Here is a 144,179-nt window from a genome sequence, read left to right as displayed (position 1 = left end):
AACAACTAATGTGTCACAGCAAAAACAATGCATCCTGTTGCACGACCTGGTTCTTTTGTATGTTTTCTGTTAAGTCTGACCTGTTCAAATCCTTTCAGAGAAGATGAATTGGTAGCATCACAAACTTCACTCTCCAGGAGCAATGGGCTGGAAAACAGGAGTGGTTTCAACCAACATTTTGGAAATCCACAGACCACTGGCATCGCCATAAGCATTATGAAACAAAAACACATGGAAACTATGGTCCAGTGAGGAGTTACTGCCGTATTAAAAAAGGCTTCCAGGTTCAACGAGCATTTTAGTGAGATTGACAATTAACCCCAAAGATCGTCTGTTCTTGTGATGAACACCAAGTGTAGGCTTTATCCCAAGTGTGGTCTAGCCATTAAAGAGCTCTCAATATTGTTAAAGCAATACTGCTGGGAAATTATTGAAAAATCATGTGGTTTGATAGATATCAGATCCTTGGCATAATGTAAGCACAGCTAAGCTTCTTTCTTAAAACACAGTCTAGCCCAGTTCCCACAGACCTGAGTGTTTCACAATCTTCCAGTCAGACTTTCAGAGCTTTCTTTCACAGCTGCTTTGTTTGTTTAAAAGGTTCAAGGAGGTGAAAAGAAAGGCTTGGCCCAAAAAGGAGCCATGTCGGGAGGCATCGTGACGGGGTGCCCTATGACACGAGGTCAGATGTTTGTCTGTACACGAGCAAACACACACCTACACTCACAAGCCATTACCTGCATTCATTCAGGCTTTTCATTTCAATTTCACTTTCTTCGACTGGATCTAATTGGAGGTCGAGGACCGTGATCTCCCTCCCTCCCTCCTTCCTTCCTTCAGCAGTAGAGGAAATTGAGGAAGGAGTAAAGCAGTTCACACCATCTACATGAATGGACAGAGCATGCTCAGTAAGGACCCTCACTGACAGGTGATCTGGCCCATCTCAGCTGTGTATTCACAAAACACAAATCCCCCCCCCCCAACTAGGAAGGGCCAGCTATTTAACACTTAACTGGAGAAACCACCACTTTGTGCTGCTCAGTGTTACAGCTCTGCTTTGTTGCTGCTCACCCACCTCCAACTCCATCCTCCATCTGTTTGGATCCGTCTCCATTTACGGTACCAGACATTTGTGCTTGACATTTTGATAGATGTACTGCACTCCAAGCATGGTCAGTAAATATGATCAGATCCATTCATCGGCAAAGAAAAAAACATTCAGATGTTGCCATCATAAAGTCACTAAAAATGTTTTTTGGGTTTTTTTTGTTTTTTTTTTGCGCCCTGACTGAATTGCTTGTCCTTCAGAGAGAGAAAAAGTTGGCAGGTGAAACAGGGAGAGAAAAAACAAGGGTTAAAGTGAAAACACTGGAGAGCTTGCTGGCTTGATGCAATATCCTGTTAGTTAGACTATAAAGCCATAAAACAAACACAATGGTGAAACTATCTCTGGTGAGAAAAAAAAATGCATGATGATCTGTAATTATCACTAGGGCATACAGCCGTCGGTGTATCACCTGTCAGTTGGTGCCCAGCAGGGCACTTTCCCTCTCACTTCCTTATCACCGTGATTAAGCAAGCAGAGGGCACTTGGCTCTGACACCAGGAAAGGAATGTGGCTGATAAGCAAATGGTAAAACATATAGAGCAAACAGACAGCGCTGCAGCTCCCATCTTGCTTAAAAACACATGCAAACTTTATTCCTGATTCATGTGGTTGAATATTGGTTACTTAACAGTTATTTGATTACATGTACATATCCGCAGGATGGGTAAAAAACTTGCTTGAGGTGTGTGAAGATCTTGCGTATCAGTTAAGTTATAGCTCTGGTGGTAGACCGAAGACAGATTTACAATCGGGTTGTACTGTATTACAGCTACCCAGTTGGGTCAAAAATATACATATATATATATATATATATATATATATATATATATATATATATATATATATATATATATATATATACACATATAGTGAAACACTATATGTAGTGAAATATCAGTAATTTAACTACTAGCGCTAATTTAAAACAGAGTTCTGCACAATGTTAAGGGTTCCTATAATTTTGAAAGCATCCTCAAAATGTTACTTAAAGAAAAATTATTCTATGATGACTTATGCAACAACCATATATATTTTTATCGAGCAAATAATAATAAATAAATAAAAGAGATGCAAATATCATTTATAAAACTGCTATTCGATTTGGCATTGATATGACCGGGCAGCTCCAGCTCTGTTTCAGCGCAGTGGAGAAATGAGGTTTGTCAGATGAGAACATGGCCTAATATAGTGGCAGCGGGAACAAAGTAAATCAGTCAAACTGATCGTTTTGTAATATTTCACATCAACCTCATCTTAAACACATGGAAAGTCTAATGATATGGACCACGCCAAACGAGGTAACCTGAAGTTCATGTGAAATACTTCAAAGAAATGTTAATAACAAATAAAGAGGGATATACGCCTACCCAGTTATGTTGCTTCAAAGAATGACAGCTATACATCCTATGAATCCACCGAAAAGGATCTGTCTGAGGGGAGCAAGTGTGCCGGCTGCCTGGTGTTCCCGTATCACTTTCATAGGCAGAACGGTGTGCGTCATGTCCATGTTCAATCAGCATCCTGCTCCTTGAAATATCGCGAGGCTTTGCTGGACCCAAATGACAAAAGGTTTTGTTTCAGTTCGCACTACATACAAGCCTTAGATTTCTGGTCCTGCACCAAGCAGAATATGCAACAGAGGAGTTGACATCTTAATGAGCATTAGAGAAACGCCCTAATATCGAACCTGAACTATTTTTGAAGTGTTCAGTAGTATCACTGAGACCCCATTGATTCACTTCCACTTGATCCCTCTGCACAGAGCCTTCGTCCGAGTTTATCATTTCTCAGGTCACCCGCTGACAGATGTCAATTCAGCATGGAGCGTGGCTGCAGCCTTGGGACTATTCAGCAGTCATACAATGACCCCTTCATAGGACAGACACACAAAAAAAAACTTCTCATCCTTCCACAACCACACAAATCCTCTATCTCTGTGTTTGCATGCTTCCCCGCTCGCTGCCAGAGACTTGAACCAGGTAATTATGATTGGTTGTACCCCCGACGCTTGTCATCTCCCTTCCAACAGGTGGGACACCTTTTTTTTACCCCAAAAAAATTAGGGCGGAGGTCACGAGTCGCATTACAGTCACGAATGAATACAGTCATTCAAAATAAAAGTTTCCACGAAGAACAAAATCCCATTTTCCTTTACCGATTAAAGAAATCAAAATCATTCAACCCCTTGGATTTATGGAGATAGGGACCATGCTTTCACACAGCTATTTTTATGCAAATTTTATGCAAGATGGGATGAACAGAGACACCAAATTTTGGAGAAAAGCGATATGGTATTCAGGTAAAGCGATGCCTTCTCACCGGTTACTTAGCAGATTTAGCTTTTATCTCGAGGGATTTCCACTAACACAGCAGGGTTTGAGTTACCCTGCTGTTAACAGCTGGGCTCAAGGACACTTCAGCAAGGTTCATGACTGCTGAACAGCACCTACTGGCTGTTATATGAATCTGACCTTTGGCTTATCAGTTGTGAGAAGGTCATTCTAGTCACCAGGCCACCCTGCCGCTCATTGTACTGAGGGCTATAGCTTCTGGAAATTTATGACCAAGTTGGTGTCTGTATTCATGGCCTTCTGAATTTATTCACCGGCAGTACCCCCCCCCCCCCATCCACACACACAGCTAGAAATGGAGGAAAACTGTTAAAATATATCATCAAATATCCAAGTTACTTCCCTGAAAGAATTCAATACAGAAATACTCCACCAAGTACTTGACTTATCGTGACTTACTTAAGCATATAATGGCCATTATTCCAGTGAAATATTAACAGTGCTTCAAATACAGAGAAGATCTCATATTAACCCCCCAAAAAGTTTTCAATGTCAAAACGAGGTTCAGTCTCACTGGGATGCAAAACTCAATGCACAACAGGGAGATTCATAGGGTCTGGTGGGATGACAGTATACCATCAACAGTGGTGGGTAGTAACGCGTTACATTTACTCCGTTACATGTACTTGAGAATTTTTTTAATAAATTGTACTTCTAAGAGTAGTTGTTTTGCAAATACTTTTTACTCTTACTCGAACACATTTGTGATAGAATATATGTACTTTTACTCTGTTACATTGGGCTACATTGCTCTCGCTACTTTTACTGATATATTAAATAACTTTTGTATTCAGCTGAGCTCACACTCAAGACAGCGATTTTCCGACAGTGAGGATAAGATACGGTAGCCTACCAGCCAATCACACACCGTAGAGTCACCGGCGTGTGGTTTGAATGACTTCATCCAAGCCTCTCCTTGAGTGAGTGATATAGTTCACATGTGTATTTTCATTTATCTGTTTATGTATATAATATAAAGCACAGCGCTCCATGACAACATAAGCCCACATCTTTAATATGGTCAGCAACTGATTTTTAACTAAACTTAGCACAAAAAGTAAGGAAATTTGTGTTTGGTAGATTATTTCTTTGTTGTAACAATGCTTCTTGGCACTAAATCTTATATCAGGCAACTGATTGTCAGCACCTGGGGTACCAGAAGCTCAAAACAAGAGTCAATAGCAACACCAAAATAAACTGTTTGGCATTGGCAGAGAAGATTTGGCAAATTTTTTATGGGCACAACCCACATACTCAGCTCTGCTGCTCATCCCACAAATGCATGTTCCTTACAAATGTGGCCCCATTTAAAAGGGAAATAAACAGGCTTTCCAACAGTATAAGATTTATTGCCAAGAAGCATTGTTGCAACAAAGAAATAATCTACCAAACACAAATTTCCTTACTTTTTGTGTATCTCTCATTCTTGGACTCAGGAAAAAAATATCTGGATATCTACATAAGAGGAACTAGTTTCAAGCAAATTTTGTTATGCGCACGTGTGTGTGTGTGTGTGTGTGCGCGCGCGCATGCGTGCATGCATATGTTTGTGTGCATGCATGCGTGCATGTGTGTGAGAGAAAGAGATCATTATCCAGAATCACCTCTAGACTAAGATGTCTAACTTGCCCTCCCTTATCCAAATACCAAGCCAAATGACATCACGTTGTACAATCCCGACTACATGCATGCACACACACCAAAGCATACACACACACGCCAAAACATACACACACACACCAAAACACACAGACACACACCAAAAAACAGACACACACACGATGCATTCTACCGCGTCACTGACCTCAGAGGAAATGGGCGAGTGGCTGAGGAGGGGGGTCATTCACACACACCGCACCTGCTGTTCAATGGGCACCCACATGACAACATGTCTGGTCAGAGAAAGAAGAAAAAACAGACAAAAAGGGAAAGGAAATGTGAGAACAAAAAGGAGAAAAAAACCTAAAGAAAGTGGTTGACTATCCACTACCTAATATGGGATGATGAAAGACACCGGAGGATGTCCACAGACTGTCTCTAATCTCTCCTTTTATACCTGATATGAAGCTTTTGAGAAAAAAAAAAGAGAAAGACACCACACACGAAAAGGACATTCGGGATACCTGATACTCTCCCCTGTGAACAGCAGTGACAGGGCAACAGGGAAACATTTGCTTAATGTTGCGCCAGACAGATTTGAATTGCAAAAGAACCCGCCGGGGTCGGTAGAGGGATCGACGGCCAGCGGTGAACATTTACTTCACCCCTGACCCCAAGATGGCCGCTACTGACGTTACAAATCTGAGCCAAAACATGTTATTAGGTCTTCCAGAAGACATTGGTTTTCACCTTTTCAGGCACCTGGAAATAGTCTAAGCATGAATTAAAAATGAATGCAGTTAACGTTGATCGTGCACATACTTTGGTGTACAAAGAATTGAGCCCATCTACAGTTGCCATGAAGTAGAAGCAGCAGAAATCCTTTACTGAATCCACACTTTGAATTTTTTAATTTTTTAATTTTCCCCCTTTTTCTCACCAATTGTATCCAGCCAATTACCCCACTCTTCCGAGCCATCCCGGCCGCTGTTCCACTCCCTCTGCCGATCCAGGGAGGGCTGCAGACTACCACATGCCTCCTCCGATACATGTGGAGTCGCCAGCCGCTTCTTTTCACCTGACAGTGAGGCGTTTCGCCAGGGTAACGTAGCGCATGGGAGGATCATGCTATTCCCCCCAGTTCCCCCTCCCCCCCAAACAGGTGCCCTGACCGACCCGAGGAGGCGCTAGTACAGCAACCAGGACACATACCCACATCCGGCTTCCCACCCGCAGACACAGCCAATTATGTCTGTACGGACGCCCAACCAAGCCGGAAGTAACTGGGGGTTCAAATAGACTGCTATGCTATCAGGACACCCTATTTTAATTTTTAAGGGAAGAGAAGGTTTCAGGCAAATTTGGCATGTTTGGTAGTAATGGGTACAATTCAATATGGGGGCTTGGCCCTGACATTTCTTTTGGTAGAGGCTAGTTCCCATCGATGCAGAGAACGGTCAACTGAGCATGCGCAAGTACTCGTTGCCTCCGTTGTTTGGGTAGGTTAAGGTTAGGGTTAGGGCGGGGTTAGGGTTAAAGGTAGCTAATCAGACGCAGAGTAGGGGTGGGTCTTCCTAGAATCCTAGCGCCTGGATGCTACGCGGGGCGTGTGAAGGCATGGTAGAGGCATTTCGCGCATGCTCAGTTGACTGTTCTCTACTCCATTTCTGTTCTCTGCATCGATGGGAACTAGCCTCTACCCATTTCTTTTAACCACAGTTCGTCCCGAATAGCTAATGTGTACATAAGAAATTCTTAGTTGGAAATGTACGACTCAAAACACAGAATGATCCAGGGACTATCTCCCCTCATCCAGAGTCATTTACCACCTCTGACAGCCCAGAGCCACAGCCTACTCCATCTTTTGGCCTCTGTATACACACTTCAGTCTCCCACTCATTCCTACCAGACACGAATTAAAACAGGTGCAGGGAGTACCGTCTGCTTTTCTTACAAGGACAACATCTGCCAACACCTTTTAAATGCGAAGAACCACATCCAAGGATGTAGGGTAGCACTCACCAATTTCAATAGGACAGGGACAGAGCCTCATTTCCACCAATTTATTTTGGCCAGCAAAACATGCTAATGTTTCGGCCTACTGCACATGTTTTGCTGGCCAAAATAAATTGGTGGAAATGAGGCACTGTCCCTGTCCTTTTTGAAATTGGTGAGTGAAGAACTACATCCTTGGATGTGGTTCTTTGAAGTATATTTTGGGGGGGGGGGTTGGCACCACAGTAAAGAGTTTCTTTTTGGTAAGGCACATCCAACTCCTCCATTCCAACCTTTTAATTGCACCCACAGTTGGATTTACTTTCAACCACAATCTCACATGTGAATGAAGTGTATTTGTTCCTCCCTTGTTTACCCAGCTCAGGTTTTTTGAGAAACATCCTTGTTAAACAAACAAAAACAGGCAGGGGAGTCAAAAACTTGGTTTCAGTAATATCGGCAGTCCAAACTAGTTAGTGAACAGAGAATAATAACATTAAAAGGGGGGAAAAGGTCTACTCAATTAAAAAAAAATATGAAGTTATCAGATATTTTGAATTTTAGTTTGGTTAAGATATATATAATATTCTACGCTTTAAAACGGTTTGTGATTTTATATCTTCTATAATCACAAGCTTCCATAAACTGGGATATTATTATTGCAGTTTATTCTTATTCTTATTATAGAAAATATTAGGGGGGGGAATGTCACAGTGTAATGAACATCAGCTAATATTGGCTGAAAATCAACAACACAACAACAGCAAGTCCAGGTCAGCAGAATCCCCAATTAGTCTGGGTGACCTATGACCTCTTGTTGCTAATAAGCTGGTCTGTATTGCCAGAGAACAATTGTATTGGCCCTCATAACTTAACACCATCTTAATTCCATTCCAATAACAATAAGAGAAACAGACTGAATAAGTAAGCTCTCTTAGAGCCAAAACAGCTGATAGGAAACTAAAGTGGAGGTAGGCTCCTCGCCTCATGTCCATAGAAAGTCTATTGGGACACTTTTCTGTAGAATGCACTTTAAATTGATTCAATGGGATTCTTGTATGAGCCAGCTTCATGCATCAGAAGCTTTTGACTGAACCCTGACTTCCCCATGAGAGGAGCAAGACAAAGAGCTGCTATTTATCAAAGTGTCTTACAGGAGTCATGATGCCTTCAGGACAGTTGTATCATTCATATCAATACATACAAATAGATGTTCAATATCAAAGGGTCAGCATATGTTTCTGAACAAGAGCCTTGATAAATCACTCAAGGAATGGCCCCAGATCCAACCTTTCATTCCCAACTAGGAAGTTTGCTAAAGGCTTTGATGACTTGGCCTATGTAATAAAAAGTCATTTGGACTATTGGGGGGGGGGGTACATTAACTATGTTTTAGCTTGTCTGACTTCAATGAAGTCAATGAAGAAGAAAGTTTACCTGCTCTGTAGAAAGACCTGATTTTTGTCTTGATAATTGCAGTCCCACCTACACCTCAGGCAGCATGGGGAGGCTCTGACAACCTCGCAGCAGCTACTATATCATCTCCCTCCACAAGTCATTGTGTAACGACGAGACATACTATTTGGGTGGCGACCTGTAATGGTCTTGCTTTTGAAATTCACACAGTATAGCCTGACAGCGATAATCACCATGATCAGGAGACGAGCCATTCGTAGTAAAGTGAATGCCATGGGGCCAAGTTTGCCACCAAGAAACATTTTGGGGAGTCAACAACAAGGGATGCATTTTAACCCCAGGCAGGCTCGAGGAAGGTGGAGGACTGGGGGGGTTGGTTGGTTGGTACAGGAAGTAGGGCCCTGAAACAAATCGCACACAGAGAATAAACTTCAGCAGAACACCCTGTATTAACCGCAGGACTTCGTACCATCAGAAAAAAGAATAGACAATGGTAACCCCCCCCCTTTCCCCCCAATTCTACTTGGTCAATTACCCTATTTTCTGAGCCTTCCCGGTCACTGCTCCAACCCCTCTACCGATCTGGGGAGGGCTGCAGGCTACCACATGCCTCTTCCGATACATGTGGAGTCGCCAGCCGCTTCTTTTCACCTGACAGTGAAGCGTTTCACCAGGGGGGACATAGCATGTGGGAGGATCACGCTATTCCCCCCAGTCCCCCCCCCCCCGCCACGAACAGGTGTTAGTGCAGCGACCAGGACACATACCCACATCCGGCTTCCCACCCGCAGACACAGCCAATTGTGTCTGTAGGGACGCCTGACCAAGGTGGAGGTAACATAGGGATTCGAACTGCCGATCCCCATGTTGGTAGGCAACAGAATAGACCGCTACGCTACCCGGACACCCCGGACAGTGGTAATCTGATGCAGTACTGACCGAGGTAAGCCGTGGTCTTGGGGATCTCTACAGAGATCTGGATCTGTCGAACAGAACACAGCTATTCATCACTGATCATTATTAACATTATGGGGGAGAAGAGAAAGCAAAGTATTGCCATACTTTTCCCCACCACTGACATGTATAAATACATCCCATTCTTGATTTTTTTCCCTCAATTAAATGTTATGTAAGAAAGAGAAAGTTTTCAAAATAAAGCAATTGCGTTTAGTTAACTTCTTAAATAACCATGAGTGAGGTTTTTTTTTTTTTTACTGATTTGACTGATATGCATTTTATGCAGAGGTAGATTACTTTTTTTAATATAATAAATAATTTAACTAACTAAATAGCTTTTTGAAGCAGGGCTTAGAAAGTGCCTTACAAGTTAAAGAAAACAAATACTGTAATCATCCATCCATTATCCAAACCACTTATACTGCTCTCAGGGTCGCGGGGGTGCTGCGCCTATCCCAGCAATCACTGGGCGGTAGGTGTGGAGACACCCTAGACAGGCCACCAGGCCATCACAGGGCCCACACACACACACACACACACACACACACACACACACACACACAAAACATAGCATTTGAAGAGAAAAATCCAGAATATTCCCCGAGTAGATTATTGCTACAGGATTAAAAAAAAAATCACACAAGGTGTAGAATCATGATTTACTCTGGAGCCAAAGAGTCTAATGAGGATACCTAGGGCTCATTTTCACAACAAATTCTAATATTTAGACCATCACACTCAAAACTCCTTACTAACATAGTATATGTAGTGGATACTTAATGGTATATGGACATTAATTCACCATAGCCTGTCATTCATTGTAATGTTCAACATGTGCAGTTATGTGACTTTTTGTCTTGACTTTCTCACTTTAAGAGTAAGTGTAGCCATGGTTTTGTTGTGGTGGGCAGCGCCATTGTATTTTGTGGGTTGTTAGTCCAGCAATAAATGACATGCAGTGGTGTAGTCAAAGAGAGAAGTTGTTTGTCTCAATTTTCTTGCAACTTCCACACTGGTGACCCTGCTTTCTGCTGGACGTTTCCAGATAAGCTCTCTTCATGAACATGTTGACGGATGCAGTTTCATCAAGCTACCGGAATTCTGGGAAATGCGAGCCATGGCCTGGTTTGCTCAGACTGAAGCATAGTTCGTGCTCAGGGAGCTCATCGCTGATGCCACAATGTATTATTATGTTGTCGAGGCACTCAGCAGCGGCCAGGGTCATGAGTGTCCTCGAGGATCCTCCAGAGCAAGGCAAATATGAGACGCTGAAGGCATACTTGCTTGAGTCTTTAGACCTCACTGAAGCCGAAGACGCTCGTCAGCTCCTCTCTCTGTGCGGCCTGGTGACTCCAATCTTTCTGAACTGACGGACAGCATGCTAGCTCTTCTGGGAAACCACAAGCCATGTTTCCTCTTCACCGAATTGTTCATGCAACAGCTGCCAATGCAGTAACATGTGGATTTGGCTCACACATCCACAAAGTGCTGCCGTGCTCTGGCCAAGGAAGCCAACAAGTTTTTCTCTGCCAGTCAGCAATGCTGCACGGTCGCGCTGGACCTGGCCTGAGTCAACTCATAACTGTCGGGGGACACAGTCGTTGTCGCCACTGCAGCAACAGCAACTCAATAGAAGCTGCGGCAGCAGTCCACCGACCTGTGTTTCTACCATGCGTGGTTTGGATCTAAAGCCAATTGCTGTAGCCCTCCATGCAGCGTTAGCATGTGGGAAACTCTGAGGCCGGTGCTCAGTAGTGGCTATTTGCATCGGCTGAGCAAACAGGATGCTGTTCATCCACAATGCCATCTCCGGGCAGCCATTTCTGTGTAACACAGGTGCACAATGGAGTGTCCTTCCTGCATCTAGAGTGGACATGCTAGCTGGACCCGATAGACTGGGCTGACACCTATGTGGATTGCCAGCACTCTAAAGGTGCACTGCCACACCAAAGCCCCCCCCGGCGCACTTCTCGGTACCCAAAAGGAGTTTCGACCAGGTTAACGGGGACCTGGTGTGCCCCCTTCCTCCCTCCCGCAGTTTCACATACCTCCTGATCTTGGTAGACAGGGTCACTCGATGGCCAGAGGCCATCCAGCTGTCATCAATGACATCCACCAAGGTAGCTCGAACATTCATCAGAACTTTGGTAGCCCGGTTCGGCGCCTCATCTGACACAGGCCCACAAGTTCATGTCCAAGCTCAAGAACACAGTCGTAGAAATCCTGGGGGTGAAGCTCCACTGCATACGACCCGCAGGCTAACGGGTTATGCGAGCAGTTCCATCGCTTCAAGAAAGCTGCTCTTCAGGCCAGCTTCAGGGACAATCGTTGGGCCGACAGGCTTCCCTGGGTCATGCCAAGTCTCAGGACCGCACCCAAAGATGGACCTCCAGTCCTCGTCCGCTGAATTGGTTTAGGGCCAACTGCTGTGGGTCCTGGGGGATTTCATCCCCAGTGCCACGCCCCCTTTGTCTTTGACTCAACAGCGGTTCGTGCTTCTGGACAGCACCAGAGTCTTCGCACCTGTCTCCTCATCGCAGCATGGTCTCCCGCAGTCTCACATTCTGGCCAGCCTGAAGGCAGTGGAGTATGTGTTCATCCACTGCAATGCTCACCGTGGACCCTTCAGTCTCCCCTATGATGGCCCGTTCTGCATCCTGGAGACCAAGGACAAACACTTCGCAGTGAACATTGGCATTAAGCTGAAGCACATTTCTGTGGACAACCTCAAGCCAGCTCATCTGGACTTAGGCCATCCTGTTGGACTAGCCCGGCCCCCACATTGTCACAGGCCCCCTAAAACTCCTCCAGTGGACACCCTGGTCCTTGCTCCAGTGCGGCAGAGCCGTTCTGGCCAGGCTATCCGGCCCCTGACAAATTAGCTCTTCCTGTTATGGTGAATTCTGGGGGGACATGTGTAGTGGACACTTAATGGACATAATTCACCATAGCCGGCCGTTCGTTGTGATGGTCAACATGTACAGTTATGTTATGTGACTTTTTGTGTTGACTCGCTCACTTTAAGAGCTCAGTGTGTAGCTATGTTAATGTGGCAACATTACGGGTAATTTGGTTTTCAGTGTTTTGTTGTGGTGGGCAGCACCATTATGTTTTGGTTTTTTTTTGTTACTACAGCAAAAAAAATGGCTCACGCTTTGGTGTAGTCAAAGAGAGAAGTTGTCCGTCGTTTTCTCGCAACATCCACAGTAACCCTCAACAAGAACTTAAAAAAAAACACTGCAAGGTAGATCCTATTCCAACGATTTCATGATATTAGCCACTTGGGACCCAAGTACCACGATGATACCCACTCACACGGAGTACACCGCGTGCACGCACACACCTCTGCGTTTAGGTCCAGACGACTTGTAAATGCCTCTTTTATGAGCTAATAAGACAACCATATTACCACATCCCTGGCCAGCCCAAATCTCAGTGACAAGCCCTCACCCACACCTTTTCATCAGGTCCTATGAAACCTTAGACCGCCCTCCAGCAGCCCTGCTGCCAGTGTATGTGTATAATACACACATTATTTAGTATCCCCATTACACACATTGTGTATAACGGGGATACTAAACACACGCTTACACCCCCTGAGGTCTCTCTCTCTCTAACCTCCTCACACACCGAGAGGTCGTCTCTGAAGTTTGTGCTGAGGCGTAAAAATAATAACGTCTGGTATCAACATCTGGACACTTTATATTACTGGCCTAATTAAGAAAATAGCTGAGCAGCCAATATCCAAATCATGAATGCCTTTTTAGTTGCCGATTGAAAAGTGGTTACAATCTTGTAGAACTTTCCCATAAAATACGATGTGGCACAGCGTTTTAAGTCTTCACCGTAGCAGCCAAATGCACCATCGCCAAAATGTGGAATAATCAAGCAGGTAGCAGTGAGTTTGAAGAAGAGGCGAAGTTGCTGTCATTAACAAGCAGATGCCAGCCCAAGCTCATAGAGCACCTTGACCAAAAGACACTATCAACATCAACAGCTGAAACCCTGCTTCCACGATTTTTTTTAAATTTTGCTTTTGTTTGGGTGTTGGTGAAGGTGCACAAACTCGTTCCAGTAGATTAAACAAAAGCATGATGAAGATACAGGGGAGGAAAATTCCATCCAAGCGACAACTTCTACTTATTGAAACATCAACTTGGATATGCATGCCCACACAAAAACACACAAGCACACACACACACACAGCCACGACACATAACCCTGGTATATCATGTTGACAGTCCTATAAGGTCATACAATACCATGGGTGTGGTCCTGACAGATACCAGAATAGCCAGTGAGACAGAGACACACACACACACACACACACACACACACACACACACACACACACACCTCTCTCCACCCAGGTCTCATATTAGCCAAAGATAACACGACAACTATTTGTTCTCATGTCCATCTGCTTTAAGGGACCTGAGGAGTTCTTCTGTTCCCCTGACAAAAGGAGAAGAATGTGACAGTAACTCACCAACACTGACCAATGGCCAACCCCGGAAACAATTCAGACGCCCCCCCCCCACACATTCTGCCCTCTGCAAAAGGACCCGGGATGCTGGGTCATACAAACACACACACTATCGATCAGGATAGTGTGTGTGTGTGTGTGTGTGTGTGTGTGTGTGTGTGTGTGTGTGTGTGTGTAGTGAGAGAGTAGAGACTGTGTATAGCTACAGGCATAAATAGGGATAACACCTGCTTGCTTGCGTTTGCATGCAGTTTCTTAAGTGTGCAAGTGAGCTCGTGTGTGTACTGCAAGCAAATCTGCTATTTTGCACGTTTCCGAAACAGAAACTATTTTGACCACTACTGCCGCTCTTCCTGAGACAACCAAGGGCGGCTTTGCAATCTCCCTGAGGAAGACCCCCACAGTGTGTGGAATGTCAGCCATGGGCACGGGGAGAGCAAGTGTTCAACATCGGCTCCAACACAGACGCTGAAAGTAGACACAACATTAAAACGGGATAAGCCGCTTTTCGCACAGTACCCAGCGTCTTCACTGCGACTGGAACCTGCCCCATGTCGCCTCGAAAAAAAAAAAACGCACACTTGCTTGTAAAAGACCGGATGTGCCATATTTGAGAGAATCGATGAGCTTCTTAATAGAAAAATGAGTCAGCTAACTGAAAGCTAGCACAGACGTGCTGTCATGATGTCACCTTTTTTATTCCTCATTAGTCTCTCCCAAAACCTTGGACTCCATTCCTTCACACTTTAATGTAGAAACGCCACTCAAAATGAACACGTTCAGAAGTGCTTTTTGAAACTCGATTGACCTTTTGAAATTTTTTACATTTATTGAGAATTTTCTGCCATAAAAAAATGAAAGGTCAGACTTTATGTCTTGCATAAGGAACCGTTTCTCTATGTGGATGTGATTGGCTGTGCACCGGTTTTTGGCAACACTTTCAGCAAGCCCACACAGTCTCACCAGGGGAGATACTTTCCAGTGTGGATTTCTGTGGAAACACACACACACACACACACACACACACACACACACACACACACACACACACACACACACACACACACACACACACACACACACACACACACACACACACAATATTTTTGATGCTTTTATTGCATTGAAGGTTAATACTTCAACTTCTCCACTTCCAAGCAACTGCAGAAACCTACAGTGTAAATCATGTGCAGGTCTTTTAACTTTTAGACAAGTGTCAGATCATCCAACAACAACTGATTGCATAAAAGCCATAACACCCAAATATGTGCCGACGGGTACAACTGCGAGCTATATTATCGCTGTGTTAACACGGGACAAAGTGATAAGATCTATCTTAATAACATTAGTAATATTATCACTGATGACCTGATAGGGCAGCGCTGCAGGTGAAGGAACTAAACCTTTTTTACTGTCTCTTGCGTCACAGTTATCAAGAAGGCTTTCAGACAGCAGTGTGTTTTCAATTAATCTGTTTTATCTGTGTTTTTCCTCAGTCCTGTCAAACCTTTAAGGAATTTTAATGAATATCCCAATAGAACATACCAGATATTCCCTGCACCTCAGTTCCTTGGCCTCGATTAAAGCAAATTGCACAACATTTTGTCTGATTCATTTCAGTCGAAAAATAAATACAACCCAGACTCAAAACATATACTTTAAAAGTTACAGTCCTGAAGATTTACATGCAAACAATTGTCATTTTTTACTTCTTTCCACCCCCCCTTTTTTTCTCCCCAATTGTACTTGGCCAGTTAACCACACTTTTCTGAGCCGTCCCAGTCGCCGCTCCAGCCTCTCTGCCGATCTGGGGAGGACTGCAGACTACCACATGCCTCAGTCGATACATGTGTAGTCACCAGCCACTTCTTTTCACCTGACAGTGAAGAGTTTCACCAGGGGGACATAGCACGTGGGAGGATCAAGCTATTTCCCCCCAGTTCCCCCTTCTCCCCCCAGAACAGGCACCCCAACTGACCAGAGGAGGCGCTAGTGCAGCGACCAGGACACATACCCACATCTAGCTTCTCACCCGCAGACACGGCCAATTGTGCCTGTAGGGACACCCGACCAAGACGGAGGTAACACGGAGATTTGAACCGGCGATCCCTGCGCTGCTGTCCATCTTTACTGTATTAGAAACTGAGTTAGTCCAGGAATATCTGAGTCACTGACACTTTCTAATGTGTTGGCTGGACTTCTTATATCTTCACCATGGCAGCAAAACACAGAATGAAGCAGATAGCACAAAATTTGACGAAAAAGTGACGTTGTGGCTAACAACCACATATGGCAGAACAAGTTCATAAAAGACCTTAATCAATAGATAAAGTCAATAGCTTCAACCATAGCTGATTTCTATCTGTGGCCAAGTTGCTGACGTAAAAGCACTTACAACTCTTACATCTCAAAATGATCTCTGGGATTTGGAAAAACCACTACAGTTTGGCTAACATATCAAAACAGTCTAAGTGTCAGTGAGTTTCAAACAACTCTTTTTTTTCTTTGAGCTTATTCCCTGTTTCTCAGGGGTCGAACAACGATCTCCAGTATTGTGACTTTGATGAATGCATCGTCAAATCTATACCGATAATCATATTGTTCACAACCAACCTAAGACATCTGTGTCACCCAGGACTTCAGTAGACCTTTACCTGTCCCAATGTGCTCCAGTTATTCCATCCATCTTATCAGTTGACAGAGCAGATAGCGTTTGTGGTTGACCGCGATGACGTTATGTAACTCATGCCACATGAATATCTTCATCACGTACTCATCGGCTTCCTCAAAGTGCATTAATCAATCTTATCAATGTTATCTGTTAAATTCACCCAAGGTATTGCGGGCAACATCACCAACCTTGTCCAGGAACCTTAATGAGAGTACCTTTCATTTGTTAACCTCCTTGCCAAGCATATTACCAGTTTCTAACCAATTAACCATATGATCGATCCATATGTTTCAAGTATCTTTTCACCGTTACAGAACATGATACAATCACATGTGTCCCTGAAGCTCTTGGGTGACAATGTTCCTTGAAGTCTTATCTCCATGTCACGCTAAAGGGTCAGTTCACCCCAAAAACAAAAATACATGTTTTTCCTCTTACCTGTAACGCTATTCATCCATCTAGATCTTTTTGGTGAGCACTGCCACGTTTTGGAGATATCGGCCGTAGAGATGTCTGACTTCTCTCGAATACAATGGAACTGGATGGTACTCGGCTTATGTTGCTCAAAATGCCAAAATAAATAAATAAAATTGAAAAACAGCAAAGTCTATTTACAGAAATCATGACCTGGTTACTCAATATAATCCACAGACCTTGTTGTGAGCAGGTTCATGTAGGTGTAGTTTGGTCTAAGAAAATAGTTTCTGCATGAACCTGCTCACAAGGTCTGTGCAGTATCTTGAGTAACTGGGTCATGATTTCTGGAAAGAGACATTGCTGTTGATCAAAGAAGGTTGAATCAGCAGTTCATCTGGATACAATGTTTATTGACAGATACGTTTCATCACTCATCTAAGTGACCTCTTCAGTCTCAACTGACTGCAAATATCCCCACCCTTATAAACAACAGTGGCATAACAACCGAAACCAATGACAAATTTCATATGCAAATATGGGTGTGACCTTTAACTAGAGTTTCAATGGTCATGTGTACTATTCACAGCGGATTTGGGAATGGTTGCAATCACAGCATTGTAAGATGGTGACAGATGTACTCTTAGCCCCCCCCCCCCCCTCCGGGTTCAGGAATGGTCATTCCCTCTTCACATAGAAGGCCTCTTTGACTTCCTGTTCAAACCAGCGTTCCTCCCTGTCGAGGATGTGTACATCATCATCCTTGAAAGAGTGGCCACTGGCCTGTAGATGGGTGTAGACTGTGGAGTCCTGGCCTAACATGTTCGCACTCCTGTGTTGTGCCATCCTCTTGGCCAGCATCTGTTTGGTTTCCCCAATGTACAGGTCGCGGCAATCCTCCTGGCACTTGACAGCGTACACTTTATTGCTCTGTTTGTGCTGGCAGTACATCTGTCACCATCTAACAATGCTGCAATTGCAAACATTACAAAATCCTCAGTGAATAGTACACATGGCCACTGAAACTCTAGTTAATGGCCACACCCATATTTACATATGAAACTGATCACTGGTTTCGGTCGTTATGCTACTGTGTTGTTTATAAGGGTGGGGATACCTGCAGTCAGTTGAGACTGAAGAGGTCACTTAGTTGCGTGATGAAACGTTTCTCTCAATAAACATATCCAGATGAACTGATTGATTTTCTTACCTGGATTATTCAGCATGCATCAAGACACATTGCTGTTGAGTTTTTTTCCAAATGCATTTCTTTTTTAGAGCTTTGGACAAGCCGAGTGCCAGCCAGTTCCACTGTATTCGAGAGAAGTCAGATTTCTCTACAGCTGATAACTCCAAAACTCAGCTATTCACATCAAAACGATCTAGATGTGGGTAAATAACACTACAGGTAAGAGGAAAAACATGTATTTTTGACTTTGGGTTGAACTGTTCCTTTAACCCTTCCTGTATACTATGATCTTTGACCACCCTAATGTCTGCATCTCCTTGTAAACTTTCCTAACACACACAGACAAGCACTAAAGAGTTCAGTGAAATTCCCATCCCCCGTAATCATTGCACCCCTTGTGACACAACACTAACCACTCTCCCACTAGTTTGCAATATTTTAAAACTGAAGTAAAGATAAGTCAACGGCTTGTTATATGCACGCAATACCATCATCAAAGCTTGCTCAACCCTTTTATACTACCAAGGTTAATCTCAGTCAACCCCATCATGCTGCCTCTCTGAAGAAAACCCCTTAAATCCCCCAAACCACCTGCAATGAGTCACTCATTACAACATCCACCTCTCCTGAGTCTTTTGAGCTTAAGGCGTCAACACGTTTTGTTTTTTCCCCTACCTGTAAACCAGCAGTACAAGTAAAAGACTAACAGCAAAGGGAAAGGGCCAGGCGGGCCGATGACGACGTTATGGCTACCATTGCCAGAAGACAAGTAAACAAACGCCTTGGTATGACAAGCTGGGCAACAATGACTGGTTCAAAAAAGGTCAATATGGCACCCAGTTAATACTTCCTTTACTGTTGTTAAGCTCCCTCACCTCAACAGTTGTGAGATTTTGAGCATTATTCCCTTCACTCAGTTTACAGTTCTGTGCACTGTAATGCTGCAAAATTCATTTTGGGTTCAAATCATGCATTTTCTTAAGTCATCACATTCCCCCTGCCCGCAGGTCAGTGCACAACTAGCCTAAACACATTTAATCAGACAAAATAAATTGTTCCAACAGCCACCATTTTCAGACAAACAAGGGTGGGTTTTTATGATTTTTGGCCATTGATGCATACTTCACCATCAATGTATCCATCTTAATATAATAACCTTGTATCCATCTTAATATAATAACCTAAACCAGCGAGACTCTTGCGGTAGTTCAATAATAAAAAAGGTCATTTAAGTACAAGTTCGCCAAACACCAGGAGTACATTTTCACAGTTTGAAATGAGACCCATCCTCCCAAACCACATCTGTGACATCCAGTACCTTAAGTGATAAAAAAACCAAAACCTATTAAGTTCATTTCGAAGTAATGTTACTCTGCAGCAGAACGTTAGTAGGCCCACACATTGTACTGTTAGAAAGAGAGAGAGAAAAAGAAAGGGAGAAAGATCATGTTTCATCACCTAGCGTAAGTTTACCTGCATGGCCCCAGGCCCTTGTCTAATGTTTTAGCTCTGCCCTGAGACCTGCCTCCTCCCTCCTCTGTCGTGAGTAAGATTAAAGAAGGAAAACAAACACAAACACACACACACACACACACACACACACACACACACACACACACACACACACACACACACACACACACACACATACACACCAAATTCCCTAAAGCTTACCCTCATAATTGCAAAGCAGAGCGCATGAGCATGCACTTCAGTGCTTTGCCATAGCAGTCGCAAGGCCTGCGGTCCAGCACGCTGCATAACTACCCGGCCAGCGGAACAACAACATTAGAAGGGAGGATCAAAAGGTAGGTAGGTAGGGGTGTGTGTGTGTGTGTGTGTCTCAGGCACACATTACAATCAATGGCTCTCTTCTCAGATCATATTTGTGTGCTTCTGTGAAACGCCTGCATTGGAGGGAGAGCCAGATGCACATTTGCATGATCATTCGACGTGTGTCCCCATCTGTGGGTGTGCACTCGCCCCTATGTATAGGTCTTTATGTAAACCACTTGGGATAGGGTCTAGGGCAAGACTTGCCAAGTGAGTGTGTGTGTGTGTGTGTGTGTGTTTAGGGGGGTCCAGTCCAGTCCACCAGTCAGCCTGCCAGTACACAGACACTAACTGTACCCCCCCTCCCCCGGAGCGCTCCCGTTATCTGACCTGCGCACCGCATGAGTGCCTCGGTTTCAGCTATAACACAACACCGCCAGTGTTCAGTTTCCCACTAAAACAATCCCACTATATATAAAACATGGTGGGGGCAGCGAGGCCCCTCCCGTGAATTATTCAGTAGAAGATCTCCATTTGAGGCAAGGAGACTGTGGAGGTTATGGAAGGACGGTGCTACGTTGTTAACGCACCCGATGGAAACTTGCCCTATTACAGCACACAGAGAACGCCTTACGAGTTCTCCGCAGAACAGACTCGACGTGCCGTCTAACGTTAGCTCGACGCAGAAAATAACCTCAACCTCCTTGGAAATGAAGCTGAAAACAAAGGTAAATAAAGTTATTTTGTATTCACTTGGAATGAGTGAATTTGTTATAAGACTGTTATTTGTCCCTGTCAGAGGCGTACATGCGCGTCAATGAGCTGTCGACTGAAGTCTCTAACAAAAGATAAGACTAGATACTTTTTTCCGTGAACTTTCTGAGGACGGTGCCATCATTCATAACCACATATCCCTGCCGCCATGGAGACCGCCGGTGACCGAAACTGTTCAACTGAAAGCGCAGCGATACTCAACACACCTGCTGCCAACAAACTTCCGCTGACTCACCTGTCGGTTCCCCGGTCCGTCTGCGCTGGTCAACGCTCGGGTCTTGGCACTTCGTAATTCTGGGGCTGTATTCCCTAAATACCGCTGATATTCATAATGTTGACCGGCAGGTTAACAGGGCACATCGGTGGAGAGCGACGGCGCTAATAATAATAAGCTTTTCCTGTGCGCGGCGGTTAACTCAGCCCAAGAGAAGCGGATGAAAAGGTGATAGAGACCGTGAACTCGACCAATAAGCGGCGGCGGTAGGCGGGGCTTTTAAAATGACATAACCAATTATAGCCCCAGGTCACTTTTACGTCGAAGGGCCAAAGTCCACAAGATCCAATAAGTGTCATTTTTTTAGTAATTGAGCTAATTATCCTTTAACATTGTCAAGGAGGTACGCATTTTGTGAACATTTCTTAAAAGATGTGCAACAAAACACCCACCCGTACACTGGATGCGTAATGAGACCGTCCCGAGCAGATAATGGGGTACATAAAACAAAGAGATACAAAAACTGCACATATTTCTGAAGGCTATTTCTCCGGAGCGTCTATCCACAGCCTCCCGTGACAATGAGGTGTTGTTCCCAGCGCAGTTCAGCGTAACTTGAAAGCTAATCATCTCTAAGAGGTTCTGCAATGCAAAGCTACATAAACTTCTTGGAATACTTTTTGTGCGTGCTCACAAAGATTAGCGCACAATATCTCTGCTAATGAAACGTGGACAAACGACTGCAGCGAGTTTGTTTTCATGAACCACACCTCAACACAATAAGTTGTTGTGACCCAAATAAGGGCGCCACGGGTATGCCGTTCTACATCTATTAGTTCAGCAATACTGAATAGTCTATTCAGAGTGGGGGGCTCAAAATACTTGAAGTTGTATTAAACTTCCTTTTGTGTTCTTTTTTAATTCATTGCCTTATTTATTATAATTCATGTTAGTGGTGCACTTTGAGTAGATACGACAAATTACGTTTATATTGACAATTACCTATGGGAGTAGATAAGGTGACCAGTGGATGAGTGTCATTACCACTAATGACCACACGATGGCAGACTAGGCCCCAAGAGGCACGTCCGACGTCATCAGTACGGGATCTGATCAGTTTAATTTAAATCTATTTTTTTATTTTTGTTGTTTACTTTGTGCAACTTTTCTATCACTTGTAATACCTGATTGTTATTTTCTATACACGGCTCATACTGTTTATATTGTCCTTTGTATTCTCTTAATGAAAGTTTCCCAAAAAGCTCTTTAATTTATTGACTTGACTTCCTTTTTTTTTTAAATTTCCTTAAAACTAATTTTGAAACGGTTGTTGTTGTAGTAGCTATTCATTATCAGAGGAATGTTTTTCACAGTGCCAGTTTTGTTATAATGCATGTTTCAATTAAAAGACAGAAAACTTTTGAGCTAATGTTTTCTTTGATGGTCAGCTCCACATTTCAGAAAAGTGAACTGGTTTGCTCTCACTTTCTGAAAGATAATAAAGACATGCCTTCATCCTTGCAGCCAGTCCTTTATAAACAAATATAGTTCCTCCCTAAAATTTGTTTTTTTTCTGTCTGAAATTGATCTCATTAAATAGTAGATTGGTGAGAAACAAGAAAAGCAATTAGTTTTTGCAACACTACGACTATTATCAGTGTCTCCTGCTTAAACTGTTACACTGAAATAATTTTTATATCGATCAGCTTATTATATAGGGATCGTTTTAATACGGTTTCTGTATGAATAATGGCTTTGTCTCCTCTTGTCCTATTGCACTGGATGACACCATTATGTTACCAATGAAACAATCCAGAAAAACATGATTAAACATAACCATATATATTTTATTCTTAATACCTCAAAATACAAAGAATATTCAGGACAGACTCCCATTAGTAACAATTAATACTCACTTCACGAGAATGTTTTTAAATTACATGATAATCCATGGTTTGACGACCAAACTTCATCGAGTACCTTTATGTAATCATATTGCATCCATAATATATAGTAGCATCTCTATCATCCGTTCTCTTAAAGTTGCCAAATTTAGATTATCGTACTTTGCGTATGCTGCTGGTCTCCCTTTGGAGAAAACTTCAAAAAAAAAAAAAAAAGGAAAATTAAAGTCATAGTCCAACATACTGTAAACTACAGCTGTTTGGAAGTTTAGAGCAAAAGCTCTCATTTAAAGGACATCTTGGATCAAATGTTCAAAAGGGAAATTATTAAATACGGCTCTCTCATAGGAAAAAACAAAACAGTCATTGAGTGTTGTCGTTGACATAACTGACTTCACACACTTCGCCTCAAGCATTCATCCAGCTGAGAACAACATACACGTATGATTTTATGCGTCTCCGTATCAGATACAGGTAGGACGAATATTAGCACTTGGATCTAGACAAACTGATTAATGTGGCGGCCATGATAGACAGACAGCGAGAGAGAGAGAGAAGACAAAGCACACAAGTACGGTGAAGAAATGATTGACAAATTGACAAAACAATTCGATATACAGTGTTACAAGACCAAAGAGTCTGTGACAGCCTGGAACGCAAGATCACACAGAGAGAAAGACAGACAGACAGACATACAGAGAGAGAGGGAAGAAGAGAGAAACAGAAGAAAAAAATGTGCACGTGGTATCTTACAAATCTATTTACATTTTTAAATTTCAATAAAAATGTCAACCTGTAGTAGAAATTCACCCTTAAAGAAATGTTCAATTTACAAATTATACATTTGCTTTTAAATAGAAACATGCAAGTGTTAACATCTTTCTACTGAATGTCAAAAAAACAAAAAACCATCTTACCCTGGATTCTTTCAAGTTAGAATTAATATTAATTACTACTTACACTGAAATCTCATTGCGAACAACTCCAAACCATTAATATTTTCCTATTTCATAAATTGGCATTTTGTAAAAAGGCAGAAAGATAAAAAAAGCAAAGGGCCAGAAAAATAAATACATGTGAGTAGCAAACGGTTAAAAATTCCCCTAATGCTTAAACTTGTCGTTCTTTTGTTTTCCATGTGACTGTGAGGATAGTGTGTGGGACACTTGCCATGGATGTGTATTTACAGAGTGTACCAGTGTATGAAGACATTAAGTGGGTTGCCGGTCAAGAGCCTTGAGGAATTCCTATTGAAAAAGTGGCCTCCAGCTTTAAATACAAAATGGCTCAAGCCATTTGTGTTTAGCTATAAAAAAGACCTTATATACATATACAATAAACCAGTACACAAATTTCAAAAGCTAAAGGCATTGGACACTTGAATCTTACAGGTTTATTTGAGGCAAAATGAGGAAAAAGAAGAGAAACTGGAAAAAAAAATCCCAAGGAGGAGTCCTAAACAAAGATTAAATAAGGATTTATCAGACACTGATCCATTTTGTAAAAATCCTGCATAGATTAAATCAACGGTTCCTCCAATTTTCACTCTGCATAAGAGCAGAAGAGGAAATAACAGTATTGCCCCCTGCTTACAGGCCAAGGAATCAATGACCAAAACAAGAAAAACAAAACTATATCAGACCTGGGACATACAGCGGATGCAAATCATGGTTAGTACAGATACTGGCGGCAAAGGTATCAGGTGGGGCATCAACCACAGAAACTCAAGTTACCTTCCTGTGATTGTCACAACTTCGTCACTTTTCTCTTGTCCTTTTTTGGTACACCAATACAACCAAAAGAGGATAAAGAAAAAATATGTGTGTGTGTGTGTGTGGGGGGGGGGTTGCAAAAACTATTTTGGCCCAGGTCTTGTTCTGATGTTTCCAGCATGTGTTATCTGTTGAAAATGGGTGGAAAAAAGGAAGTCTTTCATGACATCAACCGTCAGTCAAAGGCCCAAACTTCAGCATAAACTCTTCTGCTTATTAAAGTTACATTCTCTGTTTACAAGCACTGCTGTCCACATTTGCCTCAATGAAAAAAAGAATTCAAATTAACATCAGGACAGCTAGCAGACTTGTTATTCCTGTCCGTGTCCAGCCTGCCTGCTGTATCATATAAATATAGCTAACTAGGTAACATACCTCCTGGCTTTTTTTTGTCTTTTTTTTGTAATACACGTGTGACTACGCTAGGCGCTACTTTTTTTCCTTTCATTGATAGGAACAATTACATATACAAATACTTTCCACCTTATAATTCCTGCTAACCCTGTTTAAGCCTATATGACTTGTGGCGTACTCAAAAATTTAAAATTTTGCCAGAAAAAAAAAGCTAGGTAAATAAATAAGATTTATAGCGGCTATTTCACTTAATGGAATATATAATCATAGATTTTTGACTTTATTCAATAATTTGCAACACTGCTATTCTGCATCACTCAAAAGTCTGCTACTGTAAAGAATATATTTACCTGTATCTTTCCTTCCAGCTATGTCTACCGTTGTCCTGGGCCTAGTTTTTTCCCATTTTGCAATTGCAAAGGGCCGGTTTCTTTTAACTGCCATGTAAATAACCCCATGTACACATGGAGAAGACTTTCAATACATAGACAAACCCTGCTGTTCCTTAGAAAAATATGCTATGAGCAAGCTTTGTGATGCACACACCAGAAACAGATCAAAGAAACAATAACATGGTTTGGAAGTGACATTTCCACCAGGAAATTTCTCAGTGGAAAACAAAGAGCAAGGGTTTCATAACATTTCATATGAGGAAATTCTAATATTATGTAGCTTCAGAGCAGTAGCAAATCTCTTAGAGAGTACAAAGGTAATGATCAAACTGGGAAATAAATGTCTCCTTTTTCTTCAAAACTGATTTAAACACACACTGCTCAAAAGAGTAAACGTTCCGACCAGTTTACTTACTGGGACAAGCATTTATAAATGCATGAGTATCAAACAGGTATCAAACAGGACTATACACAAGACACTTCTTCCACTTCTTCTTTTTCCAACTCCAATTTCTATAGACCAGAGAATTGTTTGAAGGGAATTTATATCCATAAACAAGACGGACCGCCTTAATGGAGGCAGGGCTAGGATAATCTGTTGTACCCATTAAACTTTGCTGAGTGGTGGAAATGGGATGACTTTAGCCAGAAAAAAAAACAACCACATGAACATAATTATTGCCGATTTTCATTTGCCATTCCAAATGCATAAAATTAATATAATCATAACAAAAAAGGAAAATTAAGAAAAGGGGGGGGATTGTAAATGCATATGCATGTACACATGATCGAACTTATTTGTTCTCCTGTAGATTACAAACAAGGCACAAAAAATAGACAAACCTTCTTATTAAAGCACCTTTGGTGTTTAAGGGAGGTACTTTGGTAAAACAAATGAAAAAAAAAAAATTGAAATCCAAAGTAACCAGCTATGTTTTTGTAGCCATAAAACTTTACTACACCGTTTCTTTTAGTGTTTTTATAAATGATTCCCCCAATGGCTTTAATGCCTGATTAAACCATGGTCATTTGTTGCTAGCCAAAGATATGTGTGCGAACACTGGTGTATATATATGTAAGCATGGAATCACTCTCCTTTTTCATTTCTCTGCTGCAGTTATTCCTCTTCCCATGTGATGCTGTCAAAGGTGTAAGATGCTCCAAATTGCTCAGTATATTTGGCAAGCTGGTGTTGAAAATGAACACAGTGTTGGAGATATGTTTGAGTTTGTCACAAGTGAGCACAATGGGTGCTGGGGTGGATTCGGTGTCTGTGCACGTGTGTGTGTGTGTATGAGCATGTACTTAATTGTCTTTTTTTGTTTGTTTGCAAGTGTTGAGTATTCACATCATCTGGCTGCACGCATGCGTGTCCTTCAGCGCATGTAAGTGTATGACGGTAAGTGAGGAGTGAGTGAGTGTGTGTGTGTGTGTGAAAATGGAAGCAGCCTCTTGAAAGAAATCTCTGGCTAGGGAACAGGCTTAGCGTCTAGGCGTAGCCAATGGAGGCCCTGTCGTGTGTAGCGCACCAGTTCCGTCATGCTGCTGGTGTTGAAGATCAGAGGACCCATCACTTTGTCCAACTCCACAAAGAATTCTAGGAAAACATAGACAAAGAGAAAGTGTCAATAGGAAAGTATAGTCAGACTCACCTGCTCATTAGATGATCACCATGCCACACTGTATTGTTACTGAATTGTAATTGAAATATGGATTGAAAAATATATTGTTAAGAACAAATAATAAAAATGATTATTAAAGTATCTATATTGATCCAACTGGAGATACTCCTTCCCCTGTGCCCCTTTACATTCATGTAGTAAGAGTCCACTCTCCTGTCAAAGAAACAAAAAAACAAACAAACAAACAAAAAAAAAAGAAGAAGAAAGAAACAGAAAAACAAAGAAAAACAAAGAAAGAAAAGCAACTGCACAGGTCTGGGACCAATTGATAAATACATAAAAATAAAATACAAGGATAAGGGAGGGTCAGACCATTTGTTTACCTTTTTGCTCCTTTGCCAACTGTTCAGCCTGGTCCCAGACCTCAGTGGCATACAAGAAGTTGGAGGTGACCTGGACATAGCTGGCGGCCATCTGGTGGATACGTTGAGGTATGGTCACTGATGAGCTGCTGCCTCCACTGCTGCTTCCTGAGGAGTAGCTGCCGGCCGTGCCTGGAGACAGCTTAGGGGAAACCGGGGAGGGCATACCAGCCGCCTTACTGTGTTGACAGGAAGACAAAGGGCAGGGAGGTTGAGACAGCTGGTTTATATACTACCACATAAAATGGAAATCTTGCCACATTATTTGTTAACACACCTGGTCATAACAGAGGTTCTTACAAATTTCGTTTTCCAGACCATCTTTCTTGGTTGGACTTCATGATTTATGTCCTTCCACAACCTATCAAGTGCTAGTGGCAGCTGGGCAATAAGCCCATCAACCAAGTTGTACTGTTTGAGACCATTCTTTATTCCCATAAATGTATCAATCCACAAGCTATGACCCTTTGTCTCATTTGTTTAATTGGGTTCTCTTTATCGACTTTTGGGACTTGTGTGAAAATCTGATGATGTTTTAGGTCATATTTATGCAGAAATAGAGAACATTCTAAAGGATTCACAAACTTTCAAGCACCACGGTATGTTGTCTCTTACAGCAATGATCCCATTTTTCACTGGGAATTAATAAAAGAATATGAAACAAAATTTCAAACAATAATAATGATGTTACTCTCAAACACCCCAGAAGTTTATTATCATGGAGGAAAAAAAAAAATCACTTACTTTCCCATTCCTGGGGAGGGGGCCTGGGTGTTACTCAGAGAGTTCTAGGTGGGGAAAATACAAATAAAACGAGTAATGTCACTTATTATTGGCTAATTAATGATTGTCCAGACATTCATATGGTGTTTAACGCCAAACCTCATTCATGGAATTTACCATAAGACAAGTGACTTTAATATTTAGAAGGTGACTCAGACTACCTTTAGGTGTTCGGTGAGGGTTTTAGAGTATTTTAGTGCACTCTCCTTCCTGAGTTTGAACAAGCGTAAATAGAGGAGGGACTGACATCTCAGACTGGGGAAAAAGGTAAGCCAAAGAAAGGAGGAGGATCAGTTAGCTGTAATTCAGTAGTGGAAAGACCAAAGAGGTTAAGATGTCAGCCTAGGTCATATAGGACATTTCTGAGGTACAAATGCATGACAAGTACACATTCAGCTCATCAGGCCTTAAATGCACTTTGAACTAAAGGCTGAGGAAAAGGGATGACTCCTCAGCCACATGAAATGAATTATTTCTCAAGGTGTGTCAGTGGAAAGGCATACCACAGTACAGCTAGTCTTTTGTCCGCTGAAGTAGCGTCTGGGGCCATGTAGCTCTTTAATTTCATTGTATATCTGAAATATAAGAAACGTTCAGTTCAGTTGCTTTAACCAAAAACGCTTCTGAGCCAGTAATTTATCCCTTTTGTCATGCCACACTTCAAGCGTACTATGTGGCTTATGCTGTTTAAAATCAGAACAGTGGATGTTGATGTCACTAACAAGTTCATTTGTCCTTACTTAATGAGCTCCACCGTCTCTGCGTACATAGGGAATGGAGACTTGGCCTCCTGGGCACTCTTTTCCAGTGCGTTGCCGCACTCAATGAATGACACCACAGCATCCAGGTAATAGACTGCCTTCTCAAATCGGTCCAACTGTACAAGAATGGAAATGAAAATAGCGGAAATAAACTGAGTTTTCAAATGAATGATCTCGAGTTAGAACATTTTGGGTCATTTTAATGAAATAGTTTCCCAGAACCATTTATAGCTGGGGCGCAGCATCTTTGTTGAACTCCCGAGCACCTCCAGTAACATCAGAAAAATCAGTATGTTTTTAATCCAACACAACATGAAACACACCTAAAAAAAAAATGTAAAAAAAAAATCCCCGAGTTTGTTGTTGACGCAGCAAATGCTGTGTGTAATGTGTGAAAGCTATTTCTCAGGCCTACTAAATAGACCTCAAAAAGAAGAAGTTCGAGGCAAATTTTACGCTAGCCAGCATCAAAGAGAAACATAAGGGGAAATAAAAAAACAACAGAACCATGTCAGAGGCAACATCAGAAAAATTATCAGCTGGGGAAGACTGCAAGGAACAAACTAGGATAAGAAACGGCAGCTCTTCAACTGAAACCGAGACATTTAAATGACCACCATCACATCAGCTGAAGTCTTAAATGGACTGCCCAGCCTGAATATGGCTGATGGCAATATAAAACAGAACATACTGAATTGATATGAAATTTAATCTGTCAAAGAAGGGTTTGTTTGTTGCCGCATGCTCAACAGCCACATTTCATAGCACATCATCAACCTTATAGGAGTCAAATTTATCATGCACATTTTCAAAAATAACCAATGTCCTGTAAAATATCAATAAAAAAGAGGCTAAATGGATAAAAAAAAATTTGTAATGCACTGGTGGCACCCTATTATTTTCATGTAAAACTTAATAAACAAAGTAAAAAAAAAGTGGCTAAATGAAAAAAGGAGCAATAATGAGGACAAGACTACAAAGGACAAAGAGGATCTGAGGTAGACTCAAATATTTAACATTTAAACTGTCCCTTGAGCAAACATATCTAAATGGGCTTATCACCAGATTGGTTAGGGCACACCATGGCACTGCTGCTTATTGCATCACATCGTGCTACCGCTCCTTCCTCTGAGGCACTTGGACCCTCCACCAACCATTTTCTTGAAGGAAATCCTGCACTACTTTCTCAAATCTTAACAAGAGCCAAGGCAGGGTTACAATGCACATAGCATTTAATGTGGCGTGGATTTGTCTTACACCTGACAAACTTGAGCCAGTACCCAACATCCTTTTTCTTTTAAAATGTCCAAAATACAATAAAGCCTCTCTGGAAAGGGGCTAAACAGCTGATATTCAGTTTTAAGAGTCCGAGAATGGAATATAACACAGCTGACTTTGGTAACTAGTAATCCCCATAAAATAAAGTGACCTCTGGACCAGGTAACTAAAGCATTTAAGTTTTCCATTATTATTATTTTTTTTTTTAATGTTTTCCCCAATTGTATCCGGCCAATTACCCCACTCTTCCGAGCTGCCCCGGTCGCTGCTCCACCCCCTCTGCTGATCCGGGGAGGGCTGCAGACTACCACATGCCTCCTCCGATACATGTGGAGTTGCAAGTCACTTCTTTTCACCTGACAGTGAGGAGTTTCGCCAGGGGGACGTAGCATGTGGGAGGATCACGCTTTTGCTCCCAGTTTCCCTTCCCCCCGAACAGGCGCCCCGATCAGCCAGAGGAGACGCTAGTGCAGTGACCAGGACACACCCACATCTGGCTTCCCACCTGCAAACATGGCCAATTATGTCTGTAGGGACACCCGACCAAGCTGGAGGCAACATGGGGGTTCGATCCAGCAATCCCTGTGTTGGTAAGCAACGGAATAGACCGCCACGCCACCCCGACACCCTTCAATTAAGGTTATCTTTTAATGCATGGATCATTATTGAAATGCTCACAGAAACTTGAGGTTTAGGAAAAGTGTCAGCTATGGTGTACCAACAACTTTTTGGGCCACCAAGAAGTAAGATGGAAAAATACAGCAGATAATGGAACAAAGTGTTCTCATTTAATTAATTAAGAGCAAGGGTGTTGTCACAATAGTATATAAGATGATGCCATACAAAACTGTATGAGCGGTCCTCTGTGTCCCACACCCCTTCCTGTAGCAATCAGTCACCCAAATTTAGACATTTATTCCATGAACTGGAACTAACTTCCACGCAAAGTCATCAGGCTTTGACGCCACATAAAAGGCTGGAATTATGAGTAACAACACACATTTTCAGTTATCCCCCCACCCCCGCCCCACTGTGCATGCAACTGCTGGTGCTGCATACGCTGTTCCTTCATGATCAAGTTAATATTATACCACCCTATAGGTTTGCACAATGTTTTTTCTTGTTGGGATGCTGAACGTTAGGGCCTGGAATGTGTTTTAAGGTAAGAAAGAACTTAAGTATGAGATCATCTAAAAAAGTATATCTGTGTGACTAAGTTAATCAAAATGCTTCAACATATAAATTGCAAGAAGGTAATGGATTATGGTTTGATAAGAGATCTTTCTGTACACAGTGTGAAGTTATGGAAAAAAAAACTAGTCACAAACAGGTGATATCTGTATATACCTAGCAGCACTAAGTATATTACCTGTATATACAGCAAAATTACAGCAGGGTCTTACCAGTGCATCTGCATTGTGTTTAAGTTTCTTGGCCTCTTGTAAGTAGTGATCAGCAGAATGGACCCTGAAATGCAAGAGCATAAATTCTTTTTTTTTTTTTTTAAGAAAGGTTTTTCATGAACCATGCAAAGAAACACAAACTAGAACCAACTGCTTTTTTCCAACTTTTTACAGAGGTTTTAAAAGCATGTCTACACGCTACAGCTCAAGGATTGCACTCACTTCCTCTGTGCTTCAAAAGCACTCGTTAAACACCCCTTTGCATTCCCTGTCCATCTACCCATCCCTCTAGTAAGTCCTCTGTAACTACAATACACCAAACACAAATGAGGCTATGATGTTTCCCTGGCAGAACATGAAAAGGGCAGCACTTCCTATCAGGGGCTCCCTGTTATTTTTCATTTTATTTAAAATTACTGTAGCAAAAACTGAAGAGGATCATGTGCTAGGAAAATAACCCTGGATAAAAACAAGATTCTCCAAGGTGTCAACCTTAAATAAGGCAATCCAAAAGTCCAAGTTTATTAAACTGTATATTCTCCATTTCAGACAAATAAATCCAGCAACGTATTTATTCAAGGGCGTAGATTTCCCTTTTTTGATTTTTAAAGTAAAAAAATAAATAAATCTATATTCCACACTGGCACATTGCCTCCTGACCCCTACCCCACCCTATCCTCCCAGCACTCTTAGCATCAAAGGCAACTCTAGAGCCACCCCATGTGTGCTGTATATTGCCTGCTGAGGGGTTATACGCAGTGGAACGAGATCCTCTTACCTGTCTTCAAATGAGAGTTTGGATCTCTGACACTTGGAGCTGTCCATAGAGAGCGGAGGAACGGCCAGCTGGTTATCACACCCCTTCAAGGATTTCTCCTGAAGGAGAAGAGAGGGGCAGTGAAGAAAGGGGATTAAAGTATCAGTGGGGGTGGTGGGTGGTTTTGAACTAATGGATGCAGCCATTGAAGATGGTGAGTGACGGAGATGAGAGCTGCAAATGTCAGAGGTGTTTCTTATAGCTATCATGTACCTGCAGGACAAAATAGTAAGCAATTCGCTCAATGACAAATGAGCAAGAGTGATGTGTGAAGTGATGAACGAACATTTAAATATCCAAGTGGTGTAAATACTGGCATGCAAATACATACACTTGGAGGGAAAAAAATGCTGTCACTTTCTCTAGCACTTAACTCCACTGTGTACACCCTGGCTACAGGAATCTGTGTTTTAACATCTACCTGTACCGACTCTGTGTGTGTGTGTGTGTGTGTGTGTGTGTGTGTGTGTGTGTGTGTGTGTGTGTGTGTATACACGACTGAGTTTGACAGGAAAGCCACGACCAATTTTCCCCTCTCAACTTCTGCTTGCTTCATTATTAACATTGTTAAGTTAGTGTCAAAAATATTTCAGGTATTTGGAACAGGGGGCAAGTCAGAGTGCCAACGATGCTGTCCAGGCCTTTTTTTTGTTTTTGCACTTTGTTAAATGATCACACAACTTGGTTTCGTTTGCCACAAATACCAGTGGAACCACAGCCAGAAATGGGGCCAGGCACGCTAAGCTAGCTCTCCAAGGAGATCAATATATGTACCTTTCCATCACGGTTGCTGCGTCCCTTGTCCTCTCCCTTCCTGTGTTTGGAGGTGGAGGTGGACTTGGTACTGTGGCTCCCCTCCTTCCCGCTGCCGGTTCCACTGGACAGAGAGGTGGAAGACTGGCTGTTTGTCCTCTTCCTACTCTGGTGCTCAGCCTTGGGCATCCGCTGAAGACCCGACATGGAAGGTGACGGAGCCGGATCTTCCTTCTTCTCCAGAGAACTCTTAGACCTGGTGGAATTTGATTTGTCATTATAATCAACCTTTGACACAACAGGGGTGTTTAACAAAGTTATCTTAAAAAATATGAACAAAACTGTCCCGTTATTAGATTTCCCCTTCAACCCTCGACACTCTCATGAAATATTGACGTATAATAGATAGGAAGTGAAAAGAAACCACATAAAGGGGGTAACTGCTGATCTTGCGGAGGCTGCAATAATGTTAACAGACCACATCTCTGAATTCCCCCTTTAAAGTCCACCTTTTTTGTCCATAAAATTATTTTTGAAGGGTGACTGAGGTAAATGGAGAATTACATCAATCATTCTTAAAAGTAGAACGAGTAGGATTTTCCTAAAAATCAATGTATAGACTCATACAAAAATAATCCCTCTCAATTGTCACTTGTGACCCACTAGACGTGTGTGGCGGTGTCTGTATCGGCATAGACCTTGTCCTCTGCCTGTATTTTCTTATTTTGTGGTGTACGGAACGTTTCTGGACGTTAACCTTTGGGCAGCGGGACTCTATAAAAACGTAGTGACCAGGTGCAAGATTCAGCCTAAGCACGCAACCAACAGGAAGCTACTATAACAGCGGACACAGCGCTGAAAAGACGCAAATATAGCGAGGCCAAACTTCAAATAGACAAAGTTCGTTCCAAAACGAGAGTGAATCTGGCGTTGGCTTTCAACCGCTGGCAAACACTGAAGGAGAGGATGGGAATGAAGAGCGACGCAGAGTTGGCCTGTACATTGGGATCTATTCTGGCAATGGCAGTCAGGGGACGTGCGCTTCTAGTGTCGTTGAGCCGGGAAGGAGGGGTCAACTTTGAATGTTGTGTTTACAAACCGCAAACGATAAATCCTGCTTGTTCGACATTTAAGGCCCTATGTTGCTCTGCTGTACAGGTTCAGTCTGTGTCATCCTCAAAATCTTAAAACGTTCTTTTATCATTAGGCCTTTTGATAGTTCTAGGCTCTTGATTGTTGTTGCCTTGTTCCCCTGCCTGTGAATCACTTATTCTTTCATCCTTATATTGATTAACCAAACAGTTTTTATCCGTTTATTTAATCTGTTACAATGGTTTTCATTTTCCTCGTTTTTTAAGCACTTGATAACATTGTTTTATCAAGTATTGTATATTAAAAGATTATTTTAATAAATGTAGAAGAAATACACTTTGCCTCCCCCATGCACCCAGCATCAGCTACAGGTCCAAGGAGGGCATGAACCAGAATTATACACTCAAGAGTTAAGAGGGGAGTGGACTGGAAAGAGAGAAGACTCACTCTTTACTGTTGTTTTTAGGTTGAGACAAAGACTTGTCATCTAGTTTGGACCTCTTGCTGTCAGGCTTGGCACCTTCATCATCATTCTGAAAGTAGACGAAAGGAAGAAAAAAGCCATCAAGTTAATACACTAACATGTAATACAAATTTTTTTTGAAAACACAGAAGGGAACAATACATTTGGTGTTCAACAGTATGAAAACTAAATTAATTCTCATCTCATCAACAGCCGCTTCTCCAGGGTCGGGTCGCAGTGGCAGCAAGCTAAGTAGGGCACTCCAGACATCCCTCCCCAGCAACACCTTCCAGCTCCTCCTGGGGGATCCCAAGACATTCTCAGGCCAGATTGAACATGTAGTCCCTCCAGCGAGTTCTGGGTCTACCCCGGGGGTCTCCTCCCATTTGGACATGCCCGGAAAACCTCCAAAAGAAGGTACCCAGGAGGCATCCTTATCAGATGCCCGAACCATCTCAACTGGCTCGTCTCGACGTGAAGGAGCAGCGGCTCTACTCCAAGCTCCCTTCTGGATCTCCGAGCTCCTCGCCCTTTTCTAAGGCTGAGCCCAGACACCCTACAGAGGAAACTCTTTTCAGCCGCTTATATCTGCGATCTCACCCTTTCGGCCACTACCCAAAGCTCATGACCATAGGTGAGGGTTGGAACGAAGATTGACTGGTAAATTGAGAGCTTTGCCTTCCAGCTCAGCTCCTTCTTCACCACAACGGTCCGGTGAAACGTCCGCATTACTGCTGATGCTGCACCAATCCGCCTGTCAATCTCCCGCTCAATCCTACCGTCACTTGTGAACAAGACCTTGAAATACTTGAACTCCTTCACTTCAGACAACAACTCATCCCCAACCCACAGTGAGCAATCCACTATTTCCAGTAGAGAACCATGGCCCCAGACTTGGAGTTGCTGACTCTCATCCCGGCCATTTCACACTTAGCTGCAAACCGCCCGTGTGTGTGCTGGAGGTCACGTTCTGATGAAGCCAACAAAACCACATCATCTGCAAGAGCAGAAATGCAATTCTGAAGTTCCCAAAATGGACACACTCCTCACCTTGGCAGCACCTTGATATCCTGTCCATGAATATCACAAACGGAATCGGAGACAAGCGACAACCTTGGCGGAGTCTGACACCCACCGAAAACATGTTTGACTTTGTGCCGAGAATGTGGACCCAGCTCTCACTTTGGTTATATAAGGACCGGATGGCTGATAGCAACTGCCCCGGTACCCCATACTCCCGCAGAATCCCCCACAGAGTGCCCCAAGGTACATGGTCGTAAGCCTTCTCCAAGTCCACAAAACACATGTAGACTGGCTGGTCGAACTCCCATGCCTCCCTCAGCATTTCTGCAAGGGTAAAGAGTTGGTCCGTTGTTCAACAGCCAGGATGGAATCCGCATTGTTCCTCCTGAATCCGAGGGTCGACAATCAGTTGGAGCCTCTTTTCCAGCACCCTAGAGTAGACTTTCCCAGGGAGGCTGAGCGGTGTGATGCCCCGACAACTAGAACATACCCTCTGGTAAATAATTCTACATTTTCAAATTAACTGAGTGAGCTCTTAGTGATAGTCTGAATGTGCCGACGGCTGAATAAGTTTTTAATTTATTTTGATACTGAAAAAAGTTTGGTTTACATTCATAAAGTCTGTAAATATTGGCTAAAATTGATGGTAATTTGATGATAAACTGTGGATGAAAATGCTGGTCATAATCAAAATAAATGAATGAAATTATAATCAAAATTGACATTTACAAAAATCCACCAAAACTGAATCGAATCCCCCCCCACGCACGCACAGATGCGCGCACACACACACACACTGCCCTGCACTAGCAACAATCAAAAAGCACACTTCATCCGATTAAAGGTAATTAAGCTACAGTCAGCTTAGTCTATTTAGCATGTTGATGTGACATTGAAGTTTAACCTCACCTAGTTATACTAGCTGAACTATTCATGACTCAAAATAGAGTTACAACTGTAATTTAAGAGGGCAGAAAACCAGCCTTACATCATTACAACTTGTCATATTGAACTAAAACAGGCTAAGAGTAACAAACATGATTCCATTCCCAGTTTTGTTCTCAATGACGAGGATACATTCTCAAAGCCATAGAGTCAACAAGTAGTCCTTCTCACAGTGTAACAAGCGAACAAAGCTCTTAAAATATGAAACATTAGGACCCTTACCTTGTGTTTCCTTTTGCCTTTACTGGAGCTCTTCTCAGAGCTTTGCTTGCTGAAGTCTTTGCCGTCCCTGTCCAGTAAGTCATCCCTCTCAACTTTGATCTCCACTGGCTCCTTGTAGGGTCGCCCTGGAATCCTAGATAACAAGCTCAGATCTGCAGAAAATAGTTTTAAGTAGAGTTGAACAGAAAAAGAGTTAAATTTAATCAAAATGAAAAAAAAGTTGAGCAATGTGCAAAATCCAATCCAGTGAGGCAAGTAAAAACAATTGCACAAAACACTTAATAAGCACTAGGTTTGTGGGTGATGCTGCAAGGGACAGTACGGCTCTGTGGTGACATTTGGGAAGGATGCTCTCCATATCTTTGGATACAGTGTTGTACCAGCTTCCACTTTCTTTTTTTGTCTTGATTCATTACAACCAAATGTAGTAACTAAGTGTTCTATCTATAAATCTGTTTTCCCATCGTCTATCTTACCCACTCAACACCTATTGCACACCCAATCCCGGAGGAGGAGTCCCTCCTCTGGTACTCTTCCTGAGGTTTCTCCAATTTTTTTCTGAAAGGTTTTTTTTTTTCCTGAAGTCTCCTCTTATCTGAACTTAAGGTTTTAGAATAGTGTGTGTCATCCAAGGTGGTTTACTGTATCTACCTCATTTTCATTGTATGTAAAGCTGAAACTAACCGTTTCAGGGCTATATACAACTACAGTTGATTTGGTGGGGACTGGTGGTATTCTCAGTGCATGTGGTATTGGAGCAACATGGGTAATATCAACTAAATTTCAGCATTTAGTCATTTCCAAATGTAAAGCACTAGGACTGTGCGATATATACTATCGGCACACAATATATAGCGTGATATATACACACCATGTGCTGATAGAAAAATGTCTATCGTGTTTACTTTATTGTTTATTTCATTGTGTCACAAATCACTCTTTATGGCAATAGTTTTTATCATTTGCAGTCTGTCCAACTTTTGCACAGATTACATTAATAAATTACTCTTATTGTCTTTTTACTAGCAAAGCTTTTATTGCACTTACAGTAATGGAACTAGTGTAGTTGTTGTCAACTCTCCATCGCTGTCCGTCTCTCCTCCGCTCCATGTGTAGTGGGGCTGAGCCCCACCCGTGGTGAAACAGAGCAGAAGAGAGGAGCCAAGAAACTGACACGACCATAAATGCAGTAGAGACTATGTTTATTACCTAAGTTATGTGCACTTGTTTCATTTAAGCTCTGTGAGAGTTTCACTGCATTTTGATGTCATTTATGGTCACGCTACTCTCCTCTGTTCTGTTGTTCAGTGAACGTTGGGTGCACGCACACGCACAGGGACAGCGTGTGCACATGGTGGGGAGGAGCGGACAGGGGTGAGGAGGGACGGACCAAAAACTATTTATTCATTGTGCTATATGCATTGTTATCTGGATATGAAATGACCTATATCGGGATATGAGATTTTGGTCTTATCACACATATCCCTATAAAGCTCACATTGTTGCTTGAGCAAGTTAGTTAAATGAATAAAGGATCCCAATAACACCCACAGCATCCTGATCAAGAAGCAACAATAGTGTGAACGAGTTACTGTCACCGCACAACCATGTGATGCTGCTTGCAGGTATTAATACAGTCTCATATGAGCAAAGGCGTTTCTAAACCTTGAGAGCCATTATGAAACATGATGGCCTTGACAAGTCTAATGAACAGTCTTACTCCATGAAAAAGCAGATCTCAATTTAAATTATGGTAAAAGTACAACTTGCCTATCTTCACCAGGAGAACCTGCTGCTGGGGCTGTCTGGCAGGGTAGCGCTCTTCTGGGTCACTGAGTGGGGATAAGAGCTCCTTTTCTTCCATGGGAGAGAAGACGCACACAGGAGTCCGGATACTCTCTGTGTACTTGGGCGTCTGTGAGGAAGATGGAATGCTGTCATTCTCCTCTGAGTCAGACGAGGAAGAGTCCGTTTCCACAAACTCACGGGACTTCTGAGAAGTCTTGGTAGGTGCCTTGGCCTTGCGTTTGTCCGCTGAAGCAGTCGTGGCTGCCGGAGTAGGCCTTGGAGATGACTTGGGTTCTTTTTTTATGCTGGGTTTTCGTGAACCCTTTGTGGCAGCCTTTGGCCGGTGAGGGGGTATCTCTGGAGTGGGCTCACTCTCTACCTTAAGTCCCCCCTTTGGCTCTTCCACCACAGGTGGCTTCTCTGATTTTTTTGGTTGTTTTTTACCCACAGTTCTTCGCTGTCCAGCGCCACCTTCGCTCTGGGCTGGGGATTTCTGCCGGCCACGGCCACCGTCGGCACCCTTTTGTCCCGCCCGTAGGTCCCTGCTTGGTGTGGGTGCCCCTGAATCTTTGGATCCCCCACCCTGGCCGCTGTAGCTTCGTCCTGAACCGTTGTCCCGGCCCTCCTTCTTGTACTTGGTGGGAACATTATTGTTGTCTACTGGGGAAGCTGGCGAGAACTGCTTGGCCTTTGTTAACCAGTTGTCCAGCTGCCACTTGTTGGCCATGCGCTGCTCGGGCTACAGGGCCAAAGGGATTGGGGGGAATAATTTGTAAAAAGAAATTGTTTCATTAGGGGGAAGAGGAAAAAAAACAAAACACTACAAGGCCTTTGTCAAAATAATACAATCCTAGAACAACAGTATCCCAGTTTAGAGCCCAGATTAAAAGACAGAAATGGTAGATACTAAATTTATAGAACACCGCATTCCTCAGATAAGGGTATCAAGAGAACAGACCTGTTTTGGCTGTCCCCAAAAAATAGTAGGGATGGGAACTATCAGAGGCCCCACGATACAATATTATCATGATACTAAAGTCACAATACTATGGTATAGCGATTTTAAAAAAAAATTACGATATGCAGAGTATTGCGATACATATACTGCGATATATTACCTTTTTTTGACTGTGAATTGTGTCCCCAAAGGAAAACTTTATCAACATCTGTTTTATATATGACCTCAACAGAAAAATCTCAGCATCACCATCTAGCGGACTAAAAAAAGCAATTGATTTTATTATTCTAGCACTGTACCAAAAAGTTTAATTCGTATTTGCAATTTACTCCGATCAGCCAAAACATTAAAACCACTGACGGGTAAGTGAATAACATCATCTCATTAAAATGACACCTGTCAAGGGGTGGAATATATTAGGCAGCAAGTGAACACTCAGTTCTTGAAGTTGATGTGTTGGAAGCTGAAAAAATGGGCGAGAGTGAAGGACCTGTGCGACTTTGAAAAGGGCCAAATTGTGATGGCTAGACAACTGGGTCACAGCATCTCCAAAATGGCAAGACTTGTTGGGTGTTCCCTGTATGTAGTGGCCAGTACCTACCAAAAATGGTCCAAGGAAGAACAACTGGGGAACCAGTGACAAGGTCATGTGCGCCCAAGGCTCACTGATACGAGTGGCGAGCGAAGGCTAACCCACCTGGTAGGATCCCACAGAAGAGCTACTGTAGCTCAAATTGAAAAAGTTAATGCTGGCTATGATACAGGTGTCAGAAAACACAGTGCATAGCAGCTTGCTACATATGGGGCTGCATAGCCGCAGACCGGTCACAGTGCCCATGATAACACCTGTCCACCACCGAAAGTGCCTACAATGAGCATGTAAGCATCAGAACTGGACCATACCACGGAGCAACGGAAGAAGGTGGCCTGGTCTGATGAATCACGTTTTCGTTTACATCATGTGGACGGCAAGGTGCGTGTGCGTCATTTACCTGGGGAAGAGATGGCACCAGTATCCACTATGGGATGAAGGCAAGCTGGCAGCGGCAGCAGAGTGATGCTCTGGGCAATGTTCTGCTGGGAAGCCTTGGGTCGTGGCATTCATGTGGATGTTACTTTAACATGTACCACCTACCTAAACATTGTTGCAGACCAAGCACATCTCTTCATGGCAATGGTATTCCCTGATAGCAGTGGCCTCTTTCAGCAGGATAATGCACCCTGCCAAACTGCAAAAATTGTTCAGGAATGGTTTGAGGAACATGACAAAACTTCCAAGGGTTGGTCTAGTCTCCAAATTCCCCAAATCTCAGTCCGATCGAGCATCTGTGGGATGTGCTGGAAAAAAAAGTCCAATCCATGGAGGCTCCACCTTGCAACTTACAGGACAGAAAGGATCTGCTGCTAACGTCTTGGTACAAGATACCAGAGGACACGTTCAGAGGTCTTATGGAGTCCATGCCTCAATGAGTCAGAGCTGTTTTGGAGTCACGAGGGGGACATACACAATATTAGACAAGTGGTTTTAATTTTGTTTGGCTGATCAGTGTAAATAATAAAAGATCGATACTTGGCATCCATGTATCGATACAATATTGCCACGCAAAATATCACAATACTATTCTGTATTGATCCCCCCACCCCTACAAAAGTAGGTGACACTGTCATTATTGAGCACGTGAAGCCAATTCCCAAAGTCTGTCAGATTGATCTCTAAGGAGATGGGGCCTGGCATCCATCTAATTGTGAGGGCGCCTGTTCAGAAAGTTGGCCAGGGCTCTAAACTGACTAAAATGGTTGCAAATGTTACTGTTCTTTTAAAAATGCAAATTTTTTATACATCTTCTAAAATTTACCTGACGTACATTGATAAATCTAAAAATAAGATAATGTGCTGATATTTTTGCATTTGGTTGTTCTTATGTCTACCAAAGAAACTCCTGAAGCATATGATCAGCACCTTTTGTCCTCTCACTTGCTCCTTCCTCTTTGTCATGGCCTCTCTCATGTTTACCTTGAAAATTTATTTGAAAAATATATCTTAGCTGTTGAAAAAACAACAACCTTATGAGTAAAATCAAGGGCTCCTTAACAGAGTTCCTCAAAAGAAAAACTGAGGCTATGGAACGGAGGAGACAGAGCTACAAAGGGGCACTTCTGAGGACATGATAAGTGACTTAAGGGGAACCAGTGATACATTTTGCTGCGAGATAGCTTACAAGAAATTAATATATAGTTGAAAAGGTTTCATTCTGTATAACACAAAAAGGAAGTCCCATGATGCCAAAGAACTCAACTAGATCAGACAAGTCAAAAACATTTAGTCTGCATTTTTATAGAATTTTTAAATACACGGTGTAGGAAAAATTTGAGGCATATGTTTAGTAGAACAATTCCATAATGGCCCATCATGGATAATTGTCCCTGCCTTCCACCTTGTAAAATGGTTACATTTTATAAATTGACTACTGACCAGCGTAATAGATCAACAGAAGACAATAAATATAGAGACGGGTGACAAATTAAAGGAAAAACCACCATAAAGTGTCTTAGTAAGGTGTTGGGCCATCACAAGCTTCCAAAATAGCTTCAATGCGTCTCGTCATAGATTCTACAAGTCTCTGAACTCTGCTGGAGGGATGGAACATGATTTTTCCAAAAGATTTTCCCTCATTTGGTGTTTTGATAATGGTGGTGGAAGTACGCTGTTAACTTGTCGGTCCAAAATCTTACATAGGTGTTCAGTTGGGTAGAGATCTGGTGACTGCGAAAGCCATAGCATGATTTACATCATTTTCACACTCATTGAACCATTTGGTGACGCCCCTCACGCCCTGTGGAGGGGGGGCATTTTCATCCTGGAAGACACCTGTGGAAGTGGGGGTAGGGCTTGTTAGCACCAGTGGGGAGGAGGACACACCTGAGGCAAGTTGGCCTGATTGCAGAGCCTTTATCCTCCCCCGCTGAGCCACGGGATCAGGCTCTTGGGCCAGCATGGCAACCGGAGCTTCTCCAACACCACTATACTGCGCCTCCTCTCTGCTTCCAGCCGATGCTAAACCACAATCTTCCTCCCCACTGGTGCCAACAATCCCCACCCCCACTGCCATAAGACACTCCCATCAGGATAAAAATGTTTTATCATTTACATTGACCCTTCGCTCTAAGGAGACACGTGGAACCAAACCATTCAAGGAAAATGCCCCACATACAACTGAGCCCCCAGACTCCCTCACTGTAGGGGTCAAGCATTCACATTTTTTCCTTTAATTTGTCACCATCTGTATATGTACATGTCGAGTAAGGCTAGTACATGACAAGTCATAAGCACTTGCACTGCACAGTTAAGTAAAAAAGGAGCTCCCAACTGACTATGTTTGTAGCACCAAAGCTACCAGAGGAAAAGTTATTTTTAAGCCTTGTGGATGGTCCTACCACAGCTTTGGAGAATTCCATGGAACTACAAATGAGACCCACCACAGCAGAATTTTTAACAGCAATGACAGTGATGAAGGTTCAGCTCCATCAAGGAAGTCATATCAAGTCACATGACAAGTGTATAATACAAAAGTGTGTTTACAACTGTCATTGAAATCAATTCTAACTGTAAGATTTATGACCATCTCCGACACTGTTGTCAACAATTCTGCAGTGTCACTTCTTAAGTACATAACCCGCTAGGAAGTCTCCAAAGCTTTGTTAGACCGACACCCCCCTTTCTGAAATAACTATTCGTGACAGGAAGGCCAGACATCTCCCGAGAAAGATCAACGTGATCAACTTGCAAGATTGCACTCTGGCTTGCACAGCAAGTACAACCTTACAGGAAGTGAAAGTCAACCAGTACCTCAGGAGAGGCGGGTCGTGGTGGTTCATTGGCCTCGCTGTCTGTTGAGCTGCTTTCACTCTCACTGTCCGAGCCTGAGCTGCTCTCTGAGCCACTGTGACTGCTGGAGTCATCCCTCGAGTGGTCCGCTCCCTCACTGTTATTACTGTTGTTACTGTGGAGGCAGACAAGAGGTATGCTTTACATAATATTAAACATCTAGTATGAAGTTTACTACACATCAGTTTTTCACTATTTTGGTGGCAATGCATCAACCTGTAAAAAAAAAAAAAAAAAAAAAAAAGACATTCTTTGGAGGTTACCAAACAACGGTTACTTCAAGAGAATAAGAGAAAGGCTGAGTACTGTTATCAATTCCCATCATTAACTAAGACATAATTTCAACCATACATCAGAAAAACAGGAGTAAAATTGTTTTACAAATTACAATATTTAACTAGAGGAGTACACTCAGAGTGTAGATCTCTGCCAGACGGACGTATCTCCCCTTCTCTGGTGTTTGAACTTGGCGACAAACTACCCCTTTTTTCACCCACTGAGAGAAGGGAAATACACGCACACACGGACAGGAAAAAAAAAGTGTTTTTCCTGTCAATATAGGACTTTTGCGCAGGGCCCAAGCCGATAGAACGGAAAATATGAAAAAAAAAAGTTTCTAATATGCAGCGCTCAAGCTAAAAATATCTACCTAATAAAAACATTTTGCCTGCCAGTCTGTGGATGTACAGCCTTCTAGGCGGACCCTCGCACAAAAGTGGCACGAAAGTCTCACACGAAATGACAGAGATCTGGCCATCATAATTTGCTCACTCCGGGTTGGGGATGAGTTGTTGCCTCAAGTGAAGGAGTTCAAGTATCTCGGGGTCTTGTTCATGAGTGACGGTAGGATTGAGCGGGAGATGACAGGTAGATTTGTGCAGCATCAGCAGTAATGTGGACGTTGTACCGGACCGTTGTGGTGAAGAAGGAGCTTAGCCGGAAGGTAAAGCTCTCAATTTACCAGTCAATCTTCGTTCCAACCCTCACCTATGGTCATGGGCATTGGGTAGTGACCGAAAGGGTGAGATTGCAGATACAAGCGGCTGAAATGAGTTTCCTCCTAGGGTGTCTGGGCTCAGCCTTAGAGATAGGGTGAGGAGCTCGGACATCCGGAGGGAGCTTGGAGTAGTGCCGCTGCTCCTTCGCGTCGAAACGAGCCAGTTGAGGTGGTTCGGGCAACTGATTAGGATGCCTCCTGGGCGCCTTCCTTTGGAGGTTTACCAGGCACGGCCAAATGGGAGGAGATCCCGGGGTAGATCCAGAACTCGCTGGAGGGACTACATGTCCAATCTGGCCTGGGAACGCCTTGGGATCCCCCAGGAGGAGCTGGAGGGCATTGCTGCGGAGAGGGACGTCTGGAGTGCCCTACTTAGCTTGCTGCCACCGCGACCCAACCCCAGAGAAGCGGCTGATGATGAATGAATGAATATATAAAAGACATCAAATGTGTTTAACCGTCACAGTTTTCATGATATGAAATGAATCAAGACAAATGGCTGATTGACTTTCATTCATAAAACAGTAAGAAAAAAGCTCAGTTTTATTGTAGCTACCGAGATGATTTCCAGCTGTGACTGCAATTAATCCTACTCTTGAAATTGTATTTTCACAGCGGCGTTTTAACATTGGACGCTATGACACTTCGGCATGGCGGCAAAGTGAATAAGGCAAATTATTTTTGGCTTAGCCAGTGCTCCTCCAGTTCTCCTGTGCTGAGAACAGCAGTGAATGATTTGCTGGTTTGCGAAACACGATCGACTTCTCATTTACTTCCAAAACCCATACCCAAATAAATAATGTTCTTGACATTGTCGCTGCCCGATCTGACTCAACTGTAGATGTGAGTTTTGCATGTGCACGGTTGACTCAGATCAGGCAGTGACAGAAAGCAGCGATGGTCGAGGAAGCTAGAGAGTGAATGAAGAGAGGGGACAGTGATAGCAAGAACCAATGTTTTTCGAAGCTTTTCAATCACTGCAACCATGAGAGGTTCTTCATCATACAGTCATAACTGTACACAAAAGATTTTAGGCTGATAGGTCCAGTAGGTTGTGAGATTAGCCACAGACAGACACGCACGCGCGCAAACGCATAATTCCTTCCAGGCTACCGCCCAGGGGACATAGTGATGCCAATGCAGGAAGTCATGTGCACCTTTTTTCCATCTTTGTTCAGTCTTTCCACAGGGATTAAAAATTTCGCTGACTAATATCACAAAAAAAGGTCTAAATAAAAAGATTTCAATAAAATATGGGTGCCAAGTCCTCTACGTTGTATATCCAATGAGTTGATTGGGTTCACTTCTACCTTGCTGATGTGTTCCTGGAGGCATTCTTGGCTGAGTCCTGTTCTCCATCACTGTCCTCACTGCTGCTAAGCTTCAAGTCATCCTCAAGCATACTGTAACATAGTGAAAGGATCTCAAATCCCAGCAATCTGCATTTTTTATTGTATATATACATAAACACACACACACACACATATATAAAAGCTATTGCAGTCTAGCTATATTCCATTATTCAAACAGACATCTATAAAATGTGTACAAGAAAAGTTGCTTTACATGATGCCAAGGGGGGAAAAAAACAATGTGCATTTATAATTACATTGGACTGTCTGTGTGTGTGTGTGTGTGTGTGTGTGTGTGTGTGTGTGTGTGTGTGTGTGTGTGTGTGTGTATAAACAATGCCTTGTTAAGAAAGGGGCTGAGGGCTAAGGTGAGATAAGTGGGTTGGGGTTGGATATTGACTGTACAGGTTATGTATTCAGCTGGGGGGGGGGGTCCTACAGGAGCAATTCTCAAAGTGGGGCAGAGACATCCCCTGGGAGCTCTCATATGTAATGCAAAATAAGTGCTGTTTGCTTTCACAGTAATGTAAATAAGCATTTTATCCTAACTGCAGAATGTATAAAGGATCAATTCTTTAATAATTATCACTGTCACTACTGAATATTCCAATTATTACCGTCACTACGGTTGACCATACAGGCAGCTGCACAATTCTTAACAAAAGCAACCACCAGAAATAGAGACTTTCTGAAGAAGTCATTATAAATGAAAGTCATCCATTTGGAGGCATAAAATAGGAAATGACTGATGGCCCAACAATCTATAACTCAGGTGTTGCATTTCTTAGGTTAGTGAGAAACATTTTTTGAGACAGTTTTCATAAAACAAAACTTACTTTGCCCAATCAGCACTATCTAATGATTTTGATTTAATTGAAATGATTTGCCTTCTCACTTCTGCTCGCTGTTAAGTCACATGAATGAGTGCTGTCAGGGCCTTTTGAATGCTGTACCTGAAGCACTCAAACAAGCAACATCAGTTTTTTGTTTTTAATATCATGGTCATAATTCCTTTTTACTAATTTTTCCATCTTAATTCTTACAACCGGTGCTGTATTTTTTCTTCCTATTTTACTTTTAATTTTCAGCTGATTTGCAGCTAAGCCCCCCAGTAACATAGCAACGTGTGTTGTAAAAAGTTCAATACAAATAGACCATTATTATGTTATTATTATTATCAAGAATAGTGAGAATGGGGGCAAAAGACTGGCAAAGATTGACACAATTATGGCTGTAGGACTCACTTTGACTGGTCATCACAGGTCTTAGGTTGGTGACTGCTAGAGGTCTTAGAAGAGCTGCATCTCTCTGAAAGTACACAAGCAGGGTCTTTGAGTTAAACTCAAAGGTTGACTGAGCACACACATCTAACTGCAATAGGCTAGTGCAAAAATATGAATAAATGTGTTTAACACACGTTTAACAACACACAGCCAACACACTGCATGTAAAGCTTCTTAAGTGATAGTAACAAAATGACTTGTTGCGTCACCAAGTATCTGTGCAAATACAGGCTGCTCAAGCTTCTCTTTGCACATATTTTTATATTAATGTGTGTATGCTGGATTGTAACACATTATCCTTCTAACTTGTGTGATGCACTATGATCACACGACCTTAGTTATCTGGCTTAGGTCACTGCACCTGCTCACCAATGGACATTAACAGGTGCAACTTCCACATCTGTTGTTATTTTGACAAAGTTCCTTGGTCGAAACGAAATGCTCATGTATCATTAAACAGCCCATGATAGTGTGATATGTAGCCTGCAGACTATTTTAGGGTGTTTGTAAGTAATACTATCGAGATTCACCTGCCTTCAAGTATAGGTGTTCTGTTATCCTTTGTAGGTGTTTTTGCATTGGGAGAATGGAAATGTGCTTGGTACTCACTGTGTCCGGCTGGAAAACCTGCATGCTGGGAGTCCTAAGGAAAAGAATATTCCATGTTCTCAGTTACTTTCATGAACATATCCCCCTTTTTTCCATGCTGCACCATATTACATAAAGTGGAGTTAAAATCCACTAGTGAAAAATGATTATTTGTAAATAAAAATGACTCTCACTATTCCTTTTCTAAACTGATCTCATCTACCTCTTTGAAACATGCAGCTGATAATGTTTACAATCAAGCAACAAATCAATAATCGACCCAAACCGGCAAAATGTCCCTGAACTGGTGCTTGGATTCAATTTTCATGGGCATGAAAAAATAATTACATTCAATTAGAAGTTCTCAATAGACTGGTGCCAGACAGATTATTCTAGCTCTAGTTTCACATTTTGAGCGAGGTCATTTGATACAAAATGAGACATCCACTTTGTGCTCATGTATTATATGGACTGGATGTAAACAGATGAGGACTGCAGTCATGCTGACCTTAGTAGGGAATGGAAACTTGGAGGGCTCTGTCTTGCAAGGAGTGTGGATGGCTGTCAGCGGAGGGGGCCACGATTGAGTCATTTCCTGAAAGAGGGGGGGTAAAAGTTTAAAATACATAGATTAAAAAAAGGAGAATAAGTAGTATGGAGCAACACACAAGTAATTCTCTGTGTAAAGTGAAAGAGTGAATTTACTCTTGGAAATTTACAAGGACCTTTTTTTAGGGCCAAGATGGGGAAGATTTAGACAAATGAAAAACGCCTACCTTGAGAATTTCATCCACACAGTTGGCGTCACCAGAGCCCTGAAGACACAAACATCAGCCTTAGCACATATGTTCACACATTGACAGGTGTGAATGCTGGCTTCCATGACTCATACTATAAGCTACTATAATGCTACCTGCTCAGTCCTTGATACCGCTCATGAAAATCACTGCCATGGGTGAAAATATAGCAATGACATCAAACCAGTGACATCATGATCAAGACGGACTATACACATGAACCTTAAAGGTACATTGTAAATCCCTTCGAGTACTGCATGTATCATTCAACAGTACACTACACAATTTTCTTTCAAAAAGTATATGGCCTAGAAAAGCTTTTCCCTCCCTTTTTCCCCCCTCCTTAACTCAGGAGTCTACAGAAATGGATGAGATTAGAATTAACTGAAAAGGGACTGAGAGAAGCCCTTGAGCCTAAAACCTCACCTCTACAGGCTGCGAGGGAATCTTGAGCTTGGACAGCGAAGCCTTGCCGTTAGACTTCATCTCCCCCATGGTGCTGCTATGAGACTGTGCACTATAGCTTTCTGCCTGTGAGCTCTTGGGCTCGGCTGTTTCCTGGCCATCCATTGGCCGTACATAGGCTGTAGGCTTCTGTAGCATGGTGCTGGGTTTGGACATAAGAGATGGAGGGAAGGCCTGGCTAGATAGCTGTCCACTGGGAAATGAGGTGTGAACCCGTGAGGGTGAGTCCCAGTTGGCCTCTCTGTCTCGGGGAGACTTGGAACGGTAACGCTGCTCCTTACCATGATGTTGCTCTGCTGACAGAGAGCCCCGGGAGTGACTACTGCCACTGCCAGAGGAGCTCAGAGAGCCTTTGGCGGGGCTTGAGGTGTGGGATTTGGAGTGCTCAGAACCTCCACCATGCTTGCTCGACTTCTTCTCCCGTGCCTCTCCACTGTGTCTTTGGCTACTACCACCGCTGCTACTGCTTCCTCCGTTGCCCCGCTGGCTGCTGTGCCCACCTTGAAGACCTGAGCGTTTCTGGGACTGGGACGAGGTGCCAGCTGCAGGGCCGACAGGTGTCCACTTGCTGCTCTGGCTGTTGCTGTTGCTGCTGCTGCGCTGGTCCCCGCCGAACAAGGACTGGCCGGACTTCTCCTCAGACGAAGGCGCACTGCTGGAAGGTTTACCACCGAGCTTCGGAATGTCTCCTCCAATCGGCTCCTTCATTTCGTCGTAATTTCCCAGCATGCTCTGAATGCGGCTGGACAGTTTATCTTCCTTACTGGACTGGAGGAAGAAAAAGAGAAAGGGGGTGAGCAGCAGAGGAGAGCAGGAGGAACACAAGAAGCAGAGGAACAGACCCAGAGAAAGGGACACATTAAAGGGGGGTGGGGGTGGAGAAAGAGGATTCGGAAAGAAGCAAGGGGCATTAACAGAGGGAAATGCAGAGGAGACGAGAGGAAAGGGAAACAGTGGGCCACAGTGGGAGCAAAGTTTAAGGACTTGGGTTAATTACTTTCCATCAAAAATATGCATAAAAGACGGAAACTGAAGTTCTAATTCCAGCTACAGAGAAATCACTGATATCCACAAAATGAGCCCTCAGTTACCCCAGAATAAAAACAAATAGTGGAGTGTGAAAAATTATCTCTGTATCCCTTGTGTCACTAGGTTTGGAGTTAAAACAAACTATTGAACATACAGAAGGGCCTAATCAACTGCTAACAGAGATGATTGGCTTATTCAAACTCTGTCCAGGCCCATCCCCGCCCATCTGGGAAAGGAGATAAGGGTCTTTCCACAGTTCCACTAAAGAGGTTAATCAATCATTATGAAACCACTGGCTCCCATGGATGGGCCAGCAACTGGCCCATGACAGGAGGTAAACCACAGGCTGTGGGGGATATCTAGTTTCACACAGGGCCCCAGACCCATGTCTGTTTGACATATTCACAGAGACAGAGGAAACGCAAGACTTTTTTTTTTTGTTAGCAGGAAATGTAACTCGCTTGGCCATAACATGCTTTAACCTGCTACCTCATGTTAGTGCTGCTTGATCTGGTCTGGCTGTGTGTAGTTGGGTAGTGGGATGTGGGATTACCCTACAATGGAGGGGAGGGGCTCAGTTTCACTTTGTAGTTACAGGCATAAACAATAAGTCTCACTTTGAGCATCTGTCAGTGTCTGTAATGAGAGTCTCTGTCAGTGTCTAACAAATGAAGATCGAGTTCGGATGCCTTCTACACATAAAAACTGTCAGTGTCGTATTTTGCATCAATGCATCTGTGAGCCCTGTGCAGTGAAAAACGTTACAGCTCTGTGGGTTTACATCTGTGAGACCACAGACGCAACTGTGTGCACATATGGTCTTTACAGAGGACACAGTAAACTTCCATTCACATGAGAGGGGGACTAAAAAGAAAGACTTTTTTTTTTTTAAACTGGAAGATTACATAACTTTCTGGAAAATATCACAAGGAGACATGTGATTCTACGCATGTGAACCAGATAGTAAATCAAACAGTTGGCTAAAAGACAGACATAAAACAAAGCAATCCAATAGGAATAAGACTGACATTCAGGGGTGACTTTTTGTACTGTACTTTAAAAAAACAAAAAAACAAAAAACACACACACCCTTGTGGCCTTTTTCATGGCCCTATCCTGTTTAAAAGTCTCCTTAATACTTTCCCCTCCTGTTGTGGGACAAACACAGGCTGGCACTCAACACTTCAACCCTGACCCCTTTCTACTCCAAACCTGTCAAGACACATTCTGTTCCATCTCCTTGATGACTGGCTCTAGCTAAGGAGAGGAATCACTTACCTCTGCTCAAATCTGGTTACTGACAAAGATTAAAACTGTGCAGGGGATGCAAATCCTCTTTAAAATTACATTGGCCATATGGGAGTCCAGAGCTGGCTGGTCCACATCGCTGAGTCTTTGAGGGAGGGAGGAGTGGGGTAGAATAAAGAAGAAGAGAGGCTACCTGGCACTTTCTGATGTTTAGCTTACCATTTACAACTGTACTTGACAGGTGACTGTATGTCTGATGTTTGCTGTTTAAGACAACAAGTTTCATCTATAAAGAGACCATTAAGTATGTTGCTGAGTTGACTAAAGCCAGGGCTAACTACAAAACTTTTAAAATCCTTAGGAAAGAGAGCATCTCCCACTTTCACCAACTGATTTTGGTAGATTTTTTTTCATAACATCTGAAAAACTGGGGATGCCTACGCAAGACGGAATCACACAGTACCCAACTTGTCACTTGCAAATGAACCAAACTGAACACACCAAACACCAAGCTCTCAGCTTACTACAAGACAGGGTAGCAAATCAAACACCGAGACGTGTTCGTTTCTTTGCCATTGCATTAAACAGGACTTGGAAATCACATTGTACAAGAATTCATGTCCCTACCACAATTAAATTAACTTTTCTTCCATTTGTGGAATCCAGTGCACCCACAGATTGTTTCCTTGTCTGGTCGCCATTTTCTTTCCTGATTTTCTGCATTTCTAATTTTTCTCTCTCTCAATTTTCATTAGCTATTGACAGGATCCATTAAGATTTGTGTCACTGACCAGCATACAAGACTCGATCTAGATTCCACTCATAAAAATCATGCATATCTGACATAATCTAGTGTCCCTGATTCACCTTAAACTAGATCTGGCGGCAAGAGATTAGTCTATATACCTTGCACACAAGATGAATTTCTGTGCTAACCATCCAATAAGACTTGCAAAATCTGCACACTAGTGTACACCGGTACACATTTGCCCAATTGTGAATCCTGGCTACATTCAGGATAAAAGTTATGTAGAATAACCCCAGCAGGACTGGTTTTCCATATGACAAATTTGTAAAGGTGTGTGCGAGTGCATGTGTTTATGTGTGTGGGTGGGGGGGTAGCAGTAGTTGTGCATACATTTCTGAAATTTGCATCTAAAAACTAGGGAGTGCACTCAGTGGAGTGCAGATTTCTGCCAGGCATACACATCACCCCTTCTCCAGTGCTCGAACTTGGCGACAAACCACCCCTTTTTCCGCCTACCGGGAGAGGGGAAATACACACACACACACACAGACAAAAAAAAACAAAACTTTTTCCTGCCATTATAAGACTTTTGCACAGCACCCAAGTCGATTGAATGGGAAATATGAGGGGGTACAAGTTGTTAATATGCAGTATGCAAGCAACAAAGAAAAAATCTACCTCATAAAAAACATTTTGCCCGTCAGTCTATGGATACGCAGCCTCCTAGGTGGACACTCACATGAATGCGACCAAGTCTGACATAAAATGACAGATCAGGCTATCATAATTTCAATTTCAAAGCCCTTATTAAAAGACTTCAGATGTGTTTAACTATTGCAGTTTTCATGATATAAAACGAATCAAGGTGAATGACTGCTCTGCTGATTGACTTTCATTCATAAAACAACAGTAAGAAAACGTAGCTCAGCCATGGGAAATGTGTTGTTGTAGCTACTGAGATGATTTCCAGCTGTAACTGTGATTAATCCTACTCTTGAAATTGTATTTTCACAGAGGAGTTTTACCTTTGGAGACTATGGCACTTCTGCGTGGCGGCGAGGTGAATAAGGCAAATTAATTTTGGTTCCTCCAGTTCTCCTGTGCCGAGATCAATAGTGAATGATTTGCTGGCTTGCGAAATACGAGCGACTACTTGTTTAATTTCAAGACTCACACCTGAATAAATAATGTTTTGGGTCTGACAGTCGCTGCCCGATGTGACTCAAGTGTAGACGCGAGTTGCCCATGCACACAATTGACTCAGATGGGGCAGCAACGGAAGGCAGCGTTGGTCGAGCGAGCTAGGGAGTGAATGAAGAGAGCAAGTGGCGCTAGCGAGAACAAACATTTTTCCAAGGTTTTTTTTTTTTTAAATCACTGCAACCACAAGAGGTTCTTCATCATACAGCCATAACTTGCAGCGCACAACAACAAAAAAGGCCGATAAGTCCAGTAGTTTGCGAGATTAGCCGCGGACAGACAGACAGATGACACACGCAACCAAACACAATCCACTCAAGGCTATCCGCCTGGCGGAGATTATAAAATGATGAAATGTTCTTTGACAGCTTCAACTCAATTCAGGTTTTTTTTTTTTTGGAGAGGCCCCATTTACACACAAACACAACAAATCCCTGCATTTTTGTTACGACAGACCCTGTTTGATGTTGCAATCACCTCTGAATCATCACCTCCTTGTAGATTTTGAGCTTAATACTAGAACGACCGGGATTTCACTCCTACCTAAAACGACCATGGGCAGTTAAAATAACTGCCGGTTTTTAAACTGAGGGTCAAGATAAATACCCAACTGAGATATTAATGCATTACATATGTGAGTATGTCTGTTATGAAACTAACTGATACTAAAATTAACATTTTAACAATTGTAATACTATTTTTAAACAATTTAAACTTCAGAGAGACATGGTCGAACTTGAATAACAAAATTGAAAAAGTGAAAATATTACCTGAAAAACAAAATGGAAAACACATATTGCTCATCCAACAAACGTAACAAGGCCTATAAAACGTAAAATGTAAAAAAAAAAAACAACCTGAAAATAAATATTAACACAGTCCCAAACAATGACTGGCACTTAAAAACTACTAGAATGACTGTGGGTGGTCATTTTGACCGCCACGATTTTTAAACTCTATATTCTGCCAAGATAAATACCCAACTGAGATATTAAGGCATTATAAATGTTAGTATGTATGTCTGTTATGAAACTGACACCAAATTAACATTGTAACAACTTTTAATACTATTTTTCAAACAATTTAAAATGGCGGCTATCCAACGCCTGTAAATACTGCAACACGTCAGTGATAGTCATGGTGCATCTGTAATGGTGTCTGTAAACAGACATGGTGACAATAATCAAATTTAGACTTTCTCTGCACTGGAGAATGCTAGTTTTTTTTTTTCTAGTACAGAGCAATGAACTTCGTGAAGGAAATGATGCAACCAAAACACGTCATAAATAGTGACATGACGCACACGATCACGCGCAAATTACGAGATGGTCATGTTGACCATCCATGGTAGTTTTAGGTCATAACTTTTTTTGTACAATTGATCTAAAACTAATTTTAATGCAAATATATGCAATTTTAGGAGAATTCAGGGGGCAGCGGGTCTGTATCTTTTTCCCCCCACAGAGTTATTAAACTTTGAAAACCCGAAAATGGTCATAATGACCGTCTTGGTCGTTCTAGTGTTAAAAAAGTGGCAAATTGACTAGATTATTTCACTGTGTTGCTGTCTTTTGTATATTGATTTGTATTTGTACGATTTGCATTTGCTATTTGCCGCTCATAATCCATATGTTTGTCTGCACAGCAACTAGATCGGGATGAATATTTGGCCAGTAGAATTCTGTTACAGAATCAGCCTCCTTGCATAAACCTATCCAGGATATGAATACGCATTTTCAACGGTTACAATGTTTAAATAATGCTGCAATTTCTTGGCCAAGACCAAAACCAAATTTCAGTAAACACTAAGGTGAATACCAAAGGCCAGCATTTTTTTTTATGTCAAATTTGTTTTTGTGCCATTGTATAAATTAAATCGTTTTTACATTTCATTTATGCTTTTCAATGCAAGTCCACAATGAAACAATGGGGTAATGTTTGTTTTTTTTATATAAATTTATTTCTGATTTTTCCCTTTTTTCTCCCAATTTAGTGGCCAATCGATCCCTATTTTAATTCAAACACCCACCCTCGCACTGTATGCGTTCGCCAACTGCATCTCTCCGGCCAGCAGTCTCGAAGGAGACCGCCTCGCCACTTTCGTGACAAGGCGACTCCAAGCCGAACCACTGTTTTTCCGACACACACAGAGACGCATTCACGTGACGAACACAAGCCGACTCCGCCCCCCTCCCGAAGACAGCGTTGCCAATGATCGCTGCTTCGTCGAGTCCGGCCATAGTCGGATCTGACGAGACCGGGGCGCGAACCCCAGTCCCCAGTGGTCAACTGCATCGACACAGAGCCGATGCTTAGACCGCTACAGGGGTAATGTTTTTTGAACAGTTAGTCCTTTCAACAGGTTATCAAAACAGCACTGAAATTAAGTAAATGAATAAGAACAAAGTAACAAAATATTATGACTAAATGAATAAAAGTTACTTTATGTTCTCCAATCAACAAATGTAACTGAATCTTACACATTACATGTGAATGTGTGTCTGACATTCTTGTGTAAGAAGCGGGGTTGTTATGAAGCGTCTAGTGTGTTGGTGTAGTGTTCTGTGACTGTCACGTCTCACTCTCAACCTTCACTACTGGCTAGCAGAATTTCGAACAGGAGAGCCGAGCATCTAAGTCTCAGCAAGCCCTATATAGTGCCTCCTCGTGGCGACATACGGTTAACTGGGTACACCTTGGACCCTGGCTGAACAAGGGACTCGGAGGAGGTCTGGCCCCTAGACATGTGGTACGCAGGCCCACCGATGTGTGGATATTCCGATGCCCACGAACCAGCCCCCAGCTATGGGTTAAATAGTGCCACTGCCTAGTGGATACCTTGGGAGAGAAATAGGCTATGGGAGTAAACCCCTACAGAAAATCAACATCCACAGTGCTGTTGTTTTTTGTTTTTCTTGCCCTTTTGTATCTAAGTCAGAGAGTACTGCTGGCGTCACGTGTGGCTGCCGCTTCTCCCTCTCGCAGCCCCCCCTTCCCATCCACCCCTGTATGTTTATGCTATGTTTATCTGTTGTCTTGTTTCACCCCGTTTATTGTAAAGCAACTTTGAGTGTTAGAAAAGCACAATATAAGATTGATTTATTATTATTATTATTATCTAAGCACACATGGCCAGTACAGTGCAACTGCAAAAAACTCATTAAATCAGTTATGGTTCCTTTGATCGCTCTTCCATTACTTGGTAACTGTGCCAATTCTAGAGCAAACACACGAGTGCTGATCTTCAGAGGTTTGTGCATTTATTAGACCCAAAAAACGCTCGCAGGACACCCCCAACTTCTGTTGACTTACCGAAACTTCAGTTTTTTGTTGTTGCTTTTTTTTAAATTTGTTACAATCAGACAACTACCATAGTCATCCACTTTTATGATCATTAAGTTTGGTTGTAATAGACAAACAAGCAAGCATTAATGTCGAGCCCTGCCAAGTGTTTCATTCATTCAGTGTCAAATCCAACACGTCCGGTGTTATGAATTCTGGAATTCTATGAGGGATCCTTTCATACTGAAATGATACCAGGAAAATGCTGTGCCAAAGCCTGGAAAGGCTGCTGTACCATAGCTAGGATTTCCTAGGACCCATTCACACCAAAGGCAATTCCAGCAAAAACCCAAGAATTTCGTTCAGTGGGAAAGCAACACAAGTAGCAACATCTTTAAGCCCACAGCAACACATCTGCTGACTTGTACATTTGATGTGCGAGTGATGTGTAGACAAAAATATGATGCCAAAGTACTAATGATCAAAGTCTTTCTGAAAGAGTATGCACACTTTTCGTTCCTGTGAAAGTGTTTGTACACATACAATCCAACATTTCTTTACCAAATAAAATTAACGTTACTAAAACCTAAGCCTGTCAAATCTGTCCCAAATAGAAAATGTTGAATTGATTCTGCAAAAGTAAGCAGACAAATAAATTGTAATATCTAGACACTATTTAATAAAGCGAAGAAAAAAAAAGACTCCTAAAAAAAGAGAGGACATTTTAACATCAGCAGGACACTTACAACTTTGTAGGGTTCAGGGAAGAGGGGAGAATTTGCTGGAAAGGCCTCTCCTCCTCCCTGCTGGATTTCTTGATTTCGCCTTTCTCTTTCTTTCATTCGGAGCACATTCCGGTCCTCACGGTTCATGTTGCTGAAAACAGAGTCACAAGTAAAGGTCAGATGACAAAGAAAGAGGAGAGAGAAAAAAACCTCATCACTTGGCTACAAATTAGGGCTTCACAATATTAGGAAAACATGCGATAACGTTGTTGAATATTGCGATGACAATATGACTCGCGATAAATAAACAAATATTGAAGTATACAGTTGTAATGTCTTTCTGCTTTAGGTTTGCTGCTAACACAAACCCCAGACAATGAACAGCCTATGCACACTGAATAAAAAAATGAAATGCATTATTTCTATTCCAGCAACATGGTTTTATTGGAAAAAATGCACCTGGCTAAAGCCGCTATATTGACAATGAACAAATGCCACCAACTTGGTTGCATGACAATAGTTTCATCACTTTAACAGAACATCTAGGCCTACTTAAAGCAGCTACTAGGAGTTTATATTATAAATGATTATGTAGCAGTCTCAATTTAAAATTGATGTCTTACCAGTTTTGCAGAGTGAGTACCTAATGTTAGAATTTTATTTTGTACATTATATTTTGTTGTTACTGAGGTGGAATCCGCCAAGTGACACTACCGCCTTTTTTCCAGAGAGACCTGGAGTCAACACAAACTGCATGGCACGTGCATATAGTTTATTATTATTATTATATACCATTTATCGTGGTTCAAGCAGTCTTTGGCGATACGTATATTGCTTATGTTGATATTGTGATGAAGGTACATTTTCGATATATTGTGCAGCCTTACTACAAATCATATCAAGAAATGTCAATGGTATTTATATAGGCTACATCTAACCATACACAAAGTTTTCCATAACTGGGAACTGAGTGAGAGGTGTGAAATTTCTTGAGCAGGTGGCCTATATGGAAAAAAAATTCTTAAAAATAAAAATGGGACATAACTAGATTACTTGCGCCAGACTGAATATGACTCGTCCTACATTAAAATGTGAAAGGATGGGGTAAGTGTGCTACTCTAGGTTCTTTTCAGCCTTCCAACTACCGGGCTATAAATGCATAGAAAATGGTGGGCCGTCTACTTTTCTTTCAAAAAAAAAAAAAGTACTGTGGGAAATTGTAAAGAATTTACAAAAATTATCTCTGGTTCTGTTTCCTTATGCAGTGGCCCAGTTATTTAACTGGAGGTACTAACTTGTAAGATTACACCTAACTATTCCAACAAATTATACAGTACTTTTAAAGTATTCAATCTTATATCTATTATATATCTCCGTACAGCAAAAAGACTAGTAAGGCAAAAACATGTGTTCCAGTTCCTGGGGCAAACAGCTAAAAGGAACAATACATAAGCAGAACCACCACATTTCTTCAGATTCACACACAGTAACTGGAATTTGTCACTTTCAATACATCGTTGAGGGAGAGACACAAGGTTTGTGGAGACACACGCAAACAAAGCCATGCACAAATATGCACTTCAAGGATATCAGAGTGCAGGCTTGCCTATATAACGCTGCTGGAGCAGTCTTTAGGCTCCACTGCCTTGTTCAAGCACATACAGCAGTGTGAGCCCATAGTTGTAGATTCCATCCAGTTTGTGAATGTAGATATCTTAAAGTAAAGGGATTATGGGTAAAGTGTCCTATGATAGTCTAAGGGTAATCTAGGCACGGCAGAGTAGTGGGTCACGGTAAATTTGTGTCGCTGAAAAATTAATTGCGGTAGGTCATTTTCAGTATTTTCCTACAATGGGCAATTAATTCAAGTGACCTAGTTGATCAAATCAACAAATTAAATGGAATAGTCTATAATGTGTCATATGAGCTCTGGTGTAAAAGATGCCAGGGCTACATAATGTTTTTACCACATTAGTAATCAACAATTGACAGACAGTGCATAAGAAAGAATGGGAATGAAACTCAATCAGGGATAGTATGAGAGAAGAGAAAATAGAAGGTACAAGGTATAATTAGGCCTTAATTAATGACCTTCTGCTATCAAATTGCAGCATGTAACCATCAATTCCTTGGCCGCAAAACAATGAAAGGTGATAGCCAAACTCCTGACCTTCTATTGTCCTGGTGTATATAATTCAAGTGGCCAAGAAGCTAAGTAAAAATAGCCATCTTTTTTGAAGGAACCCGACACCAATTTTCAACCATATTTGCATTTATAACTCATGGGGTTTCAATGTCTGTAACAGCCAGCAGACTTTCCAATGTTTTCTGTATTGCGTAGCCACCTGTAGAAACGTTGCTTACTTCCGCGGCCCAATGGCATTTTAGCTGATGTTACTGTGTAGCAGAAGAACTACTGCTGAGAAAATGGATAATCAACTTTTGATTTTGATTCTCAATCAACGGAGAGCAGATCTAGTGTCTCCTGGAAAAGCACGGCAGCCGTATTTACCGCAATAAACTCAGCTGTTGTACCCGAAATTGTTTGGACTGTAAAATAATCTCAATGAGTCTCTTCTGAAGACTGTTTGGATGACTGATTTTGTTGACGTTTTTAAAGAATCTAGTATTTAGCCACGCTTGTATGAACCAGAACACAGTGCCAAAAAAAAAAATCAAACAGAGAGGCAGAGGCTGGACAGTGGCAGTATGGACAGCTACAGCGAGTGGGAGGAACAAGCAGCTGGAGCTGACGCGAGCCTTCTGTGACTGGTGGTGTTCGCAATCAAACTGTCCTATCATGCCAACAGAAACTGAATCCCTGTGTTTCCATGAGTTTCACTGTTGCATAAATAAACCGTAATAAATGAAAAGGAGTGAGCCGTGGGTAACGAATATTTTGTTTATTAAAGTTGTACACTACTTTTTTTTCCTACAAGAAAGTCTGCAAGTGTATAGTGGAAGCATTACAGCTGTAACCAGCAGGTCTAAAGGGTTGCATCCTCACATCATGCTTGCTGGTACATGAAATAAAGTTGGGACAGGCACTCTGAACAGGGAAAAAACGTTTTCTCTGGAAATATGAGTAATACCAGAGTGGCTCAAGTTTTAATAGACAACACAGGCCACAAATACTTCCTGGAAGTGCACATTATGAGCAGCAAAATATCCCTTTAAGAATGTTGTCTGACACTACAATCTGAGACTTCTTTGTAATCAAGAAGACAACTGAAAGTCATCTGTTAAGGCCTGACACCTCAATTTAATAATAACGAAGACCAGGCTAATTGATAAAAATTGATATAAGCTTTATGACGCTTTTCAAAACTAACATTTACATTTACCAGCTGTTTTACATTAGAGGAAAAAACAGCATAATAAGTGATTAAACAGAAAAGTGTTATGACATACAACAGCTGTTTGTTGTAATCGGTTGGGCGTCACATCTTTGGGGAGCACTAAGATAACAAGAACTTAAAAACCGTTGACAAGTATTAGGATTACACAGCATCTACCCAGCCTCTTCCTATACACCAAACATAGCACAACGTGGTTTTTTCTTCTTCTTGACTCTGCTAAAAAAAAAAAAACTACCATTACCCCCTTCAAGGACAAAATGTTCAAACATTGTTTAGTAGCCAAGCAGGGACAAATCAAACTAACTGAAAGACATGAAAGTAGACAAACATGACTACATTGTTAAAACTACTGGAATTTTCCTGTACAAAGATTTGACGAGAATCTGCACAATATGTTTAAACCACCAACCAGAGGTATATTAAATTTAAACTTAATCTGAGCTGAATACATTTTATACACTAAATGTTGCTGGTTCTGAAGAAAACCACTTCCAATGGGTTTGTTTTTTGTTTTACTCTTTTGAAATACCTGCCTACCTACATTATGAACTACAAATGAGAATTTTCCTAACCAACCATATTAGTGTTTTGTTCTATATTATCATCATCAACAGTTGCCAGCCATGAGTCACTGCTAACATGCAACTTAACTGTAGGATCTATAGCTGGGTTCCACTTCCATTACCAAAAACCTCAGGAAGCAACCAGGGATATAACCACCATGAAGCACCCTGGGACCTTTTAGGGGAGCGGCTAAAAATATATATAAATATATATTAAATATATTAAAAATATATATTAAAGTTACAACTTTCCATGAAATAAAAATCCATAAACAACCCCTTTTAACGCCAAGTTCTATATACTTGATCTTACATTACTCTTAAGCAGCAAACCATGGCAATGTAGTGACAAAAAAAGGGAAGTGGCTTTTGTCGGACCAACCAATAAAATGAATGAAGCCACTACAACTCAACCTACCTTATACTGCCAACAACTAGTAGGCCTTTTCCATATACTCGTGCTGGCTTGGCTTGACTAGGTTTGACTTGGTGCATCAGTCCAGCACGGCTAGGATTTGCATTTCCATTACAACAGCACTACCCGTTTGAAGGGGTGTCTTTAACTGATGATGCGCTTGTTTTGAGTCAATGACGTTTAAAAGTAGCACCCTCTTTTCAATATTTACAAGCAGCGCTCTTTTCAGCGTTGTTTACCACTGCACTGTGCAATGGTTGTTGGTAGCCAGCTACTTATCATCATCAATTTTCAAGCTGTTATGATTTTGCTTGGCATCTACTGCTTATTGTTTGAAAAAAGGAGACAGGATGATGAAATGGAAGAGGAAAGTCGCTTTTTAAATATGACGCTTAATCATCCCTGAATGACGACGAAGCCCATCTGATGTCACTGCAACCCGCTTGGAGGTGGGTCTGGCATGTTTTGGCTCGACTCTGGAGATGATCCATCTCGGATGCAACTCAGAACAACTCAGCGCATTTAAACTGGTAATAGAAACACAAATCAACATGGTATGGTTTAAAGAGATACTTTCATGCTGTTTCTGGAGCACATTTTTAACACGGGCGGTTTGAATTACAACCAAAAGGTAGGTGTGGTTTTATGATTTCGTAGCTATTGGCTACGGAAATTCAGGGTGGCTGTGTGGGTGTGGCTGGGTGGGCTAAACACTGGGGCTAAATCGCTTGCCGTAAAAAAATGAGAAATTCACTGGTGACAGCCCCCTTCCTGCTCTGTTGTCACTTTACAAAAAAAAAAGGTGAGCAACGAGACCACCGACAGCAGCTTTGAGGTTGAGGATGTGGAAGTGTAAGACGATTCCTCTTTCTCAGTGGAAGTGAACTACTTGCCTCACGAATATGTTGCTCAGCCAATACAGCCATATTCCTTCGAGCCAAAAGGGTATGTCTCCGCTTTTATAGCGTCCCGCTATGGACATGCCCTCTATGCTAATGGTAATTCATGACGCGGCAAGTTGCCACATTTTCACCAGCTGGAAATCAGTTACTTGGCCGCCGATATCTCTCATCTGGCCATAAATGTGATTTTAGGGCTACCATTTGTCTCATCGATCACATCCACACTCCTTACACCGATTAACAACAGGAAAAGTAGGATTTTGATGCAAGTATCTCTTTAAACTCGGTGCGGCCAAAAGTGCTAATGGAAACCCTACTAGTATCCATTACAGCTGGTGGCAAAGTTATCAAAATCAACTTGATGGGAAAATCTGGCTGTTCTTTTACCTGCTCTATCCCCTACTGCAACAGGTAGAACCCCATCCTGCAGAGGTTTCATTTCCCTCTCAGTATGGCCTTATGACTGATCGGGGGGGGGGGGGGGGGGTCCAACTCCAACCCTTCCAACTAGGTTCAAGGGAGTAAACCTGCTTCTTCTACATTTAGTTAAGCTGACCAAATAATGACACCCTGAATGCTGCAGAAACAGCAGTTGTCTTTATGCTGCTGACATTATCTGTTGATGCAAACATGCCCATTAGCAGTGAACCTTTATGTAGGGCTTAATGTGTGAATGGGCTGCTCACAGCACAGCGTAAAATAAATTATCAAAATATAGTGAGCCCAGCCTACTTTACAAACACTGCTTGTGGGTTTTCTGCTGAGTTTAACTTCCTAAGTTATTTTGTATTGTTAATAGAACGGAGGTTACATACATCCATACTCAAGTTTTACATCGAGAAACATCAGACAGGAATGTTATGGCTACACTTGTTGGTTGTAGATGATGAAGTAGCATGAGATGCAACTGCAGATGTGTTGGCCCTGAATAGCAATGAGTCAATACTGCTCAACGTTTTCCATGATTTGCATAGTTTCCAAATCAGAGTAGCTAAAATGGCCAAGCACAATTAATGCTGAATTATTTCTATTTGTTCTGATATTGACGTTTTCTGTGAATTTGATGTTAAAATTCATTAACCTTAAATTTGCAGAAAAACAACATTGTGTTTCATGTGCATCTACTAACAGATGCAAATGAAAAGACCCAAATTCCTGATATTTGACAGCTTCTTGGACAAATGATAGTTATTATTTTAACGTCACTGAAGTTGGTAGCTACCTTTAGCCTTTTCCCTTAAGAACCCTTAACATTTCAAAGATTGCAACCTTATTTAGATACTGAGCAATGAACAAACTCAAACTATTCATGGCTTACCTATATGGATATTTCAATGTAAAATTTTAAAGTAAAATTGTTTATATTAACAGAACCATATAGCTGGCTATTGCCCCCACTTATGTTGAAACGTAAATAGTAGATAACATTATTTTAGCCACAGGTATCTGTGGCCTTGAGGTGCCAATGTCGCAACTACAAATGTTTAACAAGCTGAGCTTGGTTTTAAGGCCTAGTCTGCATCCAATCAGTCCTCAAATCAGAATTGATCAACTGCCAACAGAGAAAACAAAGGTTAGCGATAAGGATGTTTAAAAACACAGCCCAGCTAGGCTGAACAAATCCTTCTTTGTATTAAATAAGTATTGAAAAGAAATGGTTGATGTGAATATTATGACACTCGTTAATCGTCCGTGTTTCTAAAGCCAAGCCTTGCTTTGGTGTGGATTATACCTACAGTTTGTCAGAGACAGAACAAGTCAAAGTCTGCAGAGTAGAAAAGATGATCAGAATCAACAATAACTGTCAGGCAATAAACAACAGACAAGTTATGTAGTCGTCAACAAAAAGTACAGATGTTATCTAAGCACCCTGAACACTGGGCTGTGCTTCCGTCAGGACACTATTACAAAGCCTGTTAAAATCTAGGCCATCAAAAACGGCCCTCTCACAAAAGTGTGACGACTAGACCGCCGCCATCTGTGAATAAACATGGAGCACTATCGAGACACTGCGATAAAAAACTGAAGCAACCAACTAGTTGTGAGTTTCTTACCCTGGCTGAGAGGCCATGGCCCGACAACTGAAACATTGGGAGGAGGGGGAGGAGGAGGAGGAGGAGGAGAAGTGACGGTGGGGTTGGGGGGGGGGGTTTAGAAAATCTCCTGGGATTTCTGAAGTATTCTTGTCATGGTCTGTCAGTCCGTTCAGATGCTCAAACTTCCTTTACTGAAAACAGAGAGGTCCATTTCTATCTGTGGGTTTCCGCCTGGGAGAGCAGCAACTCTATAGTTTCTTGACTCGGATCGACGGCACGGTGCATTTCCTTGGAGTACACCAATCTGACTTAGGAAGGGGAGGGTAACTGCCCATTCTCGGGAGATACCATGTCATACAACAGCAGGGGTGGCCACAGGCGGGGGACAATAGGTGAAGTCTAGAGGGGGCCAGAGAGCTTTTTGTTGCGTGCTTTTGGGCAAGTAGGTAGGGGCATACAACCTAGGTGAAAAGAAGGGAGGCTGAAATAGTAAGTTGCTGGGGGGGGGGTGCAAGAAAGAAGGCAAGGAAGAGGGTAGAAAGTTAACATCCATTTTACATCCACAGTATATATTTGGTATGTCTCCTGTCCACATTTGTGCACAGTGCACATTAGTGGTCTCTGCCGGTTGCATTTAAAGCCAACTGCACTACAGGCCAATTTCTATTTCAGTTCTGAGGCAGAATAGCTCACACGGGGAGCTTATGTTTTTTCACTGTGGTTAATCAAGGACACAAATTTTCAAAAGTAGCTACTTGCTGGGATGCAATGAACCATAACTTTCATTACCAAACTGTAACATAGTGATCATGATGAGCCACTTGAGGGGATGAAAGAAACACCATAATGCACCCAATCAATTCATCTGGCTAATTACAGATAAAACTGTTGTAATACAAGTTGGAAAAAAGGCAACAAGAAAGGAAACAGGACCCGAGACAAGAGTGCTTCTATATGAATCAAATGTTCATGGCAAATTTTGGAAAAGAAAAAAAAATCTACAAAACAGCCTTGCGAGCTAATTAGAGAAGATATCTACAAGGAGTAAATGAGTGAGCAGTGAGAGGCAGGAGGGATAGATCTCACCTCTCTGTGAGATTGGAACAGTCCACCTCGTTCCATAAAAGGAAATGTTATTTTATACCATGGAGCCTCTCCTCCTCGTGATGTCACGGCCCTCAGGACGGCCCAGCCAATCAGAGCCAGTCTCAACGTCAACAACCTCCCTCCCCCCCACTTTGCCCTGAGCAAAGGGAAAAGCACCGGCAGAGGCTTTTAAAGAGACAGTGCACCCTTGGTGAGAAACGGGAGCGGGCTGTGATAAACAGGAGACGTTTTCATCAGCTATACGACACATGGAAACTTGTTGTCATCGCATGGCAACACGTTTTTCTGAAAGACTGGGGAGGAGAGGGCACCAAAGTATGGATGAATTGTACTTGAAGTTGTGAGTTTTACAACAAAAAAGTAAGGCAAGGTTTAAGGTCAATTTCAGTGACAAAAAGAGGGAACCATGCTGAAAACAATGCCCTGACATTGCAGGCATACCTTTCTATTCACAATCTAGAGCAACTAGACACTTCTGTGGTCATGGCTGGCTATCATTGGAAATGCTAGTTCAAGCACTTCTAATTTAACACTGTTCCTAGAACATTACATTTTATGATGTCAATCTATGATCAATGAGGCTGACAATTGTTACATTAATTTACCTATTGAAATGTTCTATATAAAAAAAATCTATACATGCCACCTGCTTGCTAAGTTGGAATTGAAGCAGAAAGGAACTGCTTCCTTCATTATCAACACCAAAGCAAAAAAGGATTGTCTTGTTCTTGGAATTAAACATTGTGGTGGAGTAGGGTGTGGACACCATTTTATCTGCCCTGAGTTAATTAGGCAGACTCAAGGAAGCTGGTCCACACCCCACCACAAACACTAAGGCTTTTTGATAGCCTCTGATAGCATGTGAGATTTTAAAATTGACAAGGAATCAAAAATATTTTTTGAGGGCTTCAATGGAAATCAGCTTTTCAGTACCCAGCTCTGCCGACCATAATTTTCATATGGTATTTTCATGGTCTACCTTGAAAATCCCATATTTGAATCTCAGTCACTCAGCCCGCATCAATCATAGAAATTTGGTCTACCATAGTACTGAGTGGAGTCGGCAAATCACCAGCTCAAAGCTTAGCTAATATGTCCCTGCGAGACTCCTAAATAGACTGAAGTTAAAATGACACTGCGACTGACATCTGAAACTTCTCAGCTCAGAAAAAAACCCAATATGATCTCCTTTTTAAAAGGTAAATCACAAATGATACAAGATTGAGTTCTCAAAATGCAATACAGTCACAATGGTGGGTCCCGTAGTTCTGCGACCCCATTCATTCGATGCATATTAGCTGAATAAAGTAATTTTGTAGGGTGTGTCAATTATAACAGAGCTAACCTGTCAGATTTCTGCTGTTGATTAGGTATTGGTGCAAATGGAGACTAAGTTCAATTGTTTTGAGGCCCCCACACAGACAATTGTGGCAGTCTTGCACGTTTGTTGCAGGTCACACTGTACGACAGAAAAGCAAAATCTTGATAAATCCCCTTGTCACACAGTATGAGTTGAAGTAAATCTCATACCACATTGTAGAAATTGTGACAAAATCTACATCAAATCGACAGCAAGCTGACAGAGGCCAATGCACAATGTGGCCCCAGGACATTCATTATGGTCCTATGGGGGGGGGGGGGGACATGCAGAATTATTAACAGTGGCAATTCTTTTTCCTCAATAAACTCAAAATGAAGAGACAAGACTTGGCAACACTCCAAAGTGAGCCTGAGGTACAGTAAAACAGTCTAGTCAATCCATCTGCTAGACTTAAAACAGTTTAGCAGATGGATTGACTATTGATTCCCTGACAGCAACACACACACACTAAGAAAGAATACTGAGCAATGTGATGCTTTTCACATTGTCTACCATGCTCCAGTAGGTCACTCATCAGGACGGTGTGATAGCAGTATTGTCGTACTCCCTGTCACTCTAAACAATGATAGCTGACAGGGCAAGAATTTCGTCAAGAGCCCACAACTCTGGATTGGCACTCTATCGTATCACAGCATTGTAAGACGGCGACAGATGTACTCTTAGCTGCCCCCTTGGTTCAGGGATGGTTGTTCCCTCTTCACATAGATGGCCTGTATTGCCCCTTTTCCACTACAAGGTACCGGCTCAACTCGACTTGACTTTTTCGTTTTCCATTACTGAAAAGTACCGGCATTTTGGTAACCGTTACCACTATTCTGGTACCACCTTTGTCGGGGTTACAAAAAAACTGGAGCAGGTACCAAAATCAATGCAGACCAGCTACACTGAGGGAGTATTGTTATGGTAACAGAAAACGACACTCTGCGAGTCGAGCCGGTACCATGTAGTGGAAAAGGGACATACGACTCCCTGTTCCAACCAGTGTTCCTCTCTATCAAGGATGCGATTGCAACCATTCCCAAATCCTCTATTAATAGTACACATTGCAACTGAAACACTAGTTAATGGCTCACAGTAATGTGCATATGAAACAGACCATTTTCGGTCATTAGCCCACTGTTTTATTTATTTATTTATTTGGGTTTTTTTATAACGCTGAGGATACCTGCAGTCAGCTGAGAATGAAGAGGTCACTTGGATGATTGAAATGAAAATGAAAGCCACTTATTCGACATTGTATTCTTACAATTGAATGGGGAGTCAAAGAGGCCATCTTTGTGAAGAGGGAACGACCATCCTTGGAGGGGGACAGAGTACATCCGTCGCCATCTTACAATCCTGTGACTGCAAACATTCCCAAATCCTCTGAATAGTACACACAACACAGCGCTAAATCAGCCTTACCGTACACTTCTTTGATCAAGTCTTTAAACTGAAAACTCAATGTCGACAGACAGCCTACTGCAGAAAACATCATGTGTGGACTACGTAATATGCACACTTCAGTATTTGTATTGCAAATCATTTCGTCACTGCAATGTTGAACAATGTTATCCCAAATCGCAGATTTTCCTCATATCGTGCAGGCCTATTGGCTGTCCTTAACCCTGTCACAGTGTGTGGGGGCTTTAGTGTTACCTGTAACCCATTTGAAACTGCTTAAAAGGTCACATAAAATGAAAAATAAATTTTCATTCTTGTTGTCACCTCTTTTCTGCACTTAATTTACACCTATTTGCACTATGTTCTTAAAATTCACAAAAAGTTTTGATTTTTTTTTTTTTTTTTTTGGCAAAGTGGGGTGTGAACCAGCCTGACTGGCGGCCTGTCCAGGGTGTCATAGGCTCCAGCATCCCCACGACCCTAACAGCAGGATAAGCACTTTGGATAATGGATGGATGGGTGGGGTGTGAACCAACTGTCCTGAATTAGGCTAATTAAATCAGGACAGATATTTCGGTTCCACACCCCAAATAAAGACACACCAGCGCCAGGGAGAGAGTAGAAGGCTGCCGGGAGGTGGACCCGCAGAGCTCTCGCCCCAACAAAACTTTTAAATGTATGTCTGTTTTTAGTCTTTTTAAATAGGTGTTAAAGCTGATGTTTTTTATGTCTTTGTTTTAATAAACAGGCTGCTTTGCCATCAATTTCCGCTGGTGTCCGTCTCTGGGCTGGGGAGCCCCAGCTGTAGTGCAGGTTTGTCACAATGTTTTTCCTCGCCCTGAAAAATACAATTTTTAATTACATTACACTGCACTCATGTACATTAGAAGAAAATGTCCATGGAATGGGGTGCAAGATTAGGACTAGGCTAGTAATCTTTGACCACCAAACTAAAACTAGCCAACTGTATATCAATTCTTCTAAAACTGCATGGCCATTATTGGCCGTTCGTCGAATCAAACTCCCTCCAGGCACAAAATCCCACTTGACAGTTCAGTTTCATTTGATGTACATCAAATTGCAAAAGTTCACAGTGGCCTTTATAAATTACAGTAATTTAACTCTACATTGCGTAACGACAGGTTTGTAGCATCTTGCACACATCTGGAATACCTCCAGTTAGCGAGTGGACTAACTATATGAAATGTGGTCGCACTTTCTGCTAGTCAGGGTCTCATATTATGACAACTCTATTAGTGACATTTATTCTTAATCTCGTGTACCTGCAAAAGTCAATAAAAGCATTTCATTCTACCACAGCAAATTAAGTCGTGGAAGTGGAATATGACTGGACTTCCAAGAATCATCTGAAACTCTGCAAGTCAAAGAAGTGTGCACAAGTGTGTTGTTCATGACAAATATTATTTCATGGAAGACCTACATCAAAATTGTGTTGAATTTGCCTGTTACATTCAAATAAAAATATTTTTTAAAAAAATGCTGTCCCTAGTTCCCCTTTTGGTGCATTTACTTGACTAATACTCAGTACAAAAGGGCACATTTAGAAATTGTTTTCCCTTTATCTAAACAAGATAAAACACCAAAAGGGACAATATGAAATGTTCCATTCCTAGTTTAACATGCAGCTCCAGAGGTGTGACTTTTATTTTTGATGAATAAATATGGTTCTAAAATTGTGAGGACCCTTATCAAGAGCTGATTACTTTCAAGTAAGTTATAAAAATTCTGTGTACATATATATTCTGACCACATCTGACAACCTGTCTACTGAGCACAAAATAAGAAAAACAAGGTAACATCCTAGAATTCTGACAGATGAGCCAATCAGGGGGGCCGTGCCTATAGTCCCCGGGTCCTATATTCCCCGGGTCCTATGTTCCCCGATCGGGGAACATAGGACCCTTTCGAAAAAAAAGGGTCCCATATTCCCCGTTTTCCCCTAAAAAGGTCCTATAATCCCCGTTGCAATAGACACCGGGGAACATAGGACCCTCTTTTGGAAAAAGGGTCCTATATTCCCCGCTGTTTCCAGGGGAACATAGGACCTTTTTCCAAATAAAGGGTCCTATATTCCCCGCTATTGCCAATCGAGGAACAAACCGGGGAACTTAGAACCCTTTTTGCAAATTAATTTCCTTAACGGGTCCAAAATAATAAAAACTGGGGTCAAGGCTGAGATGTAGGCTACGATAATCTATTCCTCCGCTGATTAAATGAGGCCGTATTCCCATTGTTGGCTGTTGTATATCGCAGGCCACCTTGAGTGTGTATCCAAATTCGGCCTATAGAGGAGGCTGTAATTTGCTTTATTGTTATTTCTTACCAATATTTACTGCAGTAGGCCTAGTTAGTTGGCTCTCCGGCTCAGCATGGACAGTCGGCAACCAACGCAAGTTTGTCTTGCAGTAGGCCCGCCTACCAGTATAACCTAGCCATTTCCACCTTCGCTCAAAGTTCAATTTGCACAGCACTGGACACTTCAGCCACTTTCTTGTTACTTTGCAGTTCGTTTTCCATATTAAATCACTTGGCAGACTTTCTTTCAAAAAGACTTTAATGATGAACTTTTTAGGCAGAGAACTTAGACCAGGACTTGAAATTTAGGACCAGCACAAAGTATCCATCAACGGGGGCCGCCTACCTTACACAATAGGCTAATTGCCCAATAATAATAATAATATGTGCTTCTCAAAAAACTAAAGGCTTGTGGAGGTGCTAAACCAAAAACATGAATCAAAGACGAACATCAAAGGATGTAAGGTAACACTCACCAAATGGTAAGAAAATAACAGAGGCAGTCCTCTATTTCACCATTTTATTGTTTGGCATCAGTCATTAAGGTTTCTGAAGAAGACCACCAGGCCAAGTTAATGACTGATGCCAAACAATGAAATGGTAAAATAGAGAATTGTGTCTTTTTTTTTCATTTGATGAGTGCTACCTCACATCCTTTGATGTTCTTCTTTAATAATAATAATAATAATAATAATAATAGTAATAATACCAATAATAATAATAAGAAATACATAATAATAATAATAATAACAGCCTAATAATGATAATAATAATAATAGCCTAATTATAAAAGAGGCCTAATAACAAATAACAATTACAGGCACAATACTATCAATAGTAATGCTGATAATAGGCTATTAATAACAAAATGCTTCTAGTAAAAGCTTGGCTGAAAAAGGGTTGGTCTATGGCAGAAGCCCCCCAGAAAAGGCATGGTCTAAAACAAAAATCTCCAAGGCCTAACTAGCCTAACGTTAAGGCTTTTTTCTTCTTCAAAAAATCAAAATGAGTAGTCCTAGTCCATTAGGCTACTCAACAAAGAGGGGCTAAAACCCTGGATTTGACATTGCCGACGCTGCAGGACCCTTTGCGCATTATAGATCCTTCTTATTGGGACTGTTGGCTCCCTCGCAACTTCTGCAATCACCCCCTGTCGGAATTCTGCACGGTGCACCATTTCTCCGTCAGGGGGATGCACGTGTTCCCCAACATCGTGCACAATAATGTTAGCATCCACGTCCTCCACTTCAAATCTATTTGTGATCAGTGGCACTCTACAGTTCCTCCAGCACCGCCATCTAATGGTGTCTTGATTGGTGCGGTGCTTCTGATATCTGAAGTTCTCATGTACCAACACTTTGCCCCCTCGATCACCATCCATAACTATCGCCATTGTTTGTCTTCTTGTAGGCTAGTAAGCACATGACAGTGAGTCCACGAGTTATCACCGATAACAACCGATTGTTGCAAATTGTTGCAAGTTGGCGGGCGGTTTAGACATTGGTGAATTTTGATCATGTGGTTTAGAACGCCAGGAAACTTGCGTGCAGATGACCACACATCCACGACAAGTCTTAAATATTTCCAAACTCGAAATCATGTGTGCATTTGGCTATTTATAAATTATTTTTCGAGCAATATGTGTTTTGTGATTCAGCTTTAGCGTTGTTGATTAGCCTTTCATTCATATTTTGTCAAAAAGGCGTATTCATTAGCCTAGGCCCATGTCCCGTTATTTCTGTAGCATACAGCATCTTAGAATCTTAAGAGACCAGGCAGATATTGTTATTATTTTATTGTTATTACCATGCCTTATTAGCCTACTTTATAATTATAAATATTTCAATTATCCGATTTTTAGCATTTCTAATATAAGGCTATATTGTTATTATTATCCTTATTATTATTATCATCATCATCATCATTATTATTATTACGCTATTATTATTATCATTATTATTGTTCTGATCCGTTATTCCCACCTATATGCTTATTTAGGTGTCATTGATTATAAATGATCAGGCACACCGTTATTACACAATGCCTAACGTGGCTTGCTTTATTCCACCGTATTGCAAGACTGCCCGAACAATATTCCTCGCGCTTCTCCCACGTCAACAGGTGACGTCACATACATACGGGTGCCCTTACATGCAGAACCGGTACATGACAATTATTGTCATTATTATTATGTTATTATTATTATCATTACAATTATGATGCTTAAAGGGCCTTACTGAGCAGATGGTTTCTATCTAATATCTGTCAGATGCTTTTCCCAATAAGCTGGTGTGGTTATGATGGGAACGACGGCTTTCTAGGGAACATAGAAGAAGTGGGTCGGAATTGGCCTATTGTCGGTATCAGCCAGCTTTCGCAGGAGTCTATCCCTGGTACAATGCGCTAGACCTCTGGGAGATGGACTGCTGAGGACGGAACACAACACCTATCCTCAGCTCCCAGCACTTCTCGCACAATGTGCTACTCATACGCTGAGTTGGCGGCACCCGGGATCGAACTCACGACCTTGCGATCCATAGGCGAGAGCTCTACCGACTGAGCTATGCCCGGGTACAGTTGCTCAAGGAACATAGGCTTACTATATTACATTCAGACACAGACGAGCCAGCTCACCTACTCGGCGAGGCGCATTTTCCTCGGTAAGTGACACATTTCGCGCATAAATATCAGAGAACTACCGGGGTGGGTTACGCGCCCAAATATAGGCTATAGCCTAATAAATTGAAATTGGTGTAGTGTCTAAAGTTTCCACATACTTTAGCCAACCTGGACTTTGTGAATTCGTTTTTGTGATATAAAAATAGAAATCGTATGATTCATTGTCTTCTTAATAATCTGCCCTAAATAATGCATTATTGAAAATGCACTTTTTGCGCCAAACAGCGTCAAACCTGCTGACCGGGGAACATAGGACCTTTCTTTATAAAAAGGGTCCTATGTTCCCCGGGTGCCCTAGGGGAACATAGGACCCTTTTTATAAAGAAAGGTCCTATGTTCCCCTGCACATACAAAACGGGGAACATAGGACCCTTTTGGGGAAAAGTGGGGAATATAGGGCCCTCTGTATACAAAAAGGTCCGATATTCCCCGGTCTCATACAAAGCGGGGAACATAGGACCCGGGGACTATAGGACCCGGGGAACATAGGGAGGACCCCCAATCAGGTGTCACAAGCTTCTGCTTGATGCATATGACCCACAAATTATCTACTTTTTTCTTTTTCTTTTTTTGCACCCCTCGAGATTTAAATTCCATGTCCCCTGCTTTCAAAAACTCCCCAACAACCAATGGTATATGCTGAAATAGTCTTCAAAGGTATAGGTGTGTGTGTGTGTGTGGGGGGGGGGGGTCAAGTGAAGCCTGAAAAAAACACCAGAAAATTTGAATCACTTCATCTGGACTCAACATGACTACCTGAACTCCCTCATTCACGTCTACACTCAGTCCTACTCACTACACTCTGCCAATGAAAAGAGCCTGGCACTTCCGCCACAACAGGGCCCTAATCACTAGCCAGACTCTTCTGTAGTTCCCCGTTCGTAGAACGAGTTACCAAACTCCATTCGATCTGCTGAGTCACTTACTATCTTTAAGGAGAAACTAAAGACCGAGCTCTTTCACGAACACCTCCACACCTGATGGTATTGATAATAATAAGAAAACACACACACATTTGCTTCTATGCACCCTATGCATTGTCTTTGTGCCCTGCCAGTTGACACCTACTATGTCCTACCGGACTTGAAACCTAGTGTTTTAGCACTTGCATTGTCGCCTCCTGACTAGATCCTTGCTTGTGTTGCATTGTAACTTTTCTAGAATTTCTACATTTGGATTTTTTTAAAAATAAATTTATTTCTGATTTCTCCCAATTTAGTGGCCAATCGATCCCTATTTTAGTTCAAACACCCACCCTCGTACTGCACGCGTTCGCCAACTGCATCTCTGCAGCCGGCAGTCTCAAAGGAGACGCCTCACCACTTTCATGACAAGGCGACTCCAGGCCGAACCACTGCTTTTTCCAACACACACAGAGACGCATTCATGTGACGAACACAAGCCCACTCCGCCCCCCTCCCGAAGACAGCGTTGCCAAGTATTGCTGCTTCATTGAGTCCAGCCATAGTCGGATCTGACGAGATCGGGGTGCGAACCCTGGTCCCCAGTGGGCAACTGCATCGACACAAAGCCAATGCTTAGACCACTACACCACCGTGGATCCTACACCTGGATTACTGAGCATGCATCGAGACACTAAAAAAATAGTCTGCAGCAACTGGGCTCCGACACACCAATTTCACCATGTGCAAGGAGTTAATGTTACCAAAAAAAATAAATCTGAATTTGCTTGAAACTTAAGATATTCAATAAAAGCATTTTAAAATGTTTCCATACATTTTATTAAGATAATCAGGATAATGTAATCCGGTCTGAAACTAATCTGGCCAAATGAAATCGTTAAAATGTTACTAAGGTAACATTGAACATTCCAATGCAAATTCTTCCACCTCTCTCCCTGCTGCCTAATACCACTCCACTAATTCCCTCCCACATCACTCTTCAGCCCCTTACACTCATGTATAACCAGGAAATGTCAAAGCAAGACTCATGAAACTTGTATCATAGTTTATAATCCATCCGTGTAAAAAAAATTTTTTTTGAACCAATCTTTTAGTTAAACCAATATTGTTCAAGTGAAACAGTCATTTTCAGTCGGTCTTGTTGATTTTTACGGTTAGGGTTACAACCACAAGCAACCAGCTAGGCAGGGCAGACGCGAATTGATCGTGTACATGCATCTGCATTTATAGAGCAGCCAATAGGAACACCCTCTCTCTGAAATTACTCGCGATTGGTTAAAACTGTGTCCTGGGCTAGATTTTTTTTTTTAAAGCCTGAATACAGAGCCAAGAGACGTACAAAACTAGTTTTCGCTCAAAACATTTGAATTACAATATGCTGAAAAGTTGTGGAATTTTTGCCCAAAACAAATTACCTTCCCCAGCTTTAAAGCCGCATCTCAATTGACAACTGAAGCTCAAAAATACATGTTTAAATAGAACCACACCCAAATATTTGACAAGGTAAGTGAGTACAGTGAAGTTCCATTTCTTTTTTCTATAAACTTATTTCTGATTTTCCCTTTTTTTTTCACCCAATTTAGTGGCCAATCGATCCCTATTTTAGTTCAAACACCCACCCTCGTACTGCATGCGTTCGCCAACTGCATCTCTCCGGCCGGCAGTCTCGAAGAAGACGCCTCCCCACTTTTGTGACAAGGCGAATCCAGGCCGAACCACTGCTTTTTCCGACACACACAGAGACACATTCATGTGACGTTAAGTTCTATTTCTGATAATAAAATTGCCATTTGCATTTTCTAACTTTGTGGCTTGTTACAGTCCTATGTTTTGTAATGTTGTTCAAGATGACCACAATTAATGCAGAACAGTGGAGACAATTTTAAAAGAAAACCAGCAGGAATTGAATTCTCTCTTTCCTTTCTCCTGTGGCAAGCATTACTTATCAATCATTTTCCTCTAAAATTTTGTTAACATAGTTCTGCATACAGTGAGATTGCCAATCACTTAAGACACAATTGTTGAAAAGCAAATGATGATCTTTTCCCCTACATTTGCTTAAAATTGACTGAACATTCTGATGGAAACATGGCCAATGTTTTCTCCTGTGCTGAAACCCCTCTAAATTGAGCTGGTGGCAAGTATCTGCAAACAGTCCTTTGCTAGTCGGCTCACCCTGGGAATGTATGTAGATCAAACCTAACACTAGGCAGCTTAGACTATGTAGCCCAGTGTATGGCATTAGCTTTGTAATCATTCATCTTTATATTGAACTTTGATAGAGCCAAAATCAATAATAATGTAGTAGTGCTTATTTTGAAATCTAGGACATCTTGAAACCTTGAGATAATTATCAAGCTTATCAAACTAAAACAATGCACCTACTTTTCTTCAACATGTATTACTTCATTTTCTGAAAAGGGGAATTACCCTGTTTAAACATTGCTTATGACATTCAGACTATGCATGTGAATTCATACTTAACCCTACAGAAAGACAAAAACCTTAGTAACTTAGCCTATTAACAAAATATCAATTAATGAAATTAAACCCATTGCCCAACTCATTACCTAAAAACTATTAAAGGTTCCTTTTTTGGAAACCAGGCCTCATTAAACATTGTAGGGCATAATTTAGAACCACAAAGACAAAAACTGCCTACCAACACGGGGATCACCGGTTCGAATCCCCGTGTTACTTCTGACTTGGTCGGGGCGTCCCTACAAACACAATTGGCCGTCTCTGCGGGTGGGAAGCCGGATGTAGGTATGTGTCCTGGTCGCTGCACTAGCACCTCCTCTGGTTGGTCAGGGCACCTGTGCAGGTGGGAGAGAGAACTGGGGGGGGGGGGTAGCGTGATCTTCCCACACGCTACATCCCCCTGGCGAAACTCCTCACTGTCAGGTGAAAAGAAGCAGCTGGTGAAACCACATGTATCGGAAGAGGCATGTGGTAGTCTGCAGCCCTCCCCGGATCGGCAGAGGAGCGACCGGGATGGCTCAGAAAAGTGGGATAATTGGCCGGATACAATTGGGGAGAAAATGAGGGAAAAAAATCTAAAAAACAAAGACAAAAACTTCACTTAATCAGAGTTCTTTCGGAGAATTGATTGTGTGCATGCACCAAAATATTGTTAAGGTCTTGGGGGGGGGGGGGGGGGCTATCCATAATTATCTTGAAGAAATGGCTCAGGAATTTCTATACCATATATGCTATTTTACCCCTATACCAGCCACAGGCTAACTACTTTAACAACAGCTGGAGATATATTTAGGACACTGGAATATATCTGTATCTTTAACCAGCCTACAAATAGAAACATACTAGCCAATACAAACTATACTAAACATGCTGTGCTCCCATAACCAGGAATTTTCACTCCTTTTCTGAAAAAATACAAATAGTGATGGCCAAATTTGTAATTGTTAAGTAGGGTTGAGCAGGGGAAATAACTGTTACATAATTTCACAAACCAAGGTCTATATTGTTGCTACAGAATGCCCAGCCTCAGGAACTTAGGAAAGCCAAGCGTGTTTTTACTGAATAGCTTTTGGGTCATTTTGATTTAAGAGAATAAACTAATTGGCTGCTTCGTCCTTCTGTAACTATTGCTTTTTGTTACCATTCTGAAAATGCAATATATATAATATATAAACACATTTTTCATTCATCAGTGGTATTTTTTGCAGTCACAGAACAAGACTGATGTTAGACCTATTACCAAATTCAAAAATTACAAAATAAAACAATATTCTATGACCAAGACCTATGCCAAATCTGTATTATCACTTATCAGTATAGCCTATAAATGCATCCCCACCTTAGGTAGACCTGTATGCCCACATCAAAGCTTGACTCTAGTTCCAGAGAAACAAAAGCTGATGAACAGATGTGTGAGGTCAGGACACAGCGAACAGCATATTTTTCTGCTGCGTGAGCAACGAGAGAGAGAGAGAGAGAGAGAGAGAGAGAGAGAGAGAGAGGAGAGAGAGAGAGAGAGAGAGAGACTGATGTCCAATTAGGTTTAGCTAATTAAAATGTCTGATTCTGGACTGGCCTTCAAAGAAAACTGGCTCTCCACAAACCACTCCTTAACGGTAGTAGGAACTTGCTGGCAAGATTTGATTACAAAATTAGCCAGACGCAAGTTAGGGAGACCATTAACTCTTAGCAGGGTTGAGTTAAGGGAAAATTCACTGATTTTTTAGCCTTCTCTCTGTCTATCTGTGACAGAGATAGCACATGAAAAACACCTGCAGTTGATGATCGTTTCTGCATCTGAAGCGGCACAAAAACCGTGTTTTTTTTCTGTAAACATAGCTTAGCCAAGAGAATGAGGATGTGCTTTTGAACAGCGTGGTTTTATTTCTTGCCTTGTTTTATGCTCTTTTTTTGCTTAGGTCTGTGTTTTATTGTTTTTAACTTATTTTTATCTGTATTGTTGCTGAGTTTTATTGTTTCCCTGCTTTTAATGTAAAGCATTTTGAGCTGCATTTATGTATGAAAGGTGCTATACAAATAAAGTTTGTTATTATTATCATTATTTTAATACTCTAAAGACACTGTTCAAAAATACATCCTCGTTCTCTCAGTTTAAGCCATGTTTCCAATGGTGGAAATGGTTAGTCTTTCCCACAGCGCCTACATGTACCACAACACTAGCACAGAGGTATTTTACGGATGACGACACAGGAGCAGTGCGTTCTGGTACATGTAGGCGCTGTGGGAAACACTAACCAGGAGAACACCGATTTCTCCTTCAGTACAGTACACACCGAAGACTTTACTGCTTCAATCGACTACATTACTCATCAGTACCAATTGCACATGCACAAAATCATCAGTGAAACGTCCCTTTAAATAGTTCATTTCTAATTAGGGCTGCACAATATATCGAAAATTTACTTTCATCACGACATCAGCATGCGCGATATAAGTATCGCGAAAGACTGCTTGAACCGCGATAAATGGTATATTCACGTGCCATGCATTCACACGCTGCATATCAATATATCTGGCCAATCAGATGGAGCCCTACTGTGGCGGTGGTTAGAGGGTGAGCGTCACGATGGCTGAAGGGGGAGAGATGAGCGCTGAGGAAAAAGGTGGGCGATGAAGAACTCGTGGCTAAAAAGAACAGCACGTCTGTTATTTGGCAATACTTTAGTAGTAGTACTATGCAAGTCATGCCGAACACGTGACGTGGTAACTACCAGCGGAAACACGACTAATCTCCATAGCTTAACTACACAACCACAAAGAACTATACTGATAGTTAAAAAAATCTAGCGTTAGCCAAAGCACAAAAAAAAAATAACGTCAAGTCAAGTAGCAGCAAAAAAGTCCAACAGACTTTAATTCAGAGATTTGCAAGTGTAACTCCTTATGAAAAAACATGCGAGCGCCACAAAGAAATAACGGAGGCCACCGCACCGCGCGGTATTTGGCTAAAGACATGACGCCTGTGAATACAATGAGCAGAGAGGGCTTTGTGAGTCTGATAAACATTGGACCGGAGATACCAGATTCCATCAAGGAATTATTTTTCCCCAAGTCGCCATTCCACAAATGTACGACGCACGTCGGAAGACGGCGAAGTCTGAACTGAGTCGAGTACTATGCGTTGTGTTGACTTTGGTGCCCCCTTCTGGAAAAAGGGCGGTAGTGTCACTTGGCTGATTCCGCCCCAGTAACAACAATAAAATTCTAACAGTTACTCACTCTGCAAAACTGGTAAGACGTGAGTTTTAAATTGAGACTTGCGTAATCATTTATAATATAAACGCCTAGTAGCTGCTTTAAATGGGCCTAGATGTTCTGTTACAGTGATGAAACTATTGCCATGCAACCAAGTTCAATCAAGTCAATCAAGTTGCATTTTATACAGCGCTTCTCTAGCTGCAACAGCCACTCAAAGCGCTTTACATTTCTGGCCAAATCTGAATTTCAGACACCCGTTACAAGCCGTCTGTGCATTGCTACCTATTTCGTATGCGTAAGGCCACCGACATGTGATTTACAACGATTAACTTATTCACATGTGTATTACAAAAAGATTTGGCATGGGCCGTTTTAGACTATTGACATTAAGCAGACCAGTAACAGACCTTAGTCGGTATGCAGATGATGGATTGTCGACAGCGGTGTAATGGTCACCAGAAACTACAAAGTTATTTTCTTGCACCTAACGTTACCATTTCCATTATTACCATGAATGAATCAGGGCCTCTGAATAGCACACAGACTTCGCATATTAACACGGCCGAATGGGTTTCCATGTTAACTGTTCGAATAGATTTAATAATTTCTGCGCATGCCAGGCTAACCACATGCATAAAAATCGGCTGTCACTCAACAAGTCAAACAGACTGACGAATGGATGACGTTGCTGGACCAGTGAGCGACTATTGCAGCAGTGTTGTCAACCAGCACTTGCTACCATCAACGTTACCCTTGGCGGCATTTCTTCATTGTCAATAGAGCGGCTGTAGCCTGGTGCACCCCCCCCCCAATAAAACTATGTTGCTGGAATGGAAATAATGCATTTCATTTTTTTATTCAGTGTGCACAGGCTGTTCGTTGTCTGGAATCCATGTTAGCTGCAAACCTAAAGCAGAAAGACATTAAAACTGCATACTTCAATATTTGTTTATTTATCACAAGTCATATCATCATCGCTATATTCAACGACGTTATCGCATGTTTTCCTAATACCGTGCAGCCCTACTTCTAATGCTACAAAAAAGCATCATAAGCAGTAAATAAAGTGAGAAAGAAATAATGAACGCCTGCTGTCTAGATTAAAAAGAACGTTTGGGTGCAAGCTATGGTTTGGCGTTTTTATGGTAGGCCTACTTTTGTTTTTAAATCCATGAAAGTAGATTTCAGCAAAGGAGATGACAAAAGACAAAGAGGCGCTGTTGAAGCTTGACAACAGTGAGACATGGATTGTGCAATTAGTGGTGCACCTCTACTTTATCTGGCCAAGTCCTGATATCTTGTACATTTATCTGGCAAGGTTCAGCCTGGAGCTTGATACTGCTCACTTTCCGAACATCCAGCCAGCAAATAAAATATACTGTGCTATCTCAGCAGGTAATATATCTGTCACGAAAAAAAAGAAGAGTAAAACTGCTGTATACCTCAGCACACAATAGATCCGTCAAAGCCAAGGAAAATATCCATTGCCTCATCTGCATGCAACAGGCAAACATGTCACCATAACGTGTGCCGAGCCAACACTCTTTTGTGGCCAATATTTGATGACAGGGAAAACGGTTATAACCAGCAGGAAGAGAGGACTTCACAGAAAGGTTGTGACATATAAGACTGAGGAGACAGAACAACTGTCATTTGCTTAATGATATCCAAATGCAGCAGAACGTTCAAAAACCAACGAATATGCACACGTGAAAAGTCAACTTACTGAAATACCTTCACTACATGCATCAAAACTAAAGTTCACATAACTGAAACCACAATCCAAAACCTGACAGCAGTTGTTGGAAAGTCCTCAGCCATCTCCTGTAAATGAGTGCATGACTTAAAGGCACCCCACCCCCACCCTTATGTGTCAGACTAGAAAAACAAGCTTGTCACTGTCCATGCCTCATTCGAAAATGAGCTTTCTGCAATTAAATGCAAGTCTTTTGGAATGAATAACTATAACGTTAGACTATACATGGTACTCGTTTGCGTGACCCTCCTCATTGGCACGTAAAATGGCTTCCTGGAGAAGCATTTCAGCTGTCCTTTGGCTACACACATAAGCTATCCCATTTCTATCATGTGAAATGTGACTTTCTTTGCAGCTAGACACCGACCCTGAACAACTGTAGGTCAAGCTAAGCAGCGTGTAGTGTTGATAATAACAATAATTAGTTAAAAAAAAGGACTTGGGACACAAAAACGTAGCGGGGGGGGTACTCAAAAAGTTTGAGGTAGTCAAAAATTGACTTGTTAAGGACAATGGAAACGATTATTAAAACAATTTTACCTATTCTAGTTGTTGAACAAAGTAACTAATAAAGTGACAACCACCTGGTCGTTTTGTTTGTTGTTGGTCACAACACTGGCACCACAGTTCCTAGACAAGCTGAAAATTAATGTCACAAAGGCACCCTATAACCTATACATACACAGCACATCTGTATGAATGATGTACTCAGATGCAATTTCTGATTGTGCTGAAATTATATCCTACAGAATACTTATATTGATAATTGTTAACTTCAGCTCAGTTGGCATCCGGGACATAACAAAAACATCAGACGTCATGTAATGTTGGCTACACGAGCAAAAATGTATTACCCAGTAACATTAATATGTTTCATTGGGCTTGACATACGACAACAAGCGATATAAACTTGATATACGCATGAATAACATCTCCCGTTAATCTTGCACTTGGTATTTACTGTCATCATAAACCCAACTTTACTCATTTAGCGACAAGCTAACATGTTAGCTAACAGGCTAACACTAACCTGTATCTGGGCTTTAACGCTATGTTAACATTAGCCGGCCAGCTCAGCTATTGTGCGGCTGGGCTAACAGGCACATATCTCAAACGCCAAGAAAATTACTGCCTGAAATTTACAATTTACATCGTCAAAACATGACGTTTAGCCACCCAATCGAGACAATCTGTGAATCATGTTTAGAGCGTTAGCACACCCTTTTACCTCTTATTCTTCTTTTTAGGCCCGGACCATTCTAGCTTTTCTTGGACAGCTCTTTTCCCTTTGTCTTTTCCACTTCCAGTTTCACAACAAACGGACTCGGCGAAACGTTGCGACGGCTAAAATGCTACGGACAGTCGGACGGACGTCGTCCCCCTTTTCACATACAGCCGTGAATCGCGCTGAAGACGAGGGAAAATCATTTTGTCTCTCGTTCATTTCATCTTCCTCCGACGGGACCGACTGATAGGTGAGGTGGCTAGGCTAAATCAGCTAGCAGGTACGACAGACGGCATTGGACGCACGGATGGCAGCTGTGATCAGGACTCCGGCGCGTCACGTGACCGCAGCGCCGATACCGTTTTACCCCTTCGGTGGGTGGAGGTGGAGGAAGCGTGTGTGTGTGTGTGGGGGGGGGGGGTGTCGCTGGGGGGCTTTTGGACTTCCTTGTTGGGAGAAGTGCTACTTTTTCAGGATAAATACCGATGAAAAATTGGAAGCACTCACAGTCCCAAGTTTTGAAATCGTCCCCCCTCTCCCGTACAGGCCTGTGCCATGATTTTCACTCCTCTTTTGGGCTTGGTGGTGATAAAATACGAGTTTTACTTTTGCCCTGTTGGATTTTGATGAAAAGGAAAATAACATTAGTCGTTGAATTATATTAGAGGGGAACGGCATTCACTTCACGTATATTCATTCAATTTATGTATTTAGTCGTATTTTCTGAAGAGTGTAGAGCAAAATGTAAAACATTACTTACTTCAACGATTTATTTTTTTTATTCTGGGCCTTGGATGGGACTGAACCCGAAGAGCTATCGGGAAATTGGTAACGAAGTCCGGGTTCCTTGAAATATGCTATACAAAACTAAGTTGTTGATAAAGCCCGATGTTGAATGTTGAGATGCTCAGGGGAAGACGGGGAAACTGAGGTCGTACATTATCCTATCATCCGATCTTTCATCCATCCAGTACCTATACCTGCTTCGAGATTAGGGTCAAAGGGCTGCAGTCTGTCCCAACAGATATTTCGGCTGAAAGTTAGAGAGACAACCTCGACAGGTCGGTCAGTAACAGGGCCGACACACACACCTGCAGGCAAATTAGAGACTGACTTATCATTCTGGCTAGCGCTACTGGGTAATGTGGGCTAATGCCCAGTTCAGTTTAGGCAGGACTAAAACCCCTTACATCGGCCGTGGTGGGTCTATACCTTCTTTCCCCTGGAATGATTTAGTACTATGATGTGATTGTCTGGTAAGTACAATACAACCAGGCCTATGTATGCAGGGGTACAATGAAAATATGCAGGGGGGGGGGTCTTGTGGAGTAGTTTGGGAAACACTGATTAGCCAAAGCATTGAAACCACTTGCCTAATATTGTGTAGCCCCCCCCCCCAAAAAAAAAAACAACTGACCCATCGAGGCATGGACTCTACAAGATCTCTGATGGTGTCCTCTGGTATCTGGCACCAAGACGTTAGCAGCAGATCCTTTAAGGCCTGTAAATTGCAAGGTGGGGCCTCCAGGGTTCGGACTTGTATTTCCAGGCCCAACACATCCCACAGATGCTCTATCGGATTGAGAGCTGGTGAATTTGGAGGCCAAAACAACACCTTGAACTCTTTGTCGTATTTCCTGAAACCATTCCTGAAAAATGTTTGCTGTGTGGTAGGGTGCATTATCCTGCTGAAAGAGGCCACTGCCATCAAGGAATACTGTTGCTATGAAGGGGTGTACATGGTCTGCAAGTGTTTAGGTAGGTGGTATGTGTCAAAGTAACATCCACATGAATGCCAGGACCCGAGGTGTCCCAGCAGAACATTGCCCGGAGCATCGCACTGCCTTGCCTTATTCCCAAGTGCATCCTGGTGCCATCTCTTCCCCAGGTGAACGACGCACACACACCCGGTCATGTAAAAGAAAACGTGATTCACCAGACCAGTTCTGGCACTCGCGTGTCCATGTAGGCACTTTCAACGGTGGACGGGGGTCATCAAGGGGCACTCTGACCGGTCTGCGGCTATCCAGACCCATAGTCAGCAAGCTGCGATGTACCGTGTGTTCTGACACCTCTAGCCAGCATTAACTTTTTCAGCAATTTGAGCTACAGTAGCTCTTCTGTGGGATTGGACCAGACGGGCTAGCCTTCGCTCCCCACGCACATCAACAAGCCTTGGGCGTCCATGAACCTGTCACCGGTTGTCCTTCCTTGGACCACTTTTGGTAGGTACTGACCACTACATACAAGGAACACCCTATAATCCTGCTGTTTCGGAGATGCTCTGACCCAGTCGTCTAGCCATCATACTAAGTTGGCCCTTGTCAAGGTTGCTCAGCTCCTTACTCTTGCCCATTTTACCTGCTTCCAACACCTCAACTTCACTTGCTGCCTAATATAAACCACCCCTTGACAGGTGCCACTGTAACAAGATAATGTTATTAATTTACCTGTCAGTAGTTTTGTTTTGGCTGATTGTTTTGCATGTTCAGTAAATACATTTAACCCAAATTCTTGATAACACAAAGTAAAAAGTTAAAGCTGCTAGCCCAAGTAGACAATAGTCCCATCATTTTATTTCATTGAAATACTTCAACAAGTTGAACAAAGAGGAGTGCTGGCAATGAAGTCTCCACTTGATTGTAAACTATCAGATCACAAGGCTCAGAAGTCCTTGCACTGCCAAGTTTGAAAGTTACCATGTGAACCACAATAATTTGTTATTCTGCCAGTGCCTTGTTTAATGTTCAGGAAGAGTGACAGTTATTTTGTTTACCTTTTTTGGAGAACGTAATCTGAATTTAATGTGATTGTAAAGCTCGCTGGGACTAAACTGTGATTTTTGGGCTATACAAATCTTTTGACGTGACTTGTCATTTCGTCAGCCATTTTAATTAATATTTGGAATTTATGGCTTGGCCTTCTGCTTGTTTTGCGTATGCCCTCACACATTTGAACCAATCCCAACCACAGCCGATAAGAATTCTCATTTAAATGAACTAACTGCTCCTGCTTTAGGGACATTTTGTGGTTGGACATACCCACGTTTGGCAGTGAAAGAGCCCTCGAGAATTACCACAAAAATGTGATTAAAGCCTTTAAAAAGAAAAGATTTCCTCGGGATTATAAAATTCAAGTATCCAGTGTTTTTGCAGTGAGTGAAATGTAACGTAACATTTTTTTCCTTTCAGTGCAAAACACAGAGCAAATATCCAAAGGCTTTGCAAACAACACAGGACCCAAGTGCCTAATTTTTGCAGTAATACAAGCAGCAGCAACAGCTCGGACTTGAAATACATTCAAATCACAGAACTATTTATTTTTCTTTATTCAAATGTCATTAAAGGTTTCCCTTTGATGTTAAACTCAAGATATATCGTCTTTCATTTCATACTGAACTGTACAGTGTAAGTTTAACTACAAATACAAATTCAAAAGACTACATGAAAAAACTAATTTTGCAGATACTATTTTAAATCCATATCCTCATTTGAATGCTGAACTTGTGGAAGTACCTCATTAATATGCATGTAGGAGGAAAGAAATGTTTAGAAACGGTACATAAAAATGTGGTCATTGTTTTCAACTCTAAACTCACTGAAATCAGTCCTGGCTCATTGTCTCTGCCAAAGTAGTAGGCACCACTGTGTTTACAACCTCAGACCTGTCACATCCATTCTGGTCCTCATCACTGTGATGGATTTAAGTATATTGGTATAGGGGAGAGAAAAAAGGAACACAAAATAAGTTTTGCCATTGCAACGTGTAGGACTGAAATTGAACTGATAGAGGGATAGAAGAAAAAGAAAACACAACAATGTGAAGAGAGCCAGTTACTTCTCCTTTTCTATTTCTTCTTTTTCTTCTTTTTCGGTGGCCCATGATCTGATTCACTGCTACTTCCTGAGTCAGAGTCGGAGCTGTCTGATGATGATGATGATGATGATGAGGAGACCGAAGAGGAGGAAGAGCTGTCATCACTGTCGCTGCTGCTGTCGCTATCATTCGAAGAGGAGCTAGAAGAATCGCTGCTGTCAGATGATGAGTCATCAGAAGAGCTGTCTGAATCACTGCTACTGTCACTGGAGTCTTTAGACCTGAGTTCGGTGGAAGAGAGCATTGGGGGGGGGGGTTAGTTGTAACTAGTAAGTCATGTTATATTCTGCTCTGATACGTGAGACGTGGTACGTGTACGTAAGGGATAGATAAAGGGATATATGACTCAGATACCAGTTGCCATGTTTCCATACAAATACTTTACAAATGTTATGTGTAATTCTAAAAACTGGGGAAAAATGTAAATGTAAATTGGGTGCATTGACTTTCAATGTCTATTCAAGCAAATCAGTTATCTCCTTGTGCACTGTACACAGTGGGTATTTAGATACAGATATCTGATGTGGCTCTTTTCTCTTAGTAATCCTACAATTACTGAGATTTAGGTCAGATTATCGGACGTGAATTGATATTGTATAAGGCTGTAAAAAATAAACACATTTTTGGTACAAATAAAATGCTTTTTTATTAATAGTTATGTGTTCCACTCACTGTACTGTTTATAAGGGTGGGGATACCCACAGTCAGTTGAGACTGAAGAGGTCACTCAGATGAGGGTTCTGCACTTGTTCATTTGTCACTGAAAATACTTCTCAGTTTTAGTAGTGTGGGATTTGAACTTGTACTGGATGAATTTTGCACACAAAGTAATGAGAATACGTGGGGATCACTGGTTTGAGTCCCCATGTTACTTCCGGCTTGGTTGGGCGTCCCTGCAGACACAGTTGGCCGTGTCTGCGGGTGGGAAGCCGGATGCGGGTATGTGTCTTGGTCGCTGCCCTAGCACCTCCTCTGGTCGGTTGGGGCACCTGTTCAGGTGGGAGGGGGAACTGGGGGGAATAGCACGATCCTCCCACGCCCAACCCAGTATCACGCCAAAGCGTGTAATACACCCGCTGGTCCAGCGTGTCAGTGTCACGGTTTGCCTTGCTCAGGCGTGAAAAGTACACGCGTGTATGAAGGTGCAGTGCCAGCAGGGGGCGATGATTAAGAGGTGAAGGTAGGTTAGGGTTAAGGTTAGGGTTAGGGTTGGGTTAGGGTTCTTGTTAGGGTTGGGTTAGGGTTATGGTTACAGTTAGGTTTAGGGTTGGGATAGGGTTATGGTTAGGGTTGGGTTAGGGTTATGGTTGGATTAGGGTTAGGCGAGGGATTTTGGAAAATGCTGTATGCTTCTTTTCCTCTGTGGGGAGTTGCTGGCATTGAGTTAATCATCGCCCCCTGTTGGCACTGCACCTTCATACATGCGTGTACTTTTCACGCCCGAGTGAGGCAAACCGTGACACTGACACGCTGGACCAGTGTGTATATTACACACTTTGGCATGATACCGGGCTGCCCACGCACTACATCCCCCTGGCCAGACCCCTCACTGTCAGGTGAAAAGAGGTGGCTGGCGACTCCACATGTATCGGAGGAGCCATGTGGTGGTCTGCAGCGCTCTCCGGATCGGCAGAGGGGGTGGAGCAGCAATCAGTACGGCTCGGAAGAGTGGGGTAATTGGCCAGATGCAATTGGGGAGAAAAAGGGAGCAAATTAAAAAAAAATTATGAGAATACAGAGCCAAGATATACAAAAAAAACACTGTCTATCAATTCAAGAGTAAATCTATCACCATCTTAAAATGCTGTGATTGCAACCATGTCCAAATCCTCTGTGAATGGCACACATTGCCATTGAAACTCTAGTTAATGCTCATGACAATTTGCACATGAAACCAATCGTTTTCAGTCATTATGCCACTCACTGTATTGTTTATAAGGTTGGGGATACCCACAGCCAGTTGAGACTGAAGAGGTCACTCAGATGAGTGATGAAACGTTTCTCGATGAACCAATTCAACTTTTTTCTCCCCCACTTGTATCCGGCAAATTACCCCGCTCTCCCTCGAACCGTCCAGGTCACTGCTCCACCCCCTCTGCCGATCCGGGGAGGGCTGCAGACTACCACATGCCTCCTCTGATACATGTGGAATCGCCAGGCTTCTTTTCACCTGACAGTGAGGAGTTTGGCCAGGAGGACTTAGCGCGTGGGAGGCTCACGCTATTCCCCCCAGTTCCCCCTCCCCCCGAACAGGCGCCCCGACTGACCAGAGGAGGGGCTAGTGCAACGACCAGCACACATACCCAAATCCGGCTTCCCATCCGCAGACACAGCCAATTGTGTCTGTAGGGACGCCTGACTAAGCCGGAGGTAACACTGGAACTCGATCCCCGTGTCGGTAGGCAATGGAATAGACCGCTACGCTACCCGGATGAGTCACTGAACCAATTCAACTTACTTTGATTTTCTTACCTGGTTTATTGAGCACGCATAAAGAGATTTTCACTTTAAATTGTTACCTACTTCTTTTTGGTTTTCTTTTCAATGGGGCCTTCTCTTTCTGGTCTGCAACAAAGAAATGACAAGCCTAAGGAATTTTGTAATTTGCCAGAAACTTTTACTGTAGTTACACTTCTCTCCTCTAGATGGTAATACAACGCACTGCAAACTTGTTTTTCACTATCCGCTTCAGTTGACCGCTGGATCAGTTTAATTTTATTTTTATTTGGCTCATCAGCGGTCACATTAACACTCAAATTCACTTAAAGCGTTTTTGGTTCTTTAGTATTCTTTGTTTCAGTTAGTTATTCACCTTAGTTCAGAATGAAAATTATTTGGGAAATGAGAAGCCAACGTGTGTCTAGTTGTGATTTAGTCATCCTTCTAGGCCTAAGTGGGAAAAACCCAAGACTTTCTTCAAAAAGTAAAATGAACAATTAATTAATCAATTCTATACCCCCCCCCAGTCCCTATCACTCACACTGAAAACCTACAAGTGTGATTTATACTTACAAACTATACATACTAAAATACTAGATATTGAAAAACTACTGTTGTGGCACAGCTTAGCCTGCACACTGCTTTTGCAAACCAGTAATCAGGTATTTCAGGAATACTAGGAACTCTGTGGCCATCGTTAGAAGTAGGTGAAAACAAGCCAGCTCTGTCAGTGTTTATTTAGAAACCCAAGACTTAAACACTTAAGTCTGATCAGAGATAAAAGGCCTCAGGTGGAGAAAAAAAGGTTGGTAACTCCACATGCATCAAAGGCTGTGTGTGGTAGTCAGCACCATCTCCAACTGCCATTGGGGTTGTACACTGGTAAGACCTTTGCAGAACAGAGAATTGAAAAGGTCAAGTTTGGAGAAAAAATGGAAAAAAACTATTTCTGTCTTTTTGAATGTGTTTTGGCTTGAGAAATGTGTTGAATCTTAGCTTTTTTTTCTCCCTGTTAAAGGGTTTTTTTTAGGGAGTTGTTCCTTATCCAATGCAAGGGTCTACAGACAGGATGTTGTGTTGCTGTAAAGCCCCTTGAGGCAAATTTGTAATTTGTGATATTGGGCTATACAAATAAAATTGACTTGAGGCCTGATTAAAGCTACAATCCTGAATATGTACTCAAACAAATGTCCTTTTTGCTACTTTTTATTGCTGGCCTATTTATGACAATAGCTATTCCACATACATCCAAATCCTGTATGCTTTTGAAATTGTTTACTTTAATGGTTACTGTCTGGTCGGCACATGGTGTTTTACATCTTCGCTAAGCGCCAATTGCAAAGAATGAAGCAGGTGGCAAACAACTTGTTTTGCAGAAGGTATGGCAGGCGGAAAAGGAGCTGACCTGATGACAGCACTGGTGACCTATGAGATTTGGGGTGGTTAAACACCATAATGCCTATCACCACCACAGGCGTCAATTCGTAAACCAAAATTAACAATCTTAAAGACAGTAGCTTTGAATACTCCTGCCCACACTATGAGCCCTGGGTGGTGGTTGTGGTGGTGTTCTCACTTCAACAATTATTTGTGTACGCAACAATCTGATTTTTTTTTCTTCCTTCTGAATCACACTGTTGAAAAACTAAGCACGTTTTGACATGTACAGTCACGTCTGTTCAACTCTGGTGTGGTTTGCCACTGGTCATTTGATGAAGACGCCCTACCCAGGGACACTGTTGTTCTGCTTATTCTCATCTTCTTTAAGTTTCTTCTTCATCTCGGTTGTTCTCGTCGGTCTGTGAAGATATTTCCGCTTTCCTGTGCATTCGTAGGTCCAGTGTCCGAATTCCAAACACTTTTGGCACCGCACATGTTGTTTGTTTGCCTCCCTGTGTGCAATGGGAAACCATTTTTAGTTGTATCCGACAAACCGCTAGAAAAACAAAAATCCCTCCAGCTACTGGGAACAAGCAACGACAAATAGCATATGCATTTAAGTCGATAAGACAATCACTTATCTGAACATAGATGAGCTTAGCGTTGATAAACGACACCGGCATTATGCAGTGTATCAATATCGTTATTCATTATGCACATACACTGTATGGTAAGCTTTTCGACATGTTGGTCTGACCGTCACGTACTACATCGTTGACGCGTTAAGTTTTGGCTAATACGTACAATAATGAAGAAATCAAAGATTCTGGTTTCTTTTGTTGTTGTTTTTTGAAATTGAATACGGTGTGTGACCTACGGTGTGCAACGCATTTTCTCTTTCTTTCTTTATATCGGATAAAGGGAGAAAAAACACTTCGTCACAAACTGTTAAGACCATATGATGTCAACGTTCACCAGTCGTCTCAAAGCTAGTGATGCTTCAGAGAGCGCCATGAGCCAAATCGAAATTATCCATAAGCATGGTGTTTATAATGTAATGCTGTGCAAGAATACATTCTAATTCAAACGACGACACTTTATTTAATTGAAAAACACTTACGCCTGTCTTCGAGCTATAATTCTATGCATGGGAGTCGCCATGTTCCAAGTCACTTTTTCTTCGTTGTCGGTGGGAGCGATCAGTCCTGTTTAGATTTGTTTATTGTCGGCTGACAAACTAGTTTATAGGCGCACTACTGCCCTCAGCTGGACCGGGGTGTGAAGCAGCAGATCCGACAAGAAAGACACTTTCTCTGGACTTCATTCTTTTACAAAATTGATGATGTGACGATATTCATTCATCTCGATGATTTCCCCAACAATGTCATATTAGTTTGTGTTTTGTGTTACTCCTTACAGATTCGGATGCCTTTAAAGACTCCCCTACGCTTTTGCTTACTCTGCAGTCCGCAGGGTTAAAGGCCCATATATGAAAGACCAGGCTTTTATACCATAGCCAGTTAAACAGGCAAGGATAGTGCTGTTTGAAATTAAGTGTTTAAGACATATTATTCGCAGATCTTTGATATTGCTGATAGAATGAGTCAAACTTGCCTTGAAGAGAGCATAATAAAGTAGTTCATCATGTTGAAATGCAGCCATTCGCATTGTTGCTAGGGGATTTGAAATCAATAACACAAGCAGCTTTTCAATTCCAATTTCCTGACATTTTTTCAAAGTTGAGAAAGGGGCAGAGAACACTGATACTGGGGGGTGATTTAATCCTTTAAATCACATTAAATCACATTACGTTTATTTTTTTAAGTAACTTTAAGCTCTTATCCCAGTCAAACTGACATAAACAGTACATGCGGCTAGTTTAAACAGTATGTGAGAACACTGATACTGGGGGGTGATTTAACCCTTTAAATCATATTAATCTTCTTTTTTTAAGTAACTGTAAGCTCTTATCCCAGTCAAACTGACATAAACAGTACATGCGATTAGTTTAAACAGTATGTAGTCATCGGTTTTAATTTCAAGTAGGAGTAATGCTGCTCTGTGGTTGGTTTGGGACCCCTTGGCTTGACATCTAGTGGTGAGTCACTGAGGGATTTAAATAACCCACGCAGGCGCGGTGTGTCGCTTACCCGGAAGTTTAAAGCTGTTATCAACGAGTACCGTCTGAGATGCAGAGCTGTGTGAATTGATTTCGACGCATGGAGAATTGTTAATTCTAGTCGTTTGCCCTCTTAAAATGAACGCACCGGGGGCTACTACACCTACAAAACGACTGGTCCAGTATATTATCGTAAGGTCGGATTTGGTCCAGAAGTTGGAGTGGCCCCTGGGAGCAGTTATAACCCAAGCCTGCCATGCGGCTACTGCTGTTATTCACCTCAACTACAGTGACGCAGACACGCAGGAGTATCTGGCAGAAACAGACAGCATGCACAAAGTAGTTCTTCAGGTAATTGCCCGTTTAAGAGCAATGGATGTGAACCATTACTTTCTCTTTAATGCAGTTCCATCAAACTGTGTGCCATCGAACCTGAAGTATCTTAGTTTACAATATGGCACACTGTCAAGTAGAGTGGAGGGAACTCGGTGAAATTAGCCGGTGGAGTTTTGGTTTGAATGAGAGTTTGCTGCGAGTGTACTCATCGTCTCAGCAGAATGCTTGATGTCTCATGTCTGGTCTGTTAAAGCTGAAATCCGCAGTTTCCTGAGCTGTTCCTCCCTCTTGACAGCAGAACTACAAAGTGTTGCAGCCATTGCGTGACGTAAGCTCGGCAGTAAACGGTTGCTACCGTTGTAAAAACGACATCCTCGGAGCAAAGCTAACATTAACATACGGTAATATTGAATGTAGAGTTTGCAGATGACCTGTTCAACCCAAGACTGGGACGGGATCCTACCCGGTCAAAAATTTCAACAGCAGTGTATTGACAGCGTCTCCAACCATGGGAGAGTATCATTTGGTATTACATAACCTGACTCCATGGATAAAATAACTCTCTCAACGGAGAAAAAGACATGGATTCCAGCTTTAATGAAACTAACACGAACTGGAGGGAAAGTACCTCAGAAACTAAAACTGCCCTGGCATTTTGTAGGTCTAGCGTAGCAATTGCCAGAGGATTTCTCTCATAGATTTTCTAATTGAAATAAAAGGAATGTAAGACCCTGGTCATGTCATTTTGTTTTATTTTCTTGTTTTTTTGCTCCTCAGGCTCCGGACCAGGCTTCTCTCTCCAACTTATCAGAGACGCTAACAGAGAAAGGTGTGGCTCACAAACTGTGGATTGAACAACCAGAGAACATACCTACCTGTCTGGCCCTGAAGCCATATCCCAAAGAAACGGTTCATCCACTGTTACGGAAGTTTAAACTTTTTAAATGACTGTGGCTCAGCCCTGCAAAAAGATGATGATATCCTTCATTTCAAAGCATCAAAGTCAACAAGGCCGCACTTGTTGAGTTTTATTACCTTCTCTTGAAAGCATTTGAACCGTGAAATGGATAACTTGTGTCACATCAAGACACAATAAACTGTAACCTATGCTAAGCATGTATAATAAACTACATGCTAAACACATGACAACATACAATAAACATTTATATATTAAACATTAGACAAACAAAAAAAATGAATGTGTTTGTTTCCTTGAATCTCAATTTGTCATAATAGTTCCTAAAACAAAACTGAAATTGATTTGATTTTTGGTATTTTCTGTTAACTTATTTAAGACATTGCACTGTTTTATGGCTTAAGCGTAACCCAGTCCAGCATCACTAGGTATTTCATACTCCTTTTTATTTTTTCAAAAAGCAAGAAGATAGATGGATTATTGGTAAATGCAAGTGTAAAGATAAAATATGTATTATTCAATTTCCTCTTAAGTCAGATCTCATTTGCGCCAAAGCAACTGTTCAGTGTCAACAAACCTTGTAGAAGTAAATTTAAAATCAGTGTTTTCTGATCACATTATTGGCCCACAAAATGAAAATAAAATCTGCAGTTCCATGTTGCTTGGCCTCAAATGTAGGGTGTGAATATCTGATTTCCAAATTTAAAAGGATCATTTAAAATTGACAATGTACATATTGTGCAAGTTACAGGATTTGAAATTGAGAAGTTGTCACAGCAGAATGGTGGGCACTTTTATCTTTCTAGCAAGGTGAGTAGTTCAATTATCCGTTAAAATCAGAATCAACTTTTGGCCAAGCGTGCTTGCGCTTATGAGGAATTTGACCTCGGTTTACAGCAGCAGTTTACAGAACTTGCATATATCATACACACAAAAAACAAGAAATAAATGGAATGATAAATAGAATACTGGATGGGAGTATTTATGCACAACAGGTATGTCACAACTATACATGGTTTTGTTATGGCTCAATAATATCAAATTATGCTTTTATATTACTTATATGGTAATATAACTAATTTATTATGATTATAAACTATGTATACTAAAATATATACTATATATTTATCTATTATATAATTATATACTATATTATCTACTTATGTTAGAATTATAACAATAATAATTTGTAACCACTATAATAGAGCAGTTGTGTGAGTATTTACAACTGTATATTTGTAGTGCACATCTGTTTAAAAAGGGCGGCACAGTGGCACAGTGGTTAGCGCGGTCGCCTCACAGCAAGAAGTTCCTGGGTTCGAGCCCCGGGGTAGTCCAACCTTGGGGGTCGTCCTCTGTGTGGAGTCTGCATGTTCTCCCCGTGTCCGGGTGGGTGTGCTCCTGTTTCCTGCCACAGTCCAAAGACATGTCAGTCAGGGGAATCGGCCATACTAAACTGACCGTTCGCAAAGTCCCGCCCCCCTTAGTTACTGTTGCTATGCCCATCAAGCCTTTCAGAACCATCCAGGAAGTAGCCGGAAAACCCCAAAACATGAAGGAAGAGATCAGCGCATTCCCAGAGAAAATAAGTGATGCGTTTTGTAGTAATTCATCCTTAATATCATCCCGTGATAGGCAGAGGGGGTTGCAGTATGCAGTGGAGGGATACATTCAGAATATTAAAAGTAAATTTGACTTGCTTGGACTCCGGGCTGCCGGGGGCGACTGAAATTGAGTGTAAAGCTTACTGGTCGCAATCAGAGTGAGAAACCCCATCAACTAATTTTGAAACACAATGTGGACCAAATGTGCTCTTGCACAGTAGGGTAAGTTAAATATTTAAGCTTTTATTGGTATATTTTTAATAATCATTGTCAACATCACCGTATTATAGTGTTGATTTTAGTCAAGCGGCCAGGGACATGCCCTGGGGCAGGGGGAAGCGCCCCATGATTTTTTTTTTACCTTCGGACCAGAACCGATATTTTCAACAAAATAAGGCAAAAGAGATGCCTCCGCGGGTAGGATGACTTTTCCGAACGGCCGGTCCTCACCTGGAGTTCACAGAGGGGGAGAAACGTTTAAAATAGGTCGGATATGGGGAGGTCAGACTGGCTAGAGACCATCCCAGCCGACCCTCCCCGCGGGTCTTTATGCTCTGAAATGAAAGGTGGAACCTGGCTAACCTGTGACTAGCATAACAAAGTTATGTTAGCGGGCTAGCTATCATTAGCTACCATTAAATTATGTGTCTCTGCCCACAGACTAAGCTGATGTAAACTACTAATAAAACACGTTAGTCCCTAACTGACGGGTCTGACACTTGAGCCGAGCGGTTAGTGATGTCGCCTTGTGGTGCAATACAACTCGTGTCGAATCTCGCACCGGGCAAAAAAATTACCGGTTACACTGGTTACGTTCATCAGGTACATTAATAATGTTATTTTGTTAGTCAGTGATACGTTGATAATGGTAATCATCATTGTGTGGGTAAAACTATACGTTAGCTGTATTAGCTATCAATAATAGCTAGTAGCAAGCTTAGCTTGGATCAGACAGGTATTTTTGTTGATTGTGGATGGATTAAGTTGGCCATGGGGTCTGCTATACTGTGAAATCCATTGCCGACATTGCGCTTCTTGCGTTCTGGGTTTCGGGAAGGGAAAGAAAATTAAACCCCCTCCAAACTTTTCAGATATCTAATATCCGATTTGCAGATCCCATAGGCACGCCGTTTCACCATTTTGATGCCTGTTTGACAGCTTGACGGATCGCTCTCACATAGAAACCGTTGCTAAGGTAGGATTGGACAAGCACCGTTCTGGGGCAGTACTTTGCGAACGGTCTACCCCTAAGTGTGTGTGTGTGTGTGTGTGTGTGTGTGTGTGTGTGTGTGTGTGTGTGTGTGTGTGTGTGTGTGTGTGTGTGTGATGGCCTGGCGGCCCGTCCAGGGTGTCTCCCCGCCTGCCGCCCAATGACTGCTGGGATATGCTCCAGCATCCCCGCGACCCTGAGAGCAGGATAAGCGGTTCGGATAATGGATGGATGGGTGTTTATTTAATAAGTGTCCATTATTGCACCATGCTGTTAAGTGTTCATGAGAGAGATGGCCTGTGGGCGGGGGGGGGCTTGGAGTGGAGCAGATGCTCCTACAGTTAAAAGAAAAAGTGATTTAGAGCAGTAGCTTTCTATACTGAGAAGCCTTACGTATACAGGTTTTTTTTCCGACCAAGCTCTACAACGGTTGATGTCCCTGGTATCTTCCACATGGTCGTAGAAAGGTCCAGAGTTCTCTAGAAAGGCGCAGTTCTCGCGAGATTGCTGAAGAGTCAGCGTGAATTCTGTGAACTACCTTGCAGTTGCCGCTCCGCTAGCAACTGGAAGGGAGGGTAGCGGTCAACACCGCCGGCGTTGTGGATTATGAACAGAGGCAAACCGACCTAAACGACTTCTTTTCTTTCACGGATTTACATCGACAACATCCCTTTAAGTTATCTGGGGAGTTATTTAATCAGTTAAAAAAACAGTGCGGTTTTTTCATTAGGAAATATGTCAGTGGTGGGATTTGATTTAGGTTTTCAGAGCTGCTATGTAGCTGTAGCACGAGCCGGAGGGATTGAGACTGTCGCTAACGAATACAGCGACCGATGTACACCGTAAGTAAATTATAATTAATCTGCTTTACATGAATGGTCAGTCAACTAAGTGCTAGCAATCACCGATACCAAACCAACCTAGACATTGGTATCGGCGCGCATATATATACATATATATATATATAGACGTGTGTGTATCAACGGTGGAAGGATAATACAAGTGAATCAAGCTCTGTATCATCGCTTACAACAAAGATGGTGTCGGAGTTTGTTAAGTAATCTGCCTTTCTTTATTGAAATGTCAGAAGTATAACGTTAATATTTTCACATGCTACCTAGGACTTTCTCGAATAATCCATCTTGCCCCCCCCCCCTTCGATAACGACCAAGGCGTGCCAGAAAGATAGCAAGCTAACCTCACCGTTTTTCTTACTGTACAAGCGGTTGGACAACACCAGCACGTTTAGTTACCCGAGTTACACGATCGGGCGGCGCTCCCCACCACGGCTGTGATAAACATATGTTTTCGGGCGAAGGCACCGACCAACCGGCACACTCCGCGTTGCGAAGCGTGCGTCTTGCGTTATTGTACAGCCTGTGACGACACCAGCCAATCACCAGTTGGAATATTCTAGACTGATCCCGGTGTGACAATAATCTAATTTCATATCCCGAGTTAATTTTGTTGTCGACAGTACTGTTACTGGTATGCGCACACCTCTTATCTTTCAAGTGTCCATATATAAAAAGTTCACCTTGGTTTAAATTAATTTATTTTTCTTTTTTAGGCCAGTTATACACCACAACAACAAATTGGCCATAAAGTTATGAAAGTTGTTAAATAATACTAAATCATCATATCAAAAAATAATACAACAAAGAAGTGTAGGCTGAAGCCTAAGCGTATTACTCTATCCAAAATAGTGAAACAGAACAAACAATAAAAGTAAAATATAATAAATAAACACAACAGCATAAGACAGATACGATAAACAAAAACAAAGATCACAAGCGTCAGTCCTTTCTCAGTGTTGGTCACATCTCTTCTGTCTTTCAAGTTTAACTTTATTGTCATATGTATTTAGAATACAACGAAATTCTTGTTCTCTGGCTCTCTCTGCTTTAACAAAACAGACACAAGGACAAAGAACCCAAGGACACGCCATCCCCAAAAAAATAGACTATGCACACAGTGAATTCATACATTATATACACAGTATACATTGTTATTCGTCTGTCGCAGTGACGCGGACTATCTAATCATCCTGTGATGGATGACAGATGACTTGCGCGATGATTAAAGTGAGGAAGAGTTGTGCATCATCAACCCCACACTCTCGTCCAAGATCACCAGTGGCAAGACTAGCAAGACGACTGGCAATGGAGACGGATGCAGATTTTTCCTCAGGGTTTATTCCTGAAGCCTTTCCCGTGTTCGAGTATACCCGCAAGGTAGTGGGGATTTTAAATCAGTTTTCCTTCTCCTAGATGAACTGCCCGACAAGGCTAATGAACTTCATCTACCCGGGTTTGAAATCAGAATTGTCCTTCTCCTAACAATATACATTACACGATAATGCAACAATGTAATGCTTTTCTTAAATTTACGCATATTACTGCATTTTTGTCGTTTCTCTTAATGGATACCTGCTCTCCCTCACTGAAAATAACCCTTGTATACAGTCAGGAAGGGTTCTATCTTTTGCTTTACATTATTTGTGGATTTTTAAAGTGTAATAGGTTCTTAAATTTTAAAGCAGCTGTAGACAACTTTTCAACTTTCCTCCCTAGCATATCCAAGTGTTTTTATTGTTTGTACCACTGTTGAAAAGACAACTGGGCCACTTTCCATTTATTAGCAGCCTGGCTACTGTCCAAAGTAAGAAACAACTGTAAGAATCCCAGTTTGAACTAGAAATCCCCATCTCAGTGCTATGATAAAGGCAGAGGAAAGCATCCGGTAGTAATAATCAAGCAGGTTGTGTTCCTTACTGATCCAGTAGAAAGAATGCCAACTGAATCGTCAGTTTGGAACCCTGTCAAGTCCCAGGTGTTGTATCGAACTCTGTTTCCCTGTCAAAAGCCGTTTCCTCCTAGCCAAAGTTCGACACAACACCGGGACGCTTGATTAACCTTAACTCAATCTAACCCTAACCTTAACCTTACTTCAACCTAACCCTAAGCTTAACCTAACACTTACCTTAACCTAAATGTTACCAATAGCTAACCTGTTTCTATGCGAACACTTTCATCTCGCTATGGGGAAACAGCTGTAGATGGGGAAATTGAATTCAATGCGCCGCCATCAAGTGAATACCCGTCCGAGGTTCACTGCTGTTTTACCTCTGTTTCTATCACTCTCCCTCTTTTCCTTCTTTGCCTCCTCTGTCAATGGGGTTCTTTTTCTCTTGCCCCGGGTAGTTTCTACTGTCACTTGGTTGTTCCACCAGCCATCATTTCCACTACTGGAGATAGTTGTTCTTTTCCTTCTGCTTCTTCTTCTTCTCCTCTTACAAAATGCCTCACAGAAAGAAGGTCCTGGGTTCGAACCCCAGGCCGTTCCAGGTCCTTTCTGTATGGAGTTTGCATGTTCTCCCCGTGTCTGCGTGGGTTTCCTTCGGGTGCTCCGGTTTCCTCCCACCATCAAAAAGACGTGCATGTTAGGGTTAATACTACTGCCTGTGCCCCTGACCAAGGCAATGGAAAGAAGAACTGGAGTTGGTCCGCGGGCGCTGCCCACTGCTCCTGTACAATAGGATGGGTTAAATGCAGAAAACAAATTCGTTGTAAGAATACAATTCATTTTAGCAATACAATAGTTGTTCTTGTTGTTCTTCTTCTGCTTCTTCTTCTGCTCCTCCTTCTCGGTTTTATTGGCAGTTGGCATTCCTGCCACCTACTGAAATGCAAAGTGATCCCATTCACGAAATTGTTCATTCTATAACCCAGACCCAGTCTGAGTTGATGCAAATCCTTCCTGCAGTATAACATCTAGATCTTCTATAGATATGTCAAAAACATTCAAATATATCCTGGCAGCACCCAGCACCATCTTGATTCTTTCTGACTTCCCTTTATTTCAGTAGCACAATTTATAACCATGGCGACGAATGCCAAAAACCCTAATTTGTCCATGTAGATATTCTGGTCAGCCCCACTCCTTTTCTACTCTGGTTATTTTTGCACTTCCACCATCTCGTCATTTCTTTTCATTCTCTTAGCAGCTTCGGCGTACGGTAATCTAATTTTTGCTCTCATCTTATTCACTTTATCCGTAATTCGTTTTGGACACTGTGCCGTTCCCTTATTACTATTTCCCTTGCAGTGTAGACACTTTGCTTGCAGTTTCTCAACTTTACAATCTTCATCATTGCAGTTGTCCTCCCCACATCTCCCACATCTTCTCACTCCATTACATACTGCAACAACATGTCCATATTCTTGACAACAAAAACATCTGAGAAGAGCTTTCTCATATGGCCTCACCCTTTAACTCACATAATCAAGGTACAATCTTTCCAGCAATTCCCCTTCAAAAGTCAAACACACCGAATTACTATCCTCTTTCTCCCCTTCATGGAATCTAGTCATTCATCTTTCCTCAAACACCTGCAAAATTTCCGAAATGACTCAGCCTTTACTTACAGTGGCACGCCACTTATCACTCCCTTCTTTGCTTTTAATCCAAGTGAGAGGCAAGTCACAGAGATATCTTCTAAATACCTTGATCTTAAGAGCCCCATCTCTCTGACGCTTTGAGATACAATCAGTGATAACCATCCCACTTCTAGTTATCCTGATCAATCGTACATCTCCAAGTTTTCCCCTGACAAACTTTACAACCTCATATGGGTCCCTGAAAATCCCGTCTTCTCTTTTCACGGCTATCATCCCAATGAGATGTGTCTCCTCTGTTCCCGATGACTGACTAGAATGGCTTGAGCAATTTTATATATTCTTCCTTTTCTTACTTTAAAACCCTCTCGTGTCCTCATTTTCATTTCGAATTTCACTCTCTGACTTTGGTGCCATTTCTGCCATCATCCACCTCATGTCCCCTGGGGATAGCTACCCAAGGCTACTGGGGAAATCAAGAGCGTTATCTTCTTCCTATTTTGGTTGCACAATGGTTGACTCACTTCCTTTGTGCCGTAAATCGAGCCTTCATTTTTCTGTGAGATTGTACCTGTTGGCAGACAGAATTACATAGTGACGGTGAAGCTTATAGAGAACCAATCTAAACATCTGTGGTGTCATTATTCTGTAGCCATTACACTGCAATCAACATTTCCTTCATAATGATAAGTTAAAGGAAAAAAATGTTCTACTGCCATTTTAAGGCTTATGAATTCATAAAAATGGGTCTGTTTGGTTGTTATAATCAGCCTTATTGACGATTCTTATGGCCTTTTTTTGTAGTATAAAGATGGAATTTGTGCTAGTTTTGTAAGTATTTCCCCATACGCCCACACAGTATATAATGTATGGAACTATGAGTGAGCAGTATAGAATAGATACCTGAAGGAGTTGAATCAAGTGCAACTGGACTTGGTATATATCCGTGAAGACGTTTCGCCTCTCATCCAAGAGGCTTCCTCAGTTCGTGCCTCAGTTCTGACTAGACCAAGCTAGTCTGACTGGCTGGTGATGAGACTCAGAATTTATCCTCTTTGGAGTCGTTGTCAGAGCTATAGATGTCCACGGCTCTTTGTGTTCCGATGTTTACCAACGCCCGTTGCTAACAGAGCCATAGATATGAGTGGCTCTTTTGTGTACCGATGTTTGGCCGCGCCCGTCGTTATCGGAGCTATTGATTTGCATTTGTTTAGCAGCGATGGTCATTGGGGGTGTTAGTTTCGACTTCATTATTCAGTGGTCATGAGAGTCATATGTGGACGACACATGGGTGAAAATCCAAACACAAGAGGTGCAAGCGTTTACCAAACACATCAACTCAGTGGACAAGAACATTAAGTTCAAAAGGGAAGACGTAAAGAACAACAGTTTGCCCTTCTTGGACTGTGACGTCCACATTGGGGAAGACAGGAGCCTCCACATTGAGGTTTACACACAGACCAATATCTACTTTTCGACTCACACCACCCTCTGGAACACAAACTGTGCGTCATCAGAACTCTTCAACACAGAGCTGACAATGTAACCAGCAGCACTCAGGCCCAACGAGAAGAACAAAAACACCTGAGGGGAGCTTTAAAAACCTGCGGCTACCCCAGTTGGACCTTTGTGAAAACTGCAACACGTTCCAAAAAGACCAACCAGGTGAGCGACGAGGAGAAAAGGAACAGAAGGAATAGCACAGTTATCCCGTATGTTTCTGGGGCCTCCGAGAAACTCAGGAGAATTTTCAGCAAACGCCGCATCCCGGTATACTTCAAACCCAGCAACACACTCCAACAAAGACTGGTTCATCCCAAAGACCGCGTACCACACACCCAAAAAAGCAATCTAGTGCATGCTGTACAATGCAATGAGGATTGCACTGACCTATACATGGGGGAAACCAAACAACCACTACACAAACGGATGGCCCAACACAGAATGCCAAACTCCTCAGGACAAGACTCAGCAGTTTATCTACACCTAAAGGAGAAGACACACTCCTTTGAGGACAGCAACGTACACATTTTGGACAGAGAAGATAGATGTTTGAAAGAGGGGTGAAGGAAGCCATCCATGCGAAACTGGAATAACCATCCCTCAACCGAGGAGGAGGTCTGCGACACCACCTATCTCCCATTTACAATGCCGTCCTTTCATCTCTACCCAGGAGACTCAAGAAGCCTAGCCTTCAAGAACAACAGTCAGTCACTAACGGCTCCAACGACTCTCATGACCACTGAATAATCAAGTCGAAACTAACACCCCCAACGACCGTCGCTGCTAAACAAATGCAAATCAATAGCTCCGATGGCGACGGGCGCGGCTGGACATCGGAGCACAGGAGAGCCACGCATATCAATAGTGCTGATAACGACGGGCGCGGCCATAACATCGGTACACAAAAGAGCCACTCATATCTATGGCTCTTGTTAGCGACGGGCGTTGGTAAACATCGGAACACAAAGAGCCATGGACATCTATAGCTCTGACAACGACTCATCACCAGCCAGTCAGACTAGCTTGGTCTAGTCAGAAAGACATGAACTGAGGAAGCCTCTTGGATGAGAGGCGAAACGTCTTCACGGATATATACCAAGTCCAGTTGCACTTGATTCAACTCCTTTGGATAACCATGACCAGTGGCGCCCCCAAGGGGTGGCCACGGCCACCCTGATACTACCCCTGCCCCCACCCCCCCAGCCACGAGTCACATATGCAGAATATGCTTCTGATTATGCATAATATGCTTCTATCTGATATTTTACATTAGGTGCTGTTAATTTAAATCGATAATGTATATTTTTCTTAACTCTCATATTGACAGTTTTCAACTAGCCTATGCAGTATACTACAACAGCATCGTAGAATTCCCGAAATTCAGTCATGGCTCTTGGTTTTGGTGTGCCACCCGGAGATTTTCAGTGGCCCCATTTGGCCACTCCTATGAAACATTTCTGGGGGCGCCACTGACCATGACCTGGATGAATGAGAACATTCACAGACAGTATAGAATAGAGTTTTGATTCAAGGTGTCCTTAGTTTTGTGCTGTATTGCAATGGATTGAGACAGTTTTGATTTGATATGTTTTATGTGAGGTTTCCAACAGAGTGTATGGTCTGTTATCACTCCAACGAATTTGTTTTCACACACATACTCTCTCAGTTTCAACATCATTAATCATTGAAGTTCATCATCACAGTACATCATTAAAGTTCACCTCAGTTTAAAGTCAGTGGCAAACACACATGACATTCCATTCCATTTTTTTCCAGTCCATTATTTTCCCCATCATATATATCCCTATCATTATATCCCCATCATATTTTCGTTTTCTTTAATGAAGTCACTTTAATGGATTAATGAATTGAAAAGTGACATCAGCACATTTTGAATTTGCTAAATTTGTATGCATTAACTGTATGTGATCTACATTACCTCACTTTGTGTAATCTATGATGTTACATTATAGTTTTGTTACTTTTGTGTATTCTGTACATTTGACACCTATTTCATGTCTTTCCATCCATCCTGGAAGAGGGATCCCTCTATTGCTCCTCCTGAGGTTTCTCCCATTTTCTATCTGATAAGGTTTTTCTTGTGGAGTTTTTCCTCATTTGGGTCTAACCTAGACCCAAATGTGGTATACGTATTGTTTTATATTGTAATGATTGTAAAGCCCTTCAGGACTACGTTGTGATTTTGGGCTATATAAATAAACTTGACTTGACCTGACATCATGCTTCATTTCCAAATGGAAAACATCACTTTTTGTGCTGTGGCTTTAACGCGCCGATGAGACATTAACATTGATTGTTGTTATGCTCAGGAATGGACAAATTCCCCTAGATGCGTTTTTGACATGATGTTATGGTCTGGGGTGCCTGAAGTTCTTTTCTCAGCTTCAAATAAAAATAAAGGTGTCCATTACACAAGTTAATTCCTGCTTTCTTCACCTATAGTTCTTTTTCTTTTTTCCTTTTTGGTCACTTGCTTTCATTCTAACATTTTAGATTTTCTTTTTGTGTTATTTACAGTAAAATTGGGCAAAATGCTTTTTATAGCCTAAACGCTGTTACTTTATTCTTGGGCTTATATCTGACCAGTGACTGTTAACTAATGTCCACACATGCACTGAACCCTCTTTGACACCACCACCTGCACACATGTGTTGACAGTGAGCTCTGACACCTGTGTTTGGAAGGGATGATGATGAAAGGCATGCTTAGACCACAGCCCACCGGGATACATGGGGAGTGAGCATACCACTCAAGAATATGTATAAGCCTATACACTACCATACAAACTTGAGAGAGACAACCATAACTTGACTATTACCCCTATCTTGGCAGAGTACTGTGTATAATAAAAAAAAAAAGAAATGATTGAAAATTTCCATGGTGCTATTGAGGAAAAATTGGTACATCATTTCTAGAGTTAGATGATTTTGTTCATAAAAATGCTACTATTTGAAAGCAAAGTTGTTTGTATAAAAGAAAACCAAGTAATATTCTGTGTTGTGCATGCATGCAAACAATATCTTGATTAAATTGGAGGCTCATTAAGCTGATAGATACTGTACTTGGGTTTTGAAAAGAGCCAAACCATGTTGGCATTGTGTTAGCCTCTGGGTTAGGCGATGGCTGTGAAATGGTGGCTTGTGCTGACCAAAGGATATAGCTGAACTGGCATATATAAAACTTATGAACTGGGACATATTCACATCTTGAAGAAGAACCATATAGACTTTTCTTTGATTCCAAACCTTGTGTGAGTGCATCACAAAGTATAACAGATGATTCATCAGCATGTTGACTAATGCTTTTGTTTTTGCTTTTGTTTTTTTTCCGTGTCCTTCAGATCATTTGTGTCATTTGGCCCACGGAATCGAGCCATCGGTGCAGCTGCAAAAAGCCAGGTAAAATCATTCAAGAACCCTTGGGTCCGCGGTGGTGCAGCAGTCTAAGCATTGGCTTTGTGTTGATGCAGTTGCCCACTGGGGACTGGGGTTCGTGCCCCGGTCTCGTCAGATCCTACTATGGCCAGACTCGATGAAGCAGCAATAATTGGCAACACTGTCTTCGGGAGGGGGGTGGAGTCGGCTTGTGTTCGTCACATGAATGCGTCTCTGTGTGTGTCGGAAAAAGCAGTGGTTCGGCCTGGAGTAGCCTTGTCACGAAAGTGGGGAGGCATCTCCTTCGAGACTGCCGACCGGAGAGATGCAGTTGGCGAACACATGCAGCACGGGGGTGGGTGTTTGAACTAAAATAGGGATTGATTGGCCACTAAATTGAGAGAAAAAGGGAAAAATCAGAAATAAATTATAATAAAAAAAAACCTTTGATTCAATGCAAAACATTAGTGAGAACTAAAACATTTTTACTAAACATTGTTTTCAAGGTTCTGATCTTCATGTATTTAAGCTTAGTTTCTCTTTTTTCCCCTCGCCCTTATATTCTAGGTGGTGACCAACTGTAAGAACACGGTGCAAGCGTTCAAGCGTTTTCATGGCAGGGCATTCTCTGACCCCTACGTTCAGGCCGCTAAGACAAGCCTGGTCTATGACCTGGCACAGATGCCCAATGGAACCACTGGCATAAAAGTAAGGACAGGAGCACCACCGTTGTTTCTTTGTTTTCTTTTTCTTTCGTTTTTTTCCTGTGTGCCTGTATTTCTCATTGATGTGACTGTAAAAGGGTGTGAGTTGGATCGGTGTCTGAAGAGAAACTTTTCAGCAAACCTCAGCTAACACAGGTGATGTCACAGACGGAAGATGAGAAAAATCCACATCCACACATTGATTTTCAGCTTTAGTCCATCTTTTTGTAATCTTTATTTATTTATTAATCAGTCCATCTACTGACCAATCCATGTTTTCATGGATGATCGGAATGACCGGAATTTCACTCCTACCTAAAATGACCATGGGCGGTCAAAATGACCGCCGGTTTTTAAACTCTATATTCTGTAAAGATAAATACCCAGTTGAGATATTACTGCATTGCATATGTTAGTACGTCTGTTAGGAAACAACTGACACCAAAATTAATATTTTAACACCTATAATACTATTTTTAAACAATTTAAACTTCAGAGAGACATGGTCGAACTTGAATAGCAAAATTGAAAAAGTGAGAATATTACCTGAAAAACAAAACAGAAAACACATATTGCTAATCTAACATACGTAACGAGGCCTATAAAATGTGAAATGTAAAAAAAGAACTGAAAATAAATATCGAAACAGTCCCAAACAACAACCGGAACTTAAAAAACTACTAGAACAACCATGGGTGGTCAAAATGACCGCCCACAGTTTTTAAACTCTATATTCTGTCAAGCTAAATACCCAATTTAGATATTGATGAATTTTAAATGTTAGTATGTCTGTTAATAAACGACTGACACCTAAATTAACATTTTAACAACTTTAATACTATTTTCAAACAATTTAAAATCACTGTTGTCCTACGCCTGTAATTACTGCAACGCCTCGGTGGTAGTCATGGTGCGTCTGAAATGACAGCTGTACCCAGACATTTTGGAAATAATCAAAAATCAAGTTTAGACTATTACTCTGCCCTGGAGAATGCTAGTGTGTTTTTAGGACAGAGCAATGAACTTCGCGAAGGAAATGATGCGACCAACACACATCGTAAATAGTGACATGACGCGCACAAGGATGCACAAATTATCTGCGATCATTTTGACAGCTCATGGTTGATTTAGGTAGATCTTATCATAAAATTTTTGTGTGCAATTGATCTAAAACTAATTTTAATGTAAATATGCAGTTTTAGGAGCATTCAAGGAGCGGCAGCTCTATCATTTTTTTTATTATCTTTTTATTGATTTTTTGCACAGGTTTATAAGACAAAGAGTAAAATGTAAACGTGCCTATCTGTATAATTTTTTCACAAAGTTATTAAACTTTGAAAATCCAAAATGACCGCCTTGGTCGTTCTAGAGTTAAACGTCAATAAATATTTCTTTCTATCCATCCATTATCCAAACCGCTTTATCCTGCTCTCAGGGTTGCGGGAGCCTGTCAAAATTAAATAACTGATAGTATGTTCAAATACAATGCTGGGCATCATACACTACCACTGTAAACATTGAAAGTCAGCTGACTGCACCAAGTTGTAGCACTAATCGTCAATGATGTTGGATGCAAGACAAACTGTGGATAGCTATTCTTGGTATTTAGATGTTCTTGCTTTTCAGACACATTTATTGAGGCTAATTTTTGCCGTTGCTCACAGCATGGATACTCTACTAGTTACTATGCATTTTATAACACAAAAAACAATCTATCCTTGTGACAGCTAATTTCATTTGTAATTGAAGAAGATCCCCAGACCTAAATTTTAAAGCCAGTTTCCTGCCTTATCTGCTTTACTACACATTCATAAATCTATAAACAAATTTTTCTGCTATACAAGGTCCATCCATCCATCCATTATCCAAACCGCTTATCTTGCTCTCAGGGTCGCGGAGATGCCGCACAAAAATAATCATCATCCTCTTTTTTAACTCTAGGTGATGTACATGGAGGAAGAGAAAGTCTTTTGCATTGAGCAGACCAGCGCAATGCTGCTGACCAAACTGAAAGAGACTGCTGAGAGCGCACTGAAGAAACCGGTGGCAGACTGTGTTATCTCTGTAAGTATTTTCACGGATCCTTATGTCACCCACAATGGTGTGTCTAAAATAACTCAATAGTTTCAACAGGGTGCCTGCAAGTCAAGAAAAATGGTAAATGTCTACATAGTTATCATCTTAAACCGTCTACGTTTTTTTTATTACAGTTGAATATGGCCTCTAAAGCTACATTCCTGTAGATTAACAAATAAACATTTTTTTTTCTTCTTTTTATTTTTGGTATATTTGAGGCGATAGATACTCTAAGAATATCCAAATTGTGAATGCTTTTGTATTCACTCATTTCAGGTTTTTTTTTTTTAATCAAACCGATCATTCCATGGAAAGACCATATGACCACAGCAACCAAATGCAGAAGAAGAAGCAAAGTGTTGTGGCCAACTAGAAGATATGACAGAAATAGACAGAAATGACAGGCAATATAACATCCCTTGCTAAAACCATGGTTCAGTCATGTTTTTTGTATGCTCGGGAGGGTGATGAGACAACCAGACACTATGGTTACACTGTTTCATCTCAAATGCCTCTCTGGGATTTAGATTGTCTGTATCACCATCAGTGTCAGTAAGTTAAACAAAATACAATCTTCAAGATTGTAGCTTCAACTCAACTGGACCTAATTCTGCAGTTACAGTCTGCCCCTAAAGGGGTTGTTGTTACTCTAGCCAACAGCTAAATTAAACTTCACTTGAGCCTTTGTACAAGAGATGTTTTGTAACTAACACATTAATGTGGGTGGCATGGTGGCGCAGTGGTTAGCGCAGTCGCCTCATAGCAAGAAGGTCCTGGGTTCGAGCCCCGGGGTAGTCCAACCTTGGTGGGTCATCCCGGGTCGTCCTCTGTGTGGAGTTTGCATGTTCTCCCCATGTTTGTATGGGTTTCCTGCGGGAGCTCCGGTTTCCTCCCACAGTCCAAAGATATGTAAGTCAGGTGAATTGGCTTTACTAAATTGTCCCTAGATGTGTGTGTGTGTGTGAGAGATGGCCTGGCGAGCTGTCCAGGGTGTCTCCCCGCCTGCTGCCCAATGACTGCTGGAATAGGCTCCAGCATCCCCGTGACACTGAGAGCAGGAGAAGCGGTTCAGATAAAGGATGGTTGGATGGACATTAATGTTGTCCAAACATCTTGTGAGCTAACGAGTTCACGCAATATCGAGATTATTTATGGAGTATGTTATGGCCTCTTTAATTTTTTTGTGTTTGTTAATTGTCTGCAGGCTACATATTATTGAGTCACTATGCCCTATAAATGCGTCACAATCATAGCTGTTGGCATCCTAGCTGTAGATGTACTATCAATGGCTAAGCTCTTTAAACATATTAAGCGCTATATAAAATGCAACTTGATTGACTGATTGATTGATATATGCCTGCAAGGTGGGCATTGTGATCCAAAATGCCTCACAGTACTGTCAGTGTGAGAATTTTGGTGTGTGGCCCAAATAGAAAACACACGGACTGTGATGTTTCTAGTATAAACAAAGCATCATGTTTTTCCTTCAAGGTCCCAAGTTACTTTACTGATGCAGAGAGGAGGTCTGTCATTGACGCCGCTCAAATCGCAGGCCTCAACTGCTTACGACTCATGAATGACACCACGGCAGGTAAATGGCAACATATAATCTGTCTTTTAGGGCATTCACGTGATTGTAGCTCTGTTATGTAAAGCAGTATTTCTCAACCTTTTTAGCTCACAACCTCAATAAATGCAGTAAATCACTGACTTGTCCCCCCATCTTTATGCTATTTATTGTAAGGAGCTTTGAATATGAAAAATATTTCATGAGGGAAACGCATTTATCACAATGATTAGAATGAACATGTGTTTCTATATTTGAAATATTGTTCTTCATATACCATGAATCCTCTTGCCCTCCCCTGAAATTATCTTGTGAACTCACCTGGGAATCTTGGCCCCCGACCCCCAGGGTGTTCCACTGTTGTAAAGGATGTTGGAATGTTTTTTTTCTTTTTTTAATGAATGCATTGGACATTATAAAGGAGCACCTGAGTTGTTAACAAAGTACCTGGCAAGAATGTCCTCATAGTTAATTATGAAGTACAGTTACTCAGTCTATCCCTTAGCTTCAAGTCAATCTCTAGCTTTAGGTGAATTTAAACATCACTATGGTGATGCAGAATTCTTAAGCATAAACACTGAAATACTGACTTATATAGGGTTGCACTGGAATTTCACATTTGTTAGTACTTTCAGCTGTTGGCAGCTAATTGATAATGGCTTACATTTTTTAAATAAAAAATATCTATTTCTGTATTGCATTGGCCTTTCTTGGTGCATCCCTAGACTTATGGTTTAGCTTCCCTGCCCCATTTCAATCAGTCACACTGTCATAAAGCATCAAGGTTTTGATCTTAGTATATGGGTCAGTAGAATAACACCTACATATTAATTTAATGGTGACCGTTCTCCGATTTGGTTGGAGAACAGTTGAACCCTTCTCTGATTCAGAAAGCAGGTAAAAAAAGCGGCAGGTCAAAGAACATCACTCTGAAACAGCAGTGACCCAGACCATGTCTAAAATTTTCTTTTTTTTCTGCAGTAACCTTGGCATACGGCATCTACAAGCAGGACCTGCCTGTCCCAGAAGAAAAGCCCAGGGCAGTTGTGTTTGTGGACCTGGGACACTCAGGCTACCAGGTGTCAGTGTGTGCCTTCAACAAGGGGAAACTCAAGGTGAGAATCGGCAGACGAAAACAGAATGTCCCTTTCAGTCCCCCATCCAGGTCAGGATGTGTTATGAATCAGGAATAATTTATTTGTAATTTTTATTTCATGTGTTTGCATACATGGAATGAAACGAAATATCGTTTCCCCTAGTCCACAGCAATGCAACACAAAGACAAAAACACATATCCAAGAACTACAAGAACACACATCCAAACTAATACACTGTACAAGGGAATGAACGCCAGCCAGGATGACTGTTGGAACTGCTGGTCTGGATGGGCTCGCAGTTAGTTTAGCCTGCCGTACATCTGCGTCCTGTCAGACCGCCCTCTGTGTTTCCTCTTTGGGCGCAGCTCCGGGCAGGGGTTGTGGTCCTTGGGCCCACCAGACGCAGCACACCAGGCTCCCTCAACTGATCCAGCACCAGCTCTCCTAGCCAGACACCCTCGACACACCTCCCCACACTCCACACGACGACACCAAAAACACCACAATCAATGCCAGGTGAGGCCGCTGGCAGACCGCTCTCGATGTTATCGGAATAGCTGGTCTGCATGGGCTAGCAGTTGGCTTAGCCTGCCCCGCGTCCGCGTCCTGTCAGACCGCCCTCAGTGTTAACTCTTTGGACATGGCTCTGGGCAAGGCTGTGGCCCCTGGGCCCAGTGGACGCAACCGACCAAGGTCTCCCAGCCAATCCAGCGCCAGCTATCCCAGCCATCAAACGAAGACAAAACTTAGATGCAGACGTGGACAAAGACACTGCATGGACGGTACTGGGTGAGGCCGCCGCAAACGTGAATTCGCGCCGCCATCTTCCCACCCTATTTATACCGATATTTTACCATATAATCACCCTGTTTTCCAAGCCGTCCCAGTTGCTGTTCCACCCCCTCTGCCGAAATGGGGAGGGCTGCAGACTACCACATGCTTCCTCCTATACATGTAGAGTCGCCAGCCGCTTCTTTTCACCTGACAGTGAGGAGTTTCGCTAAGGGGATTTAGCGCATGGGAGTATCACAGTATTCCCCTCATTTCCCCATCCCCCCCGAACAGGCGCCCCGACCAACCAGAGGAGGCGCTAGTGCAGTGACCAGGACACATACCCACATCCAGCTTCCCACCCGCAGACACAGCCAATTGTGTCTAGGGATGCCTGACCAAGCCGGAGGTAACACGGGGATTTGAACCGGTATCCCCATGTTGGTAGGCAATTGAATAGACCGCTATGCTACCCGGACGCTCTTTGTCTACCCATTCTTGTACTTTTTCTATACTTTTAATTGCACTGTTAAAATGTGGAAATATATACTGTCTCAGCTGCGGCGCCTGACATCCCTTTCATGCACAGCAGTGACGTCACGCTTTGGTTCACCTTGGCCGTTAAAGGGAAGACAAAGTGCTGAAGACCTCAGCTGTGTGGCGATACTTTAAATTGAGCAATGATGAGTTAGTGTGCCAAATATGCAGTTTGAAACTGGCCTACCACGGTGGCACAACAAGCATGATAAATCTCCTGAATGCTGTAAGTAGTAGGCTATTCTTATACGGTGTAAAAAAACCGAGACTATACTAGATAGCAAACTTAGCTAGCTTATGTCTGTTTTCCAGTCACCATTATCAAGCTGCTTTTATCTGCCGTTTAAACAGTAACGTCACACATGATAAAAACGTTCACTTATTTTGCTTGCAAAACAGTTGCAATTGATGCGAATAGTTAAAAAAGCTTAATAATTTGTTACGGCTATCTCATTAAAGGTATTGTTTTTAGAAATGAGCGTGTTTTGTATCTCTGTTTGACTGTTGTTGTGTTCAGCTTGTAAAATGTTATAGACTTAGGCGAATAGCTGATGGAATGTTGAACTGGAGTTGGCCCCGCCCACTGCTGCAAGTGTATAGGAAGGGTTAAATGCAGAGGACACATTTCATTTCAACGTGTGCGTGTACTGAGAATTGATAATAAAGAAATTATAAATAAATATAAATCTTATAAATATAAATCTCAAATCTTGAATTTGTCAGTGCTAGTATGCTGTTTCTGTGCTTCTGTTTCACAGCGCTTTCTCGGGCGTTGTCTCTGATTCAGAGCCTATTATAATGAGTGTTTATGTAGATCTCCTTTGTCAATGAGAAGAAAAAATTGTCACAGGCTGTTATGTCACAAAAAGTGCACAGAAAGGACCTCGTTCAGGCGTCTGGGTGGCGTGGTGGTCTATTCCGTTGTCTACCAACACGGGGGTCGCCAGTTCAAATCCCCGTGTTAACCTCCGGCTTGGTCGGGCATCCCTACAGACACAATTGGCTGTGTCTGCAGGTGGGAAGCCGGATGTGGATATGTGTCCAGGTCGCTCCACTAGTGCCTCCTCTGGTCGGTCGGGGCGCCTGGGGGATGTAGCGCGTGATCCTCCCACGCGCTACATCCCCCTGACGAAACTCCTCACTGTCAAGTGAAAAGAAGCGGCTGGTGACTCCACATGTATCAGAGGAGGCATGTGTTAGTCTGCAGCCCTCCCCAGATCGGCAGAGGGGGTGGAGCAGCGACCGGGATGGCTCAGAAGAGCGGGGTAATTGGCCAGATACAATTGGAGAGAAAAAGGGGGAAACATCCAAAAAAAAAAAAAATGATTGGCCCTGTCGGTCTTAAAAAAAGAAAGGACCTCGTTCAACCAAATCCCTCGGTATTACAAACATACCTAAAACGCACCAAACCTCTTGGAAAATAGTTGTATTGTTATTTTGTTAATAAAAAACAGCAATACTGTAGAATAACAGAATCTTAACAATTAATATATTTAATTAAACCGAAAGACAACGTGTTGCACTGCTATGCTGTCCACCCCAGCCAACAATGGAGAAATGTCTGGCTGACTCCTTCCCGAGTCATGCACCCCCGCCAAAGCTCAGAGTATTTGCTGTTGATTACTGCCAAGGAGCCCAAAAATTGTATTTGGGACAGCCCTAGAAGATGCAGCCAAATGTTGTGGGTCTTAGGTTGTCTAGCTTCTGGTTCTTAAAAACAATTGTAATTTCTGTGTAAGCGGAACCCTCACATCAGCCATGTTTACATTTTAAAGAGATGCTAAACACTTAGAGGTGTTTTTTGAGCTGTAAACTGAATGATATGAGTGTAAAATGATGAAACACATAAATCTTATTCTTCTTTTGGCTTGTTCCCTGTTTCTCAGGGGTTGCCACAGCGGATTTTTGCCCTCCTTAGCTTTCTGTCTGATGCAGCCCTCTCTCGCAGTCCAATCCTCCTCATGTCCGCCTTTATCTGGTCTCACCATTATGCAGATTGATGAAACACATCAATGCTGGTGGTGATCTTACCAAATTTATTAAAATTGGCATTTCATGGGTTGAAAATGGCTCAACACACCATTTACTGTTTTAAATTACGTCCTGAACCTTGGAAGGCCAATTGTGATATAAAGTTGACTGGTTGGGACTTATCTACATAATGACATAAAAAAAAAGAATGTTAACGCCCTCTGATCAGAGGTGGGCTACCCACCACCTCCAGCCTCCACCCTTGAGTGTGAATCTGAAACTGCACTCATTTTCAAATATAAGCTGATTGAGACTCATTCACAGGAGTTTACACTATTTTTTGCTAGCCTCGCTAACCTTGTGCCTTTATATTTTCTACCAGCCTTTTGAATTTCTCTTAATTTACAGTTATAGTTATATTATTTCATCATTCTCAATTTTGGTGCAATGGTATGGGCTTGTGCTTTTGATGGCTGTAGAATCACCATCGGACAAGTGGGTCGGTCAGGTTGGGCTCAGGCTGTGGCTGGGGGAGCAGTCGCCTGCCTCTCTGCCACCGGAAAACCCTGGCCCATCTTGCAGGGGCGTCTTCGCAGGGAGGTGTCTGATGCTGTGCCGGAAGGCGGGCCAGCGCAGGGGACTGGGTGTAGTGGTGTGCGGCAACTTATGCCAGGCCTTTCTCGTGGATCTCCCCAGCTAATCCTGCCCATACTTCTCCCTCACACATCCAACCCCCCACTCCTCAGCCCCTTGCCTGCTTTTTAGCATTTTTCAAAATTATGCAGTGGGTGGAGTAAGGCTCAGACCTGGGGGAGAAATTACACTTTATCCACCGTTTTGCCTCCGGCTCGATCAGGCATCACAGGAAACAATTTGTAGTGTTCCTGGGTTAGGGAGCCAGTTGGGGTAATATGTCCGACCATCACAATTGGTGACTACTATAGGTGGATCTTGGGGAAAATAGCGTGAGCCGACACACCTGCTGCTGGCAGTTGAAAGAAGCAGTTGGTTGGCCCTGTCTATTGGATGAAGCACCTGGAAGTTTATGCCCTCCCCAACTGGCAAAGGTATTATAAAAAGGTGAGATTTTAGGGGGGAAGATTTAAGAGGGAGGACATATCAGGGAAGTGGGCATGCCAGATTGCCGTGAAGAGGGCAGAAAAAAAGAATTTCAAGAGGGCTTTTGGAAATATGAAAAAAAAATTAAATGTGTGGATCAAGTGTTTTTTGTATTAGTTAGTTTAAATAGAATAAACAATCTTCATATGTGCAGGACTTCATTAAAAAGCATTCAAAATTCAAGATGGAAGAATTCACAAGCATCATTTGCCATCAAAGAATCTGTCTTCATCACTCTTTTTTCCAATTAATTTATGGATGCACCATTTTTTTTTCTTACCTCAAACAAGCCATTTGTATTGGGGCTTTTGAGTCACAATCAGTTTTTTATATCTCCTTTCCATGCAGTTGTATTGCAACTTCAAAGTGGTATAAAATTGGGCTAACTTAGAATGCAGCTAATGCAGCTTGGCTGTGATAATGAGAACAAATTACCTTAGTGAGCATTTTTTATGAGTTTAAATGCACATTTCTAGATCAACAGATGGCTTATTTACCAACTCAAAGTACTTGGAGGATTATCTTTACTTCACATGATCATCTTTAACTCATTTGACCTTAGTTAGACCCTTTAGGAAAATACTAGATGATGGTTTTCAAAGTGTGTTAATCATTTGCTTGATATCAGCCCTAAAACCATCTACTTGAAATTTCCACCAGCGCATTTCCAAAATTCACCTGATGCACTATGGATACTTCAAGATTCAAGAATATTTATTTGCCTTCGTATCAAATACATTGGATTTCTTTCTTTCCCTTTTTTGTTCTTTTCATTTTGATAGTGAAACCCCTACCCCCACCACACACACATGCAGACACACACAGTCCATTGCCACTCCTCTTTCCCAAGTCATGACACTCTTTTTCCTCCCTTTTGTCAGATCCTGGCCACAGCATTTGATTCGGACCTCGGGGGCAAGGACTTTGACACTGTGCTGGTCAACTATTTCTGTGAAGAGTTTGGGAAGAAGTACAAGCTGGACGTCAAGTCTAGACCACGGGCACTGGTACGCCTCTACCAGGAGTGCGAGAAACTCAAGAAGCTCATGAGTGCCAACTCCTCTGACCTACCCCTCAACATCGAGTGCTTCATGAATGACATTGATGTTTCCGGTAAACTCAACAGGTGGGTAGCTGGCAAAACTTGGATAGAGATGATTCTTCTTCATCTGCATACCTTGCTGTTGGCAAAATGGCCTTTTTTTTAATTAATTTTACTTTATCTGTTTCATCATCCTTACGAAACTGTAAATATATAAACTTTCAAGATGAGCTCCACTACTATAATTTCAAGGTCACAGCAACACGCTAAAAAAATTGATTGTAGCTGACTTACATAGGAGTAATGTATATTTGCCAGTTGGTTTCTTTACGTTAAAAATTATTTTTTTCTTCAACAAAATTTAACTCATAGGAGGCACCTCTGAAGGTAGGATTTGGGACTGGAAAAAGAAATAAAAAAATACTTTGCCCTCCAGATGCTCAGAATGAAGTAAATTTGTTTGACCGCTTCCCAGTCAACATTTTGTCATCATTTCTGCTTCTTATAGCTATGTCCTTTATCTAATGTAGCAGTATGTATTGTGTGTTGCACTGACGCGTCTTTCCATTACTCTTAATGGTGTGTAAAATGTAGGAGGAAGTGGAGTCAATCATTTTATTATGTAAATGATCAATTCCAGACCCCGTAGTCATGTATATGTCCTGTTGTTTTAATATAGTTGACCCCAGTGGTGTGGTTTTATAGACCGCGAAAGTAGTCTCAAAAAGTTCAAAAGCCCAGCATGTGGTTCATAAAATCTTTTGTGTGTGTGTGTGTGTGTGTGTGTGTGTGTGTGTGTGTGTGTGTGTGTGTGTGTGTGTGTGTGTGTGTGTGTGTGTGTGTGTGTGTGATATAGCAATGATATAAAAGTTTGTGGCAGTGGACATTTGTCTCTCTCACTTACTTGCTCTCCATGCACACATGCACACATAATATCTGTGTGTCTGTGTCTGGGTCTATTAATAATCTCTGACCTTGTGTCCCCAGAGGTCAGTTTGAGGAGATGAGTGCGGGGCTACTGGCCAAAGTGGAGGGTCCCCTGCGCAGTGTGCTGGAACAAGCCAGTGAGTACATGCACCTTATATAGCACATGGAGTATCCCCATAGTCAGGTGCTTGTGTGAATGCACAGGCACAACACTCACATACTGCATACAGAATCAAATTGATTGCTTTGATGAGACAGACCTCCTGTATATAGGGCCCTATGAAATCCGTTTTAATTTTTTTCCAGATTCTGTTTTATTTTTTTCGCCAAACTCCACTTTTTCTGTTTTAATTTTTCTGAATTCTATGTTTTACGATTTAAGGACATTTTGTCATCCGAAAGTGTATCATAGGATGCCGGGGTAGCGCAGCAGTCTATTCCGACACGGGGGTCGGCGATTCGAATCCCCGTGTTACCTCTGGCTTGGTTGGGCGTCTCTACAGACACAATTGGCTGTGTCTGCGGGTGGGAGGCCGGATGTGAAGACCAGGGTAATTGAGCAAGAACAATTGGGGAGGGGGAAAAAGGGGGGGGTGTAATCATACGATGGGTGAATAAAATTTCAACAATTAATTAATAGAATATTCAAAATTTTATGAATATCAGTAAATTTGCAATACAACATTGCATTTTTTTTTTTTATCAAAGGAAGTGCTTCCTTGTTTACAATTCTTGACCAGAAAAGGGTGTAGCTTTTTAATTTTTTTCCAATGGCATATCTGACTCCATGCATACAGCCACAAAGTCTGCAACCAACTCGTGTCTTGCATCTGCCAATGTGGTCGCACTACTGAAATTTAGTTGAAGTGATAAGCTCTTCTTGCTAGTGCGCTGGCTCTCTCAGTTTTTTTATGTGAGATTTTGATTGTAGGTGGTCATTGTACGTACTGTTACACATCCAGTCAATCATATGTTCGCAAAAATTACAGAATAGTTGTTCTCCTGACTCATAGTAGTCGTTTGGATATTGCTCTGCTCTACATTTTGCTGTTAGTGTTGAAGCTGAAACAGACATACAGACATACAGACAGCAGTCAGAGGACAGAAGCTGCAGCAGTGTGCCTGTAATTGACAAAACATGGTACAGATTCTCAGCATAGTTTTATTCTGTTCATTCGGCTTGGGCACTGTGAAAAAATGTTTATAATGGTAGGGAAAACTCTGATTTTTATAGATTACTTCCACATTTTGGCAAATTCCATGATATTCCGCATTTTACAGTTGATTCCGTTTTCATTATCAAATTCTGCAATTCCGTCCATGTTTTCTGCATCGTGGAAGTTGTAGGGCCCTGCCTTTAGGACATGGAAGTGTGCCTTTTTCCTCTTTCTTCTTGCTCTTCTCTTTCTTGTTCCTCCCCTGCTCTTATCTATTAACTGTTGACTATAACAAAAGAGTAGTAAAAGGTATTCTACCAATGCGTTCACCTAGAAGAACTGAAAAAAAAATCCTTTATTTTGTTTGTAATGCAAGCAGGTAATTTTTTGTGTCAGCGTTAGTTATGGTCTTGGTCATGAACACAAGAAAAAAGCAGCTGTGATCTGTTAAACTAAAACATCAAGAAAAGATACTTTTTATATGCTATTTCTCCCATTTCCTGTTTTCAGAGCTAAAGAAGGAGGATATCTATGCCGTGGAGATTGTCGGTGGGGCCTCCAGGATTCCGGCAGTCAAAGAGCGAATCAGTAAATTCTTTGGCAAAGAGCTGAGCACCACCCTGAACTCAGACGAGGCAGTGGCCAGGGGCTGTGCACTTCAGGTGTGGTTGTCTGTGATCTGGGTCATGACTGGCACTGCGATTCCTTCAGATCATATTAGATTAGCTCTTTACTAGTAGATTTCTTCGGGGAAATTTACAGTATTTCCCAGACTACAAGTCTCACTAGAATATAAGTCACCCTTAGCAAAAAACATGTGAGGAAAAAAAAAAGTTGCTTCAGCGTGTAAGTTGCATTTATATGGCGGTACAGTATTTTCAATTGAGTCAGAAGATTAAATAGTGCCATCTAGTGACCTTAATTGAAATGCAGCGTATTGGTCTGACAAAATTACATTGTATAATTCACTTTGGAATATAAGTCGCAGGACCAGCCAGACAAGTATAAAAAATAACTGTGATTTATAGTCTGGGAAATAGAGTAAATGTGGTAGATAAAGGGGATGGATGGGGATGGAAGACATTGTGGCCATAACCTGTTGATTTAAAATGCAAGAATTAGAGAACCAGAAAAATTCCAGTCAGGTTGTGTAGGGTATATTGGTGACCATCAAAGATTGAAAATGAACGTACATAAACCCAGTCTTAAAGGAAAACTGACTTTTTTTTTTAACCTGCACCCTATTTTCCTATCGTTAGGCATCAAATCAAGTGATGGTTATCAGAATCTTTTGAATTGATACAGTATTGTGCAAGCTCGCATCTGCTGACTGCTGTGCACCAAGCTGCAATGTAATCCTTCGGGAACAATAGCACTTGCCAAATAACGTCCACTAAAGAGCTCTTTTACTGGCACCAATAGGCTCAATGTCATGAGTGGAATCTAAAGAGCCTTGGCTATGATATCAGTCATGGAATATTATACAGTCACTGAACACTTTATTAGGAACACCTGTACACCTACTTATTCATGGAATTATCTAATCAGCCAGCATGCCAATATGGGTCAGGAGCGTTAATGTTCACATCAACCATTAGAATGGGGGAAATGTGATCTCTGATTTTGACCATGGCAAGATTATTGAGCCAGGTGGGCTGGTTTGAGTATTTCTGTACCTTCTGATCTCCTGAGATTTTCATGCACCACAGTCTCTAGAGTTTACCCAGAATGGTGTGGGGGGGGGGGGGGGGGCCCACTGAGAGGCAATTCTGCGGATGGAAACGCCTCGATGATGTGAGAGGTTAACAGAATAGCCAGACTGGTTCGAGCTGACAGAAAGGCTAAGGTAACTCAGATAACCACTTTTTACAATTGTGGTGAACAGAAAAGCATCTCAGAATGCACAACACGTTGAACCTTGAGGGGGGTGGGCTACGACAGCAGAAGACCACATCCCTTTCCACTTCTATCAGCCAAGAACATAGAGTTGAGTCTGAAGTGGGCTCAGGCTCACCAAAACTGGACAGTTGAAGACTGGAAAAATGTAGCTTGGTCTGATGAACCTTGCTTTCTCCTGAGGCACGTAGATGGTAGGGTCAGAATTTGGCGCCAAAAGCACAAAAGTAGGGAGCCAACCTGGGTTGAGTCAACAGTCCAGGCTGGTGGCGGTAGTGTTATGGTGTGGGTAATCTTTCCCCTGCACCCTTTGAGCCCGTTAATACCAATCAATCATCGCTTGAATGCCACAGCCTATTTGAGTATTGTTGCTGACCATGTGCATCCCTTCATGGGCACAATTTAGCCATCTTCTAATGGCTACTTCCAGTATGATAATGCACCACGTCACAAAGTAAAAGTCATCACAAATTGGTTTCATGAATATGACAGTGAGTTTATTGTTCTTAGTGGCCTTCCTAGTCACCGGATCTGAATCTAATCCTCATCTATCTTTTGGAATATAGTAGAATGGGATATTCACAGCATGAATGTACAGCTGACAAATCTGCAGAAATTGCATGATTCAATCATGTCAACATGGACCAGAATATCAAAGGAATGTTTCCATATCTTGTTGAATCCATGCCACGAAGAATTGAGGCTATTTTGAAAGCAAAGGGGGAGGTCCTACCCACTAATAGTATAGTGTTCCCAATAAAGTGCCCAGTGAGTGTGTATCATCTACATATTTAAATATAAATATATCAGTCCATTTCTAACCTGGTGCAGAAGTCTTGTTCTGTAATCCTCCAAGGAGTGAATTGCAGGAAGACAACAGTTGTTGGTTAGAAAACGCAAAAAGGGTTGATCACTGCACCGACTGACTCTACTGGAATTATGTTTTCATAAAAGAAGGTTTTTCAGACACTTCTAAAAATATTATAAGCTTGTTGGTGCCAAAAATAATTATTTTAGTGGAAGTTATTTGGTGAGCGCTACTGCCCCAAAGGATTACATTGCAGCTTGGTGAACAGCAGTTGCCAGCTGATGCTAGCTTGTTCAAAACTGACTCAGTTTAAGATTCTGCTACCCATAACTCAAATAGGAAAATGTTTTTTTTTTAATATACCCCTAACGATAGGAAAATATGGTTTAAGTTGCCTGAGTTTTCTTTTAATAGCAGCAACAGTAGAGCAATGCTGCTGATGGCAATAGAAGTAGAATAAATGCCATCTACAGAATACATAGCAACAATTTAAAAATACAGCAATATGGGTCTCCTCTCCCATTGGTTGAACCCAGTCCTTGTCCACCATTACATGGGTTTCTAACAATGACCCTTAGCTTGAGTTTACTCTCCACTTGAACCACCAATGCAGAAACTGTCACATCTGTCCTGATGTCATGGTAACACTAGTATATCTTACTTTCTCCATCCTTGGTGTTTCTCTAAGTAATGTAATAAGATCCTTGCACTTAGCTGTATTAAACTCATCTACTACAGAAGGTAGGGAGAGTTAGAGCGAGACAAATCTTATGTATAGCCTGATTGTTGTGGGGCTTGGAGGTCATATCCAGCCACCTACAGAGGTGCTTGTCAATTTTTTCCACAGTTGTTATGGGAACTTCACACACCGTCAGTGCTCACGAGAGCCTTGGCATACACTGGTGGTAGGGCTGCACGATTATGGCCAAAATGATAATTACGGTTCAGTCCGCGGTGGTGTAGTGGTCTAAGCATCGTCTTTGTATCGATGCAGTTGCCCACTGAGGCCCGGGGTTCGCGCCTCGGTCTCGTCAGATCTGACTATGGCCGGACTCGATGAAGCAGCAATAATTGGCAACACTGTCTTCGGGAGGGGGGGCGGAGTCGGCTTGTGTTTGTCACATGAATGTGTCTGTGTGTGTCGGAAAAAGCAGGGGTTCGGCCTGGATTCGCCTTGTCACGAAAGTGGCGAGGCGTCTCCTTCGAGACTGCTGGCCGGAGAGATGCAGTTGGCGAACACATGCAGTACGAGGGTGGGTGTTTGAATTAAAAATAGGGATCGATTGGCCACTAAATTGGGAGGAAAAGGGAAAAATCAGAAATACATTTATATACATATATATATAAAAAAAGATAATCACGATTATTTTGATCAATATTGAGATCATGATTATTTGTTGATTTTAGGGACAAAATATTTTAATTGTACTTTCAAATTTAAATAAACAGAGCACTGCTTTTACTTCCATGTTGTGCTACATTTCTGCTAATGTACAAATCTTTGCATCAAATAAGACTGGTCCTTATACACTTGGACAAGGACGGGGATTCAGTGAGGTCATGTTAGCGACGTTATTCTCTTTGGCCTTCATGCCTTCATCGTACTGCAGTTTGTGTTGTTTTTTCAGGTGGTGGAACAGATTAGTTGTGTTGCTTTGCGGTGCAGATGCAATTGTAAAACACCTTTGCATATGATTTGTCGATGGTTAACATCACTTGCCCTAAATACGACATACTTCCAAACAATGGGTGATCCGTTTCAAGGGACTAGCTCTTCGCTTTCTGCTCCAGGCATTTTGTTTTAATTTTGCCCGTCTGCTCTCTGTTGTATATTACTCTTCTACTCTGGACTGCAGCCGCAACATCCAGGAAATTTTTGCAGGGTGCGCTGTTAAAGGGAACATCTGTCATTGGTCAGGCAGTGAGTTTAGGAAGTGCTTGATTTGATATGCAGCAGAGTATTCTGTAAGCAGAGCATGCATTTTAAATGCCAATATCCCAGTTGATCATGTTCATTAAATTGTGGGAAGTCAAAATCGTGATCGAGATTAATATTCGATTAATTGTGCAGCTGGTGGGCTTCAGAAAATATTTACTCCAACTTTGTGTTGTTGCTGTTTGTTACCATTTGATTTTATATATATATATGATAGATGTAGGAAAAAACTTTAATGCATTTCAGTACAAGCTTGTTTCATGCATTGCACACTCATCAGCTGCCAATGTGATTAAACCATTAATTCAATGTGATGAATATTCCGCTCCTCATTTGTTGAGCACGCTTATGTACACCATTGATTGTTAAAAATGCTATACATATATATATATATATATATATATATATATATATATATATATATATATATATATATATATATATATATATATATATATATAATTTGTCATTGGGTACATTAAGATTTCCAGCCCAATACAAAAAAGGAAGCTGATAAATAAATTGAGCCCCCCCCCCCTTTAATCTTTGCATTCCATAGTGTGCGATCCTGTCACCGGCCTTCAAAGTCAGAGAATTCTCGATTACAGATGTCGTCCCTTATCCCATCTCCCTGAAATGGAACTCAGCAGCAGAAGAAGGACTGAGGTAGCGTCTTTTGTCAGTGTCATTCATATAAGATAGCCCAATAAGGAAATGTGATGGAGAGCTGTGTTAGAACTAACATTGGAATATACTTTTTCGTTGTGTGTTTTTTTTCTCTCTTTGCCACTTTGTGTGGTTTTTTTCTCTTTGCCATGTACATTAATCAGGAATGTTATTAGATCATTAGACCTTATAGAATCTACAGAACTGACACACTCATACCACATGGAGAAAAGAGAAAAAAAGAGCATATGTTAAACCTGAGATTTGAAATAAGAAAGGATGCCCTGAAATGCATTTCTTCCTGAATTTATTCAAAGTGGAAGCACATGAGCTTCTTCATGAAAACTGTGGCCATAGAGCTTTGCCTCAGGTCTCAACAAATTTTCTGTGTTCGCAGCCTCTTTGTTTTTGTGGGCAGTGGAGTTAAATGCAGTTTACATGTGGATATTTGAACTGACCAATGTTCAAGACACAACAAGAGCTAACTTGCTTTCCACACTGACCACAATCTCCTTGTGTTTGTAGTGACTGTGAGGTGTTCCCAAAGAACCACGCGGCTCCCTTTTCCAAAGTGTTAACCTTCTACCGGAAAGAGCCCTTCTCCCTGGAGGCTTACTACAGTAACCCTAAAGAACTGCCCTACCCCCATGCCAGTCTAGGTAACGCTTGCACAACTTAAGAATTCATATAGCACTTACACAAGACGGAGACTTACATTAGTATTTACAAAGGACACAGAAAAATGTATACAGTGAAAAGTGTGTACATACCATTTACAATAGTAAGTATTAGTATAATTTACAGTGTAGACCAAGAATTCTGACTCATGAGCGTGAAGTGGAACTACTGCCAAATTGACAGAAATTATAATTGAAGTTTTGTAAAATATGTTACATACAGTAGATCTCAAGGCGCAGCCAAGATGAGGAGTGTGTCCATTTTGGGAACCTCAGAATTGCATCTCTGCTCTTTGCAGATGATGTAGTTTGGTTGGCTTCATCAGAACGCGACCTTCAGCATGCACTGGGGTGGTTTGCAGCTGAGTGGGAAATGGCACCTCCCAGTCTGAGACCATGGTTCTCTACCGGAAAATGGTGGATTACTTCCTCCGGGTTGGGAATGAGTTGTTGCCTCAAGTGAAGGAGTTCAAGTATCTCGGGGTCGTGTTCACGAGTGAGGGTAGGATGGAGCGGGAGATTGACAGACAGATTGGTGCAGCATCAACAGTAATACGGACGTTGTACCGGACTGTTGTGGTGAAGAGGGAGCTGAGCTGGAAAGCAAAGCTCTCAATTTACCAGTCAATCTTCGTTCCAACCCTCACCTATGGTTGTGAGCTTTGGGTAGTCACCGAAAGGGTAAGATCGTGGATACAAGTGGCTGAAATTAGTTTCTCCTAGGGGTGTCTGGGCTCAGCCTTAGAGGTAGGATGAGGAGCTCAGACATCAGGAGGGAGCTCGGAGTAGAGCCGCTACTCCTTCGTGTTGAAAGGAGCCAGTTGAAGTTGTTTGGGCATCTGATTAGGATGCCTTCTGGGCGCCTCCCTTTGGAGGTTTACCAGGCACGGCCAACTGGGAGGAGACCTCGAGGTAGACCCAGAACTCGCTGGAGGGACTACATGTCCAATCTGGCCTGGGAATGTCTTGGGATCCCCCAGGAGGAGCTGAAGGGTGTTGCTGGGGAAAGGGATGTCTGGAGTGCCCTACTTAGCTTGCTGCCACTGCGACCCGACCCTGGAGAAGCCGGCTGAAGATGAATGAATGGATGAATAGTAGATGTTGAAAGTAGTTTTTGAAAATAATTGGATAAATCCAACCTTTCAGTATGACAATTTGTCTTAGCTTTTGGCAAAGGTTCTGAGGGTTATTTGAATTGGTAAGCTCCTAGTGCAGTTTTTGCACTAACTAAATTAACCAAGCATAGGCTCTGCTGAAAAAGATATACAGGGTGCCAATTTGATTTATAGATAAGCAACTTTCGACTAAACAATGAGCCTCATTCATCAATCGTTAATACGTACAAATTTGTTCTTACACACCCATTTAACCCATGGTTTCCTCCCACAGTCCAAAGACATGTAGGTCAGATGAATCGGCCATACTAAATTGTCTCTAGGTGTGAATGTAATTGTGTCTGTCCTGTGATGGACTGGCGGCCTGTCCAGGGTGTCTCCCCGCCTGCCATCCAATGACTGCTGGGATAGGCTCCAGCATCTCCGCAACCCTGTAGGATAAACGGTTTGGATAATGGCTGGCTTGATGGATGGACACCCATGGAATTTTTTAGCCCTGAAGTTTGTCTCAGAGCCCAGTGTTGAACCTGAGTAACCCCATGAATTTAGAGATCAATTAGCGAACACTGATGTATTGTAGATAATAGATGTTGGGAAGGAATTACAAGTAACAATCAGGCTTTGCTTTGATTGTCGGAAAATCTTGAGAGCTAAAAAAAAAAAAGTTCCTCGACTGTTAAAAACATTTGTACGTACAAATGATTGATGAATGAGGCCCAGTGTTATTGTTGCTGTTTTTATATGCATTAGCATTAGTTTCCTATTGCATATTAGTGGATTGTTTACTATATCACTATATGCTTATATTAACAATTTTACTTAAACTCGATCAATATCATGATTTGGGTATATTTCACTTGGCTTGTGCCCATATGCTGGAAATGTCTGCCTCAGTTCCTGAACCTAAGTCATGTTATCTTTCCGAGATGCTGTTCAGGAAACATTTAGTAACCGTTGCCTGCTTCTTATGCAACCAATAATGATTTTGTGGGACTTAAACATGCTAAATGTGATAATTTCCACTTAATAATGATGCAGTTCTTTTAAGTTTCTTTTTTTATTTACAGAGTGCTGGCATAGTATTGAATTTTTCTTCACACTTAAGGCTCATTTATTTTCAGTGTTAAATACGAGTACAGATGGAGCCTTCTGTCTGTATTACATGTTCATTTCATCCGTATCTGTGCATGTTTTCTGAAAGTTACAGATACGGATGAAACAGTAGTACCACCAGAAATTGTGGGGGCAGTGTAGCCAGTAATTCAATCAGCCAATCAAGTTGCATTTTATATAGCACTTTTCTAGCTGCAACAGCCACTCAAAGCATGTTACACTTAATTAATTAGAGCGAGTTAATTAATTAGCAAACAATTAATTAGTTAATGCGAGACATCTAAAAAATGGCGGAACTCTTTGAGGAGCGATTGAGCGGGTTGGTGAAAAATGTTAAACATGATGTTAACCTCGCCTGGACACAGGGATAAACAATTGCTACGGAACAGCTTTCTTAACAGGTACATTATAAAGACCCCCTCCACCGTCACCACGTTTGTTGTTGTCCGAAACTTTTGACTCTGAATTGCCTTCTAGTGGCTGTATTGCTTAACATCCATGTGAACATAAATGGTGCATGGAAGCATGTATGCATTGATGGTTACATAATTTAAAATGGACATATTTATTTTCATACGTAAAGGGAGCATAAATGAGCCTTTAGGCTGCATTCAGACAGAATCAGGCAATGCGTCAAAGTCCTCCCATTCATTTTGAGCAAGGGTTATGCGTTTACGTTGTGGTATTGCGTGCCACAGGGGGTTCAGCAAAGAAAAGCAGTGGGGTTGGACTAGAAAGTTGAACCAGATTCAACTTTTGCTGGAAAACAACCCGACATCACGCTGCGGTGGCCAATCACATAAGCCGGCAAGCAGACATTGCGGCAATCACTGATTGTAATTGGCCATGTAGTGACATGCACGCATTGCCTGATTCTGTGTGAATGCGGCCTTAGTCTTTGTTTAGGTCTGCTAACCTTTGACTTCTGTGCAACACCATGTCAACTCTGATGCTGTTGACCTCTAGCCATTTTCATGAATATTCTCTGCTCACCTATTCTTATCATTTACCATCCCTTTAAACACACAGGCCAGTTCCTGATCCAGAATGTAGTCCCCCAGGTGTCTGGGGAGAGTTCAAAGATAAAGGTCAAAGTACGAGTCAATGTCCACGGGGTGTTTAGTGTGTCCAGTGCCTCGTTAGTCGAGGTCGTGAAACAGGCAGAGGGGGAGGAGCCCATGGAGATGGACCCAGCAAAGGAGGACGAGGTGTGTGTGTGTGCATGCGCATGTGTGTGCATGTGTGTGTGTGAGAGAGAGAAACCTAGAGTAGACTAAATAGTTTAGCTGGTTAAATGTCAGTTTGTTTTCGTCTTTCGGCACGGAGCTCCCTTTCACAATGAATATAAAGAGGTTCAGCCACACCTTGCTCCAAATTGATGATTAGAAATATCTTAATATATGAGATTTAGATGTCTTGCCCGAACAAGCTGAAACACCTTTGAGGGCATGGACGTGTTTCTCTCTAATGCCTGTTTATAACTTGTTTGGCATTTTATTGTATGGTGCATTCACCACTCTGTGCTGCAAAGCTACTGCAGCTGTTATGCTGTCTGAATTAATAAAACTTTCTACATTGTAATTGAAGATGACAATCTCAACCTCACTTCAGAATTATGAAATATATTACAAGAAAGCTTCAGGAATTTGTCTTTGGTAATAGCTTTGACATAGTGACACTTTGTACTTTTATTTACTAATACAGATGGAACAAGAACAACAACAGCCTTTTTTAGCTATCACAGACAGTATTAAGTCTGTTATAGGTTTTGGAGAGTTACAATGGACATCAGCTGGGTTAGAATGCCCAAGTCCCATTAAAGCCAACAATGCTCATAACTTTTAAGTTGAAAAAAACGTTCACCAAATGCCGTATCTCTTCAGCAGGTTCATCTTATGTCTCTTGTGTGTCCTCCTGTCAGACCAAAATGCAGGTAGACCAAGAGGACCAGAAACCCCAGAATGACATCGGAGAGAAGAAGTCAGAGACCGAGGACATGGAGGTTGCTGATTAAATACACTCAGGATACAAACACATGGGTTTACACGACATTTTAGTACCCACTAATTACCGCAGACCATATTTTCCCACATGCATTTTTTGAAAATCAATTTTATAAACATACTGGGAAGTGGATATTAATGTAGTTTTACCTGTGTGATTTGGGGTTTTCTGACCAATTCATTTTTTATTACTGAAGTCTAGGTTCCCTTTTTTTAGACTTAAAAATGATGCTTCACACTTATTACCAAATAACACACTGTACAGAGAGGCATGTTATGGTTTATATTTATACTCAAAAGTCAGTAAGCACTATGTTGAGTGTACAATCACTCCGTTCCTCACAAGCTGATTGCATGGAAAAACAAAAATCAATTGGTTACTCCCACACAAAGGTTGACCAAATTCTTGTACAGTATGCATGAAGAATCCAACTTTTTTTTAGCATATTTCTGTCGTAAGGTCAATACACCTCAAAACTTGGTTTATCTGAAAGCCAAATCCTTCAGGGAAATTTGTTTGCTCATAGGACTTTCTCATAATGCACAAACTTTCTCAAACACAAACTCAAAACATAATTTAAAAATGTATGAAATCGTCACAACGCGTACATTACAAATAAACACCACTGATGAGAGCAAACAGTTTAAAAAGTTGGGCAGAAGTGCAGTTTTAAAATTTGGCGAAATGTATGTTATTTACATAGAGCTTTAGCTATAAAAGGCTATTTATAAACGAATTTCAAATATTTTAATCACTCCATAATGGAAGTTGCACTTTTTGTTTATGCCTCTTTTTTTTTTTTTTGGGCATTCTCTCTGTGGCAGCTGAAGCATTTATATGAGCTGATTGCTTTTTTTCCCCCCTCTCAGACAGCAACAGAGGATGGCAAGCAGGAGAAGAAAATCGATGTGCCCCCACAGGCAAAGAAGCCCAAAGTGAAAACGAAGACGGTGGAGCTACCCATAGAGAACAGTTTGCACTGGCAACTGGCCAGCGAAACACTAAATCTGTTTATGGAGAATGAGGTAATGCTACGCCAGGAAGGACTTTCACTTGCACAAATGATCTGTTGTTTGATCTTTAGCACTGGTGGCGCATAAAGGACCTGTTTCATGTGTAGATTGATTTCAACAACTAGGAGTGGCTATCCTTTTGAATACATTTCACTAACAAGTTATGTCTCCTTAAACACTTGAGTTAGTGAAACCCTTTTAGTTATGTTTTGATCTGATATAATTTTCAGCAAATTCAGCAAATTTCCCATACAAAATCAAAGTGCATCACATTCCCACATAATTCGCTTATAATTTTTTTTGTGTGTCAAAACTAAACCTGCAAATCTCCATGTGTTGTGTTGTATCAGAACCCTTTTTTTTTCCAAAACTATACAATGGTTTTTTAATGAATCTACAAGTCATTTCTGTACACTAATAGCTCGCCATCTCTACCAGGGTAAGATGGTAATGCAGGACAAACTAGAGAAGGAGAGGAATGATGCAAAGAACAATGTGTAGGAGTACATGTACAACATGAGGGACAAACTTTCTGTACACTAATAGCTCTCCATCTCTACCAGGGTAAGATGGTAATGCAGGACAAACTAGAGAAGGAGAGGAATGATGCAAAGAACAATGTGGAGGAGTACGTGTATGACATGAGGGACAAACTGCATGGTGCCCTGGAGAAGTTTGTCAGCGAAGCCGTGCGTATAAACTTTCTCTCTTAATCCTGCTGGATGCAACACGGCGTCCTTAATACAGTCCTAGTAGATCATTATAGTAGGAATTTTGTGTAGGTGTTGGTATATTACAAAATACTGATAGTTGAATGAGTTTTAAATAATCAGTATGGGATTTTAAAAAGGATGGCTAGCAGTAATGTTTACAATCTGGTGTGTGAATCTGAAAGTACAATTAAGAATGGACCCTTAACCCTTGCATAACAAATGACCAGATGTATTTCAGTACATTAATCTGATGAAAGTAAAAATGCCTATATATCCGTTTCTGATAAGTCATAATGTCTTATTTTTGATTATGATTTGAAAATCGATTTATAGAAAGGAAAATAAAATGCAAGGCAGGTAGCAATAAGTTTGAAAAGGAAGAAAAGTAGTATTGACTAGCAAACAGATATGGCAGGCCAAGCTTATGGAGGACCTACCAACAGATACCACAACGTCAGTTGTTCAGCCATTTATTTATTTATTATAGTTTGTTTGGCGGTAGGGAGGGGGCTGACATAGCAACACTAGCGATTGTTTGGTTTTGAATGGATGTAGGTTCAGCGCATTCAAACACCACTGCAGCTGCCATGTATCACTGTTGGTGTCAGTTAAATAAAAACATTGAGGACTGTAATTCTAAGTGTAATTCAAGCTCTCACAAAATTGCAGGAGCGGGACACATTCTCATTAAAACTGGAGGACACTGAGAATTGGCTGTATGAAGACGGAGAGGACCAACAGAAACAAGTTTATATTGACAAACTGACCGAGCTAAAGGTACCCGTTATTACCAAGTAGCAATGGTACGATGATTTCATCTTCTTAAGCGTCACTAGTTTTAAAGCTATGGTCTTGAATAAAAAGTAAAAGAAATTTTACTTTCATGTCAGCAGGTGTTTTCTTAAAGCACATCTCCCGTTTTCAAATCATGGAAACTGGATTAAAACTCTTCAACTGTGCTTTGTCTTGTGGCTAATTAAGTCAATATAATGTACTTCCCCATTCCACAGAAACTTGGCCAGCCTATTCAGGACAGATATGTAGAAGCTGCGGAGAGACCAAAAGCATTTGACGAGCTTGGCAAACAGATCCAGATGTACATGAAAATCATTGAAGCTTACAAGGCAAAGGTAACTACAGACAGTAGGATAGTAAGATATAACAGTTGTTTTTTAATTATCCAACAGGTCACAATTGTGGGGGTTTTTTCCCTAAAGAAATGATAAGCAAGTACCTTAAACAGTTTTATTAACAATAAATTGTGTGTTATAGCCCAAGTATGAGCTTATCAAAGTCTACACCTCTTGACTAAATAGTTGGGAAAACTGCCTAGTTGTCTACTATCTATTTCATCCCTTTAGCCAAAAGAGTTTAGGAACGTCACTTAATGTTTGTTAAACATAGTTCTAGTTCTTTTTCATAGCATTCGTTTCGATGTCTCACTATGGGATACGCCCCCTCGCGTATTCACAGAAGCACTTGTACCACTATGCCAGCCCTGATTGGCTGGGTCTGCGTCAGGGCTCTGCACCTTATATATGACTGATGCAGCGTTACTTATCAGAAGCAAGCTACTCTCACCCGTACCCGTGACCCAATTTCCCCTCAGGGATAAATGAAGTATTCTGATTCTGATTCTGATCTAAGCTGACTAGCTAAACTGTCCTCAGACCGGAGTGAACACCTCCGTCGCTGGACACTAGCCGCTGAAGTACCGTTACGACTGCCTTCACCATAGGTAGTTTTTTACTCTGGCTTGTCCCCAAACAGCGGAGTATTTTTTGCTTCTACAAGCTAGCTAGCATGTTAACTTTGCTACTCCAACCAAGCTAACAATACCGGGAACCTGCGGTCATCTCACCGCTTGCCCACTGTTGAAGCTAGCTAATGACATTAATTTATTCAAGCCTGTCCCCGAAAAAACGGATTATTTCTGCTCTACAAGCTAGCTAACACACCAGCTTTGCTACTCCAAGCAAGCTAACGATATCGGGAACTGCAGTCACCTCACCACTTGCCCACAGTTGAAGCTAGCTAATGAGATTATTTTACTCCTGCCTGTCCCCAAACAGCGGAGTATTTCTGGCCTGGTGGCCTGTACAGGGTGTCTCCCTACCTGCCGCTCAATGACTGCTGAAAGAGGCTCCAGCATCCCCGCAACCCTGAGAGAAGGATAAGCGGTTCAGATAATGGATGGATGGAAGCTAGCTAACATGTTAACTTTGCTACTCCAAGCAAGCTAATGATAGCAGGAACCTGCAGTCACCTCTCCGCTTTGGAGCTAGCTAACGAAATTATCACTCCAGATGATTATTTTAAATTTAGTAAGCCAGCTAAATGGATACAGCTGCTTCCCACCTTGGACCAAGGTGAAGGTGTCCACCTGTGCACCTGCAGAAACAAAATTTCATGCATGAACACACACCAGGTCTGCGCCGCGTATCTCGGGCTGGAACACCCCCGAACCGCTGTCCACAACCCCGGCTTGTGCACTCACTGCGCTTGCTTCACAGCTAAGAGCCTCCACCGATCACTAGCCCTACAGGCTAGCCTCTTGGATAAGGATGCTATTCTCACCGGTCTGACCCCCGAGGAATCCCAGCTCGGTGTGGTTGAGGAGGAGGGAGAATCAGAGGCTGAGGATTTTCTGGTATTGGAGGAGGACAACGAGGATAGTTTTTCCTTCGTTCCCCAGGAACAAATTCCCAGCTCTCCATGCCTGTCCGCTGTTAAAGGCAAGGGTGAGGCTGCACAGCCTCCGCCCAGTGCTGACATGAACGGAGGCTCCCCGGTCCTGCTACGAGGAGAAGAAATTGCCCCAGGCCAATCGGACTGCGAGACAACTTCTCCCGGTGTTCCCCGAGCTCCTGGAAGTAGTCACAATCTCATGGAATGAAAATCCATACTCCAGCAAGACCCCCATTCATGGGGCATCTTCCCTGGATTTTGAAGGGATGGATAAGCATGCCATGGCCTGCATGCCACCCATGGTGCCACTGATGGCAGCCCATCTCCACCCACAGTTGTTGGCTACATCAACCAGACCACCCACCCTCCCCGCCAAAGCCGACCGCTTCCAGTCCGCCATGACTGAGCGAGCTTACAAGGCAGAAACCCTGACGGTGAGAGCACTTAATGTCACCGCCATGTTGTCTTCTTACCAAGCGGAGCTTTTCGACGACATGACCATGCTTCCTTGTGGGATGAGATTACCACGATTGCGGATATCTATCTGCATGTCCGGCGATGCGCTGTCCAGGCTGCGGGGAAGAGTATGTCAATGTTGGTGTTGCAGGAGAGGGCAAGATGACTCAATCTGACAAACTTGTCGGAGAAAGATTAGGAGGAGATCTTGGACATCCCAGTTGTTCCTGATGGCATATTTGGCTCTGATCTTGCTTCCATGCAAAAGAGATGCGAGGCAGAGAAAAAGGAAGACGAAACCTTACAGCTCTGTCTCCCATGGAAAGCGGACATGCCAGCCATCCCCTGTTCCCTGGCAGTCCAGCATTCCAGTGTGTCTGGGGAGGAATTGCCCAGTGCCAACCCTCTGTCTCGGAGGCATACAGGCCCGGAGCTCAGTTCGTGCATCTCAGCCAAGAGGAGATGAGACTCAGTTCAAATGTGGGATTATTCATAGCCACATTCAAGTCTCATGAGCACTCACACTCACACACACACACACACACTAAAAAAAAAAAGTTCATTCACTGGCGCATCTGGGCGCACAGCCGAGGGCGCAGTATTGCATTTTTTTTTTCAAAAGGGAAAAAGATAAACACAAAGTCGCAAAACATAGTGTTCCCCCTTATAACACCACCAGAGGGGAACAATGCCCTCCCTGGGGTGCAACAGCCCAGGACAGCTGCCCCGAGTCTTATCAGTTCACGCATGCGCAGTAGCACCCGGGTGTACCGACCACTATCAGCCACTAAGAGGCAGCGTCGTACAGTTAAAAGCGGTTCCCAGAGATCATGTTGCTCAAACAGAGCCTCACTCACCTCTATCTTCACAGATAGAGCTGGAAAGCATGCATGGCGTCAAAATGGGTGTTGAAGACACTGGCCAGGTGCTACAGACTTCAGTTCACCACAGCGCCTCCTCGTTTCAATGGCGTCATTGCTTCCTGTGCTCAGGCAGAGTCAGCCTGGATGTTACAGGAAGAAATATGTGCCTTGTTAAACAAAAACACCATACAAATGCCGCCACATGAGCAGAAGCTAGAGTGTCTTTATTCAAGGTATTTCCTGGTCCAAAAGAAGGGGGGGGTGGCATTCGATTTGCGGTGTACATTGAAAAGAGTGTGTTGACACCGAGACAGGACATAGCTTTTCAGGGTCTCATGTTGAATTCGCTCACCCACACGGCCCATCTGTCAGCTGAGCGAGTGGACACATTTAGGTCCACTCTAGCACATTTTTTTCATTCATATGATTCAGAATGCCAGAGCATCATCCACCAGGTCCCTTTATGACTGTAAGTGGAGAGTGTTTGAGGAATGGTGCGCTAGTGCACAGGAAATTCCCTTTCAATGGTTGGTTGGTGCAATTTTGTCTTTTCTACAGGACCTGATTGACAAGAAGAAGGTATTTTCTACTGTCAAGGTCTACTTGGCTGCTATTTCCGCTTGCCATGTAGGTTTTGATGGTAAGCCGGCAAGCCAATATCCCCTTGTTTCTCGGTTTAAGGAGAGTGCACGGAGAGTGTTACCCAGCTTTAAGCCTATGTCACCCCCCTGGGATTTGACTGTAGTGCTGGAGGCCCTCACCAGTCATCCCTTTGTGCCACTCAAACACATAGGCATGAAAATGTTGTCTCTTAAGGTGGGTTTGTTGTTGACTTTGGCTACAGCTAAGCATGTGAGTAATATTCACGCTCTGTCTGTGCATCCTGCTTGTATGCAGTTCACCCCGGGGAACCTTGGGGTGACCTTGAAGCCTAATCCTGCTTTCATCCCTAAAGTGGTCAATCCATGCTTGCCAGTGGACCTGACGGCTTTTTAGCCGCCTCCTCACAGCTCTGCGGAGCAGCAGCAGCTGCATATGTTGAGCCCAGTTCATGCTTTTCAACTTATATGGAGAGAACAAGAGCCTTCAGGAAAGGGGATCAGTTGTTTGTGTCCTGGGCTAAGCCCCACTGAGGTAAGCCCATCACCAAACAGACTTTCTCACTGGATAGTGGATGCTATCATGCTGGCTTAGGCTTACTCCAGCTCAGGCCTTCAGATTCCAGCTGGGTTGCAGGCACACTCTACTCGGGGGTCTTGCGCCCTCTTGGGCCCTGTTTAGGGGGGTCTCTATCCAGGATATCTGTGCTGCAGCTAGCTGGTCATCGGCCCTCACATTTGCAAGGTTTTATAAGTTGGATGTTACATCATCAAGTCTTCCTCGTGCTGTCCTGAGCATGGGTTCCTCAGTGGACCTGCCTCATCCATAGACTTCTTTGTGAGGGGGGGCAGGGCTGGTAGTCAGTCATTGAGATAAGCTTGTCTGGCAATATGAGAGTATTGCCATATCCCATATGGTTACTCCATATCCCATAGTGAGACATCGAAATGAATGCTATGAAAGAGAACTTTAGGTTACTTCCATAACCCTGGTTCGCTGAGTAGCATGAGTGTCTCACCAGACTGCCCTTCTTGCTGCTGGGGTGAAGCGAGCAGAGGTGTGCTTGTTTTGAATGACGAGCGGCGCTGCATCAGTCATATATAGGGCGCAGCACCCTAATGCAGACTTAATGACTGCCAGCCAATCAGGGCTGGCGTAGTGGTACAAGTGCTTCTGTGAATACGCAAGGGGGGCGTATCCCATAATGAGATATCTCACTCATGCTACTCAGAACCGGGGTTACAGAAGTAAACTAACGTTTTAATATGTCCTTACGCTGGTATCAGTCCTTGTAAAGAGAAATATATTAGATTTATAAAACTTGATAAGCCACCTGGGGCCTTGCTTGTGAGTGGTTCTTATTTTTCTAAACAGCTAAGAGGATTTGGGCTCAGGTAATCGCTTTAACACTTAACTTTTCTTAAACATAAGAATACAATTTAGCACTGCTTTATGCAGATGTTACCCATTAAGTTATAGTTAATTCTTTTTTTTTGCATTCAATATCGAAAAATAACACTTTTCAGTTGGAAATTTGATATTCCAATACTTTTACAGATTCAACTATTCTTTTTTTTTCTTCTTTAAAACACTGGTCATGTTCTTAAGTATTTATGCTTAAAATCTCACCAAAACAAAGTTCTACTATGTATTACTTTGTGGTTTATCAACTTTAACTTTGCCTTACTAACAGAAATCAACAAACGCTTTCCAAACATTAAATGTACAGTGTGTAATACTACTGGAATTCACACCTCTGTTGTTCCGTGCTATGAATAACAACCGATCAAAGCAAACAAGACAAACTGATACCAGCATGTTCTCTGACATGTCGTTTTCAATTCCCCTCTGGAGATATTATTCACTGCAATCTCAGCATAGTTAGCTGAGGACTGTGAGCCAAGTCCTTTGTTGGGCGGGCTATCAAACAACAACAAAATCAACTCAGCCAACCCAGCTACTGTCTCGTATAAATGCCAAAATCTAGAAAGTCTGTGGGCCGTTTACTTATTTCAGTACCACTCAGCAACCCCAGGTGATATTAACTAATGATATGTTTCAGAACAGTCAGAATTTTACATAAAGCACCTCTATATTTGACCTCTTTCTCTGTTAGGATGAACAGTACAATCATCTGGATGAGCTGGAGGTCACCCAGGTGAACAAGCATGTGGATGACGCCATGATCTGGATGAACAACAAGATGAACCAGCAGAGCAAGCAGGATCTTACTCTGGAGCCTGTGGTCAAAGTCAGTGAGATCCAGGCTAAGACCAAGGTAACACAAGAGTGCAGTTGCTTTTATAGTTCACCACCACTGAACTGGTTTGTTTTTTAAAAAGAAATCTCTTGCTTTAAATGTATTGTCTTTTTAAAAGCATCACCAGGTAACTTTTTTGCTTTAGCTTATCGTCATTAAATTCATTTTGATCGCATATTGTGATGTGTGTTGGAGACTGGCACAATCACTGTTTAGTTTCCTAGAAGTGTTTTTTTTTTTTTTTTTTTTTTGCTTTGTCTGCCACCAGGCACAAAACCTCCCTGGAAATATAGGAGTTGCTTTACGACACACAGTAAGTTTAGCAATTTAACAGCTGTGAACATAGTTCCTTTTCTTCTGCAATAGACTATTAAGGTACAGCTTGTAAGTAAAAGCACATATGCACATGTTGCTATGCAATGGATGAAGAAAAAAAGAACCCTTGGTCGTCTATGCAACAGTTTACATAATAAAGGATGTTGCTGAAATTCAAAACCTTTACCTGGTGCTGCCTTATATGAACAAAGTTGGAGATTTATTTGTTATTTATATCTTTTGAAAAATGTTTCTTGAGTGGTGATGCTTTAAAGAAATTCTGTGAAAAATCAATGAAATCCATGAACTGTTGTTGTAATTAATGACAACTTGTGACTTGGATTTAGACTTTCAATCAAATCAAAAATCATTCATTTCTGTCAAATGCACAATAATAGTACAGCAGTAGTTGTTTTTTCCCCCTCTTTTAGTCTATAGAAACAACATTCAAAATACAACAAACACATATACCAAACCAATCGGGAAATAAAACATTTCACAAACCCATCGAACTCTACAGAATCAAAGAGGACAAGAATCAGAAATTACAACACGTAGACAAAACAGAAAATAGTGAGGTAACCTGTAGGCCTTGGCATGGCTTCCAGCCTACAGACCCCCCACCAAATCAAAGAAATCAAACAAAAAATACACATATACCACACACAGTACTCTGTTTAACCAAAATCCAACATTACTCTCCCTCCTTCCCCAATCACAACAAAAGTGTTCCCCTCTACAAATCCACCAACAAACTCTTCTTTAATATAACCATACAACAAATTAACATCTCTTTCCATTATAATCCTAAAAATATTCCACACCCCAGCTTTCCTCTTTTCGTAATAGTAGCAGTAGTTTTTCAGATGTAGTAGTAGTAGTAGTAGCAGTAGTCTCTTTTCGTAGCAGTAGTTGTTGGCAGTGAACTATTTTATCTACGAGCTCAATTAAATGCAATAAAACAGAACCATAATCTCAGTGCTAAAATAAGGGTAGGAATGTAGTACACGGAGTATTGAGTATCTCCTGTTAATATTGATGACAGTAGATAAATATGTAATAAAAAGAATATTCTGTACCTGGGGCTGATGCACGGTGACATAATTCAAAAGAAGGACATCTATCTTTTCAAAATCCTGATACTTGCATGCAAAAAGGCCATCACAAGGATCTGGCTGAAGTGTGACCCTCCGGGACATTGTGGAGGAAATACACTCCATGGAAAAACTGACTCATTATCTAAGGGTTAAAGCACAGACCCACAAACAGCGCTGGGGAAAATTGATGGTATACAAGAGAATAGATGGGTCGAGTTCCCAGCCGGTATGATAGTCTGGACCAAAGGTTGTAAATTGAGAGTAGTACCCCCCTTTTTTATGTTGTTTATATTTTCGTTTACATTTACTTTATCTTGTTTTTGTTCATTGTAAGAATTACTTGAATATGCAAGTTCAACATCGGCACCATAGAAAATAGCTGAGGCCTAATGCATACTCCTCACACTTCTCAGTCAGTGAAAGACACTCCACATCTAGATAATCCCCACTTAACCATTGCTTCTTTTTATTTTTTTAAACCCACCAGGAGCTGATCTCCACCTGCAACCCTGTGGTGTCCAAACCCAAGCCCAAGGTGGAGCTCCCCAAGGAGGAGAAGACTGAGAACGGGCCAGTGAATGGCCAAGAGGGGACGGAGGGCCAGCCGTGCAGCTCGGACAAGAGCACCTCCGCAGCGACGGAGCAGGAAACGGCAGCGGAGAAGCTACCTGAGATGGACATTGACTAACTGTATCAGTTGTCTACTCCTGCGTTTTCGGCTTCCTCCCTTACTGCCGCTTTGACCATCTTCCTTGCTCTCTTGCTCTTTTGAAATCATTGATAAAACAGTAGCCTCTCTTGTTGAAGACCCAGATGGGACTGTTCTCCATAACTTGGTATCAATTGGCCCTCTCGGCATGTCATCTCTGTGTCTTTGCTGTTGAAGAATAAAAAAATTAATGCATATTCTCAACAATGAACGGGCTAGTTTTTTGTTTTAAAAAAAGGAGAAAAAAAACCCATTTGTGAGCAAGGGGTGGAAACAGCTTTCCGTGTGTCGCTTGGATTAGCCATTTCGTTAAAAGATTGTTTTTATTCAGCATCTCCTTGGTAAACCTTGGCAAAGAATGTCCGATTCTAACCATTGTAAGCAAAGTGGTCATGCAGAAGAAAAGTATGACTTAGTGACATGTTATTTAGTTTAAGTTCTAAATGGAGCAGAGGTGCAGCTTAAAGAGTTTTTAGGGTGGGGGATTGTTGGATTGCACATGACCTTAATGGTGCATTTTCTTTTCACTATGAAGAAAAATAAAAATCAAACCTGCTGGATTATTACTTATTTAGTTCACAAGGAAGTGGAAGACTGGGGACTGTTAAGGTTGATAGTTTTCACAACTTACTTGTACTGTATGTTGAAACTAGATATAAGTTACTGTCATGCAGTATTTCGTTGTATGGCTTTTTCTCATTCAAAAGCAATGGTCTGTGGGTTGTTTTCTGTTTTAGCCTTGTATTGTTTTTCTACTTAATTGCAGTGTGAATGTTGGGCCAACAAATCACCTTTTAGGTGCTGTTGTTGTTACCACGTCACCAAAAAGAGCAAAAATAAATCTTGATTTCGTGTCTGATTATTTGTGAGTGCATGAGTTCTGAATAATTTATATTTGGCAGTTGTGCAACTACCCTATACTAATCCTTGACCAGTTAAATGCATCATGGTGGACTCCCCTAAGCTACCCTCAAATTTCCCCAACAGAGATGAAAATTTCATGTTATTTGTTGAATGTACAGGCCCCTTTTTTTTAAAAAAAAAAAATTAATTTATAGTTTTTCCCCTTATTCCACCCCCTTAACCCAATGGCATATGGCTGGAACTGTTGTCGAATAATCCCCCCTGGCTCACGTTTCCACAGGAAGGAGATAGTCGTAACACCAGCTTCCTTCAATCTCGTGTCGGCTCGCATGGGTTGCATTACCTTCAGGCCGCGAAGGAGACGTAGGGAAAACGCTATCGGTTGCTTGGCTGCAGGCGCCTGGATGGGCCAGAGGGGTCGCTGGAGAACGACAAATTCCCGAACTACACCCACCGATCTACACCCACTATCCCTCGTGTAAGGGTGGCCTAATGACGCCTAATAACGCTCTGGCCGTGACCGGTTACGGCGGGTCTGGGATACGAACCTCCCAGCCACATGACGAGCGGTCTGCAAGAACGGCGGTTTATTCCGCTCGGCCATCAGAGCGGCCGAGTGTATAGTCTTAAGTGCAAGTTTGAAATAATTGATTAAAGTTTTTTGACAGCAAGAAGCCACTATAAACACAGGGCACACAAACAGACCCAACCCATACCTTTTCATTTCTGGTGTACTGCACACTTCCATGGGTATAGACCCCTAACCAGCAGTCTGAATAGCTGCTGCTTAGTATCCGACATCACCTGGCCGGAGGCCGTCACTAAAACTTTTTTGATCAAGGCAAATGGAAGGCGACGTAAGTGTTCAGAAGACATGACAATGTGATTGTGCTTTATGGTTTGTGTTTTATAGGCCATATAGGCTGCCTTACTCAAAAGTTGTTTTCAGTAAACAAGGTCGGACCCCTAAGAAGACATGCGCTCATCACTTTTTATTTTACAGCAGTGACAAATTGTGTTCGGGACACTATAGTGGAGCACGGCATCTAACAGATTACCTACCGGTCTCACAGTATCGTTGTGATTATTCACTTATTAGATTATAAATAATAATGCCATTAAATATATATAAATGATAGATTAAACTTATATAGCGCTTTTCTAACACTCAGGGTCGCTTTACAATAAACGGGGTGAAACAAGACAACAGATAAACAAACATGCAGGGGTGGATGGGGGGGCCTACAAGAGGGAGAAGTGGCAGCCACACATGATGCCAGCAGCACTCTCCGACTTAGACAGATACAAAATGGCAAGAAAAACCAAAAAACAACAATATATATATATATATATAGATATATAGATATAGATATATATAGATGTAGCTATATAGATATATAGCGTTTTTACCGATGAGTGTGCGACGCAAAAAACAAGCTTGTACTGCTATGTATTAAAACTTTTTTCCTACATATATATATATATATATATATATATATATGCAGGAGGTCAGGTGAATTGGTCATACCAAATTGTCCCTAGGTGTGTGTGGGTGTGTGTGGGCCCTGTGTGTGTGTGTGTACATACACACAGGGTGTTGTGATGCGTCTAGTGCAGCAGTGTGTAGTTGGAGGGAAGGTGCATGTGTTCTTCCAACCCACTTGTGTCCTTCCTGCCCTTAGCTTGCTGCCGCTGGCTCGCCTTTGTGGCGAATGGGGAAGCATCCTAGCGTGTAACCCTTCCCTTGACAGTACATAGCCTCTCCTTCACCAAGACTCCTGCCAGGCCTCCCTGTGGCCACACATGGTAACTGGGGTCTTGCGGCCCCAGGCTAACTTGGCAGGGGATCTCGGAGCAGCAGTGGGCCCCAGAGATATGGTGTGCAGGCCCACCCTGGTGGACACACCCTGGCACCTATCAACCACTGCCCCGCTGCCTTGTGGGTGAGTCTGGAAGACATAAGGCTAAGGGAGCTTACCCCAACAGAAAAGCAAGCTGTGGCGGCACGCTTCGAGGCGGTTTCCGAAAAACTGGATTTCCGGCAGCTCCCTGCAGTTGTGTGGAGGTGCCAGTCGTCTAGGGATACCCCTTGCCATCGGAACCATCTCCTCTACAATCAAGTCATGTGGCGTTGGGAGAAGCGCACCCCCCATGCCACTTTAAAAACCATCTCTGCGCAGGTGTCTTCTGCTATCTGAGTCCTCAAAGGACCCACAAATAGAAGAAGATGGTCATCATCGGGCACGATGGACAACCAGCAAGCAAGCAAAAGTGGGCCCTGTGATGACCTGGCAGCCTGTCCAGGGTGTCTCCCCACCTCCTGCCCAATGACTCCTGGTATATTCTCCAGCATCCCCGCGACCCCAAGAGCAGGATAAGCGGTTTGGATAATGGATGGATGAAAAGGTGTAAACATACAAAACAGGTATGGACTTTACTGGTGGAAACACGGGCTGGTTCGTTGATAGCACCAAGCTTCAAAGAATCTTAACGGAACTCGTTCAAGAACCAGAGCCAATTTAATGGAAAAGGTGTGTATAAGACAGTTATTTAGGAATGAACTAGAAAAGGGGTGAACAGTAAAAGGATTAAACACATGGACTTCGAAGCAAATCTTAGCACATAACTCTGGAAATGCGGTGTTAAAGCATGTCTTCACCTATCCAATTAACCCAGGACCGATAACAGCTGTGGCAGCTGGATAGCTCATTAGGGAAGAATGAAGTGGAATAGTGCTGAATGTGAGTTCTGTACTGTGATAATTATAAAATAAGTTAGAGAAATGCTCAGTGGCATGCACAGACATTTTGGGGGGGCAGGTGCTCAAGTGAAAAAAGGGCATCCCTCTCATAATTATTTCTTTAAAAAAAATAACGTTACAGTGGCACATCTTGTACTTACTTACATATTGTAGCGAATTCGGGGGGCAACGCAACCACAGGAACTGCCGCGGCCGGGAAGCGAACCTGTATCGCCCGCACCGCAGGAGACATCGCTAACCGCTCGACTAAAGGGTCAGACGCCTTTTTAGAGGGTCAGACGCGCGAGCCAGCGGCCAGCGTGTCTTCTTATCCATGCACGTTACAATATTTATTTATTTCAATACCCATACACTCATGCAGATGTTTAAAACTCTACAACATTTCTACAAAATTACTGTATCAATTCACACAGAGACTATGGTCTATAGCATCACAAG

At 42.1% G+C, this 144,179-nt stretch overlaps 4 protein-coding genes across 9 annotated transcripts; 2 read left to right on the top strand and 2 right to left on the bottom strand.

Moving 5' to 3' along the window:
* Positions 1-22,773: 22,773 nt before the first annotated feature.
* aff4 (AF4/FMR2 family, member 4) lies at positions 22,774-83,357 on the bottom strand. Of its 4 annotated transcripts, none has more exons than XM_056284607.1 (21): positions 83,048-83,357; positions 57,321-57,450; positions 49,029-49,835; positions 48,582-48,620; positions 48,314-48,400; positions 47,827-47,860; positions 47,179-47,242; positions 45,893-45,985; positions 43,547-43,700; positions 38,724-39,480; positions 36,954-37,105; positions 34,748-34,833; positions 33,230-33,464; positions 32,417-32,514; positions 31,639-31,702; positions 28,937-29,073; positions 28,700-28,771; positions 28,358-28,451; positions 28,158-28,201; positions 27,375-27,592; positions 22,774-26,966 (listed from the first exon to the last, which is right to left on the bottom strand). In XM_056284607.1, exons 2-21 carry the CDS (start codon positions 57,444-57,446, stop codon positions 26,839-26,841), a joined length of 3,489 nt encoding a protein of 1,162 aa, XP_056140582.1. In that variant the 5' UTR covers positions 57,447-57,450; positions 83,048-83,357; the 3' UTR covers positions 22,774-26,838. The 4 variants fall into 4 exon arrangements, with proteins under 4 accessions (XP_056140582.1, XP_056140581.1, XP_056140583.1 ...); XM_056284606.1 differs by lacking the exon at positions 83,048-83,357 and adding an exon at positions 64,593-64,822; XM_056284608.1 differs by lacking the exons at positions 45,893-45,985; positions 83,048-83,357 and adding an exon at positions 64,593-64,822.
* A 2,256-nt stretch (positions 83,358-85,613) lies between these two features.
* zcchc10 (zinc finger, CCHC domain containing 10) lies at positions 85,614-91,901 on the bottom strand. Of its 3 annotated transcripts, XM_056285324.1 has the most exons (5): positions 91,860-91,901; positions 91,087-91,251; positions 89,444-89,485; positions 86,882-87,141; positions 85,614-86,735 (listed from the first exon to the last, which is right to left on the bottom strand). In XM_056285324.1, the coding sequence occupies exons 1-4, from the start codon at positions 91,898-91,900 to the stop codon at positions 86,892-86,894; spliced, it is 498 nt and encodes a 165-aa protein (XP_056141299.1). In that variant the 5' UTR covers position 91,901; the 3' UTR covers positions 85,614-86,735; positions 86,882-86,891. The 3 variants fall into 3 exon arrangements, with proteins under 3 accessions (XP_056141299.1, XP_056141297.1, XP_056141300.1); XM_056285322.1 differs by having other exon boundaries at positions 85,614-87,141; XM_056285325.1 differs by lacking the exon at positions 89,444-89,485 and having other exon boundaries at positions 85,614-87,141.
* Positions 91,902-92,904: 1,003 nt separating this feature from the next.
* ptrhd1 (peptidyl-tRNA hydrolase domain containing 1) lies at positions 92,905-94,376 on the top strand. The gene is made up of 2 exons (XM_056285465.1): positions 92,905-93,209; positions 93,972-94,376. Exons 1-2 carry the CDS (start codon positions 92,997-92,999, stop codon positions 94,140-94,142), a joined length of 384 nt encoding a protein of 127 aa, XP_056141440.1. The 5' UTR covers positions 92,905-92,996; the 3' UTR covers positions 94,143-94,376.
* A 3,111-nt stretch (positions 94,377-97,487) lies between these two features.
* hspa4a (heat shock protein 4a) lies at positions 97,488-140,969 on the top strand. Its single transcript, XM_056284593.1, has 19 exons — positions 97,488-97,766; positions 106,186-106,243; positions 106,787-106,927; positions 108,865-108,987; positions 110,491-110,590; positions 111,548-111,681; positions 116,943-117,187; positions 118,091-118,167; positions 119,698-119,849; positions 124,387-124,493; positions 125,019-125,152; positions 128,428-128,606; positions 129,320-129,400; positions 130,272-130,427; positions 130,979-131,104; positions 131,798-131,905; positions 132,139-132,258; positions 137,852-138,013; positions 139,895-140,969. The coding sequence occupies exons 1-19, from the start codon at positions 97,660-97,662 to the stop codon at positions 140,093-140,095; spliced, it is 2,511 nt and encodes an 836-aa protein (XP_056140568.1). The 5' UTR covers positions 97,488-97,659; the 3' UTR covers positions 140,096-140,969.
* The last annotated feature ends 3,210 nt before the right edge of the window (positions 140,970-144,179 follow it).

The sequence above is a fragment of the Lampris incognitus genome, chromosome 8 (assembly GCF_029633865.1).
Source record: "Lampris incognitus isolate fLamInc1 chromosome 8, fLamInc1.hap2, whole genome shotgun sequence".
Taxonomy (NCBI): domain Eukaryota; kingdom Metazoa; phylum Chordata; class Actinopteri; order Lampriformes; family Lampridae; genus Lampris; species Lampris incognitus.
The sequence above is the reverse complement of the archived record's forward strand: the minus strand, read 5'-3'. Positions and strand labels throughout refer to the sequence as shown.

Coding starts and splice junctions, on each gene's coding strand:
- aff4 (XM_056284606.1), bottom strand. Junction 45,986..47,178: donor ACCTGTGATGACCAGTCAAA/GTGAGTCCTACA, acceptor ACTATGTTACAG/TATGCTTGAGGATGACTTGA. Junction 43,701..45,892: donor TCCAGGAACACATCAGCAAG/GTAGAAGTGAAC, acceptor CTGCCTCCACAG/TAACAACAGTAATAACAGTG.
- zcchc10 (XM_056285322.1), bottom strand. CDS start 91,900: ATGGCGACTCCCATGCATAGAATTATAGCTCGAAGACAGGC. Junction 89,486..91,086: donor CAGAACAACAGTGTCCCTGG/GTAGGGCGTCTT, acceptor TCTTTGTTGCAG/ACCAGAAAGAGAAGGCCCCA. Junction 87,142..89,443: donor GAAAAGAAAACCAAAAAGAA/GTAGGTAACAAT, acceptor CACCGAACTCAG/GTCTAAAGACTCCAGTGACA.
- ptrhd1 (XM_056285465.1), top strand. CDS start 92,997: ATGAACGCACCGGGGGCTACTACACCTACAAAACGACTGGTCCAGTAT. Junction 93,210..93,971: donor TGCACAAAGTAGTTCTTCAG/GTAATTGCCCGT, acceptor TTTGCTCCTCAG/GCTCCGGACCAGGCTTCTCT.
- hspa4a (XM_056284593.1), top strand. CDS start 97,660: ATGTCAGTGGTGGGATTTGATTTAGGTTTTCAGAGCTGCTATGTAGCT. Junction 129,401..130,271: donor CAGAGACCGAGGACATGGAG/GTTGCTGATTAA, acceptor CCCCCCTCTCAG/ACAGCAACAGAGGATGGCAA. Junction 130,428..130,978: donor ATCTGTTTATGGAGAATGAG/GTAATGCTACGC, acceptor CATCTCTACCAG/GGTAAGATGGTAATGCAGGA.